Source organism: Scyliorhinus canicula, chromosome 2 (genome assembly GCF_902713615.1).
Source record: "Scyliorhinus canicula chromosome 2, sScyCan1.1, whole genome shotgun sequence".
Lineage (NCBI taxonomy): Eukaryota > Metazoa > Chordata > Chondrichthyes > Carcharhiniformes > Scyliorhinidae > Scyliorhinus > Scyliorhinus canicula.
The window spans coordinates 228,698,193-228,842,371 of NC_052147.1; the positions used below are offsets into that span (position 1 = coordinate 228,698,193).

At 46.0% G+C, this 144,179-nt stretch overlaps 1 protein-coding gene across 2 annotated transcripts; it reads left to right on the forward strand.

Annotated features, from left to right (window-relative positions):
* Positions 1 to 1,336: 1,336 nt before the first annotated feature.
* On the forward strand, positions 1,337 to 118,063 carry ttc21b (tetratricopeptide repeat domain 21B). Of its 2 annotated transcripts, XM_038789720.1 has the most exons (30): positions 1,337 to 1,453; positions 1,789 to 1,919; positions 31,860 to 31,989; positions 32,096 to 32,206; positions 33,248 to 33,414; positions 36,216 to 36,338; positions 42,465 to 42,622; positions 49,578 to 49,662; positions 50,570 to 50,668; positions 54,883 to 55,075; positions 57,915 to 58,012; positions 65,534 to 65,734; positions 67,432 to 67,561; positions 68,305 to 68,462; positions 72,540 to 72,764; positions 73,433 to 73,671; positions 76,161 to 76,233; positions 76,824 to 76,934; positions 78,678 to 78,816; positions 84,735 to 84,841; positions 88,464 to 88,652; positions 92,471 to 92,581; positions 102,129 to 102,210; positions 103,392 to 103,542; positions 104,796 to 104,957; positions 105,495 to 105,690; positions 108,301 to 108,525; positions 109,225 to 109,345; positions 109,460 to 109,527; positions 117,062 to 117,179. In XM_038789720.1, the coding sequence occupies exons 2-30, from the start codon at positions 1,917 to 1,919 to the stop codon at positions 117,137 to 117,139; spliced, it is 3,933 nt and encodes a 1,310-aa protein (XP_038645648.1). In that variant the 5' UTR covers positions 1,337 to 1,453; positions 1,789 to 1,916; the 3' UTR covers positions 117,140 to 117,179. The 2 variants fall into 2 exon arrangements, with proteins under 2 accessions (XP_038645648.1, XP_038645647.1); XM_038789719.1 differs by lacking the exons at positions 1,337 to 1,453; positions 1,789 to 1,919 and adding an exon at positions 16,734 to 16,876 and having other exon boundaries at positions 117,062 to 118,063.
* Positions 118,064 to 144,179: the final 26,116 nt, after the last annotated feature.

Below are 144,179 nucleotides of genomic sequence, written 5' to 3' on the forward strand. Positions count from 1 at the left end.
TATTTTGTATATATTTATTGATTGGCAGCTATAACTTGAGAAAATATTGCAAACATGTATTCTTGCCACATTAATATAACTGGTGTAATAATTTAGATCCAGTGTGACAAATAAGCAACTGACCTTACACAATCAAAAACAGGTACACTTTGGGCTTGATTTTCAAATGCCTGTGCGGACAAAGTCAGGTGTGGGTGCACTTTGACAACAATGCTCCTGGATGGCATGTCAGTTTCCCGACACCTCCAGAATATCTGGCTATTTGCAAAGCAACAAGTGGGTGTGGAGATTACGGAGGGAGCAGGCAACATGCTCGCTTCCAATTAACAGCCCGTTAAGCTCCTTGAAGAGCTTGTTGATGGGCTGGGAAGAATCAGAGGGAGATTTTCAAAGTGAAGACTTTCGCGGCACAGTAGCACAATGGTTAGCACTGTTGCTTCACAGCTACAGGGTCCCAGGTTTGATTCCCGGCCTTGTCTGAGTGGAGTCTGCACGTTCTCCCCGTGTCTGTGTGGGTTTCCTCCAGGTGCTCCGGATTGCTCCCACAGTCCAAAGATGTGCAGGTTAGGTGGATTGGCCATGCTAAATTGCCTTTAGTGTCCAAAAAGGTTAGATGGGGTTACTGGGTTATGGGGATAGGTTGGAGCTGTGGGCTTAAGTAGGGTGCTCCGCTGCAGACTCGATGGACAAAATGGCCTCCTTCCACACTTAAAAAAAAAAATTCTATGAAAAGCAAATGGTCTGGTGTACGCAAGTGCTCAGCTGTGGGGAGCATATGTGTCATATGTGAAAAAACTGACGAAGAAATGTAAAGGGAAAATAGGGGGATTCATACAGAAGGGTCAAGTTCCATCTACTTGACCATTTAGCCACTTGTATGCACAATGACCCGTCTGGCTATCTGATCTCCTGCCTGCTCCATTCTGCAAGCCAATGGCAAACCCTACCATGGTCGCTGCCTGCCACTGAGCACGGAAATCTAAAGATGATTCCTACCTCTATAAAGCACCTGGCGCCACTAACTGGGCATCAAACTCAACTCCAGCACAATTAGTGGCTTTTCATTTCAAAATAGCATTGCCTGAGTGATGCCAGACACTGCGTGGAATCGGAACATGGAAATGATCTGGATGTTGGGTTCTTGACCGCAGATTGAAAATCCAGCCGTTGGGGTCTATATTTAACAGAAAAGCTGTACAATAGATTGGATTTAGTCAATTAAGAGAAAGGTTGAGTCCTGTTCATGAAACAATTAGTTAAAATCTGGCAGACCAAGGATAGGACTGCAATCTAATTTCTTGGACTCCACCCAAATACTAATGTGTGACAAACACTGAATGCTGTACTGTTGCATCACTGTGATGTTTGGTTGCCAGGGAGCTTCCGTTGCTATCTTTACTTATTATATTTCTTATTTAATCAAGCACAATGCAGCTTGCTGCAAATTAACACAGTAAGTATAATTCTATCTTTTCGTGGAAGCTGTGATCTAGCCTACAACATTGCTAATAAAGCACTTAATGATTCATTTCTAGTGATTGATTTTGTAAATATTTAATGAATCTAAATGGTTTGATGCAGTGTACACAGAACTGAGATGCAGTACTTTTATATCAATGGCTATAAAAATATTTGAAGGCTTCTATATATTCCTATTCCAGAATAATAGCCCAGACCAAGATAGCAACATGCAAAGCAATGGAAGATCTATTATTATAGTAATTAAGAGAAGGATGTTGTGCGTGATTATGGATTCTTCAATGCTGGAAAAATTTTGTGCTGCAATAGGAAATTGAATCCTGGACATTCATCCATTCAGATTGATAGCAGAGTGGATGGTTAAGAACTGGTGAGCTATTGCCAGCTATTCATCCTGAGGCGCAACAGGGGCTGTCAGAAAGCAATGAAGAAATGAAATGGTCTGTATTCTTCATGAATTATTTATAACCCAAACATAAATCCTTTCATGTTACTGACTTTTGCTTGACTTAATGTTTTTCATCCAGGGAAATATAATTAATTTTTCTTCACAATAATTCAACATTTGCGCTTAATGTAATTTATAATTCAGAGAATTCAGGATTGCTAAGACATAATTATTTTTTAAAATATACCAGAGGAAGCTGATTGTTGATCACCCAAATATATATGAATTGAGGTAACAAGTATGGCCAAGTGTGAATATTGCTTTTTTACTGTAACAAAAACAGAAATGCTGGAAGCAGGTCAGGCAGCATCTGTGGAGAATGAAACAGGGTTAACATTTCAGGTTGATGACCTTTCGTCAGAAGTGCTATCCAGTTACAAATTGGAATATATTATTATGCACTATTATGCAATATTTTTCATGTATTCGCACTACAATTGCAAATTAATATTTAACCTCAAATTTAATAACAAAGGTACATTTTCTGTCTTTACAACTAGTGCATGGCAGTAGTAGGTAAGTCGCTAATTATATCTTTCTTCATACAATATCATTTGGGTGAAATTATTTTTCTAAACAAAAATACCCCATTTACCTATTTGAGTAAATACTTACTTACTGAGGCTTTTTTTTGTGTCCTTCAGATTGAGGAAGGATACGGTTGATGGGAAGTCCAGACAAGTTTATATCCAGGCTTAATTTAAATGCAATCAGTGAGTTGCCAGTTCCAACCATGTTAATGAACAACTCATCGACTGGGAGGGAGATAAATTCAACAGGGCTACTTCAGACAGTCTTCTTAAAAGGGAAGTGATTATTTTGATGGTAGGTAGTAACTTTCTGGAGAAACTTGCAGCTTGACCCTATCCAGTGCCCCCAGGTTCTGAATCAGTGACAGGGGTGCTCAAAGTGGAAGTCAGCAGCAGGAAGAAGTTATCTTCCTCATCAATGGGTTACAGGCAGCCAGACAAATTTCTCATCAGCCATGGAGAAACATGGCAGAGTAAGTAAATGCCACAACTGTTGCTCCTGAGACCTAGATGCCATGCTGGGGTACAAAATTCTAATAGACTCATGAGGACTTTCAGACTTCTAATTTCTCATATCCTTTGCACTGCCACCCACTATTCCCAGGCATTATCAATCCTTCCTTCCCCACTTTGCACCTCCTCTAATCAAAGAGAAACACTTGCTCCTCCTTATGCTTGTGCTCGCACCTTCTTGATCTGCTATTACCATCAGAAATATGTTACCCTTTTGACCACACTGATGTCAATGTGCCCTTTTCTCTTCCTATTTAACATAGGAACATATGAATTAGGAGCAGGAGTAGCCCATTCGGACTCTTAAGCCTGCTCCATCATTCAATACGCTCATGGCTTCTGTTAGGATCCAGAATGAGAATCCAACTATTTGCAACTTGTTAAATGGTGAGGAAATGTTACTGCACCACAGAAGTGAGAACACTGACCCCAGAGGTACTTTTTACGTTGAAACAAACATTAATTCAAACACAGAGTTAACTACATTAACAACAGAGAAATAGCTTTCCAGTTAACAGTTACAACAGTTCTTAAGTGAAATAAGAAAAATCCTTAACTTACTTCCTAAACCTGTCACTATTTTTTCCAATTAAGCAAACCAATGTAGTTCAAATACCACTCATGAATGACGCTAAAAATCAGGTTTCTACTTTTTTTTCTGAGCAGAATCTTTGGAGAGAGAACCTTTCATGATAAAAACTGAAACACCTCTGCTCAGATTAAAATCCTAGGAAGAATTAACTTTTTCAGACAGACCTGGTTCCTCCCCTCAATTAATCATCAGTACTCAAATCACAAGATATTCTTCTGTCTCTTCGCACAAGATGTCCCATAACCTGTTTCATCAGGACTAATCACAGAAGCCCTAATAAGTTATACCTCCGCTGATCTTTTAATGTAAGCAATATTCTATTAGCAGAACACTTCACGTACAAAATCAATGATTATCTCACTTTTTTGACCCCTTAATCACAGCTTTAGCAGACATACTATCTGAATGCATGTTAACCCAGGTTTTAATAACATTACTGCATAAATATAAAACATAAAATATGACAATTTCTTACATTCATCACACTTCATTGAGAGTGACCTTAACTCCACTTTCCTGCCTTTCCCTATAACTCTTGACTTCTTTGCCAATCAAAGATCTGTCTAGCTCAGCCTCCATTGCTCTACGGAATAGAGAATTCTCTCTTAACTCTCCACGCACATGTTCCTACCTTTAGCATGACAAACTATTTATGCACTGCTACTCATCTTGCTACCCTTGCCATTATGTGCCCACCCAAACCCCTCAATTTTTTTCCTAATCCATTGGAGGTTTGGGCGCACAAATGCTTAAATTGAGGAGCACCACCACTGGAATAAGCACACCCATCCTCTCAAGCACCAGCACAGCAACTGTGCCCCAGGCAGGGTCTGGGCTCAATATCTTCTGCCTTGGATAGTCTCGGAGACAGAATAAGTACAATCTTCAGTTGCATATCTGAAGCTCCTATAGTCTACTTCTGGAGATCAATGGGAGTATTTTTCAGAACGTTGATGGCTGGGCAATTGACCAATGGGAATTGAACATTGTGTAATCTGTGATACCACCTCTGAACCCTGCCAATCTCCTCAACCAATGTCCAAGGTGAGACTGCAATCAGAGGTGGACTAGCTTTCCCAAAATAACATTATTTTCTTCTGAATCTTATGGAAAATGAGAGGCTACCAATATAATACAGTGCTTTCGTGGTACCACTTGAACAAGCGATGTTCCCCCATCTCGTCCAAGAACTAACGGAGGAGATTCTGATCCTGCACGGACCAACCGGCGGGAGTGTTCGCAGACATCTGCTACCTCTCCCTACTCCATTCCGAGGTTCCCACCTGCTTCAAGACCATCATCATACCAGTGCCAAAGATGAAACAGGCAACGTGTCTCAATGATTACATTCCGATGGCCTTGACATCTGTCATTATGAAGTGCTTCGATAGGTTTGTCCTGCGACACATTAACTCAATACTTCCAGAATGCCTTGATCCATTGCAATTCACATACCGCCACAACCTGTCCACAGCAGACACTATCTCCCTGGCCCTACACTCATCTCTAGAGCATCTCGACAATGTGGACTCCTATTCATTGACTACAGCTCTGCCTTCAACACCATAATCCCAGCCAAGCTCATATCCAAACTCCAAAAACTAGGACTTGGCTGCTCCCTCGACTTCCTGACCCATAGACCACTATCAGTAAGGATAAACTGACACCTCCTCCTCGATAATCCTCAATATCAGAGCCCCACAAGGCTGTGTACTTAGCCCCTTACCCCCTATACACACACGACTGTGTGGCAAAATTTGGCTCCAACTTCATTTCCAAATGTGCTGATGACACGACCGTAGTGGGTCGGATCTCAAACGATGATGAGTCAGAGTACAGAAGTAAGATAGAGAACCTAGTGGCATGTTGCAAAGACACAAATCTTTCCCTCAATGTCAGAAAAACTGTGGAGCTGGTCATTGGCTTCAGGAGCAAAGTGTCAAACACACCCCTGTCTGTATCAATGGTGCCAAGGTGGAAATGGAGATGGCTTCAAATTCCTCGGTGTACACATCATCAACAATCTGTCCTGGTGCACCCAGCTGCGACCAACAAAGCAAAATAGCGGCATTACTTCCTCAGGAAATAAAGGAAATTCGGCAAGTCCATATTGACTTAACAATTTTTACAGATGCACCATAGAAAGCATCCCAACTGACTGCATCACAGCCTGGTATGGCAATTGCTCAACCCAAGATCGTAAGAAACTATAGAGTCGTAAACACAGGTCAGTCTCATGCAAATCCGCCTCCCATCCATTGACTATATCAACAACTCCCGCTGCCTTGGAGAAAGCGGGCAGCATAATCAAAGACCCCTCCCACCTGGGTTATTCTCTCTTCCAACCTCTTCCATTGGGCAGAAGATCCAAAAGTCTGAGATTGAAAAACAGCTTCTTCCCCACTGTTACCAGACTCATGAATGACCTTCTTATGGATTGAACTGATCTTTCTACGCATCTTCTCTACTGTGCAGCACTACACTCCTGCATGCTTCACCCGATGCCCATGTCAATGTATTTACATTGTGTATTTATGTCCTATGTTTTTTTCTTTTGTGCATGGAACGATCTGCCTGGACTGTACACAGAACAATATTTTTCACTGTACCTCGGTAAACGTGACAATAAATCTGAATCTAAATCTAAATCTATCTGGCCTCAATTGTAACATCATCCCTGTGGAGGTGAATGCCTGGGGTCCCTTCGGGCTGATCTCTGCTTCTAGGGATGGGAGGAGCATATAGGGGTGGATACCCACTGTCGTTACCATCCCTATTCCTGCTCCTTCCCTCGTTACATCACACCAGGCCAGGGTTCGAGTTGGGCAGCACGGTACCACAGTAGTTAGTACTGTTGCTTCAAAGCTCCAGGGTCCCAGGTTCGATTCCCGGCTTGGGTCACTGTCTGTACGGAGCCTGCACGTTCTCTCCGTGTGTGCGTGGGTTTCCTCCAGGTGCTCCGGTTTCCTCCCACAGTCCAAAGATATGCAGGTTAGGTGGATTGGCCATCTAAATTGCCCTTAGTGTCCAAAAAGGTTGGATGTGATTACTGGGTTATGGGTGGAGGTGTGGGCTTGGGTAGGGTGCTCTTTCCAAGGGCCGTTGACAACTCCATGGGCCGAATAGCCTCCATCTGCACTGTAAATTCTATGAGTTGGTTCGGAAGGGGTTCATTAACCCCTCCCTCGTGGGTTTGGGCTTATCTAGCTCCTGTACATCCTTCTCCCAGACAGATCATCCTCAGGATCATCCATGTCTAGGTGTGTGTGCCATTGGCTGGGTCAAAATTCTCACATGCCTTACGACTCCCTTTGGTAGCATGAAAGACTAGCATTCAGGTCCAATTGACCGGTTCTGCATGTTTAACTCACTTGGCCTGACCGTCCACAAACTGCTGTAAATTGAATCCACAAGTGACTGGCGTATGCCGTTAGGTGTTCCCCTTTCTTTTGTCTGTACTTATTCAGGTTGTCCGCTGGGTCTCCTCTATCGTATCCTATATCAATCAAAACTGCAGCCTTCATTTCTTCTAATGTCCCCACACCTACATTTTGGGGATTGGGCAGGGCGGAGCTTTTTGCTGGGCTCAAGCACATTAGTGTTAGTTTTGCCTCCTCTACATCATCTAACCCAGAAAAACCCTCTCTTGGTGTGTATTCTTGAAGAATGCATTTGGTTCTCCTGTTGGCCCAAACACCTCAACCGTCTTGGAGATTTCTTGTGTTGTGCTACGGTGTACAGAGTGACATATGTAATCTTAGCATTCTGGCCGTCTTGTTGGCCAGTGGTGAGCAGAATGATAGGGGTGGGGGAATATTCTGGAGGTGTTGACGATTCTATTGTCTGTAACAGGGGTGGGGGGTCCCCATCCAATGTCAGAGTCGACATATTTGCAGACCTCCTCCTATATCTCTTCCCACTCTGGCTCTGGACCACTATCTCATATGAAGGCACACATTATCTTTTTATAGACAATTGTGATTTTAATTTTCCAACCACCGCAGGCACTTTGAATGGTCTGCTACGTGGGCTCTATTCTCTTTCTCTGTCTGCTGCAGGACCTTTACTGGAGCCTGTAGATTGCTACATTTCTCTTTTAATTCTTCTGCTGACTGCCATGCCGAGGTACTGGGGGGAGAAGCTGACTTCTACCCCAGCAGGACCTCCCTGCAATCAATGAGGTGAAGGATTAGACATCTGATCCTGCTCCCATCTGCAACTCCAGCAGGTCCGACACCCCAAACATGATCTCTAGGGGCCCCGGCTCCAACTTCATCTGCAGAACCTCCGACACGATGTTGAAAAACGACCCCAATATTTCTCCAACTTCGGGCAGGACCAGAACATATGGATATGGTTGGCTGGGCCCTCCCATACCGCTTGAACTATCCTTCACCCCCTCAAACAGTCGGCTCATCCTGGCCTTGGTTAAGTACACCCTGTACACCACTTTCAGTTGAATCAATTCCAGCCTCGCATATGAGGTTGAGGCATTGACCTGCACAGCACTTAGCACCATAATCCTTCCCCCAGCCCCATCCAGCTCTTACTCCTACTTGGCCTTAATCCCTTCCATAGACTCCTTATCCTCCTCCATAATCTGACTATATATCGCTGAGACGACCCCATTCGCCAACCTCCTCCAACAACATGAAGAACGGTGCCACTGGGAAACTGATGAAAGTCTTTCTTCCGAAATTCAGCATCTGCATATACCTAAAGCCTTCCTTACGCTGCAGCCCATAATTGACCCCCAACTCCTCCAAACTTGCAAATCACCTCTCCAGAAACAGATCCTTCATGTCTTTTACCCCTTTCTCCTGCCATCCCCGGAACCGCGCATCCATCCGCCCTGGCCTAAACCCATGATTTCCTTTAATCGGCATCACCCTCGACCCTGCCCTCAACTTGAAGTGCTGCCGAAATTGTTCCCAGATCCTCAGTGTGGCTATTACTACAGGATTGCCCAAACATTTCCCTGGCGCAAGCGGCAGCGGTGCCATTGCCAGCGCCCGCATGCCTGACCCCTTACAGGACCCCATCTCCATCCGCACCCACAAACTTCCATCTCCTTCCTCCAGCCCCGCACGTTCTCCGCATTTGCTGCCCAGTAATAGTGCAACAAATTCGGAAGAGACAATACCCCGACTGCAGCTCCTTTGGAACATCGCCTTCGTTATCCACAACCTTCACTTGCCCACACAAACGACGAGACAAGCCTATCCACCCCTCGAAAAAGGCCTTAGGCAAAAAGACTGGTAGATACTGGAACAAAAACTGAAACTGTGGCAAATTATTCATCTTGATTGCCTGCACCCGGCCAGCCAACGACAAAGGGACACTATCCCACCTTCCCAAATCCTCCTTTCCTCACAGGCGAGTGAAATTTAGCTTACGGAGTTGCTCCCAGGCACCTGCACCCCCAAGGACCTAATGTGAGTTCTTGCTACCCTAATTGGCAGTCCTTCCACTCCCACCCCTCCACTACCATCAGTGGTGCCAACGTGTCCTTAAACATTTTATAAAACTCTACGGGGGACCCATGTCACCACGGCGCCTTAACTGACTGCATCTTCCTGATCAATCACCCTGGAAAGGCTGCTGTGAATGCTGCATTTCTGAACTTGAATGAACCTGAATGAATCGATCAACAGAGAAGACTAGCGCAAGCTTCAAACAAAGGCTTTAACCTGCAAACTTTCTGTGAAGGATGGTGCGCCGAAAAACCATCATCTGAAACAAAGACTTGTTTTTTCCTATTGCTTATGATTTTTCCTCTTTCCACCCCACTGCATTTGTCCATCTTGTGTGGAGAGTGGAGGCAAGTTAAAGTGAGAATTAGGTATGAGTTCAGGTTTTTTAAACTTAGGGTCGCAATCCACAGGTTGGTCATGGGCGGGTGTCTGCTGGGTCGTGTAATGATTGACCACGGTGTTCCCAATCACAGGAGAAGTGCCCAACAGCTGTGGCCGACTTTTAAAAATGCCATCTGCGACCGGCTTTTCGGTTGAGAATGCTGGCCGCCCCACACATTTGCCCCAGGTGGATCCGGCAGTGCGCAGGACCGGAGCACAGCGGGGCAGACTGCCTCCTCCTGACATCAGCACGCTGTCCCAAGATCAAATGTATTCTTAAAGCAGCATAGTCTTCCCACCAGCAGTGGCGGCACAGAGCAGGTCACATGCCTGGCATGTACATTGACATTACGCGGTCCTTGATTTGGGCGCATGGATAGCACCTCTGCCAATGGATGTTTCTCACGTTGAGAGATCAAAATGATGATGCCACGTTCCCAGAGGAAGGTGAGCTAATGAGTTCATCCATATCAACTCAAAGTTCTGGAAGCAATTGTTAACTACACACACATTAGAATGGACGGTGAAATGCATGAATCCCTATGTAGCTAGGATTTTTATCTGATTTTTCCGGTATTTGACTTCTACCTAACATATTTAACAAAAGCTGCAATAATATAACATCAATGGTGCCCTTGATAGAATGTGGGCACTTGTTATGGCTGTCCTAACAGCAATAACCTGGCCAAAGCAACTGTTATGTTATGTTGTGACCATAGTATAGATGCACACAGAACATCAAGGGCGCGATTCTCTGACCCCCACGCCAGGTGGGAGAATCGCGGGAGTGCCGGGCGATTCCCAACACGCTGCCCTGGCACCGACACGCGATTCTCCCACTCCCCCCCCCCAAAACGGTGTGCCGCGTTTCACGACAGGCCGCTGGGAGAATCTGCGCTCGCCGTTTCTAACAGGCGAGCGGCGATTCTCCGGCCCGAATGAGTCGAGCGGCCTGCCCAATCCGACGGGTTCAGACCGGCGCCAACCACACCTGGTCGCTGCCAGCGTGAACAGCGCGCGAACGTTGCGTGTGCGACCTGTTGGGGGGGGGGGGGTCGAGCACCAGGGGGGTGCTCAGTAGGGGTCTGGCCCGCGATCGGTGCCCACTGATCCGCGGGCCGGAGTCTCTAAAGGACGCACTCTTTTTCCTCCGCCACCCCGCAAGATCAATCCTCCATGTCTTGCAGGGAGGACGGCAACCGCGCATTCACGGGTTGGCGCCGGCCAACCTGCGTATGCGCGGGTGACGTCATTTAAGTGTCGCCGGCCGCGTCATTTATGCAAGGCCGGCGCGAAATTGACGCGGCGCCGCTCCTAGCCCCCTGGGGGTGGGATAATAGGGGGGGGGGGGCGAGGAGCGGCCTCCGATGCCGGAGTGAAACATTCGGTTCTTACTCCGGCGTCGGCACTTAGTCTTCCATTGAGAGAATTGTGCCCCTAGTTCTTTGACTAGTAAGATAGTTTTATTAACAAGGTGAACACATGGAAAGATAACTAACGAACTGTGATACAAACGGTAACGAAATAAATGAATTCAGTGAATTCTCCTGGAGCTACTTCTAGTGAACTTCCTCTCATACAACTTACTACCAACTGCCGGATATCTTGCGTTACATGGTAAATCTCTATCGCCACCTGCTGGTTGGAGGTTGTATCGATACTATGTACATAATAATATAATAATCACTTATTGTCACAATGGCTTCAATGAAGTTACTGCAAAAAGCCCCTATTCGCCACATTCGGGAGCCTGTTCGGGGAGGCCGGTACGGGAATTGAACCCGCTGGCCTTGTTCTGCATTGCAAGCCAGCTGTTTAGCCCACTGTACTACATTAAAAGATAACCATATACAAACCTGTGCACAGGCATATTGCCACAGCAACAACTTCCTTTTTTGAGGCCTGTGAATTGTGCTTTGAATAAACAGCTTACTTATCTGTCTGAAGAGCACAAATTAAGATCTGAGTGTTGAATTCAGGTTAATAAACTATCTTACGTGACTTCCTCTACTCAGCTCTTTGAAAAAAGAACCATTGATGGCTTATATGTTGAGGGAGGCAGCTGACAATTTGTAATTTTGTTAGGAAGCAAAATTGGCTTTTGGCTCCCCCTAGTGGAATCTACATGATCTAATTTTGGATCGGCATTTTATTGCAGAAAATAAAAAATAGAAAATATTTAACAATGGTAATCAATAACTGAGAAAATATCAATTAAATAATCATATTTCTGTTGTATATTAAAATATTTATTTTAAAATTCATGGGCCATCTGTTTGAATTTTAATGTAAAACTATAACATTCGGGTAAAACTAGCTCAATTTTCTGTGTAAATGCAGTGCAAGATGTTTGATTTCAATGGAGAGAACATTGTGGGCAGGGTACTTAAGGTGGATAAGATACCAGTGCTGCTTGGTGGTGCAGTGGGTTAGCACTGCAGCCTCACGGCACGAGATCCCAGGTTCGATCCCGGCTCTGAGTCACTGTCCGTGTGGAGTTTGCACATTCTCTCCGTATTTGTGTGGGTTTCGCCCCCACAACCCAAAAATGTGCAAGCTAGGTTGATTAGCCATGCTAAAATTGCCCTTTAATTGGACAAAATGAATTGGATACTCTAAATTTAAAAAAAAGATACCAGTGCTGCCACTGTATGCTCAGAAAAAATAGGCCAATTAGTTTTCTTAAATTTTAAAAAGATAAAAGTAGAACTGTAGACCTTCAAAGGCTTTGTTTGCAAACTTGAAGCATTGCTTCTGATGCTTATCACCATTCTAAAGTAGCCTAAACATGACTGCAATTTGCCAACCATTCTAAAACAGTGAAGTCACTGAAGTATTATGGTGACTGGGTGATGTGACCATCAATTCACAGGACACGTGGTTGGAAGTGAACAGTGGTTTTAATAGTCTTACAACTGAGCCTGCCTGCGACGAGATGAACTGGCAGCAGGCTCACAACTACAGATCTTTATACTTCCAGTTAGTGGGAGGAGCCATTGGCGGAGCCAAGGGTGGAGCCCAGTACAAACTCCTGATCTCCCCCTATGGGCAGAGCCGCGCAACTGCTTGTATACCGAGCTTACAGAGACACAACACACACAATATAACTTAGTGTGAATTACTAGGATTGTGATTCACCACATTCACCCCCTGTAAAAAAATCAAGTCCGGCGGGGGTGATGGGTCTGCAAATTGAGTCGGTCCGGCGGTCAAGTCGTTCTCTGAGATCTACGAAGCACCGGGGTTGCAGCCTCTTCTGGTGGCTGGGTGGTGGCGGTCGGCGAGGGTACCATGGCGGACTCCGGGGGTGATTCGGTCCGAGCTTCGTACCGACTGGTTCGACTGGTGATGGGAAGCGCCGGAAACCCATAGGTGCGGAGCACGGGCAGTGGACCTGGAAGCGTGGGGGCGCCGGGGGTTGGGTGGGGTGTAGTGTGAGGGGCGCCTCGGCGGTAGTGGTGTCGAAGTTGGATCCTGCAGGAGCCAGGTCCCGGAGGGAAACAGTGTCCTGACGGCCGTCAGGGTACTCGATGAACACGTATTGGGGGTTCGAGTGGAGTAGGAGCACTCTCTCCACGAGTGGGTCAGTTTTGTGGGTCCGGATATGCTTCCAGAGGAGAACCGGGCCCGGTGTCTTCAACTATGCTGGGAGCGAAACCCCCGTGGTAGTGCCCCTGGAAAAAACAAATAGCCGCTCGTGAGGGGTCTGATTGGTGGCAGTACGTAGGAGGGACCTTATAGCATGTAGCGCGTCGGGGAGGACCTCCTGCCAATGGGAGGTCGGGAGCTTCCTGGACTGGAGGGTCAGTAGGACGGTCTTCCAGACCGTCACGTTCTCCTCCACCTGCCCGTTCCCCCTGGGGTTGTAGCTGATAGTCCTGCTCGAGGCAATGCCCTTGTCGAGCAGGTACTGACGCAGCTCGTCGCTCATAAAGGCCGAACCCCTGTTGCTGTGTACATAGCTGGGGAAACCAAACAGGGTGAAGATGCAGTGCAGGGCCCTAATGACTGTGTGGGAGGTCATATCGGGGCACGGGATAGCAAAGGGGAAGCGGGAGAACTCGTCTATGACGTTTAGGAAGTACACATTCCGATTGGTCGAGGGGAGTGGGCCTTTCAAATAGATACTCAGGCTTTCAAAGGGCCGGGAGGCCTTTACCTGGTGAGCCCTGTCTGGTCTATAGAAGTGCGGTTTGCACTCCGCACAGATCGGGCAATCCCTGGTGATGGCTTTTACCTCCTCGGTGGAGTAAGGCAGATTTTGGGCTTTAATGTAGTGGGCGAGCCGGGTGACCCCCGGGTGGCAGAGGTCATTGTGGATAGCTTTCAGGCGGTCGTCTTGCGCGCTGGCGCACGTGCCGCGGGACAGGGCATCTGGGGGCTCGTTGAGCTTCCCCGGTCAGTACATGATATCGTACTTGTAGAGTTCGATCCTCCACCGCAGGATCTTATTGTTTTTAATTTTGCCCCTTTGTGAGTTGTCAAACATAAAGGCAACCGATCTTTGGTCGGTGATGAGGGTGAACCTCCTACCTGCGAGGTAGTGCCTCCAGTGATGTATAGCTTCCACGATGGCTTGTGCTTCCTTTTCGACCGAGGAGTGTCGAAGTTCCGAAGCGGAGAGGGTTCGGGAGAAAAAGGCGCCTGGTCTCCCTGCCTGATTTAGTGTGGCTGCGAGAGCGACCTCTGAGGCATCGCTCTCTACCTGGAAAGGGACGGATTAATCCACAGCCCGCATGGCCGCTTTGGCGATGTCCTCCTTGATGCAGGTGAAGGCCTGGCGAGCCTCATCTGATAGAGGAAAGAGTGTGGCCTTAAATAGTGGGTGGCCTTTGCCCGCATACTGAGGGACCCACTGGGCATAATATGAGAAAAACCCCAGGCACCTTTTGAGGGCCCTGGGACAATGAGGGAGGGGGAGTTGTAAGAGGAGGCGCATACAGTCCGGGTCGGGGCCCAGGACTCCGTTTTCCACGACATAGCCGAGGATGGCTAGCCTGGTCATGCGGAAAACGCATTTCTCCGTGTTATACGTGAGGTTGAGTTTCTGGGCAGTCTGGAGAAATCGATGGAGGTTAGCGTCGTGATCCTGCTGATCATGGCCACAGATGGTGACATTGTCCAAGTATGGAAACGTGGCCCGCAGCCCGTACTGGTCCACCATTCGGTCCATTGCTCGTTGGAACACCGAGATCCCATTCGCGACGCCAAAGGGAACCCGGAGGAAGTGGAAGAGGCGGCTGTCGGCCTCGAACGCCATGTCGTGGCAGTCCTTGAAATCCCTGAAAGTTGCCACCCAGGTTGAGAGGGTTGTTAAGAAGGCGTACGGTGTGTTAGCTTTTATTGGTAGAGGAATTGAGTTTCGGAGCCATGAGGTCATGTTGCAGTTGTACAAAACTCTGGTGCGGCCGCATTTGGAGTATTGTGTGCAGTTCTGGTCGCCACATTATAGGAAGGATGTGGAAGCATTGGAAAGGGTACAGAGGAGATTTACAAGAATGCTGCCTGGTATGGTGGGAAGATCATATGAGGAAAGGCTGAAGGACTTGAGGCTGTTTTCGTTAGAGAGAAGAAGGTTAAGAGGTGACTTAATTGAGGCATACAAGATGATCAGAGGATTAGATAGGGTAGACAGTGAGAGCCTTTTTCCTCGGATGGTGATGTCCAGCACGAGGGGACATAGCTTTAAATTGAGGGGAGATAGATATAGGACAGATGTCAGAGGTAGGTTCTTTACTCAGAGAGTAGTAAGGGCGTGGAGTGCCCTGCCTGCAACAGTAGTGGACTCGCCAACACTAAACGCATTCAAATGGTCATTGGATAGGCATATGGACGATAAGGGAATAGTGTAGAGGGACTTTAGAGGGGTTTCACAGGACGGCGCAACATCGTGGGCCGAAGGGCCTGTACTGCGCTGTAATGTTCTATGTTCCGGGCGGATTGGGAGCTGGTGATATGCAGACTTCAGATCCACCGTGGAGAAGACTTTATAATGGGCGATCTGATTCACCATGTCTGCAATCCTGGGGAGGGGGTACACATCGAGGAACGTGAACCGATTAATGGTTTGGCTATAGTCCACTACCATTCGGAATTTTTCCCCAGTCTTGACGACCACCACCTGAGCTCTCCAGGGGCTATTACTGGCCTCTATGAGCCCTGCCACGTACACATCTCTGACGGCAAGCTCCATATGCTGTTCGGCTGATACAGCTTGGTACTTACAGTCCCGAGCTAAAGCTTTTAAATCCCGCAGGAATTCATCCAACGACTCCGCGGGGCGCTGGCGGCAGGTCATAATAATGTGGCGTGCGTAGACCTCGTTGATGGGCCTCATGTACATTCGATCTAGCATGGCTAGGGCCTCAGTATACGAGGTAATACTGTTAAGTTGAGTAGAGATACGGTGGCTCACCCTTGCGTGCAGTAGACTGAGTTTCTGCTCCTCTGTAGTTTCTGTGCTTGATTCAGCCAGGTAGGCCTTGAAACATCTGAGCCAGTGTTGAAAGATTTCTTTCGCCTCTGCAGCCTGCGGGTCGAGTTCTAGTCAATCAGGTTTGAGGGCAGATTCCATAGTCGTTTTCTTCAAGTTTCCCAAGACTATTAAATTGATGTGACCATCAATTCACAGGACACGTGGTTGGAAGTAAACTATGGTTTTAATAGTCTTACAACTGAGCCTGCCTGCGACGAGATGAACTGGCAGCAGGCTCACAACTACAGATCTTTATACTTCCAGTTAGTGGGAGGAGCCGTGGATGGAACCATGGGCGGAGCCAAGAGTGGAGCCCAGTACAAACTCCTGATCTCTCCCTATGGGCAGAGCCGCACAACGGCTCACATACAGAGCCCACAAGGACATAATACACTGCAATGCAATACAGTGTGAATTACAATACAGTATAATTCACCACAAACAGGTTAAAGTCCAACAGGTTGTTAGGAATCATTAGCTATCAGAGCACAGCTCCTTCATCAGGGAGATTTTTCTAACAGCCCCAGATTCCACAATCTATCCATGCAACTGAAGTCTCTCGTCCCTGGAACCATTCTAGCAATAATTTTCTCAGCCCTCTCTAAAGCTTTCAGATGGTGCAAGTCATGCTCAGAATTGATGCAATACTCCAGTTGAGGCTGAATCAGTTTTAGAAAGAATCATCGTACACTGCTTGTTTTGGCATTCTCCCCTGTCTTTTAAACAGTTTTTTGACAAATTAAAGTTGTAAAAAAAAACAAAGGGAGATTGTGCTCGGGTTTTGTTTGAAGAATAGTGAGTTGCTGTGAACATGTCTGTGATGGCGAGCTGCACTGTGATGTTCCCATTGCTGCCTCACCCCCCGCATTGCCCAGCGCCAGACAGGAGCTGTCGATCGGCTGGCGGTCGGGGCTCGATTGTTGCTGCCTGTGTTTGGTAACCAGGCGACGGGCGGCGATGGCGGAGCAGGATTCGGCCTCGCTGGTGAGGAAGGGGCAGTGAGGGTGGGACAGAGACTGGGAGGCGGACCGGACTTGCGGGCCGCACTCCTCCCGGCTCCTTGCAGCGGCTCACAGCCCGGCGGCCGCTTCTCTTTGTCATAAACCCTCCCGCAACCTTCCCCCCGTTTACCCACATTCCCAGGCTCCCCGCCCCCCAGTCAAACTCGCTACCCCCCCCCCCCGTCAGACCCCCCTCCCCCCCCCCGTCAGACCCCCCTCCCCCCCCCCCCGTCAGACCCCCCTCCCCCCCCCGTCAGACCCCCCTCCCCGTCAGACCCCCCCCCCCCCCCGGTCAAACCACCCCCCCCCCCGGTCAAACCCCACCCCCTTCTCCCCCGGTCAACCCCCCCCCCCCCCCCCGGTCAAACCCCCCCCCCCCCCCGGTCAAACCCCCCCCCCCCCCGTCAAACCACCCCCCCCCCCCCGGTCAAACCCCCCCCCCCCCCCGTCAAACCCCCCCCCCCCCCGGTCAAACCCCCCCTCCCGGCAAACCCCCCCCCCCCCGGTCAAACCCCCCCCCCCACCCCCCGGGTCAAACCAACCCCCCCCCCCCCCCCCGGTCAAACCACCCCCCCCCCCGTCAAACCCCCCCCCACCCCCCGCCAAACCCCCCCCCCCCCCCCCGTCAACCCCCCCCCCCCCGCCAAAACCCCCCCCCCCCCGGTCAAACCCCCCCCCCCCCCCCCGGTCAAACCCCCCCCCCCCCGTCAAACCCCCCCCCCCCCCCGGTCAACCCCCCCCCCCCCCCACGTCAACCCCCCCCTCCCCCCACGGTCAAACACCCCCCCCCCCCCGGTCAAACCCCCCCCCCCCCCCCGGTCAAACACCCCCCCCCCCCCCCGGTCAAACACCCCCCCCCGGTCAACACCCCCCCCCCCCGGTCAAACACCCCCCCCCCCGGTCAAACACCCCCCCCCCCCCCCCCCTGGTCAAACCCCCCCCACCCCCACCCCCCTGGTCAAAACCCCCCCCCACCCCCACCCCCGGTCAAACCCCCCCCCCCACCCCCTGGTCAAACCCCCCCCCCCCCCCCCCCCGGTCAACCCCCCCTCCCCCCCCCCCCCGTCAACCCCCCCCCCCCCCCCCCCCCCCCCCCCCCTCCCCCCCCCCCCCCCCCCGGTCAAACCCCCCCCCGTCAAAACCCTCCCCGGTCAAACCCCCCCCCGGTCAAACACCCCCCCACCCCCCACTTGGTCAAACACCCCCCCCCCCTCTTGGTCAAACACCCCCCCCCTCTTGGTCAACCCCCCCCCCTCCTTGGTCAACACCCCGCCCTTGGTCAAACACCCCCCCCGCCTTGGTCAAACACACCCCCCCCGCCTTGGTCAAACCCCCCCCAGTCAACTCTGCCCCCTGTCAAACTCTGCCCCCTGTCAAACTCCCCCCTAAACCACACCCTGTCAAACACGCCCCTGTCAGCCCTCCTCCCCGTCAAACCCCCCCCCCCCCGGTCAAACCCCCCCCCCGGTCAAACCACCCCCCCCCCCCGGTCAAACCACCCCCCCCCCCCGGTCAAACCCCCCCCCCCCCCACCCCCCGGTCAAACCACCCCCCCCCCCCCCCCCCCCCCCCCCCCCGGTCAAACCCCCCCCCCCCCGGTCAAACCCCCCCCCACCCCCTCCCCCCGGTCAAACCCCCCCCGTCAAACCCCTCCCCCCCCCCCCGGTCAAACCCCCCCCCCCCCCCCCCCCCGGTCAAACCCCCCCCCCCCCCGGTCAAACCCCCCCCCCCCCGGTCAAACCCCCCCCCCCCGGACAAACCCCCCCCCCCCCCACGGTCAACCCCCCCCCCCCCCCACGGTCAAACCCCCCCCCCACGGTCAAAACCCCCCCCCCGGGTCAAAACCCCCCCCACCCCCACCCCCCGGTCAAAACCCCCCCCCACCCCCACCCCCCCGGTCAAACCCCCCCCACCCACCCCCACCCCCCCCCCCGGTCAACCCCCCCCGCCCCCCCCCCCCGGTCCAAACCCCCCCTCCCCCCCCCCCCCCGTTCAAACCCCCCCCCGTCAAACCTCCCCGGTCAACCCCCCCCCCCCCCGGTCAAACACCCCCCACCCCCCACTTGGTCAACACCCCCCCCCTCTTGGTCAAACACCCCCCCCCTCTTGGTCAAACCCCCCCCCCCCCCCTCCTTGGTCAAACACCCCGCCCCTTGGTGAAACCCCCCCCCCCCCCCCCGCCTTGGTTAAACACCCCCCCCCCCGCCTTGGTCAAAACCCCCCCCCAGTCAAACTCTGCCCCCTGTCAAACTCTGCCCACTGTCAAACTCCCCCCTAACCACACCCTGTCAAACACCCCCCTGTCAGCCCTCCCCGTCAACACACCCCCCCCCCCCCCCGGTCAAACCCCCCCCCCCCCCCCCCCCCGTCAAACACCCCCCCCCCCCCGGTCAAACCCCCCCCCCCCCCCGGTCAAACCCCCCCCCCCCGTCAAACCCCCCCCCCCACGGTCAAAACCCCCCCCCCCCGCGCGGTCAAACCCCCCCCCCCCCCCCCCCCGTGGTCAAAACCCCCCCCCCCGTGGTCAAACCCCACCCCGGCGGTCAAACCCCCCCCCCCCTCAAACTCTGCCCCCTGTCAAACTCTGCCCCCTGTCAAACTCTGCCCCCTGTCAAACTCTGCCCCCTGTCAAACTCTGCCCCTGTCAAACTCTGCCCCCTGTCAAACTCTGCCCCCTGTCAAACTCTGCCCCCTGTCAAACTCTGCCCCCTGTCAAACTCTGCCCCTGTCAAACTCTGCCCCCTGTCAAACTCTGCCCCCTGTCAAACTCTGCCCCCTGTCAAACTCTGCCCCCTGTCAAACTCTGCCCCCTGTCAAACTCTGCCCCCTGTCAAACTCTGCCCCCTGTCAAACTCTGCCCCCTGTCAAACTCTGCCCCTGTCAAACTCTGCCCCCTGTCAAACTCTGCCCCCTGTCAACCCTCCCCACCCCCCCCCGTCAGCCCCCCCGTCAAAATCCCCCCGTCAAAACCCCCCCCGTCAAAACCCCCCCCGTCAAAACCCCCCCCGTCAAACCCCCCCCGTCAAACCACCCCCCCCCGTCAAACCACCCCCGCCGTCAAACCACCCCCCCCGTCAAACCACCCCCCCCGTCAAACCACCCCCTCCGTCAAACCACCCCCCCCCGTCAAACCACCCCCCCCCCGTCAAACCACCCCCCCCGTCAAACCACCCCCCCCGTCAAACCACCCCCCCCGTCAAACCACCCCCCCGTCAAACCACCCCCCCGTCAAACCACCCCCCCCGTCAAACCACCCCCCCGTCAAACCACCCCCCCCGTCAAACCACCCCCCCCGTCACACCACCCCCCCCGTCACACCACCCCCCCCGTCAAACCACCCCCCCCGTCAAACCACCCCCCCCGTCAAACCACCCCCCCCGTCAAACCACCCCCCCCGTCAAACCACCCCCCCCGTCAAACCACCCCCCTGTCAAACCACCCCCCTGTCAAACCACCCCCCCTGTCAAACCACCCCCCCATCAAACCACTCCCCTGTCTACCCCCCCCCATAAACCGCCCCTCCTCCACAAACCGCCCCTCCCCCACACAAACCATCCCTGCCCTCCACAACTGTCCATCCCCCCCCCCCCCCCCCCCAAACTGCCACTTCATCTCCCCCCCCCAACCCCCACGTTGGTCAAAACCCCTCCTCCCTCCCACTGATCAAACCCCACCCTTTCCTGGAATACCCCCCCTCCCCGGACAAGCCCCCCCCCTCCCCCGGACAAGACCCCCCTCCCCCGTACACCCCCCCTCCCCCGTACACCCCCCCTCCCCCGTACACCCCCCCTCCCCCGGACAACCCCCCCTCCCCCGGACAAGCCCCCCCCCACGGACAACCCCCCCTTCCCAGACAACCCCCCCTCCCCCCGGACAAACACCTCCTCCCCAGTCAAACACCTTCTCCCACCCCCTCTGTCGAACCGCCCCCGCCAGTCCACTTCTTCCCCCCCTCCCCAATTCTCCCTGTTCATACCCCCCGCCACCCCCAATCTCCCTGATCACCCTCCCTCCCCTCCACCTGGTCACACAGCGCCGCACCCACCCTTATCACTGGTCACACCCTTCCTCCTTTCACTCTTCCCCCCCCCCCCCCGGGTCACCAAGGTCCGGATGGGCATAGCAACTGAAGCTGCCATTTCATTTTCTGACACCCACCCTTGTGGCAGCTCCTTCGTGCCTTTATGGCGACCTGTCATTGTTTTTTGTTCTGACTCGTCTGGCCGTAGTTGACTATCAGTCATTGTTGTGATGTGGCAGTAAGATGGACCCTGTTAACCAGTCCAGTTCTGAGTCATGCCCATTTAAATCTGTCGGTGAGCTTGTCAGGTGCTAGTTTGCGGATTTTCATGGTAATGCATGGGATCTACCCTGGATCTGGAATGGGCCAAGTCAAAGGTGAAGACAATGCGAATGGGTGCTAGTCATGGCCAAGCCATTGAGTGAAATGGGCTCATAAAAGGACACCTGGCTTAGAGGGAAATTCATCCTTTCGCACACAGGTGCTGGGTGAGCAGAGTTAGCAGAATAAGTGGTCTCTGGGCACTTGGTCAGTTGAGGGGGTCTTGACCCTCCATGGATCGTGGAGCATAAAGTTACAAGAAGTATTGAGAGTGCAAATATGACCACAAGCAAGGCACCAAAGCAATGGTGTACTTGGAGATTAGGGTAAATAGTGATGCAGATCAATATCCTCTTGAGCAGAAGCAGAACCCCAGATGTGAGCAAGGCAGAGGAGGGAAACAAGGGCCCAGAATGCAACAAAGGTCGCACTGTTAGCATTGACTGCCAGGAAATGGCAGAGAGACTCTACCTGTCTAGATGGATGGTACCTGAGATTTGCATCCTCACTGAGGAAAACCTCAGACCACTTGGCACTTCTTTCCATCCCCTTCCCGTAGCCTTTAAAGTTACTGTGGCCTTCTCTGCCTCTGGCTCTTTCCAAGTATCAGAACTTTGTGGCATCTTTCAAATGGCAGCACACAGTTGCATCTTGCATGTCACTGACGCTCTATTTATGAAAGCAGGGTAAGAAATACAATATCAAACTGATGGGATCCTGCAGATGCAGGGTACACTGCAGTTTACCTCCATCACTGAATTCCCAGGCATGCAGAGCATCATGGATTGCACCCAAGTGGCCACCAAGGTGCCAAGTGAGATTCACGTTCAGCTGGTATATGACGACACAAGGTTATTATGCATGTCGGGGCTCGCTATCCTGGTGCTTACCTTCATCCTCCTTGGTCCAGGATGCTGCTACTCTTCATGCCATCAACCATACTCACTGCATGGCTTCTCGGAGAGAAGAGCATCCCTTGAATTACTGGCTACTCACACTTTATGTAACCCTGAGAGAGAAGTACAGTGGTGCCACCACTGAGGCAATTTGAAAATCCAATTCCAATGCCTGGACTATTTGGGAGGTACACTGCAGTACACTCTTGTGTGGATCTTGGATTTTGATTTATTGTCATGTGTACTAAGGTTCAGTGAAAAGTATTCTGCGTACAGTCCAGGTAGATCATTCCATACGTGAAAAACATAGGACATACGGTAAATGTGCAATGTAAATACAGCGTGTAGTGCTACACCAGTAGAGAAGATGCCTAGCGAGATCAGCTCAGTCCATAAGAGGGTCATTCGGGTGTCTGGTAACACAGGGAAGAAGCTGTTTTTGAATCTGTTAGTGCGTGTTCTCAGGCTTCGGTGTCTTCTGCCAGATGGAAGAGGTTGTAAGAGAGAATAACCTGGGTGGGAGGAGTCTTTGATTGTGCTGCCTGCTTTCCCAAGGCAGCGGGAGATATAGACAGAGTTAATGGAAGGGAGGTGGTTCGCTTGATGAACTGGGCTGTGTTCACGACTCTCTTGTTTCTTCCGGTCTTGTGCATTGTGGTGGCAAACTCTCAACATGGACGTTGAAGAGGGTGAGCCCCTGAAACAACACAGTTCAGAGGAGGAGGAAGATGCAGAGCAACTGATGCCCACATTAGGCAGGGAGAACACAAGAAGTCAGAGTAAGAGCAGACCATAAGACACCTCAAGCTTGCTCCGCCATTCAGCATGACCATGGCTGATCTTGGGCTTCTTCAATTTTCCTGCCCATTCCTCATATTCCTTGATTCCCTCAGACTAAACATCTGCCTATCCCAGTCTTAAATGCATTCAGTAATGGAGGATCCATAACCCTCTGAGGTACAGATTATAAAAGATTTACAACCCTTTCCCCCAAATGGGATTGAAAAAGTAAATGTTCCTCTTGTCGGGAAATCTAGAACGAGAGAGGTCATGGATATAAGTTGAGAGGCGATAGATTTAAAACAGGTGAGGAGCAATTACTTCTCACAGAGGGTGGTGAATTTATGGAACTCGCTGCTCCATAGTGCTGTGGAATCTGAGTCATTAAATGGTTTCAAGAAAGAGAAAGATATATTTTTTGATACAAAAACGGGTTAAAGTGATATGGGCAACAGGTGGGGAGGTGGATTTGAGACCATGAAAAGATCAGCCATGATCTGATTGAATGGCAGAGGAGGCTCGAAGGGCTGAATTGCCTACTACTGCTCCTAATTCGTATGTTCCTTTGAGTTAAGTAATTTCTCCTCCTCACAGTCCTAAATGATTGGCCCCTTATCCTGAGTCTGTGCCCTCTTGGAGGTTGGTTGGGCTTGCGACTCTAAGCTGTCATCAGGTTGGATTGCACATCTGATCAAGACATGTTTCACCTGAGCGCTAGACTCGTCCAGTAAGACTGCATGCTCTTGCAAACTTCACTCTGATTGTGAGAGCCGATCCATTGGACAGAATTTTGAATAGTTCCATTCTTACTGAAGGCATATAGTCTTTCTGTCTCCATTCAAAAACCATCTCTTCCCTTCACCCCTTCTTCCCTCTTTTGCAGTTTTGTCGGTAGGAATGAAAGACCCTGGGCAGGATTCTCCGACCCTACCCGCCGCGTCGGAGAATCGCGGGAGGTTGGCGTGAATCCCGCCCCTGCCGTCCTCTCCGGCCCCCCAAAAATCGCCCCACATGAATCGCGACGCCCGCCTCAGAGAATGGCTGGGACCGGCACAACTCCATGGGTCCCGGTGCCGCCCGAATTCTCCGGCCCGCGATGGGCCGAAGTCCCGCCCGTTTTTTGCCAGTCCCGCCAGCGTAAATTGGAGTAGGCCCTTGCCGGCGGGACCTGGCAGCGCGGGCGGCCTCCGGGGTTCTTTGGGGCGCGCGGGGGGATCTGGCCCCGGGAGGTGGGACTCTATACTCTACTCTTCCGCACCGGCGGCTGTAGCGGTCCACCATTGCCAGTGCAAAAACAAAGCCCTCCGCGCATGCGTGGGGATGATGCCAGCACATGCTGCCGCTCCCGCGCATGCGCCAGCTGGCGGAGGCCCTTCGGCGGCGGTTGTCGCGGCGCCAAGCCCCTTTCCCAGAAGCTGGCGGGGCACAAACCACTCGGGGGCGGGCCTAGCCCCTGAAGGTGCAGACGATTCCGCACCTTTGGGGCGGCCCGACGCCGGAGTGGTTCACGCCACTCCGTCCCGCCGGAGTTGCCCGCCCCGCCGATTACGGCAAAATCCCGCCCCCTAAGTTTGGGAACAGGGCTCAATATTTCCAATGTAATTAAGTTTGAACAATTTGCACAAAAACAAATGAAAGCCATCAAGGTGAACCACTTAGTGCTATTAACAAAGTGGTAACCTTTGCTTTCGGCTACTTTTACACTGCTCTCTCTGGTCTCAGATGAGGTGGAGTCAACCTGTTAATGTCTCTGTTTGTGACTAACATTCCTGTGGTGGTCATCATCTTCCAGAGGCTGTTGGAAATAGTTCCTACAGGTACTCCCAGTGCTACAGTTGTGAGATTGACCACTCTCAGTGCAGGAACGCATGCATTCAAAACCCAGAGCCATGAGAACACATATGCTGCCATAGGCTACAAGTGCCATCATCAAGCAGGACATTGGCTTTTTAAAAATGAAGCTTAGATTCCTCGGCTTTTTAAAAGTGAAGCTTAGATTCCTCGGTCAATCTGGGGAAATCCTGCAATATCCAACTTCATTGTCTGCTGAGTATTTGCACAACCTGATGTTCCAGAGGGGAGTAATGGCGAAACCAGAGGAAGACACTGAGCAAGCCACATCCTTTGAGGAGGGGGATGACCATGAGGTGCCTCAACCTTTGCCAGCCAATGATGAAGGTGCAGCTGGGCACAGCTTGCATGACAGTAAGATGTGTGGGAGGGAAATTCATGACTTTATGATCAGATGCTTCACGTGAGAACAGCTGCAAGTGGGCTTGAATTAAGAGATCTCTCCCAAAGGCTTGTCATTGGAGACCGTTAGCATCCCTCTACCAGTCAATGCTATATATCAAGATATTCTGTCAATACAGGCACTTATGAAATCTTCAGTTTAAAACATCATCTATTTGGTTCCACATCTGACCACTATCACTTTTGCATAAGAATAAATACACAAATTCTTAGACATTGAATAGACTGGCCTTGTTCTATGGTGAGGAAATGTGTGGATATGCGTGGTGGCCCACCTTGGTCATGCATTGCACCAGATAAGTCCATGCTATGGACGCCCTTCATCCACATGGTGCTAAGATCCATGGGACTCCCTCTGAGGATTGCAATTCTCAATCAAGGACACCATGCATTCACGTGCAAGAGATATGGAGCCAGTCATGGTATGGATGGAAGCTTCTATTATTTGAAGATGGGACTTCACTGCTTCTGCTGGAAACTCTACAGATGTTCAAACCTTTGACACTGATGAGGCAACAGTTGCTTTGTTGATGGCACCTGAAACGTGCTGTCTGCATGGAAGAGACTCACTGAGCCTCTACTCATTCCTCCAAGATGAATTGGCCACAGCTGATTCAGTTACCTCCTCAACATCTGTGCACTGCTCACCAGAATGTGCCAGCCGCTCTTACATGCAAAAAAGCCTACCAATGTGAGTTGATCTGCACTGGTGGAGGGTGTGCTGGAATAGAAGGACATAGAGCCTTGAGATGGTGTTGCAATCTTGAGCTTTTCAATGTAGTGGGAACCCTGTTCTGTCCCTGACCTGCTTTACCTTGCAGAGAGACATGCTTAAGTGAAACAGCTGCTCTTTCAGCCAAACACAAATGCTTCCCCTTGATCAGGAGCTCCCAATGGCGCTAATGGCCCATGCCACAGGTCACAAATGGTCTAGGGAATGTTGGACACAGCTAGCACTATACTCACTTTCCATTGCTTCGACACCTACTCATCCTCAGCAACAAGCTGTTGTGCCTGACCATTCTGCCACCTCCAGCCCTGGACTCTTTCTTCCCCCCCCCCCCCCCTTTCTGGTGGAAACATGAACTCTCTCTTTTCTCACCTCCAGGGAGATGTCACTGAATTGTGGAGGGACCCTTCCTCATTCTGACAGCATTCATCTACTGCTTTCTCTACTGTTGACCTCCTTGCTTCAGTCTTCAACCTGCCTGATGTACATGTACCTGTAAGAATGGCAGCACTCGGAACTGCCTGCCACTGTAAATTAGCATTTTTGCCTGACATCTTCCCAATCGATAAAATTCAGGCCTAAATTCATGTAGTATAGACTGAATATCCGGGCATGATGCTACCCATTTGGTCACAGCTGAGGTGTGCTATTTAGAAACATTTAACTTTCGCTGCTCTCATTCGCACACTCCCTTCCCTCCCTTGAAACTCCGCTTGTTGCAATTTTCTTCAATCTCAGCAATTGTTCCCATGGTGCAGGCTGACAGCCTCCTGATGCTCCAGGAGCTACTCCCACACGGTGGCTGGTTGCTGATGTACATCTGTTTCAATGAAGCAGATGACTGCCATATGCAGATAAAATCTGAGGGTCAGAAACTATCTAGGCCTCAGGTTGGCAAGATTGAAGAGCTGTTTGGTTGCGCACCTAGGAACATGGAGCAGAAGTAGGCTCTTTGACCCATTGAATCTGCTCTACCACTCTATTGAATCGCGTTTAATGTTCTCCCTGAATGCCACTTTCCTGTGCTATCCCCATATTCTTTGTTGCCATTATTATACAGAAATCTATCACTTTCTGACTTGAACATGCTCAAAGAATGAACTTCCACAGTCCTCAGTTAGAGAATTCCAAAGATTCACCACCCTTTGAGTGAAGAAATTCTTCCTTAGCTCTGTCTTAAATGGCCTTGCCCTTATTCTTTTTTTATTACAAACATGTATCAAAACACGTTACAACAAATAAACACCCGAGGAAACATACTTCCCAATAATCAACCATATAGTCTGTACAGATTCGTCCCCTTTTTCACCCTCCCCCCCACCCCCCTGCGACGAACAGCTCCTCAAAACACGGTCACAAAGATCCCCCACCTTTTCTCAAACCTCCCTGCTGAGCCCCATAACTCATGCTTTACCTTCTCTAACTGCAAGAAGTCATACAGGTCACCCAACCATGCCACTACCCCCCAGTGGCGATGCCGACTGCCACTCAAGCAAAATTTGCTGCCTTGCAATCAGAGGCGAAGGAGACGACATCAGCCTTCCTTCTCTGCATGAGCTCAGACTTCTCTGAAACCCCAAATATCACCACCAAAGGGTCCGGGTCCACCTCCTCCACTACCCTGGCTAAGACCGGAAACACTCCCGCCCAGAATCTTCCCAATTTTTCGCAACCCGAAAACATGTGCGCGTGATTCGCTGGCCCCCGGCCACACCTCTCACACTCATCTGGTACTCCCTGAAAGAGCACACTCGCTCTTGCCCGAATCATATGCACCCTTAAACTGTATCGGGCTCATCGTTGCACAAGAGGAGGTCCTGTTTACCCTTCGCAGTGCCTCACTCCATGCTCCCCAATTGATCTCCCCTCCCAACTCCGCTTCCCATTTCTTAATGATCTTCACCACCTGCTCAACTCCCTGCTTTTCCAGCCACTTGTATAAATCTCCAATTCTTCCCTCCCCTTCCACATCCAGAAGCGGCAGTCGCTCCAGCAGAGTGTATCCCAGCAACTGAGGGAACCCTCTCCAGACCTTTCGCGCAAAGTACTTAACCTGCAGGTACCTGAACGCACTCCCCCTTGGCAGCTCTACCCTCTCCCTTAGCTCCTCCAGACTGGTGGACCCTTCCTCCAAATACAGATCCTCACCTTGACCAGCCCCACTTCCCTCCACCTCCTCACATCCTGCAGTACAGCTATAATATTCTCCTTAACCAGTAATGCTGCTCCCCCACCTCGTTTAATGAAGAGCGCCATCTCCAGAAGAAGAGAATCTAATGATCACCCTTGATATTCAACAGCATTACCATTGCTGAATTCCTCCGTGTTAACATCCTGGGCGTTTTCATTGACCGGAAACTAAACTGAGCTGGCCTTATAAATACTGTCACTATAAGACCAGGTCAAAGGCTAGGAATCCTGCACAAGAAGCTCACCCCTGATTCCCCAAGGCTTGTCCACCATCTTCAAGGCAGAGTTCAGGAGTGTGATGAAATTCTCTCCACTTGTCCGGATGATTGCATCTCAACAACACTCTGGAGGTTTGACACCTCTCACAGCAAAGCAGCCACTTGATTGACACGCCATCGACAAACACTCAACCCCTCCACCACTGACACCCTGTGGTAGTATGTACTATCTACAAGATGCACTGCAAATATTCACCAAGCTTCCAAACCCATGACAATTACCATCTAGGATAAGGGCAACAGACACGTGGGACCACCCCTGCAAGTTCCCCTCCAATTTACTCATCATCCTAACTTGTAAATATATTGCTGTTCGTTCACTGTCAATGAATCAAAATTCTGGAACTCCCTCCCTAACAGCACTATGGGTGTACCTGCACCATGTGGATCTCAGCAGTTCAAGAAGGCAGCTTACCACCGCCTTCAGGGCAATTATGAGAAATAAATGCTGGCCCACGCAGGGATATTCATATCCCATGAGTGTATATAAAAAAAACTTCCTTTGATTTAATTCAAGCATGTTGGGTTTTTGCATCTTTGAGGAATGTATATTTTTAATAATCTTTATTATTGTCACAAGTAGGCTTACATTAACCATTGTGTTACCGTGCTGCCCTTTATTTATTGTACACCATATATTACATCTTTAAATACTCAGTATTGCCTGTCAATTTAAAAAAAATGTATTTTCCCAATCCATCATCGCCAACTTGCCCCTCATGCCTTCATAGTCTCCTTTGTTCAGATTTAACACCTTTGTTTCAGAACTATATCACTTTAAACTTAATCTAAGATTCTGGTTATGTTATGATCACTATTTCGTAAAGCCTTCTTAAAGCAAGGTTATTAATTTATCCCTTCCCATTACATAATATTAAATCTAAAATAACCCAATCCCTAGTTGACTTTCCAATGTACTGCTCCAGAAACCCATCTCTGACACAAGTCCAGGAATTCATCCTCCACAGCTTTAGCACTAATTACATTTACACAGTGTTGAAGTCAAAGTCACCCATAATTACTGTGTTACTCATGTCACCTGCAGCTCTAATTTCCTGATTTATATCGTGCCCAATGTTGCCACTACAGATAGGTGGCAAAGAAACAACTCCCACCAATGTTTGCGGCCACTTGCTGATTCTACATCTTGATTTGTCAGTGTAAGATCCTCTGTCTTGAATGTAACGATGTGTCTCTCATGACCAGTGCTCCTTTTCCTTTTTGCCTATCTTTCCTAAATGGTGACTATCCTTGACTATGCAGTTCCAAGTCATGGTTGCCCTGTAATCACATCTCTGCAATGGCAAACAAATCACACCCATTTACCCCTATTTCTGCCTTCAAATCATCTTATTGCGAATGCTTCATGCATTCATATCGATTGTGCTTAACTTTGTCTTTAACGTTATTCCATATTCTGATCCAATTTGATGTTTGCACTCGCTGCGTCTGCCTTCTAATTTTGCCTACTACTTTTCTACTTCTGGTTACCAGTTTTGCTTCCCTCCAATCTGAGCTCCTTCTCTGCTTCCTATCATCCTGCCAACCTAGTTTCAACTCTCGCCAACACCATTATCAAATCTTCCTGTGATGATATTAGTCCCGGACCTACTAAGGTACAGCCCGCCAACTTGTGCAGGCCCCAGGTGCCCTGGAATCCGTCCCAATGCCTCAGAAATTGGATGTCCTCCCTTCTCCGTCAATTCTCCAGCCACATGTTTACCAATTCCCCAGTCACATGTTCAATCACTGAACCCTCCTATTCCTTTGCTCACTAGCCTGTGGCACTGGGAGGAAGTGTTGTTGAAATTGTATAGGGTGTTGAAGATGAGCATATTCAGTCTGTGCGCATTCAAGACTCTGACCTTCCCATTGCTTACCATTTTAACAAAAGACCCTGCTCCCAGGCCAACATATCTGTCCTTGGCCTGCTGCAATGTTCCAGTGAAGCTCAACGCAAACCGGAGGAACAACATCTCATCTTCCGGTTAGGCACGCTACAGCCTTCCGGTCTCAGCATTTAATTCAACAACTTCAGATGATGAGCTCTACCCCACCTCGATCCATTTGATTTCATCCCATTTCATTTTAACCGTCTTTTACCATTTCTTTCTTAATATATATTTAACCCCCCTCCCCCCATCTTATCAACCTTTCTTTATCCTTTATCCTCTTTGCTTCCCCCCCCCCCCCCCCCCAACCAACATCTACATCTATCACAGTTCACCTTCTGATGTTAGTTTTTCTGCTGTTTGGCCTTTCACATCTTTTGTTCTCTCTGGGGACTGCCATTAGCACTCTTTCCCCTTGGTTTCTGTGGCCATTAGCACCCGGTTTCCCTGGGTTTCTGTGGCTATGACTCATCTTTCATTCTCGCTCCACAATATTTTCCCACTTTCTCTGTCTTCTTAGCTTTGTCAAAGAGTCATTGGACTCGAAATGTTAGCTCTTTTCTCTCCCTAGAGATGCTGCCAGACCTGCTGAGATTTTCCAGCATTTTCTCTTCCGTTCCTCAAGTACAGTTTTGGTCTCCTTACTTGAGAAAGGATGTACTGGAGTGGAGGGTGTGCAGAGGATATTTACTAGGTTAATTCCAGAGTTGAGAGGATTAGTTTATGAGGAGAGACTAAATAAACTGGGACTATACTCATTGGAATTTAGAGAAATGAGGGGGGATCTTATAGAAACATAAGATTATGAAGAGAATACATAGGATAGAAGCAAGGCGGTTGTTTCCACTGGTGTGAAATTAAGACTAGGGGGCATAGCCTCAACATAAGGGGGAGCAGATTTAGGACTGAGTTCAGGAGGGACTTCTTCACCCAAAGTGTCATGAATCAGTGCAATTCCCTGCCCAGCGAAGCTGTTGAGGCTACCTCCTTAAATGTTTTTAAGACAAAGATGGATAGATTTTTGAACAGGAAAGGAATAAAATGTTACGGTGAATGGGCGGGTAAGTGGAGCTGAGTCCACAAAAAGATCAGCCATGATTGGACAAGAGCCACCTTTCGTTTGACCGGTCAGCTCACTGCCACAACCAGAACTGTTTTGCTCTTCCATTGGTATTCTTGCAAAGGGTCCTCATAAGAGCAAGCCGATAAGCTTGGACTTGCCTCTTTTTTCAATAATCTGAAATAAGTTGGAGGGATACATGAATGAGTTTTTCACTCGAGGATAAGAACAACTGATTGGTGTTAGAGGCTGAGATTTTAACTTATTCAAAACCCACTCACTTACACAGAGTTAAAATCGGGGTCAGTATGTACATTTGTGTTGCTTATGTGCATCTCTTAATAGGTTGGTGCAGAACATTATTAATGAGGTCTGGGAATTGGGACAGCATTTGACTTCCTGATATGCGAAGAGCGGTAGTGCGAAGAGCAATCAAATGGAAGAAAATTATCATATAAAAATAAGTTAAGTTGCGGAGCTAGTACTTCAGAGTAGACCAGTACTAAAAGAACAATTCAATGTACTTTAATCTTTTTATTTTGCAGGCTCTAATAAACTATTACTGCGAAAAAAAATATTTTAATCATATCCAGATTGCAGCAGATGAGGGTCTCAAAAAATATGGCAACGATGCTGTGTTGCTCTTTTTTCATGCTTATGGGATCCTTATGGAAGGTAATAAGTGCAATAAAAATTAATACATTTTCATAATATTCAAACATCAGCCAATAACAAAACTTATTCATAATTCAAAAATGTTGCCTTTCTTTTGCGCATACAGATCGTATTCAAGAAGCTATCCGTGAGCTTGAGGCTGTTAGAGAAAAGCAGGATGTGTCACTGTGTTCTATAATGGCTCTGATCTATGCTCATAAAAAAAGTTTAGCTCCAGGTCAGTATATATAGCATACATTATCTTGGCAGTGAAGATATGGCACTACTTTTGAGTTTATAAAAATCCCATAAAAGATGAAGTAGGACTCTGCATTTCAAAGATGTTTAATTAATTTAGACTGGGGAAGATGGTAGCATAGTGCTAATGTCACTGGACTAGTAATGCAGATTAATACTCTTGCTTCATGGCTTCAAATCCCATCATGGCAGCTGGGGGAATTTAAATTTGGTTAATAAAATCTGTAATTGAAAGTTAGTCTCAGTAATGATGACCATTGCTGATTGTCGTTAGGAAAAAAATCTGACTCCCTGAGGGAAAGAAATCTGCCATCCTTACCTGGTCTGTCCTACATGTGACTCCTAACCCACAGCAATGTGGTTGACTCTTCACTGCCCTCTGAAATAGCTTAGTGAGCCACTCAATTCATGCCAGTGACAATGCCCACAACCCGTGAATGAATAGGACTTTTAAAAATAATATTATAACCTACAGCCTATATATATGTCTCCTGTCTGATTTCTATTAGTTTTGTTGCCTTATATCTGTTTGAAACCCTGGAGTCTATGTTTTCATTTTGTGACAATCTTGTGACACCTTATGTCAGCATCATGATAAATACACACTTACAACATCCTTGAGTAAACATTGAAGCTACATGTTAACATAACAGTTGAACCATATAATAATCAGAAGTGGGAACTCTTAACTGAAATCCCCTCTATATTACAGATGTTGTAGATAATTATAGACCCATGACTGCTGCTGCAGCCGAGATCAGCTATTTCAGCACAAACTTGGGAACGGTCTATGACCTTTCTACTATGTATGATTTGGCTGCTCACTGGGTATTTTACTCAACCACTCGGGGAACAAAACTCGACATGGAAATAAAATTTTGTTTGAGTAGGCAGACATTTTAGTCAAAAGATTCAAACAATATTTTCATGAAATAAAAACTAAGTAGATCAAATAAATAAGCACAAAAATATTCAGTTTAGTTACTGAAATCCTGAAGTCATTTTTTTTTTGTTGCAAAAGATCGTGATGCGATTCAAGAACTTGATAGCAAACTAAAAGAGGACCGGAAAACTGCAGGACAGACGGCATTGTATTTTGCGGGCCTCTTCCTTTGGCATATTGGGCGACATGAAAAAGCTCGTGAATACGTTGATAGAATGATTAAACTTTCTAATGGAGCAAGAAAGGTTGGTATAGTTTTTAGAGATAATGTATGGAAAAATTGATTAAAAAAATCACTAAAGGGAGAATTTGTAGAAATGGATGTCCCATATTGCCACTAACTAGGAATTTTAAAGTAGCTATAAAATAAGAGCGAATAATGACTGCCTGAGAAACACCAGTGAATTAACATATCTACTTTTGAAACACAGGTTTATGAAAATCCAATAAAATATAATTGCACTTTCAGTTGTACATAATTTGTCTCACTTAAGAGTAAGATAGATTATGAGAGTAAACTTGCTCAGAATATAAAAACAGATAGTAAAAGTTTCTACAAATATATAAAACAAAAATGAGTGGCTACGGTGATTTTCCTTGAATTGGCAGAATTATAGCCGGAGTATGGGCTTGCCGTTCACGTAAAGAGGTGGAGACTATGTGTTGGGAGGGTGGAGGTAGTAGTGAAGAGTTGTGCTTTTGAAGCTTGAAAGCCAATAGGAGTCTCTCCAATACTGTGTTAGGACACCCTGGGTTAGTGCACAGTCAATTCCAGCTTCATTTGAGCCAGATTCGCAATACAAGTGAATTAACCAATAATTCTTGGAAAATATCTGAAGTCTTTGGCCCTTGGTTGCCCAATAATTACAGTCTCCAAGTTTGTAAATGTAAATACAATTTCTTTTTAGTAATAGCAAGAACTATAATGAAATATGCTGCAAATACTACTAGTTAACTATTGTTTAATTCCTAATTCCCCACTTTAACTTGCCCTCATCATACATATATATACACACACAAGTTGGACAAACACAGAGGGAAGGATAGAGGTAAATATCATAAGTATAAGAAAAAAGAGTCTTTGTTTCAGATGGTTGTTTCTTGTACCTATTGCCTCTTCAAACTTTGCTTTCAGTTCAAGGTTTTGACTGTAGACTCATACATGTCTCTGTAGTTCAGAAAATCAGCACTCACAGCCTTTATGGAGAGAGAGAGCAGGTCCTTGTCTCTGTTTCAGCCTGTAATGGTTTCCCAGTAGATTAATTCAGGAATCGTCAGTTCCAGAAATACAGCAGTTATAAAGCGTTCCTGTAGAAAATGTAGAGGTGAGAGAGTGAGCAGGTCCTTGTCTCTGTCTAGGATTCAACTGCTCCCTGAAGTCTCTGAGAATCATCCCACTGGGGTAGGAGCCTATCACCACCTGTTACCGGGCAGAGCACAGCCTTTTGGTGAATTAATTGGCCACTAGCCAATCAATCGAACCGAGTGCCACCCCATCTCTCTCTCAGGTGCCGAAAAGTCTGAGGTCTCCAGTTCAAACTAGCAGAGTGTTCTCTCCCATAACTTCTGAATTCTTCACTCCTCTCTGTTGATTGACTTAAAGATACATGTCCATTAATCATCCATGGATCAAAAAATGAGAGTGGCAAAATAAAATAACAGAGAAAGAAGGGAGTAAACAGGAAGGACCCTGACAACTGAAAAAGCAACATACTACCTTTTTGGGTAAGGAAGAGAGGGGGAACCCAGGATGGAACTTTTTCAAGTCTTAAATAATATGTCTTCAGCAGCTGGGCTACCATCATGGAGAGTGATCCTGTCCACAAGACAGCCAGCGCCTGTAGCTGAAACCTGATAGAAAGGGAAGACCTCTATGCTTGGCTGTAGCATTGCCATGACCGGCCACTGCCCTCCCTACTGCCCCACATTGTTCCCCAAGTGAGAAATTCCAGTGGGCCTTTGACAAAAGGTCTTCAGTGAGTTAATTTCACCACCACCGCAGAAGTTTGTGATACTCAATGATTTACAACTTATCTTACAGTTTTACTAATTCCTGATGGCAATATTTTTTCCATGGATAACAAGATATCAGTTTAAAAATTCAATAGAATTTTGGAGTATTTACTCAGTATTTGTTTAAGTTAAATTTAGTGCTTTGGTTAAGCAAATGTTTTATCCTGGAGTCAAGTATCAGTGCAAGGTGCACACGGCTATTTTCTTTCTAAAGTACAGAACGGTTTTTGTTATCAAAACATAAAATGTTTTCCAATTATATGGTCTGTAATAATTACCAGAATGAATAGAATTAAGCTGCCAAATGCCATTTATAAATATTATAATTTTGGTGTGATTGTTCAATGCTTTCAATGTTTCTATTTAGATGTAGTTGTGGAATGAAGGATTAAATAGTACTCAGTGCAAAAATGTTCATGTGGCTATTTTTGTGTTCACTTAATAAACCCATGATCCCAGTATAAATTGTACTGCTAGTGAGATTCAAAGGATTCAACTTACAAAGCGTTCTATGGTAGAAATGGTCTCATACTTTGCCTTTTTGTCCTGTGGTATTAACTACCATTTTTCTTTTAAAGAAACTGAATCATTGGTGTGTTGCTCATTGTGATTCAGAAGATTTGCTGAAGGTCTCAACTTATCTTTAATTGAATTATCTGTTTAAATAAATCAAACAGTAACCAACCATTACAAAAGCAAAGCACTGCAGATGCTGGAAATCTGAAATAAAAACAGAAAATGCAACACAGCAGGTCTGGCTGCAACTTTGGAGAGAGAAATAAAGTTAATGTTCCAGATTTATGACCTATCATCAGTTCTGACGAAGGATCGATGACCTTCATTGCCACGTCATTAGTTCTTTAAACGTAGTACATAACAAACCTTGTGTCAAAATGCCAAAATGTTTGCACACCAATCAACAGGTAGACTAAACTGATGCCTGTGAACTTTTACTTTGATTTGCAAATTTAATCAAAATGTGTAGTGACTTGAGATATATGGCATATCAGTGTGAAGTGTACTGTCATTCCAGGGCCTGATTTTGAAAGGATGGATTGAGCTAACCAGTGGGAGAGATGCATATGCTAAGAAGGCCATCAAATATTTTGATGAAGGAATCCAAGATGGAAATGATGTATTTGCTATGATGGGGAAGGTAAGTTTAATTTTTTTTTGAACTGCAAAAATAAAAGGGGTGAAATTGGTAGCAGAAAATGATGGAAAAAATAGCTGAAGATCAATTTTACATCAAAATTATTAAATAGTTTGAATATTTGCTTTTCATGTAAAGTTGTCCATTATTGGTAGAAAATAATTCACTTCAGAAGATAATGGCTCAGCTGAATCAATTCCTTGAGTTGTAAATACTATCTGTTCTACCCTACCCCAGTCCTCCACCCTTCCCTCCTTCCAAACCAACCAAAGGTAACATGTTACAAAATAAAACAGAAAATGCTGAATAAATTCAGCAGGTCTGGTAGCAGTTAGAACATAGAACAGTACAGCACAGAACAGGCCCTTCGGCCCTCAATGTTGTGCCGAGCCATGATCACCCTACTCAAATCCACGTATCCACCCTATACCCGTAACCCAACAACCCCCCCTTAACCTTACTTTTATTAGGACACTACGGGCAATTTAGCATGGCCAATCCACCTAACCCGCACATCTTTGGACTGTGGGAGGAAACCGGAGCACCCGGAGGAAACCCACGCACACAGGGGGAGGACGTGCAGACTCCACACAGACAGTGACCCAGCCGGGAATCGAACCTGGGACCCTGGAGCTGTGAAGCATTTATGCTAACCACCATGCTACCCTGCATAGAAGAATTGAGTCCCTACAGTGCACAAGGAGACCAAATTAATAGAAGAAAAGTTGACTGTCCTGTCTGATTTCCCTGTTTATTAAAATCTAGGCAATGCTATTTGTGCCAACTGACAAAGTGGGAAGAAGGTATGACATTAGTAGGCCACATATCAACCAATATACAGTCTCTATCCTGGAAATGAACTGACTCATTTGCAGCAGTTTTTAGTCTTCTAAGTAATTGAGTTTTCTGTGACTTCTTTATGCATTCTTTATGAATTACAAATTCAAAGATTTCCTTTTGCTGGAAATGAAATGAAATCCTAAACCAGTTGTTTATAAATGCATTTACGGAGACTTCCGGTGGCGATCGCGAAAGGAGCGGCCGCAGCAATGAGGCTCCCGCAGATCCACAAAATCGTGGCTTTTTTCGAGGGGTTTCCCGGTGGTTTTTAAAAAAATATATATTAAATTCCCGCGAAATCGGCCCTGCCTCCCTCGCCCTGCCCAGGTGCCAAAGCTCCGTTCCACGGAGCTGAAGAGAAAAAAAAGAGGAGAGACTGGTCCTGGTGTGCTGCACGTGGAGGAGGAGTGAGGATCACAACAAGAAACTGCCTGAAAGTCGGAACACAGAGAGGATAAGACAAAAACAAAGTAATAATTGTTTTTTTTATTCAACCTTTTTGCCCTCTCCTGAAAATTTAAAAAACTTTTTAAAAAATACAACTTTCTAAAAAAAGAAATTCCTTTTTATTAAAAAAATTGTTTCGAAAAGGAGAAAAAAATCTTGGGGCTTTTTTCTTTGGGGGGAAAAAAATGAATTTCTTTTTCGCACCAAAACCCAGGAAAAACGAGAAAGGCACATAGCAGAAATATGCCTGCAAATAATAATAAATCGCGGGATGGCGAGATGTAAGAAGGAGCAGCAGCGAAGGCGAAGAAAAAAAGCAGAAGCTGCGGCCACGCAGGCAGACGACCCCACGGGGCGAGGCGGAGATTCAGGTGAACCAGGAAGCGGAAAATCTGGCGAGCCGAGCAACGGAGTAGGAACACGACCATCCCCCCCCCCCCCCCACCCCTCCCCCCGCACAGTGGGAAGAATGGAGAAACGTGCTGAAAATGGAAATAAACGCCATAAAGGAGGCGATAAAAACGTAAACACCATGAGGGAGGCACTCAGGATGTAGCTCCACACAATGATGAAGGAGATGCGGCGGAGACAAAATGCAGCGAACCATCGATGGCCTGGAAAGGAAGGTGGAGGCGCAGGAGAAAACGATTCAGGAGTTGGAGAGGGCTGCCTCGGACCAGAACAACAGGATGTTAACTTAGGAAACCGAAGTGAAAAGGCTGGTAGCGACCCAGGGGAGCCTAAGAGGGAAAGTGGAGGACCAGGAAAATAGGTCCAGTTGGCAGAATGTTAAAATAGTGCGTCTGCCAGAGGGGATGGAGGGCAGAGACTCAACAGGCTACGTCACCCAAATGCTGGGCAAGCTAGTGGGAAGAGAGAAATTTCCAAACCCCCCAGGAATCGACAGGGCGCACAGGTCACTCTGACTCGAGCCCAAAGCCGGGGAGCAGCCCAGAGCGATTATCATGAAGCTGCACAGGTTCCAAGACGGAAAACATCCTAAAGTGACGAAATCAAGCACGTGGGAAGGAAAGATCATAAGAGTGTACCAGGACATTGGTGCGGACCGGGCCAAAAGAAGGGCTGAATTCAACAGGGCCAAATCAGCACTCTGCCAAAGTAATGTGCAATTTGGGATGTTATTCCCGGCCAAACTCTGGGTAACATTTGAGAGGAAGGAGCTGTTTTTTAACACCCCCAGCGCAGCGGAGGAGTTCGTTAGAGCACATAAACTGGGGGAGGGACAGTCGCAACGGCCATCATGAAAGCGTCGGGGATGGAAAAGAAAGGAAGAATCGGAACAAAGAGCGGAGGGCAGACGGCAAACAGAGACAATAAGATCACAAACTGTACACACATGTTTGGTATGCTGCGTGGGACGGTGCTAACTCGTTCCCGGGCTCGTTTGATCTCTCAATGAAATGGGGGGAGCGAAGCAAGGTAAATGAGGGTGAGAAAGGCGGACAGGAGGGTGAGACAGGGGCTAGCAAAAGGAAGGTAAAACAGGACCAGAGCAGGGCAAGTACTGGGAGGGGGGCCACCATGCTAGCGAGGAGGGCTAACACGGGAGGGCAGAAAGAAAGGAGGGCCGCGGCACGCTTCTCAGGGGAGAGGGAGCGCCTGGCACAAAGAGAGGGGGGAGAACAGGTCAGAAGGGGGGGGAAGAACACAGGGGAGGGTGAGCGGAACAGGGACTGTAGGGGTGGGGGAGAGGGGTCGGGGGGAGAGCGTAGAACAAAAGCGAAGCAAAGAGAAGGGTGAGGTAGATGAGCAGCACGAACACAGGCCTCGGCAGGCATAGAGCTGGGTGAGGAATCAAGATGGCGACACAAACAGCCACTTGGGAGGGCTTCAGGGAGACCCTGGAGTGCAGGGGTGCAGCCACGTGGCGTACACATAGCTGGCGGCCATGTTGGGTGCCCCCTGGACAAAAGGAAACCCCGGAGCCCTGGGGCCCGACCTCATGGCAAGAGCGGCGACCATGGCCATTTTGGACAGACCCCTAACGAAGGGAAACCCCAGAGTGCAGGGGCGCGTCCACCAGGTAATGAGTGATCCCGCAGGACCGGGGGGGGTCCAAAGCCCCCCCACCAGGATTGTTACCTGGAATGTAAGGGGACTTAACGGCCCAGTGAAAAGATCCAGAGTCTTCACCCACCTAAGAAGCCTAAAAGCAGACATAATCTACAGGAGACGCACCTGAGGGAGAAGGATCTACTGCTGGTACGAAAAGGCTGGGTGGGACAGACATATCACTCATGCTATGAGACGAGGGCTGTGGGGGGGAGGGGGGGTAGCAATGTTAATTAGCAAGAGGACGAGGTTTACGGAAACCAAGACAGTTACGGACCCAGGGGGACGGTACGTCATGGTCAGTGGTGTCCTGGAAGGGGCACCGGTCGTACTGGTAAATGTGTACGCTCCCAACTGGGACGACACAGAATTCATAAGGAAGACCATTGCAGAAATCCCCGACCTTGACACACACTGACTGATCATGGGAGGCGACTTCAACTGTATATAGGACCCACTGACCGACCGATCAAATCCCAGAGCAGGGAAAAAGACTGGCATGGCTAGGGAACTAGGAGCATTTATGGAGCAGATGGGGGCAGTGGACCCATGGAGGTTCGTGCACCCAGGAGAGAAGGAATTTTTATACTTCTCGCAAGTACACAAGGTATACACCCGTATCGACTTCTTTGCAATGGGGAAATCGTTGATTGCAAGGATCACGGGAACAGAATACTCCGCGATCGTTATCTCTGACCACACTCCACACTATATGGATGTGAGGTTGGAGACAGGCCGTACCCAGCGCCCCATATGGAGGCTGGACACGGACCTCCTGACCGACAAGGCCTTCTGTCAAAAAACATCGCGGGCCACAGGCGACTACGTTAGTAACAACCAAAACGGGGAGGTCTCACCCTCCAAGTTCTGGGAGGCACTGAAGGCCGTGATTAGAGGAGAGATCATAGCCTACAAGGCAAGCAAAGATCGGGAAGAGAGGGTGGCCAGACCCTGGTGGACTCCATCCTGGAAGTCGACAGAAAATACTCCGAGGCCCTGACCATAGAGCTGCTGGCAGAGAGATAAAAGCTGCAAATGGACTTTAACCTGCCATCCACTAGGAAAGCAGTGTTCCAACTCTGCCAGACACTGGGGACCTTCTATGAACACGGAGACAAGGCTGGCTGCCTATTGGCTCACCAGCTGAGAAAGCAGGCAGCCACTAGGGAAATAGCGCAGGTAAAGGATAGCAGAGGCAGACTGGTAACAGAACCAAAGGAGGTCAATCGGGCATTTGAGACCTTCTACCGGGGACTGTATGCCTCTGAGCACCCCAACGGGAGCGCGGGTATGAAACAGTTCCTAGACGCACTGGAACTACCAGTTGTGGGGGAAGACAGACGGGGGAAGCTGGAAGCACCAATAGACCTGGGAGAAATGGAGAGCATCAGCTCCATGCAGGCGGGGAAGGCACCGGGACCCGATGGGTTCCCGGCAGACTTCTACAAAAAATTTGCACCAGTCCTAGCCCCATACTTAAGGGACATGTTCGCGGACTCACTAGCAAGGGGCATCCTGCCCCCCACTCTAGCACAGGCCACAATTTCACTGATACCCAAAAAAGATAAAGACCTGCCGGAATGTAGGGGCCTCACGGTAGCATGGTGGTTAGCATCAATGCTTCACAGCTCCAGGGTCCCAGGTTCGATTCCCGGCTGGGTCACTGTCTGTGTGGAGTCTGCACGTCCTCCCCGTGTGTGCGTGGGTTTCCTCCGGGTGCTCCGGTTTCCTCCCACAGTCCAAAGATGTGCGGGTTAGGTGGATTGGCCATGCTAAATTGCCCGTAGTGTAAGGTTAATGGGGGGATTGTTGGGTTACGGGTATATGGGTTACGTGGGTTTAAGTAGGGTGATCATTGCTCGGCACAACATCGAGGGCCGAAGGGCCTGTTCTGTGCTGTACTGTTCTATGTTCTATGTTCTAATGTGGATCATCCAGACCCATTTCACTGCTGAACGTGGATGCGAAAATACTCGCAACTGTCCTGGCCAAAAGGCTGGAGGGCTGTGTACCAGAGGTGGTCGCAGAGGACCAAACGGGCTTTATCAAGGGTAGGCAGCTCACAGCGAACATCAGGCAGTTGCTGAACGTAATAATGACCCCATCCGGGGAGAGAACACCAGAGGTGATCGTCTCCCTGGACGCAGAAAAGGCCTTTGACGGAGTCGAATGGAAATACCTCCTCGAGGTACTGGAAAGGTTTGGGCTAGGAGCGGGTCACCGCCTGGGTGAGGCTCCTGTACAACGTCCCCAAAGCGAGCGTCCGAACTAACACCGCCAGCTCTGAATACTTCCAGCTGCAGAGAGGAACAAAAAAGAGCTGCACCCTGTCCCCACTCTTGCTTGCGCTAGCGATCGGACCCCTGGCGATAGCCCTGTAGGACACGAAAAGTTGGAAGGGAATCTGGAGAGGAGACAGAGAGCACAACGAGATGCAAGTAGGGTCAGTTAAACGAAGGCCAAACTAAACCTCTGTATAATAACGGAAATTAGCGCGGGCGAGAAAAATGTGATGTGTATATATACAACTGTTTACAAATATGGGAAATGCCAATAAAAAGATTTTTTTTAAATAAAAATAAATTAATTCATTTACAACTTCACTGTACTTCAGGGAAAATATTCAGGCAATATTATACCAGAGAATTTGATGAAAGATGCTCTTCACTCCAGTGATCACCCAAATTTTTTACGCAATTAGTTTATTTGATATTGTATTTGCTCAATTTTCCATTTTAGTTCCTCAATATTCTTTCTTCTTAATAATAGGCACAATATCTTGAGATGCGTCAGAACTACTCTGGAGCTTTGGAAATGGTAAATCAGATAATAGTTCATTTTCCTGGCTTCCTGCCAGCTTTTGTGAAGAAGATAGAACTCCAACTAGCCCTGCAGGATTGGGAACAGACAATTGAGACAGTACACAGGTAAAGAAATCAACTTAATACGAAAGCAACCTTGTTACATCTTGTCAATGAGTGAGTGATTATGTCAGGCCAGAAGGTAGTGTTGGTCTGGCATATTGCACAGCTTACTTACAATAAGGAAGAAATTTTAATCTGCATTTACATTGAAGTAGATAATCTCCAATCAGCATGGAGTGTGATCATATTAGTTCTGTGCACAGATCTATTGCAAGTTTTTAAAGTTATAAGAATAGTGCTGTTTTCTAACATTAAAAATGCAACTTTACATAGTGTCCAGAGAGTCCAATGGATGTGGATTCATACAGGATTAAAATCATAATCCACCTAGTTAATGCTCAGGTGGCTTTCTGGAAAGATGACCATGAAATGGGTGGCATAGCACCATTTAATGTGCTCTGGAATCAGAATAAAATTGGGATATGGCTCCAAAAATATACTTGCCCTGCAGGATTGGGAACAGACAATTGAGACAGTTCTATGCCATAAGATTTCAAATTGTGACAGGCGATATGACTGCAATCGTAATGAGTATGTTTGCTTGAATGCAGTCTATAATTATTACTTAGGTAACCAGAACCATGTTAAAATTATAAAATAAATCTACCATCATAGTCTTTCCATTTTTAATTACCAGTTTTAATTTCTAAGGAAACTTGTTGATTATCACTCCCCGCTTATTAATTCATGGATTAGCACTCCCCAATGTTGAATGGTACTCAGAGGATGCACCGAGGGAAGGAAGTGAGGAAACGGGTTGTGCTTTGGCTGGAGAACTTCAATGTTTATCACATGTGGCTCCCTGTCACAATTTGAAATCTTATGGCATAGCCATCCTTCATTAAAACATCGAGCTACCTGCATGCTGGGTAGAAAAAGCAGCAAATTATAGACCACAATGAACAGGTGAAAACTCTGCAATCTTATCACACCCGGTTTAAATCAATGATTGGCAACTAATAAGGAGAACCAACTGCACACCTGCAATCGTAGCAGAGCCCAATGCGCGAGTTCAAAAGACAGGTGTCTGGTGAATCACAGTAGCGTAATTCACACTATATTACACATGTTGTACTATGTCTCTGTAAGCTCAGCACACGAGCAGTTGCGCTGCTCTGCCACTAGGGGGAGATGCACTGGGAGTGTACGGGAGTTTGTATTGGGCTCCACCCATGGCTCCTCCCCCTAACAGGAAGTATAAAGGTTGATGCTGAGAGCCTGTCTGCCAGTTCATCTGGAGTTCACCTTGTCACAGGCAGGCTCTGTTGTAAGATGATTAAAACCACTGTTCACTTCTAACCACGTGTCGCGTGAATTGATGGTCTCATCAATTTTCAACCCCTGTAAAAAAAATCAAGTCCGGCGGGGGTGGTGGCTTACAGATTGAGTCTGTCCGGTGGCTGAGTTGTCTGCTGTGATCGGCGGAGCACCGGGGTTGCAGCCCCTTCTGGTGGCTGGATGAGCACCGTCGGTTGGGGTACGATGGCGGACTCAGGGGGCGATTCCGCCCGCGCTTCATACCCGTCTGATTCGACTGGGGACTGGGGGCACTGGGAGCTAGCTGGCGCGGGCGCGCTAAAAAAATGTAGCGAACTGGTAGATGGGGGGCGGGTTGGGTGGGATGTAGTGTGAGGGGTACCTCGGCGGTGGTAGTGGGGGGGTTAGATCCTGCAGGTGCTATGTCCCGGAGGGATACAGTGTCCTGATGGCCGTCAGGGAACTCTACGAAGGCGTACTGGGGGTTCGAATGCAGTAGGAGCACTTTCTCTACGAGTGGGTCAGTTTTGTGCACCCTGACGTGCTTCCGAAGGAGTACTGGGCCCGGTGTCTTCAACCATGCTGGGAGCGAAACCCCTGTGGTAGTGCCCCTGGAAAAATTAAAGAGCCGCTCGTGAGGGGTCTGGTCGGTAGCGGTACATAAGAGGGACCTAATAGCGTGGGGCAGGTCTGAAGATTCCTGGACCGGAGGGTCAGTAGGACGGTCTTCCAGACCGTCGCATTCTCCCTCTCCACCTGCCCGTTCCCCCTGGGTTATAGCTGGTAGTCCTGCTCGAGGCGATGCCCTTGCCGAGCAGGTACTGATGCAGCTCGTCGCTCATAAAGGACGAACCCCGGTCGCTGTGTACATAGCTGGGGAAACCAAACAGGGTGAAGATACTATGCAGGGCCCTAATGACTGTGTGGGAGGTCATATCGGGGCATGGGATAGCAAAAGGAAAACGGGAGAACTCGTCTATGACGTTCAGGAAGTACACATTCCTGTTAGTCGAGGGGAATGTCCCTTTGAAATCGATAGCGAGGTGTTCAAAGGGCCTAGAAGCCTTGACCAGGTGGGCCCTGTCTGGTCTGTAGAAGTGCGGTTTGCACTCCGCGCAGATCGGGCAATCCCTGGTGATGGCTTTTACCTCCTCGGTGGAAAAAGGCAGATTTCGGGCTTTAATGTAGTGGGCGAGCTGGGTGACCCCTGGGTGGCAGAGGTCATTGTGGATGGCTTTTAAGCGGTCGCTCTGTGCGCTGGCACACGTCCCACGGGACAGGGCATCTGGGGGCTCGTTGAGCTTCCACGGTCGATACATAATATCATATTTGTAGGTGGAGAGTTCGATCTTCCACCTCAGAATTTTGTCATTTTTAATTTTGCCCCTTTGTGAGTTGTTAAACATGAAGGCAACCGATCTTTGGTCGGTGATGAGGGTGAACCTTCTACCTGCGAGGTAGTGCCTCCAGTGACGAACAGCCTCCACAATGGCTTGTGCGTCCTTTTCGACTGAGGAGTGTCGAAGCTCCGAAGCGGAGAGGGTTCGGGAGAAAAATGCGACTGGTCTCCCTGCCTGATTTAGTGTGGCTGCAAGAGCTACCTCTGAGGCATCGCTCTCAACCTGGAAAGGGACGGATTCATCCACCGCCCGCATGGCAGCCTTGGCGATGTCCTCTTTGATGCAGTTGAAGGCCTGGCGAGCCTCAGCTGACAGGGGAAAAAGTGTGGCCTTAAAGAGTGGGGGGCTTTGTCCGCATATTGAGGGACCCACCGGGCAAAATACGAAAAGAATCCCAAGCACCGTTTGAGGGCCTTGGGACAATGAGGGAGTTCTAAGAGGGGGCGCATACGGTCCGGGTCGGGGCCCAGGACTCCGTTTTCCACGACATAGCCGAGGATGGCTAGTCTGGTTGTGCGGAAAATGCATTTCTCCTTGTTGTATGTGAGGTTAAGCTTCTGGGCCGTCTGGGGAAATCGGTTGAGGTTGGCATCGTGGTTCTGCTGGTCATAGCCGCAGATGGTGACGTTATCCAAGTACGGAAACATGGCCCGCAGCCCGTACTCGTCCACCATTCGGTCCATTGCTCCTTGGAACACCAAAACCCCATTCGTGACGCCAAAGGGGACCCGGAGGAAGTGGAAGAGGCGGCCATCGGCCTCAAACGCCGTGAAGTGGCGGTCTTCCGGGCGGATTGGGAGTTGGTGGTATGAAGACTTCAGATCCACCGTGGGAAAAATCCAATACTGGCCGATCTGATTCACCATGTCTGCAATCCTGGGGAGGGGGTACGCGTCGAGGTGCGTAAACTGATTAATAGTCTGACTATAATTCATGACCATGCGGAATTTTTCCCCGGTCTTGACGACCACCACCTGAGCTCTCCAGGGACTGTTACTGGCCTCTATGATCCCCTCACATAAAAGCCTCCGGACCTCGGATCGAATGAACACTCTGTCCTGTAGGCTCTACCGCCTGCTGCGAGTGGCTACGGGTTTACAGTCCGGAGTGAGGTTGGCAAAGAAAGGAGGGGGGCGGAGATTCGCAGTGTGGCTAGGCTGCAGATAGCGAGTGGGGGTAGGGGTCCGCAGAAGCTGAGGGTGATACTCTTGAGATTGCATTGAAAGTCGAGTTCCAATAAGAGTGGGGCGCAGAGTTTGGGCAGGACGTATAGTTGGAAATTAGAGTAGCTAGCGCCTTGGATTGTTAGAGTTGCGACGGTACACCCTTGGATATGGACAGAGTGGGAACCCGAAGCGAGGGAGATAGTTTGCCGTGCAGGGAAAACGGGGAGCGAACAGCGTCTTACCAGATCTGGGTGTACAAAGCTCTCAGTGCTCCCGGAGTCGAAAAGGCACAGTGTACTGTACACGTTGATTTTGACCGTCGTCATCGAGTTGTGGAGATGCTTTGGGCGCGATCGGTCCAGTGTGACTGAGTTGAGTTGCGGGTAGTCGGCGGCTCGGTCGACTGTGCTGAGATGGCCCCGCGATGAGTGCCCGCTGAAATCGCAGTCTTCAATCGAGTTTTCTGAGTGTGGAGAGGATGGGGCCCAAGATGGCCGCCCCCGTGGATCACAGTGGTGGGCGGCGAGGAAGATGGCGTCCAAGATGGCGGCCCCCATGAGTCGCCCGTGGTGGACCGCGTGGTGGAGGTCCGCCAAGATGGCGGCCCCCATGGATCGCACGTGGCGGGTGGGGGCGGCGTCGGGGCATAGGCCGCTGCATTCTGGGAATGGCGGGCCTGCAAGTGCGGAGGGCGATTACTTTGTGCCGCTGAAAGTTTAGGGGCAGGGGCCTTCCTTGCCAGGCACACTCTGGCGTAGTGGCCTTTTCGCCCGCAGCTGCTGCAGGTCGCGTTGCAGGCCGGGCAGTGCTGCCGCGGGTGCTGGGGCTGGCCACAAAGGTGGCAGGCTGGGGCAGCATGGTGGCTGGGTGGCCGAGCGGCGCAGGCCTGGGGGAGTCGCTGGTCGGGGGCCCATGACGGGGTTGCGCAGTCGGCAGGAAACGAGGTGAGGCTACGAAATGAGACCTCCATAGTTGTAGCAAGTTCAACAGTATCTTCTAAATTTAGGGCCCCCTTCTCCAGCAGTTGCTGGCGCACGTAATTCGATCTAAGGCCTGCAACAAAGACATCATGGACAGCAAGTTCTCTGTTCTGCAGCAGTTACAGCCTGATAATTACAGTCCCGGGAAAAGGCTTTTAAGTCTCTGAGGAATTCTTCTAGCGATTCTGTAGGGCGCTGGCGGCGAGCAGTAAAAATGTGGCGCGCGTAGACCTCATTGATAGGCCTCACGTACATTCTATCGTGTAGGGCCAGGGCCTCTGTATATGAGCCGGTACAGTTTAGCTGAGTAGATATACGATGGCTCACCCTCGCGTGCAGTAGACTGAGTTTCTGCTCCTCCGTCGTTTCTGGAGTGCTTGCTTCAGCCAGCTAGGCCTTAAAACATCAGAGCCAATGCAAAAAGATTTATTTCGCCTCTGCATCCTGCGGGTCGAGTTCCAGTCGATTAGGCTTGAGGGCTGATTCCATGGTCATTCCTTACTGTTTCTTAAGACGATTAAATTGATGAGACCATCAATTCACGTGACACGTGGTTAGAAGGGAACAGTGGTTTTAATCGTCTTACAACAGAGCGTGCCTGTGACAAGGTGAACTCCAGATGAACTGGCAGGCAGGCCCTCAGCATCAACCTTTATACTTCCTGTTAGGGGGAGGAGCCAAGGGTGGAGCCCAGTACAAACTCCCATACACTCCCAGTGCATCTCCCCCTAGTGGCAGAGCAGCGCAACTGCTCGTGTGCCGAGCTTACAGAGACATAGTACAACATGTGTAATACAGTGTGAATTACGCTACTGTGATTCACCACAAGGTGTGAAGTATTTTAAAACATATTCGACTCAAAAATGTCGAGCGGGCAGTCTCATTCAACTGACCCTGAAGTCCCTGCTCTTATAAATATCAGTGTCCACCTTGTCTGGTTTATGTTATGTGACATAAGGAATGGCTGAGTGCATTGGATGCACATTGACCCTGACAATATCCTGGTTGTAATGTTGAAGACCTGTGTACAGGAACTAGTAGCCTCTTCAACTAAGCTACTCCCGTGCATCTGTGACACTGGCATCTATATTACAATGTACAAAATTGCCCAATAACCGGAAAAGTGATGGATAATGCTACCAACATCAAGCAACTCTAACTCCTAAATAATACGCTCACAGATACTATAACCATTCAGCTCCAGATGTCGGCACAGCCTTGATTCAGACGGACAATTACTGAATATCAGAGGAGAGTCGTTGCCTTTGTTAAGGCAGCATTTGCTTCAGAAAAACACAAAGGAGCCCTAACAAAACTGAATTCAATGAGAGTCTCTTAAGATGAAGAACCCTCCAGTGGCAGTATTCTACCACAAATGAAGGAAGATGCTCATGGTTTTTTTCTACAAATTTAGAGTACCCAATTATTTTTTCCCCGTTAAGAGGCAATTTAGAGTGGTCAGTCCACCTACCTTGCTCATCTTTTTTTTGGTTCTAGGGATGGGACCCACACAGACAGGGGGAGAATGTGCAAACTCCACACACACTGATCTGGGGCTGGCGTCGAACCTGGGTCCTCGGCACTGTGAGGCAGCAGTGCTACCGCCTAGGTGCTCATGGTTATTGGAGGCTAAACACTGCAGCTTTGGGATATCTCTACAGCAGTTCCTTACTGGGCAGTGTTCTCAATCCCATCATCTTCCGTTGCTGGAACAATAACCTGCCCTTTATAGGATCAGAAGTGTGGTTCTTGCCAGTGATACTGCAGTGTTCATCACCATCCTGCAATACACTCCACATCCCAACAACAAAAAATAAACAAAATCAATCAGAAGACACAATTTTGTTGCACTTTATTTTCAGTGATCGAACAGATGCACGTGCTGTGAATATAACTTAATTATCTGATGAAAATGTTCCCAACGTGTTTACACTTCCTTACTACAAGAAAATAAAATGTGATAACATAACCACATTTTCTTAAATGCTAAAACAAATTAAACTATAAATTTTTCAAAAGCAAAGTTTAGTACCATTACAGTTTCTCAATAAATAGAATGCATTTAATTTATCTGGTATAATTTAGAGATTAAGATTCCCTTCATTTGAATGTCATTTAGTACAGTAATTTAAAATTTATTCTAAATCTATCACAGACTCTTACTGAAAGACAGTCATAATTTTGAAGGTCTAAGGATGCTGGCTCTCCATTCTCTCTGCAGAGAGGGAAATATTAAGGAGGTAAGGAAAAAGTTATAATGAAACACCAGCTAACAAGTGACCTATTATTTATAATGTCAATCCTCATCAGTAATGCAACCTGGTAAAGTTTTCTTAAATTTAATCTGTTCATGGGTGTTAATTGTGACAACATCCAAAGCCAATGGTCTTCTATTTCTGCCTCCTTCAACAAATCATTCAGGATTGCCATATAAAATCATGTGCTAGTTCGTGATGTTGCTCTTGTACTGTAACGGAATTAAAATCTGCAGCAATTTTTGAATGTAATGCATTTCAGGAGATCATTTCAGGAAATCATTTCAGGAAATCATTTCAGAAGTGGGAGATGTTCTTGATGCTCTGTCAGGATTAAGAATTCTAATAATCTTTATTAGTGTCACAAGTAGGCTTGCATTAACACTGCAATGAAGTTACTGTGAAAAGCCCCTGGTTGCCACACTCCGGCACCTGTTCGGGTACACTGAGGGAGAATTCAGTGTCCAGATTACCTTACAGCACGTCTTTCGGGACTTGTGGGAGGAAACCGGAGCACCTAGGGCAAACCCATGCAGACATGGGGAGAACATGCAGACTCACACAGACAATGAACTAAGCCGGGAATCGAACGTGGGACCCTGGCGCTGTGAAGCAATAGTGCTAACCACTGTGCTAATGTGCGTCTTCAACTCAAAATTTAAATTTAAATCAGTTTCAACACAACTACCCATAATATAATTTGCATTTAGGACCTAGAAAAGATCAGAATTTACATTTTTTTGTGTGTGTGAGGAGAGCAAAAATAATTGAAACAACTTTTAACAAATATATTTAAGTTGCACAAGTAATAATGCATAGGTAAAGATTTGTTAAGGTGCACCATTCAAAGTGGGTGAAGTGGAATTCATGTTGGTTATCAATATCTTTCTAGGCTGGCACAAGACTTGGTGATCTGATCAGTGTACTGGACCGTTTTGAACCACATAATCCTGACGTATTTTATAAAATGGCATTGGCTTTCAGTAGGATGGTAAGTTTGTTAATATTTTGAAACAAAAATATTTACCCCGGTAGCTTAGGTAATTTGAATCATTGAGTAACTGAGCTATAACAATTATGCAGAGTCCAAGTTTGATGCTCGTTTGTGCTGAGTCAGTTAGTTGCTGTCAAAGTGGAAGTAAGAGTTCATCAACTCTCCACTGGAACCTTGGGTTAGTGAATGGGATGTTGGCCAATGTTCTCACTCCTGGAAATGTGTGTGAAAATTGAGTGTTGCAAAGTTTAGGCTTCATGATTTAGATAGTTTAATTATAATGTTGACAACCAGATATAGATATTGGCCCCTTCAGGGTATCGAATAGAGAAAGCCTGCTATTGGTGGAACCATATTCCTGCAAGTAGTCAATGACAAAGGAAATTGGGTAAAACTGTCATGGGATGGTGGGGGTGAAATAAAATGGGATAACGATTTTATTGTTTTACAGAAAGAAGTTGCCATTTTATAAATTTTAACCTCTTTATTCTATCTATGCATCATCATCTTTTTAAATTAGGTATTTGCTAGTTATGTTTCCACTGTCTGTCTTGATTATTCAGTTTTACTAAAAACATTATATGTTATGTTTTAAGTATCACAAAAGTACAACAGATGCTGAAAATCTGAAATAAAATCTGACTTAATCAGGCATACCACAGGGATCTGGGCTGGGTCCCCTATTAGTCATCATTTATATAAATGACTTCGATGAATGACTTTTTAGGGGGTAGGATCAGTAAGTTTGCGGTTGACACAAAATGGTTAACATTGAGACTGAGAGTCTTGGGTTACAGGAGGGTATAGATGGGATGGTCAAATGGGCGGAAAAGTGGCAGATGGAATTTAACCTTGAAAAGTGTGAGATGTTACACTTTGGATTTTGACAAGGAAATACTCAATGAATGGTACCACACTGGGAAGTCCTGAGGAACAAAGAGACTTTGCCATGTTTTTAAATAGATCTCTGAAGGCAGATGGGGCAGGTTAATAGTTGTTAACCAGCCTAGGTAGTGAAAAAGGCATATGGTACACTTGCCTTTATCAATAAAGGCATAGATTACAAAAACAAGGAAGTCACATTGGAGTTGTATAGAACATTGGTGAGGCCACAGCTGGAGCACTGTGTGCAGTTCTGGTCGCCACATTATAGAAAGGATGTGATTGCACTGGAGCAGGTGCAGAGGCGTTTCACCGGGGTGTTGCCTGGGATGGAGCATTTAAATTATGCATAGGCTTGGGTTATTTTCACTGGAGCAGACAAGACTGAGAGGAGACCTGATCTAGGTGTACAAGATTATGAGGGGCATGGACAGGATGGATAGGGAACAGCTGTACCGGTCATGATACCAACCTTTGCCAAAATATTCAGCACTTCCTTGTGCCATATCCCTCTATACCCATCCTATCCATATGTTTGTCAAGATGCCTTTTGAACGCCGTTAATGCATCTGCTTCCACAACCTCCCCTGGCAACGCATTCCAGGCACTCACCACCCTCTGCGTTACAATCTGCCTCACACATCTCTAAACTTTGCCCCACGGATCTTATGCTCCCTGGTGACTGACCCCTCCACATTGGATTTTAGGTGTGGCAAACAATTTGAAAGCATGGAGATATTTGTTTAATCTTGTTGGAGATATTTGTTTAATCTTGATGGCTAATGAAGAGCTGGGTGTTTTCCGCATTTTTTTGACAATTGAATGCTATCTATCTAATTAATCTTGGACCCATCATATGTTATTTACTGTATTGGTAAAAGCATGTTGGTCCAGAAAATCCTGAATGCGACAATCTTTTCCAGTGTGTCAGGTTGCACCAGCTGGTGACCTGCATTGATGACCATGTTGGAATATGCATTGGGAAGTTATATAAATGCAGGTACCCAAGCAGTTATTGCAGCATTGACAGTAATCACATGCCCTGGATGGTTGCAAAATGCATCCTTATGTCCAGACTGTGCCCCTGACACCAAAGATATGCTGTCCTCAACAAGACCAAAATTTTGGGAGCTCTGGCTCTGGAACTTCTGTCACTTGTAAAGTCCTATGAGAGTTTCCAGCACAAGCTGTAATCTAGCATATACACTCCCATCAGATTCATGGTGGTGGCACAAGAATGCCAAAAGGGCAGAGGAAGTACATGGTTGCCAAAATAATATAGAACTTTACTTTCAAATGTAAGGAACTTCAATGACTAAAATATTTGTATCATAATTTGTTCATTCGTGTAAATTATTATGTGTGTTAACACAGTGTGGACGGCGAGGGGGGTAGGAGCACCGAGTGTCGCTGTATGCGGACGACTTGCTGTTGTATGTAGCAGACCCGGTGGGGGGAATGCCGGAGGTGATGGAGATTCTTGCTGAGTTCGGGAGTTTCTCGGGATATAAATTGAACCTGGGCAAGAGTGAGCTGTTTGTCGTGCACCCGGGAGATCAGGAGGGGGGGATTGGTAGGCTCCCGCTAAATAGGGCAGTGAGGAGTTTTAGGTACCTGGGGGTTCAGGTGGCTAGGAGCTGGGGAACTCTGCACAAGCTCAATTTTACTAGGTTGGTGGAGCAGATGGAGGAGGAATTTAAAAGGTGGGACATGCTGCCGTTGTCGTTGGCGGGTAGAGTACAGTCCGTTAAAATGACGGTGCTCCCGAGGTTTTTGTTTTTGTTTCAGTTCCTCCCCATTTTCATTCCAAGGGCCTTTTTTAGGAGGGTGAACAGCAGCATTCTGGGATTTGTTTGGGCGCATGGGACTCCGAGGGTAAGGAGGGTCTTTTTGGAGCGGGGCAGGGATAGAGGGGGGCTGGCACTGCCCAACCTCTCTGGGTACTATTGGGCGGCTAATGTCTCGATGGTACGCAAGTGGGTAATGGAGGGGGCAGCATGGAAAAGGATGGAGATGGCGTCCTGCGGAGGCACGAGCCTGAAGGCACTGGTAACGGCTCCGTTGCCGCTCCCTCCAATGAGGTACACCACGAGCCCGGTGGTGGCGGCCACCCTCAAAATTTGGGGGCAGTGGAGGCGACACAGGGGGGATGTGGGGGCTCGGTGGAGGCCCCGCTGCAGGGGAACCACCGGTTTGTCCCAGGGAACATGGATGGCGGGTTCCTGAGGTGGCACAGGGCGGGCATTAGGAAGTTGGGAGACCTGTTTATTGACAGGAGGTTCGCGAGCCTTGGTGAACTGGAGGAGAAGTTTGAGCTCCCCCCGGGGAATATGTTCAGGTACCTTCAGGCCAAGGCGTTTGCTAGGCGACAGGTGGAGGGGTTCCCTTTGCTGCCCCCGCGGGGGGGGTAAGGGATAGGGTGCTTTCGGGGGTGTGGGTTGGGGATGGGAAGGTGTCTGACATCTATCAGGTAATGCAGGAGGTGGGGGAGGCGTCGGTAGAGGAGCTGAAGGCTAAGTGGGAGGTGGAGCTGGGGGAGCAGATTGAGGAGGGGACATGGGCGGACGCCCTGGAGAGGGTGAACTCCTCTTCATGTGCGATGCTTAGTCTCATCCAGTTCAAGGTGATGCACCGGGCCCACATGTCCGGATCTAGGATGAGTAGGTTCTTTGGGGGCGAAGACAGGTGCGTCAGGTGTTCGGGGAGTCCAGCGAACCATGCCCATATGTTCTGGGCATGCCCGGCACTGGAGGAGTTCTGGAAGGGGGTGGCGGGGACGGTGTCGAGGGTGGTGGGATCCAGGGTCAAGCCGGTTGGGGACTCGCGATATTTGGGGTTGGGGTGGAGCCGGGAGTGCAGGAGGCGAAAGAGGCCGATGTCTTGGCCTTTGCGTCCCTAGTAGCCCGGCGGAGGATCTTGCTGCAGTGGAAATATGCAAGACCTCCGAGTGTGGAGACCTGGATTAATGACATGGCGGGATTCATTAAGTTGGAAAGGGTCAAGTTCGCCCTGAAGGTGTCGGTACAAGGGTTCTTTAGGAGGTGGCAGCCTTTCCTCGACTTTCTGGCTCAACGATAAGGTACTAGGTCAGCAGCAGCAGCACCCGGGGGGGGGGGGGGGGGGGGGGGGTTTAGGGGGATAGTGTTTAAGTTAATTTGCTTATTGTTAATTTAATCTGTTGTTTATTGGGGTTGGGGGGGTGGGGGGTTTGTTATATGCGTTGTTACGGGTGCCGGGGGGTGTTTATTATTATTATTGTTCTTGTTATTATTGTTTTGTTGATATATATTTTTCAAAATATTTCAATAAAAATTATTTTTTTTTAAAAGTGTGGACGGAATCAGATTGTCCTTCAGCAGACCTATACCTTGGTTGAAAGAGCATTCAACATATCTTCGCGTAACGCAGAGTTTGCAAATGAGCTCGGCTATCACATGGTATTACAAGGAAAAGTAAAAGAAGCTGTTAGATGGTACAAAACGGCAATGTCACTGGATGAATCTAGTGTCCCTGCATTAACCGGTATGACTTTTTATTTATGTATTTCAAGGAAATTCTTTATCAGTTGCTTTTATATCGTGCAATGATTGTTAGTAACCTTGGCTTCTCTGATGTAATAGTGGCTATGAAACTTGTTCCCCTCAGGCTCCAAGCGATTTCAAAATCCATGCCTCCCTGGCAGTGGGGCTACAATTCTGCATTGCTTTCCGTAACATGGATACTAACCCAAGTTTCTAACTTTCTTGCAAATAATTTGCAGTGTTTTTTATTCTTGGCTCTCAATGGCTTGCTTTCTTATTCCTTTTTCAGCTGAGTAACTTCTAATCCCCAAACTGACTTTCATGGTGAGGGTTACCATGATAATTTCTCCCTCTAGCCAAAGCTAGGAAATTCTTCTGATCTTGTTTAATTTCTTATGAACTTGGTCTCTTCAATTTCAGCATGAGCTCCCACCCACATTCTGCATGGTGAACAAGATAATCTGGCTGTATCTCTCTGCAGTACCTCCTCTCTCAGATTCTTGTAAACTGACCGGTTTCTTTCAAGTTTAGTGATATCTTAGAAATGCCTATACTAATGCTTATACCAATACTGCAATGGCTTGCTTTGGACTCTTCCACTCTTAAAACTAATCTCTATGGCAACATGAATCACATAGGCCATATGTCCAGGTAGAAATGCTAATTAGCTATCCTCTAGACACCCCAACATCATTCTGTCTTGAAATTAAATAGTCAGTGTAAAATTTAGCCATTGACAAAACTTGTCTTTCCATTAGTTTGGAAACTAATAGTTCACCCACTGCCAATGCAGGTGTCCCTGCCATTACTTACAGGTGTGAAAATCTTGCACTTTCTTCCCAGTAAATTAATTTGGGTCACCCTTAACCTTCATCAACCAAGCTATCCAGGCTTATTTTCAGGGAGGGTTCAGAGTAGCCTAAATTAAAGGGACAGTCCTGAAACATAACAATCTTAAAACTTGTATTTGTACCACTGCCTCCACTGACACTCCCCAAACAATATCGCAGATATTTTGGCCCCCTGATTGATTAATTGCTCAGTTACTAAGATTACACTTCATTTCAGTATATTGACCCATGTACACATGGCTGTGCAATTGCCAAATACAACTTTCAACATCTGAAGAAACATTACAACTACTATCACAAACAAGGCAGGAAGAGTGCAGACTTCGAAGATCAAAGGCACAATTCCCAGTGTCATATCGGTAGACTCTCAGCACCAACCAAGTGTACAATCCTGGACCAAAACAGAAAATACTAGAAAACCTTAGCATGTCTGACAGCATCTGTGAAGAGAGAACAGAGCTTAGAATATAAGAACAGGGAGGTTATAATGGAACTGTATAAAATGCTTATTAGGCCACAGCCAGAGTACTGTGTACTGTTCTGGTCACCACCCTATAGGAAGGATGTGATTGCACTAGAAGGGGTGCAGAGGAGATTCACCAGGATGTCGCCTGGGCTGGAGTGGTTCAGCTATCAAAATAGGCTCTGGTTATTTTCCTTAGAGCAGAGAAGATTGAGGGCAAACTTCTTTGAGGTGTGCAAAATTATGAGGGACAAAGGTAGGGTAGAAAGGAAGAAACTTTTCCTCTTAGTAGAGAGGTAAATAATCAGGGGGGTTAAATTTAAGGTAAGGAGCAGGAGATATGAGAACAATCCTGATCACAATACCAGTGCCCAAGATGGAATTTATTTAGCCAGTGATTACTCCCACAGGGGACCTGTTGGAGGCTGAGATTTTCTGATTAATAGATATAAATTATATGATTAAATCTCTTTTTCAGTCCACACTAAATACAAATGAGTGGCCAGAGGATTGGAAATCTGCGAACGTTGTACCATTATTTAAATAGGGTGCGAGGGATAGGCTGGAAAATTATAGGCCGGGATGTCGACTTCTGAAGGCTGTCTGTTCAGAGAAACAGAAAGCTAAGTCAGCTGAGAGGTCCAGCGAAAACAGTGGCTGAGAATCCTGCACATTGCTTTCATCTACAAGTGTAGCAGAGACTGTCATGTCACAATGGAGCACCAGAGCCGCACCTAATGCAGAGTTGACCACAAAAGCACACACCATGATATGACAGACTGAATGCAGCTAGGTTGAATGAACTACAAACTATTTAGAATGGCTTGATCAGCATCCTCACTCTCCCAGAATGCCTTCTATCCTATCCTAAAAGAAATTCCAAGATGGCGCCGAGCCATCTTGCAAACTGTGTTCAGCATACCCTTTAATTCTATCTTTTACTCTCATTCTATACTTCTAAAACTTCATTCTAACTGTTTTAAACTCTCTAACAGAGGTCTAATTCAATTAAAAAGATTCAAAAATTTCAGGTCACGTACCAACCGACTCAGGAACTGAGTCATCCCTGCTGCCATCAGACTTTTGAATGGGCCTACCTCGTAATAAGTTGATCTTTTCTCTACATCCCAGTTATGACTGTAACATTACATTCTGTAGTCTCTCCTTCCTTCCCTATGAACGGTATGCATTGTCTGTATAGTATGCAAGAAGCAACACTTTTCACTATATACTGATACATGTGACATTAATAAATCAAATCAAATCTTCTTATTCGTCATATTTTCAGACCTCTAAACCTTTCTGGCTTAATCTTTACCTTCTTGGCTTATGCTGTTTACATCTTCTCTGTAAAGTATTTTAGTGCATTCTGTTTTTATGGAATACTATAGAATACAAATTACTGTTGTTGAATTAATGCAGATATATTGAGAATATGGCCCAAAATTCTCTGTCCAATGGATATATAATTATATAGAAAGCATATTTTATGAATGGTAAATTAATTTTGTCCTTTGTATCTCAAGGTATTATAAGATGCCAACTAATTGAGGGACAATTGGAAGATGCAGAGCAACAATTGGAATTTCTTAATGAAATCCAACAGTCTATTGGAAAATCTGGGGTAATTATATCTTTGTTCTTGCCATTAATTTCAATTGTACTTGACGTCTTGAATCTGGCCAACCCTTTTTAATATATATATATTCTTACTACCCTACTTGTAGCTGCAAAGACATTCCAATCATGCCCAAGCAGCATGGTAACCATCTCAGGCTATATGTATATTTATTTGTTTCCATATCTAAATCTCGAAGTCAAAAAATTGTTCATCTTCATCATAACCCATTTAGTGCAAATATTATGGCTTGAAAACTGGAATACTTCACATATTTATCATTTTGAAGATTACCGTAATATTTCAGCCACATCTATAGAAAGAACAATATTCAATTATTAATACCAGAAATAAATAAATAATTAAATGCTCACCTTTTTCTCATACCCTCACGAGATATAGGCGAGGCTCCAGAAGTCTGCAAACATTGTACCATTGTTTGAAAAGGGTACAAGGGATAGACCAGAAAATTATAGACCGATCAGTCTGACTTCGGTGGTGGGCAAATTATTGGGATCAAATCTCCCAAAAAATGACCAAGTGTCATGTTTGGAGAGGTCTTCCCCTTGGCTTTTTGGGCAAGACCCAGACCTATATTCATCCACATGTAGACATTTTTTTGTAGGTTTAGGAAGCTTCTCACCAGTCAAGCCCACACTTGGAAATGTTTTTAGCAGTGGGGAAGTAAAGTCCCTGGCCAGACTGGTTCCTCAGATGATCATTTTGAAAGGGTGCCCCGATCTCTAAGTGAACACACCCACCTCCCGTGGACAATGCAACCTCCCCCCCCCCCCTCCAAAGAGAGCACACCCTGTTATGGGGCCTCTGAGGGCACCCCCACCTTTAGGGCCCCCTCCTGTCAGTTTCCCCCCCCCCACTTCTTTCAGGATCTGCTCCCCTCCAACCTTCACGAACCTTCATTACCCCTCTTTCAGTCCCCTTTCATCGGCACGATCCCCTTCAGACCCAACCCTTGGCAGTGCCATCACAGTGCTAGCTTGGCACTGCCAGGGTATCAGGTTAGCACTGCCATAGTGACCTGGTGCCAAGAGGACTGCCAGGGCACTGTCCCTGCCAACCGAGGGTCTCAACAAGCGGAGTCGCCATCACGCCTGGTCTCCGCTTATGGAAACCAGTACTCATTGGGGCCCAGGTGAAGACTCACCAGTGCGGCGGTGACACCTGGGAGCCTAATGGCTCATTTATATATGATTATCTGAATCACGCCCAATGTTGGCGTGATCCAAATTGCGCCGTGTGTCGGGTGACTCGTGTGGCTTTGCGCCCAGAACAAAGCCCGTTTTGGGCCTCTCTCGCTATGATCCTGGTGCAATGGGATTGGTGCCAGGTGCAATGGAATGGAAAAATCACATCCAGGATAAACTGTCACTTAGAAAGGCACAGATTGATCAGGGATAGTCAGTTTGTTTTTGTAAGGGGAAGATCATGTCTTATTAACGTAATCAATATTTTGTGGAAGTAATAGGAAGGATTGATGAGGGTAGTGCAGTGGACCTTATCTACATGGAGCTTAGTAAGGTTTTTGACAAGGCCCCAAATGGCAGACTGGTCAGAAAATTGAAATTCCATGGCGCACAGAGAAAGTGGCGAACTTGGTCCAAAATTAGCTCAGCAACAGGAAACAAAGAGTAACGGTTGATGGAGGTTTTTGCGAGTGGAAAGCAGTTTCCAGTGACATTCCACAGGGTTCAGTGTTGGGGCACTAGCTGTTCGTTGTATGTATTAATGATTTGGACATAAATGGGAAAATTTGCAGATGACGCATAGATTAGCCGTGCAGTTGATAGTGAAGAGGGTAGCTGTTGTCTCCAGAATTATACTAATGGTTTGGTTGAGTGGATGCAAAAGTGGCAAATGGAATTCAATTTAGAGAAGTGTGAGATGATCCTATCTCTGACGACGCTCCGGGTCCGCGTCCTTCTGATCGAGGCTTAGCCTGTGAAAAAAAATATTTGTTGGGGGGTGGGGGAGGAGGAACGTGGCAGCACAGTGGTTCGCACTGTTGCTTCACAGCACCAGGGACCCGGTGTCGATTCCCGGCTTGGGTCACTGTCTGCGGAGTTTGCACGTTCTCCCCGTGTCAGCGTGGGTTTCCTCTGGGTGCTCCGGTTTCCTCCCACAAGTCCCGAAAGAAGATCTGTTAGATAAATTGGACATTCTGAATTCTCCTTCGAACAGGTGCCATAGTGTGGCGACTAGGAGATTTTCATAGTAACTTAATTGCCGTGTTAATGTAAGCCTACTTGTGACACTAATAAATATTATTATTATTATTTGGGGATGGAAAACAAAGCAAGAAAATACTCGATAAACGGGAGGAAATGAGAGATCTTGGAGTGCATGTCCACAGGTCCATGAAGGTGGCAGGACAGGTGGATAAGGTGGCAAAGAAAGCATATGGAATGCTTTCCTTGGACGGATACAAAAGCAGGGATGTAATGCTGGAGCTGTATAAATTGCTGGGTAGGCCACAGCTGGAATTTTGTGTGCAGTTCTAGTCACCACATTATGGGAAGGACATAATTGTTCCTGAAAGAGTACAGAGGACATTTACAAGAATGTTGCCAGGACATGAAAATTGCAGCTATGAGGAAAGATTCTATAGGTGAGGGTTGTTTTCCTTAGAACAAAGGAGGCTGAAAGGTACCTTAATTGAGGTGTATAAAATTGAGGGGCCTGGATAGGGTTGACAGGAAAGACCTGTTTGCCCCCAGTGCTGGTCAATTACTAGGAGGCATAGATTTAATGTGACTGGTAGAAGGATTAAAAGGGACAAGAGTAAAAGCCTTTATACCCAGGAAGTGGTGGGTGTCTGTAATTCACCACCCGAATTGGTGGTTGACGCAAAAACGCTCAACTCATTTAAAAGGTACTTGGATCTGCACCTGAAGTACTGTAACTTGCAAGGCTACAAACCAGGTGCTGGAGAGTGGGATTAAAATAAGCAGCTAGTTCCTTTTTTTGTCTCTCTTGGCCAGATATGATGCAGACACGATGGGTGTCTTTCTGTGCTGTAATTTTTCTATGATTCCATGGTTTTCCCAGCAAATATTTAGGGCCACACGAATTCAATATTATTGAACTTTGGGTGACGGATGATGCAGCTTTGTGGATCTCTCAAAACCTGAACTGCTGAATTAACCGTAAATGTGTACTGCATACAAGTTAGACAGCCAAAAGCTCTACTGTCCTGTCGAATTGACTTGCTCAATCAGCATGGACAAATCACCACAAGTTGCCAGCTGGAGGCCTCCTTATCTGCATCTGCAGTTAAAACAGAGAATTCAAATCTATCATGGTACAGAGAACCACGATGATAGAACATAGAACATTACAGCGCAGTACAGGCCCTTCGGCCCTCGATGTTACGCCGACCTGTGAAACCACTTTAAAGCCCATCTACACTATTCCGTTATCATCCATATGTATATCCAATGACCATTTAAATGTCCTTAATGTTGGCAGCATGGTAGCATTGTGGATAGCACAATCGCTTCACAGCTCCAGGGTCCCAGGTTCGATTCCGGCTTGGGTCACTGTCTGTGCGGAGTCTGCACATCCTCCCCGTGTGGGCGTGGGTTTCCTCCGGGTACTCCGGTTTCCTCCCACAGTCCAAAGATGTGCAGGTTAGGTGGATTGGCCATGCTAAATTGTCCTTAGTGTCCAAAATTGCCCTTCGTGTTGGGTGGGGTTACTGGGTTATGGGGATAGGGTGGAGGTGTTGACCTTGGGTAGGATGCTCTTTCCAAGAGCCGGTGCAGACTCGATGGGCCGATTGGCCTCCTTCTGCACTATAAATTCTATGTATCCACTATTGTTTCAGGCAGGGCATTCCACGCCCTTACTACTATCTGAGTAAAGAACCTATCTCTGACATCTGTCCTATATCTATCTCCAAAGCTGATTGATGACACAAATCCCTGAAACCTAAATCTGTTGATTTAACTGCAAATACAGATGAAAATTAATTAACGGCAAATTCCAGCCACAAACCTACCCCAATTGCCATTGCTTTAGTTGGAATATCTCTTGAAGAGTATCTCTTAAAAGAAACTGTGAAATTTTAATGCCATGATGTGGAGATGCCGGCGTTGGACTGGGGTGAGCACAGTAAGAAGTCTTACAACACCAGGTTAAAGTCCAAGAGGTTTGTTTCAAACACGAGCTTTCGGAGCACGGCTCCTTCTTCAGGTTCAAATTTTAATGCAAATAGGTTCCAAATAATGCTACTTATGCAGTTCTGTGTTCAGCTGCAGCTATAGCAAAAAACACTGCAACAAACCTACGAATTTCTGTAATTGCTGATGGCTGCAATTTTTGCTGATAATTGCATAAAAGCATCCAAAAACATTTCATGATGACAAAGTGTTTGAGAGGTGCCCATAGGTACCATCTAAGACTGATATTATGGATGCTTTTGAAGATGAGTAAATAGGTTGTATATTGAAAGAACGGATGGAGACAGTTCAGAGTGGGACCACGAAAAGCCGACCTGGAAGAATGGGGATATATGAAAGAAGTCATAGTCAAAGGAGCAGGATCTTGGAGGAAGTAAAAACGCTCATTTGTGAACAGACCTGAGCAGTAACTGATAAAGTGCATTAACTATAGTCGGGCTGGAAAAATTACAAAAAAAATCATCTCCTATTTCGGCACATGTTGGAATAAGGAGTACAAGTAATTAAGGAAATCGTTCACATTTTGACATTTTATTTAGACGATAAATAGCATGGTAGGACAGTGGTTAGCACAGTTGCTTCACAGCTCCAGGGTCCCAGGTTTGATTCCCGGCTTGGGTCACTGTCTGTGCGGAGTCTGCACGTTCTCCCCGTGTATGCGTATGCTTCCTCCAGGTGCTCTGGTTTCCTCCCACCATACAAAGATGTGCAGGTTAGGTGGGTTGGCTAAGCTAAAATTGCCCCTAGTGTCCAAAAACGAGTTAGTGGGGTTACGGGGATGGGGTGGAGGTATGGGCTTAGGTAGGGTGCTCTTATCCAAGGGCTGGTGCAAACTCGATGGGCTGAATGGCCTCCTTCTGCACTGTAAATTCTATGATTCTATGACAAGCTCTGTCTCCAAAACAACACAGAACCTATTAAAATGGCAATCATTTCAGAGATTGTTGGAAATTTACACTAGGGAAAGTCTCAATTTCATACATAATTATTTTGACGTGAGTCACTTTATTATGCTATGAAATTATTATTTAACCTTCCAGTGAGATGTGCAAGATGTAGTTCCACTAATGAATAGTCAGTCACTTTGATTTTTAGAGAACTAATAAAATATACTTTCAGCTTCTAAACACGTAACATCAGCCTTATTCCTCAACTAAATTGTATTGAATGTTCATTTAAAAATGCTGACAGGTTAGACTGGCTTTAAAACAATCATACAAATCTGATATCTCAGCTACTCTGCAGAATTAATAAGATAGGATAATTAGTGAAAGTGGTTTCCTCTTAAATTTCTGAAAGTCTCATTGCCAGTGATTTTTATTAAGCTAACTTCCAATAGCTTATTTTATTAAGCTAATTTCCAATAGCTTATTTTATTAAGCTAATTTCCAATAGCTTATTATATTAAGAACTGTTATTCTAATGTAGAATTTGATTCCATTGGTTATTAACCACAATATCTGCTGCAAGTTTCACCTGTTACTCAACTAATAATAATCTTTATTATTGTCACAAGTAGGCTTACATCAACACTGCAATTAAGTTACTGTGAAAATCCCCTAGTTGCCACACTATGGCGCCTGCTTGGGTACACGGAGGGTGAAATCAGAATGTCCAAATTACCTTACAAAGACAAGTGCCTCTTTTCCATAAGGCCTGAGGGGTGGGGGAGGGGGGGGGGGGGGGCCGTGGGAAGGAGAGAGAGAGGACCTGGGGAAGAACAAAGAGAGGACTGAGTTCATGGTGTGACGATGTCGAACTCAGCAGTAAGTCCAGGAGGCTGTACAGTGTCTAATTGGCAGATGAAGTGCTGCTTTTCCAGTTTCCATTGGGCTTGATTGGAGCATTGTAGCGTTTCCCTTTGCAGCCTCTATTTTTCCACCACACTTTATATAATCAGAAAACTTGGGTACATTATTCTCGATCCCCTCATGTCAGTAATTGATATAAATTACATGTAGCTGGGGCCCAAGCACTGATTCATGAGGTATCCTGTTAGTTCAACCTGCCAACCTGAAAATGATGGATTAATTCCTGCTTGCTGTTCTCTGTTTAACTAATCCCGCAAGCTCTAATTTTGTATAATAGCCTCTTGTGTTGCATTTTGCCAAATGCTTTTTGAAAACCCAAATACACTGCATACACGTGTTTCCCCCTCATTCACATTCCTAGTTAACAGCCTCAAATATTTGCAAATATGATTTTCCTTTTAAAAATCTATGTTAATACTGCCTAATCATATTATGACCCTACGATTGTTGTATTCTCATGTTTCTGCTACTAGAACCATTTTTCCGTCACTTATATCAGGCTAACTGACTTACAGTTCCCTGTTTTCCTTTTCCTTGCTTTTTTCAATAGTTTAGAATTTATGGAATTCTGGAAGATCCACTGTTTCTGTAGCTAATTTTTTTTTTTAAACGGTATGTAGAGATTTGTCGATTTGAGGTTCCATTAATTTCTTCATTGCTATTTCTTTACCAATAATATCAGTAAGTTGCTAAATAATCAGCCTCAAATTTTCACCCCACAAATGGATGTTTTACTTACTGGCACTGGGTGCAAGGGATCAAGCAGGCAATAAGCCTTGTGTTGTGAACCAACGTGGTGAACAACAAAGATAGTGACCATGTACGCCAGGCTGATGGTTTACTTTTATGCTTGCCGTATAAGCCGACCTCTGTTTATGGCGGGATGTTCTGAGGCTTCAAAAGTTGACTTATATGATGATATCCACGGTGTCTCTGGCTGTAGATTCTGGTAAGTATGCAGCCTGGTATTCCCTAGATGGTCTTTCTCATTCTTGATAAAACTGCAGGGGAATTCCCTTGGGCAAATCCAATGTTGCAACTATTTCAGGGCAGGTGTTGGTGGGAAGAGGCTGCACAACAATAATTGGCACAAAGGAACTCTTCAAATAAACTTTAATTTGCTCAGTCTTGCTCAAAGAACTCCATGTGAGACAGACTCAAAAGACAAGAATTGTGTCCTGTCTAAATTGAAAAATGAAAATCGCTTATTGTCACGAGTAGGCTTCAATGAAGTTACTGTGAAAAGCCCCTAGTCGCCACATTCCGGCGCCTATCCGGGCTAGCTGTTTGAGGCAGGAGCATCTTGCACCCATTAAATTCCTACTGGAAATATGTTTGGTGTACAGAAATGTGTGCAAATCATGCATGCTGGATTGCCACCATTTTTAAAACCAACAAGTCACTTTGCATCTGAAAGTTAGGCATTATTAATCAGAATATCTCATTCCTAAGACGGATAGATTGTTCAAACAGAAAAATAAAAGGAAATTAAATCACTTTTTACATCTTTTTTGCAGGAACTGTCTTTCTTGCATGCAGTTTTGGCAGTAAAGAAACACAAGGGGCAGGATGAAGTAATTAATTTGCTAAATGATGCTGTTGATACTCATTTCTCCACATTGCAAGGCCTGCCCCTAGGAGTTCACTACTACGAAAAATTAAATCCTGACTTTCTGTTAGAAATTATTCGTGAATATCTTGCCTTCTGTCCTACACAGGTAAAGCTTCAATGTTAAATTAATATTTACAGAAATATATTAGGAAATATAAGAAATGCCTGTTTTGTAAGACTGCATTGTTGGATCTAAAACTTAGAGCAGTAAGATTGCCTATGTAGGGTTTTCTTTACTGTAATTTCAAGAATCGTTCATTGTCTCTTCTCCTTTGAAACTGATATTGACTTCTAGAGTCATGCATTTAAAGTTATACATGGAAATCTCAAAGCTGATGTCAGTGATTCTGTTCTTTCCCATGCTGTTGATTTCCCCCAAAGTGCAATCATGTAGGAATCACTGAACTGACTTAGGCTGTTGGTTCATTGCAAAAACCCAAAACTAACTTTATACTTGCGAAATGCCAAATTTCTCCATTATGATAAAAGAAATCTGATTTTTATAATGTGTTTCATTTAAAGTTTATTTTATGTCTCATTCATGATTTCATTCTTGGTAAAATGTTATTAATAGTGAAGGATATCAGTGTAGTTTACTTCCTGATTTGCTGTACTCACTGGTGTGAATACTTCAGTGTGATTAGTTACTTATCCTTCATGATTACATCACTGTTGCTCGCTGTCTGGCGATCCTCTTGACTTGGCACCAGATTCAAACTGATGTTGGCAAAGGGGAAATCCATGCCTCCAAGATTGCTAGATTAGTCAGCAGTGAGCACCATCGCTGAACTGTAAACCACAAAGTCTTGTCCAATATGGTTTTTTACTGGTGAAAGCCGCTAGTTTTTGAAATAAGCATTTCCAATTGCTTGAAAATTGATAAGAAACTAATGCAAATATTATTTACAATGGAGTATGGCTGTTGGAAACTGGTATGGCTTTGAGTTGGTCCCAGCAAATTGAGATGCCGTCTGTGTTGACCAGCAACTCTGCTAATGATTTGTTCAGATTAGAAATAAAATAACTTTTTGATAAATGGAGTCAGACAAAGGTGAAATTCACCGAACTGTTAAACTTTTTATAACGAGTTATCTATAACTCATTGTAATTTAAGAGTAACTCACGGATAATTTAAGAACACTGGAGCCAAGTATATTTTTATCTGTTATGCAGCATATGTGCCCATGAAATTAGGTCTGAAACATAGTTCTAGGGAGAAATTACTGTCCATGCAGTCACTTTATTTTAGCAGAGTTATCAGTTTGTGTTATGATATTTAAATAGATACATGAATGCACAGTTTCTATTGCAGGTTAACCTGGAACAGACGCTTTCAAAATCAACCTTTTTATTTCTTGTACCAATTTCTACAGACCCTAAAAATTCAATACTTTAACTTTTTATTTAAGCCTCAAATCAGAACAAATAATGCAAGAATGCTAAATGTCAACACAGTAAGGTTAAAATATTATTTTGATTACTGCTAACATATTAAATTCTAAACAAAATTTTAAAACATGCACTGATGTAATACAACATAAAAATCCATTGGGATTTAATTCCCAAACAAGTACCAAGTTTTGTAAAACAAAAATAAAATACTATGAATATTGGAAATCTGAAAAAAAGCAGAAAATATTGGTAATACTCAGAAGGTCTTTAAAAAGGTAGAATCTGCATATTTTGAAAATTTCTCAAACATTTAAGTACTTAAACGTTGCATTTGTTTTGTACATTTTAGTGAGAAATATTGGAATTAATATACACACTTTTTCTAGACATGACAATCTCATTTCTTTTCAGCCTGGAGCGCCTGGTCAGCCTCTATCTCCATTACTGAAACATTGTGCTTCAGTATTGGATACTATTGTGAAGACAGTACCAGGACTACTGGAAGCTGCCTTTCTAATGGCCAGAGTTAAATACTTAGCAGGTATTTATATTGTCACGTCACTTAAAAATGTATGGGCATTATTTATATTACCACAGAACTTTGGATTTTTTTTGTTCCATGTATCCTCTTCATTGTGCGATCAATCATGTTTTGCAAGGCCCTAAATTTTTAAATCTATATAAATAATACACAGGGTTGATAGGATAGTCAGATATAAAGACATAGATATCTTGTAGTTTGATATGAATATCTGCATATTCACATGTGTTAAGTGTTACTGTTTCTTGTATCTGGAATTAAAAATGACCAGAAAGAAATGTTTCCCACAAATGAAAACATTTTGGCATTAAATGGCATGTAAATGGGTCGTAATTTTTCAGAAATAATCATGACAAAAGACAAATTTGATTATTGCCCAAAAACATCACGATGGCAAAGCATTTTGTCTTGCACTCATCAGGACAATTCAGAAGAACACCAAGTGTAAAGGGAACCACAATTTGTACAGCATGGGAAGAGAGTGTTGAGTGGTTGGCAAGTGGACTCTGATTGGTAAAGGCATATGGAGTATGCGCCAGTTAACTAATTACTTGACAGTTAACTGCCAAGCTTTGTTTAAATCCAAACGAGACAACACGTATCTTTTTTCAGTAATATTCAAGTTCTGTAATTTTGGAATTGCTTGGAAAGTAGTCGTAGCTAGTTCAGAATTAATTCCTGAATGTGTTACAGCATTATCTGGATTAAAACTTTCACTTTTCTTGCTTTTTCTCATTTAAAAGGTGATGTTGATGCTGCCCAAAGCAATCTACAGCATTGCTTAGAACAGAATCCTTCATATGCAGATGCCCATCTCCTGATGGCTCAGGTTTACCTGTCTCAAGAAAATTTTAAACTCTGCTCACATTCTCTGGAACTGTGTTTGAGTTATAATTTTGAGGTAAATTTAACAAATGTTTACTAAATAACGCTTGGACTATTTTTGAGTTTAAATAGTACTGATACAGATTTTAAATTTTAATTTGTAGTTCTCAATCCAATCTCGTTATTCCTAAAACAGAACAAGCATATTAAAATTAATTTAGACTCTATTTCTGTACTTTACTGCATATTTACTAAGTTCTATGACCTAGACCTTCCATTCATCCAATATGACAGTTTAACCCCATCATGGCAGGACCATTGACCTCCACAGGGCTGTATCCCTGATCCAAGATGATTTTTTAGAGTGAGAGTCATTTGATTTTTCCAGGCAGGCTCTCCATTCTAAATGTGTAATCTGCTGGAAGGAATGTGCTGTACAAACTTTAGAGTCATGCTTTAGTGATGTGTGATTATACTGATTAAAGTTAAGGGAAGGTAAAATAGTAAAATTGGTTTGAAATGCAGCGCCTAAGCCTCTGTGACAGAGTGCATTGGTCGCTTGCTATTTAAATTTAAAGAGCCATTCTGCTGTTAGCTAAATCTGCATAATGGATGGCAGGATTTTTATCCTCCAATGAGGGCGAGCTTGCAGGTGTGTGGAGGCTGAAATTCAGGCTCCTGGCCAGCATGCTGGATTGCCAGCACCATCCTGCACCTAGGCCATTTTCTGGGAGATGGAAAGGCAGAGGACAGCAATGCTACTTCCTAGTAACAATCAGCAGGTAGCCATTTAACAGGTATCAAAGGCCAATTAATTCCAATTGTCAAAGGCCAACTAGAGTTTTCCATTTGGGCTCTAAGTTCCCCGAGGCATGGTGAATAGGCTAGCTGCCTTCCAGTATCAGACTGTGGGAGGGGGCAATACTGCAGGTGACATTTGGGGCCTTTCCCACCTACTTGACCCTTTCTCCCTCCATTGTGGTGACGTGGCTGTGAATCTTTTATTTAAATCTTTTTTTAAAGTTGGAGAGCGGGTGCTTTCGTCTGGAGGCACCCCCCTCTCTCTTTTACCTGGAAAGCAGCCTGCAGCTTTTCTGGTGCTAGCAGGCATCCTATTGGCTCTTTAGTTTCAAGAGCCCACCTGCTGTCCTGAATTGGTTGGCAGGCCAACTCTCTGGCCACTAACAGGCCAATTCGGCGATTGTCATTGCTGGATCACTGTCCCCCACACTAAGATGTTGTTATCCTCATTTGACCCTGATGTTGAGGTCCCATCCCAAAATCCTGCACAGTGTTCATCTTTTTTAGACAACTGTTATAGAAAGTTTTAATGGATTTATTTTCACAAGGTATGCGACGGGAGAATTCCCACATTTTGAACCACCCTCTATGAGGCAGTTTTTTAAAAATAAATTTAGAGTACCAAATAACTTATTTCCAATTAAGGGGCAATTTAGTGTGGCCAATCCACCTACACCGCACATCTTTTTTTTGTGGTGGTGATTCCCACTCAAACACGGGGAGAATGTGCAAACTTCACACGGACAGTGACCCAGAGCCAGGATCGAACCTGGGACCTCGGCACTGTGAGACATCAATACTAACCACTGCGCCACCGTGCTGCCCCCCATGAGGCACTGTTGTCCAATCTCTGTTTCTTTTTGTGCATTTATGCACAATCGTTCCTTTCTCCAGTCAGTGACATGTTGCATCGTAAACTTCCTCACCTGAATTAAGAAAGCCTTCCAAACTCCGGTGGAAAATCCTGACATTCTTAACTCTGTCTTAATAACTGTAATACTACAACTTTGTTATTGCTTTCAGTTTTTGTTTTAATTATATATTCTTAGAATGTAATCGTAACAGTTTCAGACAGGGGGCGGGATTCTCCCCTACCCGGCGTGACGGGGGGTCGCCCGGCGTAGGGGAGTGGCACCAACCACTCCGGGGTCGGGCCTCCCCAAAGGTGGGGAATTCTCCGCACCTTTGGGGGCTAGCCCTGCGCCGGAGCGGTTGGCACCAGAAGACTGGTGCAAAAAACCGGCACCCCCGGCAGCGGGGCTGGCCGAAAGGCTTTCGCCGGCGCATGCGCGATGTGGGTTTCTCTTCTGCTTCCGTCATGGTGGCCGCGGAGGAGAAAGAGTGCACCCAGGGCACTGGCCCGGAGTCTGAGCGGGGGGCCCCGATCGCGGGGGGCCCCGATCGCGGGCCAGGCCACCGTGGGGGCACGCCCCAGGGTCCGATCCTCCCCCCCCCCCCCCCCCCCCCCCCCCCGGGGGCCCGCTCGCGCCGCCGATGCCGCCGCCACCAGAGGTGGTTCAAACCTCGGCGGCGGGAGAGGCCTCCCAGCGGCGGGATTTCGGCCGATCCAGGCCGGAGAATCACCGCAGGGGCCTCGCCGATCGGAGTGGCGAGATTCCCGCCGCCGCCACTTCCCGGGTGGCGGAGAATCTCTGCCACGGCGGGGGGCGGGATTTGCGGCGGCCCCAGGCGATTTTCCGACCCTGCTGGGGGTCGGAGAATTTCGCCCAGGATAAGACTTTTGGTCCTTTTAGTCCACCACTGTCATTGATACCGACAGATTTACACTTGTTCCATTGCCCTAAGAAGATAGTGCTGCACCTTCCTGCTTAGACTGCAGCAGTTCTTATGGCAATATAGACCAAAATGATGTTAGGTTGGCAGTACGACGGTTCTGAACCAGTGATGATTTTGAAGTCATAATAGTTCGCAACTTAGAGAAAAACTTGTGGATGCTGGTTTCCCCTCAATATTGCTGCATTTGCCCTTTTTGATGATGAGGATCCTAGCCCTGTGAGGTGCTGTTAAAGCAATCTTGGAGAGTTACTGCTGTGCATCCTTATAGTTCAGGCTTGTACAAAGAGGCTCACAAAGTGCCTCTATTTGGCCCCAAGGGCCAGTTTTCAAATTGTTGGTCAGATACATAAATTGGAGTGGAAGATTCTGCAAAAAGCTGCTCCTCCAATCCTCTTCCATGTTTGCTGCTAATAGGCTCACTAGTGAGCCTGGGGGAGGAAGCAAGTGTCATATCATGCAGAATCATATAATTTACAGTGCAGAAGGAGGCTATTCGGCCCATCGAGTCTGTACCGGCCCCTGGTAAGCGCCCTGCTTAAGCCCACACTTCCACCCTATCCCCTTAGCCCAGCAACCCCATCAACCATTTTGGACACTAAGGGCAATAGAATGGTCAATCCACCTAACCACATCTTTGGACTACGGGAGGAAACCGGAGCACCCGGAGGAAACTCATGCAGATACAGGGAGAACGTGCAGACTCCGCACAGACAGTGACCCAAGCCGAGAATTGAACTTGGGACCCTGGAGCTGTGAAGCAATAATGCTAACCACTGTGCTACCGTGCCGCCCCATGTCATTGCTAAAGCACCCCTCATCAGCATTCTGGGAGTTACTATTGACCAGAACTTAACTGAACCAGCCATATAAATACTGTAGTTACAAGAACATGTCAGACATGGGGAACTCTGACAAATAACTCACTTCTTGACACTCCAGAGGCTGTTCACCATCTACAAGGTGCAAGTAAGGAATATGATGGGATACTGTCCACATGCCTGGATAAATGCAGCTCTAACGATACTCAAGAAGCTCAACATTATCCAGGAAAGAACCGCCAACTTGATCATTGTGCCTTAATGATTCAAACACCTTAAATTCGCTCCCTCCCACACCAAGCTGCATTGCAGCAACTCGCAATGCTCTTTGGACAGCACCTTCCAAACCTGTAGCCTTTACCACCTAAAGAATAAGGGCAGCAAGTTGCCGTCCCAGTCACACAACATCCTGATTTGGAATTCTATCGCTGTTCCTTCACCATTGCTGAATCAAAATCCTGAAAAACCTTCCCGAACAGCACTGTGGATGTACCTCCACCAGATGGATTACTACAGGTCACAGGGACAGCTTGCCACAGGCAATTAGGGGTGGGCAATAAATGTTGGCCTTACCAGCAATGCTCATACCATATGAACAAATAAATAAAGGTCCTTTGAAATGCTTTTTTCATGAGGAACACATGTTACGCAGTCTGAGCTTTAGCAGAAGAATAATAAGCTGAAAACAGGGAAGGCTCGATTCTGTTCCTCTTATTTTAATTATTTCCCAATTTCAGGTTCGTGAACATCCTCTGTATCATTTGATTAGAGCCCAAACTCAGAAGAAAATGGGTGATGTGCAGGAAGCCATTAAGACCTTGAAGATAGCTGCAGGTTTACCTGCAATGAGGAAAACTGGAAGTGCATCTAAATCAAGAAGCAAAAAAATTGAATTTAATGCAACTGATCGTGTTTCAGTTTTTCTGGAGCTAGCAGATGCTCACCGTATGAATGGTGAACAGGTAATGCAAGAAGTTATGTTTCATCCCTTTCATTCATGCCATTACTACCTCCAGACTTAACTATTCCACAACACTCCTGGCTGATCTCTCATATTCTACCATTACTGATGCTGCCTGTGTCTTAACTTGCACTAATTTCAGTTCCCCTATTAATCCTGTACTCCCTGACCTACATTGGCTCCCAGTCAAGCAACCTCCTGTAAGACACTTTTTAAAACATACCTCCTCGATCAAGCTTTTGGTCGTCTGGTTTAATATCTTCTTATGGGTTCAATGTCATGTGACCTGCCTTGATGTGTTTTATTATGTTAAAGGTTCTATAAGCTGTTGTAGGAAATTCATTTCCGCATGACTGGTGATCTAAAACTGCATGTCTTATAATGCAAATATTATTTGGATTTCACCTATTTATAATTTCTGCTTTGGTAAAATTAGTCTCCTGGATACTAGAATATTGATAAAATTAACCTTTGTTATTAAACATAAATTGTACTTAAGTATCGGTTGATAGCTTTGCATTTACATAAAACTGCATTCTTTATAGATTGTAATGAGATTCTACATCTTGTGCATGAAATGTAATTTGCATGCAGCTGTTTCACTAGCAACCTTTGTGAAATATATGATGATTTTCTCATAACACGAGAAAAACTGTTGTTTTTCTGTAGCATGAAGCTGCCAAAGTGATGCAAGATGCCATCAATGAATTCTCGGGTACCCCTGAAGAGTTACGTGTTACAATTGCCAATGCAGACCTTGCTGTTGTACGTGGGGATATAGAGTTGGCACTCAGTATGCTTCGAAATGTCACACCTGAGCAACCTTATTTTATTCAGGCAAAAGAGAAGATGGCTGCCATATACCTAAACCAGAGGAAAGATAAGCAATTATATGCAAGCTGCTACAGGTGAAAGATTTTTCTTTCAGAGCATGCAACATTTTCCTTATTTGTCTGTAATAAATTAAAAGTGAAAAATTGCTTCAACTTTCTTTTGGTAGTTCGTTTGTAAGTATAACTGAGGGTGATGTTAATTGCACTGAGGTCAATTAGTTCCATGACAGCCCCACTGCAATTTCCCTTACTGGCAGTTAAAGGTTAGAAGTAGTAATACTTCTCACTAAGCAGAAAAATAACACCAAGCTAACTAAATCCCCTTACAAAGATCACTCAAGGCGCTACCAACTTTGCTCTCTTCACACATATCAGGGAAGTCTTATGACTAACCTTTGCCCACTGTGCAGGAAAACCAGCCATTGAATAACATCATAAAAACCGAAAATGCTGGTTAAACTCAACAGATCTGGCAGTATCTGTGGAGAGAGAAACAGAGTTGACATTTCGAGTCTGACTTCAGAACTGAAGAGATATAGAAATGTAATGAATTATATATTTGGAGAAGGGGCAGAGGAGGTGGGGCAGAATAGAAGGTCAGGGACAGATCAGAGCTAAGGAGAGATTGACAAATTGACAAAGGTGTTATGGACACAAGGCAAAGGGAGTGTTTATGGTGGCATTACGGACTAAAGAAGTGCTCATAGTGGTATAAAGGTAAGATAGCAGATTGTATTCATAGGAGAACAATGGCCAGTGCTCAGTGAAAGCAGAACTGAAAGACAAGTGACAGATGGCCCTGTGAGGGTGGCAGGGCTGGGGGGTGGTCGGTGTTTGCACTGAGACAAACAAACAAAACAAAAAGAGTGTTCAAGAAGGAGGGGAAAGTTTACAGTGTAATGTTGTTCTACTCAATCTTGAGTGGGCTGTAACGTGCCTAATCAGGAGATGATGTGCTGTTCCTCTACTTTGCATTTGGCATCACAGTGAGGAGGGAGGAGTCAAAGGGGCAGATATTGCACCTTCTGCGATTGCATGGTAAGGTCCTGTGATGCAGGGGATAAAGGTTCGGGTGATGGAGGAGTGGACCAGGCTGTTACAGATAGAATGGTATCTGTGGAATGCCAATGGGAAGGGGTGAATGAAAGATGTGTTTAGTGATGGCATCATGCTGGAGTAGGTGGAAATGGAGGATGATGAAATTTAAATATGAAGGCTGGTGGGGTGAAAAGTGAGGGCAAGAGGGACCCTGTCATGATTTTGGGACTAAGAGGATGGGTGAGGGCAAAGATGTGGGAGATGGGTCAGACATGGTTGAGTGCTCTGTCAACTACAGTTGGGGATCGGGTGGTGGGGCGAAACACTTGAGCAAAAAGACAAACGTGTCAGAAACGCTGTTTTGAAAGGTAGCATTATTGGGACAGACGAGGCAGAGATACTGGGGGAATGGGATGGAGTCCTTTACAGGAAGCATCATGTGAGGAACTGTAGCCGAGGTAAATCTGGGAATCGGGTTTGTAAGGAATATAGGTGGTCAGCCAGAAACGGAGACAGAAAAGTATTGGTGGTCAGTTGGAAACGGAGACAGAAAAGTAAAGGCAAGGAAGGGAAATGTCAGCGTTGGGCCATGTGACGGTCAGAGAAGGGTGGAACTTGGAAGGAAAATCAATAAATTTTTCCAGGCATGAAGCGGCACTGATACAGTCATTATATTCATCATTGCAACAAAGAAATAGTTGTGGAAGAGGGCTCAGACTGTGAGCTTTCCCTCTATCTTGACCTTCCCTTGTTACTTGTTTCCTTGGTTTGCAAACACCCCCTTCACCCATCCTCACAGGGCCATCTGTCACTTGTTTTTCAGTTTTCCTTTCACTGAGCACTGACCTTTGTTCTCCTATTAACACATTCGACTATCTTACCTTTATGCCACTATTAACACTCCTTTAGTCCTTAATGACACCATTAACACTCCCTTTGTCTTGTGTCCATGACATCTTTATTGATCGCTCCTTAGCTCCGACCTATCTCTGACCTTCTATTCTGCCCCAGTCCTGCACCCAGCTGTCCAACTATATAATTCATTAGATTTCTGCTCTTCAGTTCTGAAGAAGTCATACAAAACAAAACCTTAACTCGGTTTCTCTCTCCACAGATGCTGCCAGACCTACTGAGTTCATCCAGCATTTTCCCGTTTTATTTCAGATTTCCAGCATCCACAATATTTTGCTTTTATTTAATTGAATACCATCGTTCTTTCACCACGTTCAGAGAAAAATGTTACCCCATCCTCTTACCTACCACACATTTCCTCTTTCCTTCTCTCTCCCTCTCGAAATTTGTACCTGGCTCCCCAGTTGTGCCCCAGCTTTTAACCCAAATTAATTTGAATATCGCATTGTCCCTTGTGCAATGTTATGAAAGTTTGTCTAATACTCAAAAAATTTCATCTGAGCAACACAGTATCATTACCTTATTGTTCCATTTACATGAAATAACGATGAAGGTAAATTAAGTTTCACTGAATCTGATGGAACTATATAATTTAAGTATGATTTTATTTGCAGAGACTTGGTAGACAAACTTCCTGGACCTCATACCTATCTTTTGTTGGGTGATGCGTACATGAATATTCAAGAGGTGAAACATGTCTTATTATTACAACTAAGTTTCTGTTAGTGTTGCCCATGTTCAGTTGATGACCATAAGTGTTATTTTCAGCAGATGGCACTGTCATGTGTGCGGGTGTGTTTATTCACTGTCAACTTTTCATTTTAAGTTCCTATGACAACATTGATAATGGAAGCTGATTATCTAAATTTGTCAAGCAATAATTAATTCTCCCCGTCTCTCTTCCCACCCTCCTCCGCCCCCACAACTACCAGCACCGTAGGTCATGTTGAAGTGTCTTTTTAGTCTCCAATGTTCAAATCACAAGAGATGAACTCGTGATTGTCATTTTTTTGCTTAATTTTTGTGCCCTGCCTTCTATTGTATGGAGATATTTGCAGTTCCACAGAGTACATGAGAGGTTGAGTACTCCTAGAAGAGTTTATATTAAAGTTAACTAAATGTGTGCAGAATTTGAGGGTTGGCCAACGTGTCTACCAATCTATCCAAGTGGATAATCTAGCACACATGCAACATAGTTTAATTTAACATTTTATAATACATTTAATTGTATTTTAATAGATTATGCTGTGAAACTGACACTTTCTATTCCATTGCAGCCTGAAAAAGCCATTGATGTATATGAACAAGCTCTGAAGAAAAATCCAAGAGATGGAACTTTGGCTAGCAAGATTGGAAAAGCTCTCATTAAAACACACAATTACACAAAGGTCAGTTATAAAACATTTTTCTGTATTAGACCAGAAGCTGCCCAATTGAATTCATATTGTAAACTATGATGTTTATTGTTATTCTGATGTTCTTAAACAACAGTTAATGTAAATTGTAAAGAATAGTAAATTGCCTCCTATTCAAATTCTTCTTCAATGACTGTTCATTTATTGACTGCTGTTTACAGTAATGTGGAAATCAGATTATTATAAATGAGGTTTTAGAAGACAAATAATTATCTGATCTCTCCAAATGATTTACAAGTTAAAATTATTCTGTGATGCATCCAAGCCATGAAGTTAACAGAATAATTCAGGTTTGAGTCCCCCAGGACAGTCCTGAGGGAGGGCTACACTGCAGAGGTGCTATCCTTTGGATGAGATGTTAATCCGAGACCCCATCTGCCGCCTTGGGTGGATGTAAAAAATCCCATGGCACCATTTGAAAGAAGAACAGCATTTATCACTATTCCTGGCCATAGGGGCTTTTCACAGTAACTTCATTGCAGTGTTAATGTAAGCCTACTTGTGACAATAAAGATTATTATCATTATTATTAATTATCCTATAATGTACATCACAAATATAGATTATCTGGTCATTATCACTTTGGTGTTTATAGGAATTTGCTGTGCATAAGTTAGTTGCTTCATTTCCTACAGAGAACCATAGAAAAGGTGCAGCACAGAAGGAGGCCATTCAGCCACCTTGTCCATGCCAGCCCGAGGACGCCCAGGTGCCCCTTTCTAATCCCACCTTCCTGCACCTGTTCCACAGCCCTGTAGCTTCCAGCACTTAAAATGCAGATCTAGGTGCTTTTGAAAAGATTTTAAGGTCTCTGCCTCCACCACCAACTAGGGTGGCAAATTCCAAACTCCCATTACACATAGAACATAGAACAGTACAGCACAGAACAGGCCCTTCGGCCCTCAATGTTGTGCCGAACAATGATCACCCTACTTTAAACCCATGTAACCCGTATACCCGTAACCCAACAATCCCCCCATTAACCTTACACTACGGGCATTTTAGCATGGCCAATCCACCTAACCCGCACATCTTTGGACTGTGGGAGGAAACCGGAGCACCCGGAGGAAACCCACGCACACACAGGGAGGACGTGCAGACTCCACACAGACAGTGACCCAGCCGGGAATCGAACCTGGGACCCTGGAGCTGTGAAGCATTGATGCTAACCACCATGCTACCGTGAGGCCCCAAACTTTGAGTAAAAAAGGTTCTTCCTCGTGACCCCTCTGCACCTTCTGCCACTTATCTTGAATCATATCCCCTGGTTCTAGAAATATCCACCAAGGGAAACAATTTTATTCTGTCCACTCGATCTTTTCCCCTTCATAATTTTGTACGCCTCAGTTAAGTCACCCTTCAGCCTTCTTTGTTCCAAGGAAAAATAACCCGAAACTATCCAATCTTTCCTCATAGCTGCACTTTTCTTCCCCGGCAACATTCTTGTAAACCTCTTCTGCACTCTCTCCAGAGCAATTGTGCCCTTCCTGTAATGTAGTGACCAGAATTGCACGCCTTATTCCAGTTATGGCCTCAACGGCGCTTTATATAATTCCAACATTACATCCTTACTTTTACTCTGCCAATGAAGGAGAGCATTACAACAGTGACTGCATTTCAAAAGTACTACGTTGGGTGTAAAGATGTCTGGTGGTCATGAAAAGTACTACACAGATGCATGTCTTTTTTTCTTATTTTCTTAATTTTTCCTCAAAGGCAATTAACTATTATGAAGCTGCAGTGAAGACTGGCCAGCAGAATTTCCTTCGTTATGATTTAGCTGAGCTCCTGCTTAAGCTTCGCCAGTATGAGAAGGCAGAAAAGGTCGTACTGCAGTCATTAGAACATGATTATGGTATGATTTTCTTTATAAGGGGGTGAATTGGTTCGCTTTTATTATTCAAATTTAGTAACAAAATTAAATGGTTTAACTATATCTAACATTATAAGTCATATAAAAAATTACTTTTAATATGTTTCAAAAATATCCTCTTAGTTTACACCGGAAAGGAGTGGCAGGACAACCACATTATATTGTACCTACAATATTTGCCTTTTTTATGTTTTAGTTGCTTTAGATTTAGAATTTAAAGATTGAGTTGTTTTTAAATATCACGAAAATGCAATTGAAAATTAGGAACATTCATGAATTCCCCTTTTTATTTGATTTTTGACTTGGGAGCATAGCATTGTATATTGGCTACATGCTACAGAATCTGTCCCACCTTTAACTGAAGGTGAAAATCATACGGTTTCTGTAACAGGAAGTCATTTGTAATACTGACTTTTTTTGATACCCTGGTGGCAAATTGAAAAGCTGCCCCATAATTTAGTTAAAATGCTGAATTCACAAATAGTTCATTTATTAGGCTGTAATAAATTTTAAGTGAATAATGAACCTTTTTCGTTCATGAAATTCTTTTCTTCATTTATTGCTGGATGACACAAAAGTAGAAACCTTCAAGATAGGCAGTTGTCCTGCGAACAGGTTAAATAGATAGTGAAATAGAAGGGGATGAAGAAAAATGTGATAAATGATGGGCGCGATTCTCCAGCCTCATTATGCTATCGCTCAAGTGAAACGAGACGAGTGAATAGCAGGAGAGGCAGAAAACGAGTACCGTGCTAGGCGCCAAACTGTTTGTGATGCAACCGACCCGCTCCCATAGGCGAAATTGAGATCTCGTCGTGGCGTGACGAGAAACCAGTTATCACCACTTGAGCCCTATTTCCATATAATTAACGAGAGACACTCCATATCCAATGGCCTCCCATCATCCAGTGGCCTCTCCAGCAAAGGGTCACACTGGTACTGCTTTTGACAAATGTGAACCCAGAGAATGGCTTCTGTGAGGAGCCGAGGAGGTGAGTTATAAGAACTAGGAGCAGGAGTAGGCCATCTGGCCCCTCGAGCCAGCTCCGCCATTCAATTAGATCATGGCTGATCTTTTGTGGACTCAGCTCCACTTTCCGGCCCGAACACCATAACCCTTAATCCCTTTATTCTTCAAAAAACTATCTATCTTTACCTTAAAAACATGTAATGAAGGAGCCTCAACTGCTTCACTGGGCAAGGAATTCCATAGATTCACAACCCTTTGGGTGAAGAAGTTCCTCCTAAACTCAGTCCTAAATCTACTTCCCCTTATTTTGAGGCTATGCCCCCTAGTTCTGCTGTCACCCGCCAGTGGAAACAACCTGCCCGCATCTATCCTATCTATTCCCTTCATAATTTTAAATGTTTCTATAAGATCCCCCTCATCCTTCTAAATTCCAACGAGTACAGTCCCAGTCTACTCAACCTCTCCTCATAATCCAACCCCTTCAGCTCTGGGATTAACCTAGTGAATCTCCTCTGCACACCCTCCAGCGCCAGTACGTCCTTTCTCAAGTAAGGAGACCAAAACTGAACACAATACTCCAGGTGTGGCCGCACTAACACCTTATACAATTGCAACATAACCTCCCTAGTCTTAAACTCCATCCCTCTAGCAATGAAGGACAACATTCCATTTGCCTTCTTAATCACCTGTTGCACTTGTAAACCAACCTTCTGTGACTCATGCACTAGCACACCCAAGTCTCTCTGAACAGCGGCATGCTTTAATATTTTATCGTTTAAATAATAATCCCGTTTGCTGTTATTCCTACCAAAATGGATAACCTCACATTTGTCAACATTGTATTCCATCTGCCAGACCCTAGCCCATTCACTTAACCTATCCAAATCCCTCTGCAGACTTCCAGTATCCTCTGCACTTTTCGCTTTACCACTCATCTTAGTGTCATCTGCAAACTTGGACACATTGCCCTTGGTCCCCAACTCCAAATCATCTATGTAAATTGTGAACAATTGTGGGCCCAACACGGATCCCTCAGGGACACCACTAGCTACTGATTGCCAACCAGAGAAACACCCATTTATCCCAACTCTTTGCTTTCTATTAATTAACCAATCCTCTATCCATGCTACTACTTTACCCTTAATGCCATGCATCTTTATCTTATGCAGCAACCTTTTGTGTGGCACCTTGTCAAAGGCTTTCTGGAAATCCAGATATACCACATCCATCGGCTCCCCGTTACCTACTGCACTGGTAATGTCCTCAAAAAATTCCACTAAATTAGTTAGGCATGACCTGCCCTTTACGAACCCATGCTGCGTCTGCCCAATGGGACAATTTCTATCCAGATGCCTCGCAATTTCTTCCTTGATGATAGATTCCAGCATCTTCCCTACTACCGAAGTTAAGCTCACTGGCCTATAATTTCCTGCTTTCTGCCTACCTCCTTTTTTAAACAGTGGCATCACGTTTGCTAATTTCCAATCCACCGGGACCACCCCAGAGTCTAGTGAATTTTGGTAAATTATCACTAGTGCATCTGCAATTTCCCTAGCCATCTCTTTTAGCACTCTGGGATGCATTCCATCAGGGCCAGGAGACTTGTCTACCTTTAGCCCCATTAGCTTGCCCATCACTCCCTCCTTAGTGATAACAATCCTCTCAAGGTCCTCACCTGTCATAGCCTCATTTCTATCAGTCGCTGGCATGTTATTTGTGTCTTCCACTGTGAAGACCGACCCAAAAAATCTGTTCAGTTCCTCAGCCATTTCCTCATTTCCCATTATTAAAACTCCCTTCTCATCCTCTAAAGGACCAATATTTACCTTAGCCACTCTTTTTTGTCTTATATATTTGTAAAAACTTTTACTGTCTGTTTTTATATTCTGAGCAAGTTTACTCTCATACTCTATCTTACTCTTCTTTATAGCTTTTTTAGTAGCTTTCTGTTGCCCCCTAAAGATTTCCCAGTCCTCTAATCTCCCAGCAATCTTTGCCACTTTATATGCTTTTTACTTCAATTTGAAACTCTCCCTTATTTCCTTAGATATCCACGGTCGATTTTCCCTCTTTCTTCCGTCCTTCCTTTTTGTTGGTATAAACCTTTGCTGAGCACTGTGAAAAATCGCTTGGAAGGTTCTCCACTGTTCCTCAACTGTTCCACCATAAAGTCTTAGCTCCCAGTCTACCTTAGCTAGTTCTTCTCTCATCCCCTTGTAATCTCCTTTGTTTAAACACAAAACACTAGTATTTGATTTTACTTTCTTACCCGCCATCTGTATTTTAAATTTCACCATATTGTGATCGCTCCTTCCGAGAGGATCCCTAACTATGAGATCATGAATCAATCCTGTCTCATTACACAGGACAAGATCTAGGACCGCTTGTTCCCTCGTAGGTTCCATTACATACTGTTCTAGGAAACTATCGCGGATACATTCTATAAACTCCTCCTCAAGGTTGCCTTGACCGACCTGATTAAACCAATCGACATGTAGATTAAAATCCCCCATGATAACTGCTGTACCATTTCTACATGCATCAGTTATTTCTTTGTTTATTGCCTGCCCCACCATATCGTTACTATTTGGTGGCCGATAGACTACTCCTATCAGTGACTTTTTCGCCTTACTATTCCTGATTTCCACCCAAATGGATTCAACCTTATCCTCCATAGCACCGATGTCATCCCTTACTATTGCCCGGATGTCATCCTTAAATAACAGAGCAACACCACCTCCCTTACCATCCACTCTGTCCTTCCGAATAGTTTGATACCCTTGGATATTTAACTCCCAGTCGTGACCATCCTTTAACCATGTTTCAGTAATGTCCACTAAATCATAGTCATTTACGATGATTTGTGCCATCAACCCATTTACTTTATTCCGAATACTACGAGCATTCAGGTAAAGTACACTTATGTTGGTTTTTTTACCTCTGTTTTGAATCTTAACATCTCCAGTTTTATTCCTTTTGTTATTACTGGGCCTATTCACTGAGCTCCCCTCAGTCACTGTACCTTGTACTGTCGCCCTTTTAGATTTTTGACTATGTCTTCTCTGCCTTGCACTTTTCCCCTTACTTCCTTTTGCTTCTGTCCCTGTTTTACTACCTTCCAACTTCCTGCATCGGTTCTCATCCCCCTGCCACATTAGTTTAAACCCTCCCCAACAGCTCTAGAAAACACCCCCCTAGGACATCGGTTCCAGTCCTGCCCAGGTGCAGACCGTCCGGTTTGTACTGGTCCCACCTCCCCCAGAACCGGTCCCAATGCCTCAGGAATTTGAATCCCTCCCTCTTGCACCAGAGTTCCGATCTTTGCTCGCAGGCAAAGGATGCCCGTGCATAATCTGGCTCTGCCATGATATCCCATGGTCCACACCATTGTGTCGATGCCCTCGGCAATGCTCCTCCATGATTGGGCCATGCCCACCTATGACTTAGACAAGCTCCGCCACGCTTCGACCATTCCCATCTGCGAGCGGGATATTTCCCGCAGAACCCTCATCAAGGTCAGCCTGGTAGTGGGCGACATCCCCCAGCGAGGCAGACATACTGCTGAGACCCTCTGCCATGGCCATCACCAACTGCACAACACCTTGGACACCTTCACTAATGGCACCAATGTCTTGCACCAGGCTCTCCACAGCAATCGCCACAGCATCCATGCCACGCATTGCTGGTGACATCTCCTCCGGCCATAGCTGCTGGAACTCCGCCAAGCGGCTATGGATCTGCTAGAGTGACTCTGACATCTCCCACTGAATGTCCCGGCCGCACCTTAATGTCTCCATCAGCTCCCGGATTACCTCTTCCACAGGTTCAGCATCAGGCTGGGACCCAGCAGACCACCGACTGCTGTCTCGCCTGGTGGTTCCTGCCTTCACCTGATGTACATCAGCAGCAGTGTGGTCCTCACCAGATTGTGCCCAAGAAGCCTGTCCACTAATATCCCACCGAGGTGCATGTATCTGAGCTGGTGGAGGGTGGGGATGACAGCTATAATATGGCTAGTATGGTGGCATCCTCGGAGCTCTTCTCCGAGTGGTCTCATGGGAGACTGGAGAGGATGCCAGCTTGGATGGGCCGGTGCCGTTGTCTGAAAGACCTGCGGGAGAATGGACATGTGGTCAGTGAGAGAGATGGGTCAGTCAGGAAGGCTATAACAACGCACGTTTGACAGGTCCTCAGGGGCCAGGTGGTTCCTCACCTCTGCGGCATCCGCCAGCCACTGGGTTGGTGAACGCCCTGTCCTTGACCACACTGGTCACCCCCAGGACAGGCTCTTTGAATGTGATTAGGATACTGATATCTGGCACACCACCAAGTGCAGGCTCGACCTTTTTAGTGTGGTCCCGGCGTATCAGCTGGCAAGCCTTCGTTTGCGGCAAGGAGCATGTGAGAGCTCGTTAAGTGGAGCAATTAACGTTGAATAGCATTGCTGACCTCACTGGGCCAAGTGCCGGGAGGCTCGTGGCAATTTCCGCTCGCTACAACACCAAGAAATCTTTCCGGAGAATTGCGTCCAATGTTGAGTAAAATTTACAAAACAGAAATTCCTTGTTTTTATTAATTCATGGGATTTGGGCATCGCCGGTTAAGTCATCATTCATTGCCCATTCCTAGTTGCCCTTCCAAAGATGGTAATGAGTTGCCTTCTTGCACCACTGCAGTTCCTGAGGTATAGGTACACCCACAGTGCTGTTAGGCAGGGTGTTCCAGGATTTTGACCCAGCGACAGTGAAGGAACGGCAATATATTCCAAATCAGGATGGTGGGGAACGTCCAGGTGGTGGGGTTCCCAGGTATCTGCTGCTGTTGCCCTTGTAGATAGTAGTGGTTTGGGGTTTAGAAGATTTGTTCGTGTGATTTATAAGAGAACAAAAATTATTTTTATATCATATTTTGGATCTTCAATTTTTTACAGTGAGTGACCTTCAAGCTTTAATGCAAGATGCACGATATCTAATGCTTCTTGCAAAAATGTATAGTAAGAAGGAGAAGACTGATGATGCCATCCTAGCATTGCAGAGGGTGAATAGACTTTATTTTGTTTATTATTTGTCTGCGTATTGATAGGTAATTTAATCTTTTAAAAGTTTAAAATCTTTAAATAATGCCTGCAAGGTCAATGGCCGGAATTCTCTGGCCGTTCGCTGGTGGCGTGATTCTCTGGTCCCCCATCAGCGCACCCCTGCCCGCAAGTTTCGTAGCAGCACAGGGGCTTCAATGGGAATTCTCATTGACAGCGTCAGGAGCAGAATACTCACTGACAGCAAACGGCGCCCTGCCCCCGCTGCTGAGAAGCAGGCGGATGGGAGGCTGGAGAATCCTGCCCAATATGTATGGTGAAATGAATGCCCTAATCATGCTTCTTTAATAGCATTATCTTCCTTTGCTCAAATTAGAATGCATCACTAGAGTGCATAAAATCTTTGTACTAAAAATAAAAATATGACAAAGTTACTTTTTTGTGTCCATACTTTCTGCCTTTTTCATATTCTCGTGCTATAGATAATATAGACTCATACAGCACAGAAGCACGCCGCCCAACCCACTCTGCCTGTTTTGGGGAGAACCTATCTATTTTTCTCACTTCCCAGATCACCATAACTCAATGTAGAAAGTAATTTCTCCTCAACGGCCCTCCAGTCTATTTGCAAATGATCTTAAATCTAGTTCCTCCAGGGCAGATCCAGCAGCCACAGAGTGCAGTTTTTCTTTCTTTTTAACAAAATGCTAAATGATTTTAAACAACCCTATCAAATCTGTCAAATACTTTTTAAGCATACTGGATATGACAGATGTATAATTTAATCAAGGTAAGAATAACAAAAATTGATTCAAGCTATTGAGGTTTAAATTTGAATCTAGGACCTACTCGGATTAGTTTTTATTTCCTCATGTTGTGGTACATGGTCAGTGTTCCTTTACTTCCTGTTCAAGCAGGAATCTCCATTTATTTTATAAATATAATTCAAGTCTGAATTTATGCTGCCTGATAGCATTCATTCATAACAGCTTAACATCTAAAGTAACCCGAGGCTTTAATCATGTACTCTATTTATCATTTTCTGGGAGCAAAGTAAAGGTTTTGGACATTCAATGCTCTAATTATCTTCATGAGTTTAAAATATCTTTATCTTTCTTCTGTCTTTTTTAAATTTTATTTGTTTTTCTTCACTATGTCTCAACTGTTGATTTTAAAACTTAGTGCTCTTGCTGAACTCAGTTCAGTGCATCGGTATTTGAAATAAAGCAGTAAAAAGTAGGAATTATTCCATATAGCTTTCCTTTCCCAAATTCCGAGCCCTTGAATAGTTTCCAAGTCTCCTGTGTGGTGCTTTGTCAAAGACTTTGAACGTAGACCACATCCACTGTTTCCCACCCCCAGTTTATCGTACGTGTCACCTTCTCAAGGAACTTGTTCATGATTGTCAAACACAAAATCTTCCTTTCTGAAATATGTATTCTCTACTTCTAATTATTTTCTCTTCTAAAGCTGTTAAATTGCTTGTCATTTATTCCCCTTGTTTCTCTTTGTAAAAAATGCTTGGCCATTCTCTAGTCTTCTGGCACACATCATTGCGTACACAATCTTGAAATGTAATTTCTGGGACCTCGACTATGACTTTTCCAATTTCCCTCAAGGTTCTTCGATGTATCCCATCAGACCCTGGTGTTCTCTTCTCTCAGCTTAAATAAAGTGTTAATTAAATCTCTCATGTCACTTTTGACTAATTCATAATCTACCGCCTCTCCATTGTCATTCTGATTTGCAGAAACTAATACCTCTGATAATTTCCAATTAGTTAGACATAGTACAGTGTTCCAGACCACGTTAACCCATTCCCCTTGGTTGTTTAAATACATCATAAACTAATCTGCAACCAGATTCCCTGCATGGGATCGAATAGGTATTTCTCATATCTATATATTTTTAGTAGGAATTCCTACCTATTCTGGATCTCTGTAGAATCTTGAAATTTTCTTTGGTGTCTCTCTGATTTTTTTTATCCTCCAGTTCTATTGCTTGTTATGTAAGTTAGAGTACATGTTCCTTTATTTGGTTATATAAATGTTGGATAAACTAGAAAGTTCACATTTGTTAATCATAGAATCCCTACAATGCCAAAGACGGCCATTCGGCCAATCAAGTCTGCACCGGCCCTTGGAAAGAACATGCTACCTAGGCCCACACCCAAATCCTATCCCCTAGCCCAGTCTCATCTTTTGGACACAAAGGGGCATTTTAACATGGCCAATTCACCTAACCTGCACATCTTTGGACTGTGGAGGGAAACCGGAGAACCTGGAGGAAATCCACGCACGCACAGGGGGAAGTGCAAACTCCACACAGACAGCCACCCAAGGCCGGAATTGAACCCGGATACCTCGCACTTTGAGGCATCAGTGCTGACCACTGTGCCAGTGTGCTGCCCCTAAGAAAAGCACGTCATTATTATTTGAAGTTCCTTATTACATTTGCTTCACTTGCTCTGTTTGACAGCACGCTTGCTAGAATGCTTTTGGAAACATGGTGACAGCGTAAAATCTGCTTCAAATTGCAATTATTTCTCAATGTAATGCTCAAATGAATCCTTGTTTTCAGCAAGCTAAAGTTTAAAGTAATTTGTTGGCCTGTGTATAAAAAAAAAGTCTATCATTGGACCTCACATCATAGGTTTATCATGTGCTGAAGAAGGCTCTTGGTAGGTTGGCCTTCATTGCGAGAGATTACAAGTACAGGAGCAGGGAAGTCCTACAACACCAAGTTAAAGTCCAACAGGTTTGTTTCGAATCACTAGCTTTTGGAGGCAAATCCTTCCTCAGCTTCCTCCGAAAGCTAGTGATTCAAAAAAAACCTGTTGGACTTTTACCTGATGTTGTAAGACTTCTTACTGTGCCCACCCCAGTCCAATGCCAGCATTTCCACATCATGGCAATTATACAGGGCCTTGGTGAGGCCACACCTGGAATATTGTGTGCAGGTTTGGTCTCCTTTTCTGAGGAAGGATGTTCTTGCTCTTGAGGGAGTGCAGCAAAGGCTTACCAGACTGATTCCAGGGATGGCGGGACTGTCGTATGAGGAGAGATAGACTAGGTAGGATTGTTCTCGTTGGAGTTCAGAAAAATGAGAGGGGATCTCATAGAGACTTATAAAATTTTAACAGGACGAGACAGAGTAGATGTAGGGAAGATGGTTCCCGATGGTGGGTGTGTCCTGAACCAGGGGTCACAGTCTGAGGATTCAGGGTAACCATTTCGGCAGAGATGAAGAGACATTTTTTACCCAAAGAGTGGTGAGCCTGTGGAATTCATTACCACATGAAGTAGTTGATGCGAAAACATTGAATGTATTCAAGAGGGGCAGCTAGCTACAGCACTTGGGGCGAATGGGATTAAAGGTTATGAGGAGAAAGCAGGATTAGGCTATTGAGTTGGATGATCAGCCATAATCGTGATAAATGGCAGAACAGGTTCGAAGGGCCAAAAGGCCTCCTGCTCCTATTTTCTATGTATCTATAAACAATTAAAATATGAATATTTTTGTGCGGATTTTATGCGTCAGGTATACATTACCAATTTTATTTTCTGGCATTTTTAAACCTGACGACTTCCACCCTTTTTTTCCTTCTTGCCATTTTCTGAACAGGCACGAGAGGTCCAGGCTCAGGTGTTAAAACGAGTTCAACTAGAGCAGACTGATTCAGTCCCTACTCAGAAACAACTTGCAGCAGAGATTTGTGCTATAATAGCAAAGCATGCCACAGATCAGCGAGACTATGAAAAAGCAATTAAGTTCTACAAAGAGGCACTTGTCTACAATGAGAATGATCATAAGGTTAGTTATGCAATTGCTAAGTTATTGTATGTGGTGACTTCAAAGGATTCTGAACTGTGCCTTCATTTCACAAGGGAAGAGTGGATCAGAAAATGCTGGATAAATACAGAAGAATTGGTAGCATTTGTGGAGAGAAAAATCAGAATGAATGTTTCAGGTCTATATGACTGCTTCAGAGCCGAAGAGAGGGAGAAATGTGATGGATTTTATTCTGTTAGAGGGGGTGGAGCAAAATAGAAAATCAATGATAGGTGTGAACTAGGAGAGATTGCACAAAAATGTTGACGGCACAAGATAAATAAAGTGTTAATGGCATAGGACATAGGTCATAGAACACATAGCGCAGAAGGAGGACATTTGGCCCATTGAGTCTGCACCGACCCACTTATCCCTCATTTCCACCCTATCCCCCTTACCCAATAACCCCTCCTAACCTTTTTGGACACTAAGGGCAATTTATCATGGCCAATCCACCTAACCTGCACTTCTTTGGACTGTGGGAGGAAACCAGAGCACCCGGAGGAAACCCACGCAGACACAGGGAGAACGTGCAGACTCCGCACAGACAGTGACCCAAGCAGGAATCAAACCTGGGACCCCAGTGCTGTGAAGCCACAGTGCTAACCACGATGCTACCGTGCTGCCCTGACTATGCTACCGTGCTGCCCTGATTATGCTACCGTGCTGCCCTGTATGGCAGTGTTAAAAACTATGGAAGATGCTGATAGTGGCATAAAGGTAAGATAGCATGTGTTAATAGGAGAAAAAAGGTCAGTGCTCAGAGAAAGCAAAATTGTTAAACTCATTGTTGAGTCCAAAGTGCTGCAACATGCCTCATCAGAAGATGAGGTGTTGTTCCTCAAGTTTGTAATGGGTTTCACCAGAGCATTGCAGGAGGCCAAGGAAGGATATTTGGATGTAAGTGCAATATGGTGAGTTGAAATGGCAAGCGACAGATAGGTTGGGGTCATGCTTGCAGACTGAGCAAAAGGTGTTCCACAAAGCAGTCAACCAGTCTGCACTTAGTCTCACCAATGTAGAGGAGACAGTAAACCAAATTGAAGGAGGTGCAAGTGAAAAGCTGCTTCACCTAGAAGGAGTGTTTGGGATGTGGGCAGTAGGACCATCCCGGACCAGACCCCAATATTTTCTAGGATACCGGACAGGAACCCAAATCACTTTTTTAGTTTTGTGAAACTGAGGGAAAATGTACTTCGATCCAGGAGTGATTCCATGCACCAATACGGATATGGAATATTAAAACAAACTTTATTAACATAGTGTTAAATTATCTTTTAACAGCACACAAATATCTGACCGCACCGATGTCCGAACCCTCCGCCCCACACCAGGGCGACCGCGGACTGAGTCAGCAGCCGCCACGCGAGCATCCCAACCGCCGATGGATGGTTAGAACCACGCCGTCGGAGGGCAGCACAGTGACACAGTGGGTTAGCCCTGCTGCCTCACGGTGCCGAGGTCCCAAGTTCGATCCCAGCTCTGGGTCACAGTCTGTGTGGAGTTTGCACATTCTCCCCGTGTTTGTGTGGGTTTCGCCCCCACAACCCAAAGATGTGCAGGCTAGGTGGATTGGCCACGCTAAATTGCCCCTTAATTGGAAAAAATGAATTGGTTATTAAAAAAAAAGAACCACGCCGTCGGGAGCGGAGGATCGCTAGGCGGGCCTCTGGGAATGGGCCCCAGCTGCGCGGAGTACTCCCCGATCACGCCGATTCTCGGGTCCTGGTGAATCGCTGACCGCTGTCGGGTCCGATTTCAACGTGAAATTGGATTGTCCCCCCCCCCCCGCGCCAAACACAATTTTGGCACGGGGCTGCGGAGAACCCAGCCGAATGTCTGTAGTTATCCACTTCATAGAAATCATAATGAAAATCCATTAGGTTTTCTTTGTAAATATAAGTATGCTTTGAAATAAGGATGATCTAACTTTTACGACATCTTAATTTCACCTTCTGCAGCCTCAGTGTCTGTCTTTCTTATAAACCAGGATATTTTAAAATATATGACTGCAACAGGTATATACACACCCTAACCCAGACTTTTAAAACCATTACAGCATCCGACACATATTACACAATATATACATCAATTATTACATTCATCACAGCACTGAGGAGGGAGGAGGTAAAGTGGCAGGTATTGTACCTTCTTCAGTTGCATAGGAAGGTGCCATGGGAAGGGGATTAGGGTCTGGCGGTTGATGACTGAGTGGACCAGACTACCATGCTGAAGGGGAAGGGCGTGTTGAGGGGGGAGTGTGTTTTGTGGTGGCATCATGCTGGAGTTAGTGGGAGAAAGTACTTTCTCCCAATTTAACCCCCGCGCTTCCCCCACTGGAGCATCTGTCACTTATTCTTTAGTTTTGCTTTCACTGAGCACTAACCTTTGTTCTCCTATTAACACATGCTGCTATCTTATCTTTATGCAACTATCAGTACCTTCTGTAGTCCTTAACTCTGCCATTAATACTTTGTTTGCCTTGTGCCCTGAACACCTTTGTGCAATTTCTTCTTGCTCACACCTATCATTGACGTATTTTGCTCCATCTGCTTCACTCCCTTTCTAACAGTATAAAGCCATCACAATGCCCCTCTCTTTAGCTCTGAAGAAGTCATACAGACTCAATTTTAAAAAAATAATAATTTACGAGATGTGGGTGTGTCTGGCTAGGCCAGCATTTATTGCCCATCCCTAGTTGCCCTTCAGAATGTTAACTCTGTTTCTCTCTACACAGATGTTACCAGACCTGCTGAGATTTTCCAGCATTTTCTGTTTTTATTTCAGATTTCCAACATCCACTGTATTTTGCTTTTATCATAAAGTGAAAAATGACTGGCCTACAAGCAAATTTCTTTCCCCATTGTTGTAAGCTTTTGTATTTTGAACCATTTGATTGTCTGGAAACTCTCTTAAGGTGAGATTTCCTCCCGAGATAAAGGTGGCAGTTTCAACTTAAAACAGTTAATGCTGGGCAACCGTCGAGATCGTGGACGGGAATGGGGTGGGAGGGAGGAACCAAAGCGCCCCGTAAAATTAAACCCGACGCACCTCCCAATTAAAAAAGGATAAAGGATCGATAACTAGCTGTAAATAACTGCTGCTTATATGAAAGTCCAACACTGGCATCTCAACATCATGTATTAAAGTTGGAATGGGAGGCTGACTGAAAGGAGTATTGTACGGAAAATCATTTTCTCCTCAACTCTTATGTAGATGTAGGTGTGGGAATTAACACCAGAATTTCGGGGAACCTATCGATAATCTCAGCATCTCCAAAGTGAAGAAGTGGTAATTTGAGAATATGGGCTCTTTCAGCTCACAGGTGAATCTGAAAAGCAGAGCACCTGCTGTCTGAAGTTAAATCCTTCTGATATTGTTAACAAAAACTGTCAAAAGATAGGCAACAACTTTCAAAGTAATGTTTTTCCAAAAATTTGTTGTTTGGTATACAGCTAAATTCCCAAATGCCACATCATTTTGTAATTATCATAGCACAATGCAACAAATTATTAGCATTATTGTGTTATAAACATATGAAGACATATATGTATATATAAATTAAATGTCACTGATATTTATCAGTCTTCCTGTCTCATACAATCCGTGATGGTGATTGAACACCATTATCTTGAATTATAGGCCTTGGAATATTCTTCTATATCAAAAAAACAATTTGTTATAGAAGAACCATTCCACCACCCACCCAGATGAGTCGGACGTCTTCCATAATTGTGGAATAATGTATAATTATCCACCAGTGTTATGTCATGATCTATCCTTATTGTTTTCTGTGGCAGGTGATGCTAGAACTTGCGCAGTTGTATCTTGCCCAGGATGATATTGATGCCTGTCAACATCAATGTGCAATTCTGCTGAAAAGTGACCAAGATAATGACGCAGCTACCATGGTTAGTAGAAATAAAATCAAAACATATTAAGTAATTGAGACACTGCTGTGCTGGTAACTTACTTTATAAATTTCAAAAGTTTGTCACTCAGTTATGCAATGAAAACTCTATTGTTACTTTATATTTATTGTCACGCATTTTGTGTGCCAAGAGTTACCTTCCGGGACTCCCCTTTCATTTGATTTAATGGAAGAGGATTGAGAAAGGAATGTCCTGTATGTGAGATGGTACCAACTCTGGTTGCTTATGCTTGTGACATTGTAAAAACTCTGGAGATGTTATCCTGATTAGAATATTCAATAAGGGCACCAACAAAACCTAACCCCTTTCGTTTAACTCCTCATCAAAAAATAATCTGGGGTTTACTATCTAGATAATGCATAGGAATTATGAAGACAAAATTTAGTTCACCAAGCAATCGTACATCAATCAGTTCAGATTATATTAGTGCTCCCTTTTACCAAATACCCATCTAAAATGCACAGGCTACAAAATGAACAAATTCACCCTTTCTAAATGATTACTTTGTGTCTGGCTTCACTGAGGAAAATACAATAAATTTCCAATAATTACATAGCCAAGAGACTAGGGAGAATGAGGCATTGACTGAAATTAGTACTCATAAAAAAATTATTGGAGAAATGAATGGGACTGACGGTTGATAAGACCCCGGGACCTGATATTATACCTCCCAGAGTGTTGAAAGAGATAGCTATGGAGATAGTGGATATATTGGTGGTCATCTTCCAAAATACTATATATTCTGTGATCGTTTCTGCAGATTGAAAGGTTGAAATGTCACTCTACTATTTAAGAAGGGAGGGAGAGCGAAAACAGGGAGCTACTGACCTACTAACCTTGCATCAGTAATGGGAAAAATGCTAAAATCTATCCTAAAGGATGTGATAAATGGACATTTGGATAATAATCTGGGCATAGTCCACATGGATTTCTGAATGGGAAATTATGTTTGATGAACCTGTTGGAGTTTTTTGAGGATTTTACTAACAGCATTGATCAAGGGACACAGTGGGCGCGATTCTCCGCTCCCGCGCGGCATCGGGAAGGCAGTCGTGAACTCGGCCGAGTTTCACGACAGCATCAGAGGCCGCTCCTCGCACCCTATTCACCCCCCCCCCCCCCACCCCAGGGGGCTAAGAGTGGCGTTGTGAGAAACTCGGCTGCCGGGCCTTGACGCTTGCGTCAAAGCGGCGCGCCGAGAATGACGCAACGGGGCGCCTAAGTGACGTCAACCACGCATGCGCAGGTTGGCAGGCTCCAACCCGCGCATGCGTGGTTGCCGTCTTCCCCTCCGCTGCCCTGCAAGACATGGCGGCTTGATCTTGCAGGGCGGCGGAGGGGAAAGAGTGCGTCTCTTAGAGACGCCGGCCCGACGATCGGTGGGCACCCATCGCGGGCCAGTCACCTCCTGAGCACGCCCGTGGTGCTCGTTCTTCTCTCCGCCCCCCACAGGCCCCACACTTACCTGTCGCGCGATGTTCACGGCGGCAGCGACCAGGTATGGTTGGCTTGGCGCCGGCGTAAACCGGTCGAGTTCGTCAGGCCGTTCGACCCATCCAGGCTGGAGAATCACAGCGACCGACGATTCCGCGACACGCCATTTTGGGGGGGGTGGGAGAATCGCGGGGGGTGCTAGGGCGGCGTGTCGTGATGCGCCCTGCCCTCCCGTGATTCTCCCACCCAGCATGGGGAGCGGAGAATCGCGCCCAGTATACTTTAATTTCCAGACAGCTTTTGATATGGTCCCTTGCAGGAGGTTGGTTAGCAAAATTCAAGTACCTTGGGATATGAGATACTATGGATTAAGGATTATTTAACATGCAGAAAACAGAGAGTAGGAATGAATGCGGTATTTTTGGCAGGCTGTGATTAGCCTGGTATCGCAAGGATCAGTGCTTGCTCCCAGATGTTCATAATGTAAATCAATTATTTGGATGTGGGGACAAATGTAATACTTTCAAGTTCGCGAAGGACATAAAGCTAGGTGGGAATGTGTGTGACGAGGAAGTTGCAAAGCAGTTTCAAGGGGTTTTGGACAGACTTACTGAGTAGGCAAGAACATGGCAGATGGAATATAATGTGGAACATTGAGGTTATCCATTTTGGTGGGAGGAACAAATGTGCAGAGTGATGCACGATCAATAACTGTCGAAGCGAGATTGGAGTACAATTGAAGGCTTTATTGGACTAGATGTTTCCCCCAGCAGCGCAGGTACAGAATGCAGCAGCAAGGGAGACACAGACTCTTATACTCCGCCTTACTGGGTGGAACCAGCAGGCAGGCTTCACCAATGATCTTACTGTCTCAGGTACCTCACACACCAATGATCTTACAGCAACAACCTAGGTACTGTAATACCTCTAATGCCGACTACCACATTCACCCCCTGTTTAAAAAAAAGAGTCGAGCGGGGGTGGTGGTTCCGCGTTATACGGTGGTAGAGGTAATGGTGGTACCCGTCGGTGGTACAGTGTTTTGCCTTATTACATGTCACAACTATTTACAGTATTCTTTTACATGTACATATCAAAATGAAGCAATGAGGTGATCGGGGGCCCTGGTCGTCTTCTGTGATCGTCGCAATTTCAGCGGTGATGCAGGCGCCAGCTCGGGCATCCGTGACTCCAGGAGCGTGACTTTGGCTTCTTCGGTAGCTTCATCACCCCTGGGTGGGACCAGTGGAAGAACTGATCCACCTGAGAAGGTGGCAGCCATGGGGTGCGCCGGTGGGAGGGAGGGTTGGGTTGGTGGGTGGGGGGGGTGTGGGTGGGGATCCAGCGGGCGCCAGGTTGTAGGGAGACCGTATCCTGCCAGCCGTCGGGGTACGCCACGTAAGCACGCTGAGGGTTAGGCGTGAAGGAGGTGGACCCTCTTGACCAATGTGTCCGACTTGTGCACCCGCACGTGTTTGCGGACCAGAATGGGTCCAGGAGTTGCCAGCCAGGTTGGGAGCGAGGTTCCGAAGGAGGACCTCCTAGGGAAGACAAGGAGGCGTTCATGAGGTGTTTCGTTAGTCGTGGTACACAGCAGTGATCGGAGTGGAGTGCATCGGGAAGGACCTCCTGCCAGCGGGAGACTGGGAGATTCCTGGACCGTAGGGCCAGTAGGACGGTTTTCCAGACCGTTCCGTTCTCCCTCCCTACCTGTCCGTTTCCCCGGGGCTTATAACTGGTCGACCTGCTCGAGGCAATGCCTTTGCTGAGCAGGAATTGACGCAGTTCGTCGTTCATGAAGGAGGACCCCCTATCGCTGTGTATGTAGGCAATTAAACCGAACAGGGTAAAGATACTGTGGAGGTCTTTTATGATGGTGGCTGCGGTCATGTCGGGGAAGGGGATGGAGAATGGGTACCGGGAGTACTCGTCAATCACGTTCAGGAAGTACGTGTTGCAGTCGGTGTAGGGGAGGGGCCCTCTGAAGTCCATGCTGAGGTGTTCAAAGGGACGAGAAGCCTTTACCAGGTGCGATTTCTCTGGCCTCTAGAAGTGTGGTTTGCACTCCACGCAGATTTGGCAGTTCCTGGTGGCAGGTTGCGCGTCTTGATAAAATGGAAGAATCGAGTGACCCCTGGGTGGCAGAGGTCCTCGTGGAGGGCCCGGAGTCAGTCCACTTGTGCATTGGCACATGTGTTGCGGGATAGGGCATCAGGAGGTTCGTTTAGCTTCCCGACACAGTCCAAAGACGTACAGATTAGGTGGATTGGCCATGCTAAATTGCCCTTAGTGTCCAAAAAGGTTAGGAGGGGTTATTGGGTTACCAGAATAGAGTGGAAGTGAGGGCTTACGTGGGTCGGTGCAGACTCGAAGGGCCGAATGGCCCCCTTCTGCACTGTATGTATGTGCTATGTTCTTGTGAATCTTTGAAATTCTCTACCCCAGGGAGCTGTGGAAGCTCAGTCATTATGTATATTTAAAGCAGAGATGGACATATTTCTAAATACCAATGACAAAGGGATATGGAGATAGTGTGAGAAAAAGGTATTTAAGTGGGTGATCAACGATGATTGAATTGAATGGTGGAGCAGGCTCAACAGGCTGAATGGCCTACTTCTGAGCCTTTGTTCTTGCCAATTGTGAAAGAAGTCAGGCAACAAAGCTATGAGCTAATGATCATTTGTTAATCATTTGAGTCATGATGAAATAGAAATACAAGACACTCAGGGGCCTCACGGTAGCATGGTGGTTAGCATCAATGCTTCACAGCTCCAGGGTCCCAGGTTCGAGTCCCGGCTGGGTCACTGTCTGTGTGGAGTCTGCACGTCCTCCCCGTGTGTGCGTGGGTTTCCTCCGGGTGCTCCGGTTTCCTCCCACAGTCCAAAGATGTGCGGGTTAGGTGGATTGGCCATGCTAAATTGCCCGTAGTGTAAGGTTAATGGGGGGATTGTCGGGTATACGGGTTACGTGGGTTTAAGTAGGGTGATCATTGCTCGGCACAACATCGAGGGCCGAAGGGCCTGTTCTGTGCTGTACTGTTCTATGGAATTTCCAAATTTCCAGGCACCTATTTGTATGTATTAGATTAGAACTTTAAGCAAGAATACAGGAAACTGAAGATTGAGGACTTTAGTCTCAAAAGCATGATTTTAATTTTGTAAAGAAACATGCTGAATTGTCTGACCAATTTTAACAATACCTGCATTAGAATAATTTGGCACTCAGAGGTGTTATTTATCTTAAATAGCACTCTTGGCAACCTTAATTGCCTCTAAAATAGTGTAGCAACATCACTTAGATATGCCAGCCCACCCATTAATTCTTAGCTCCTCAGTTCTTTGCTAAGGTTCGCTAGATTGGCCCCTGGAATGAGAAGTAAATGGGTCTTATATTCTCTGGAGTTTAGAAGAATAAGAAGCAATCTGATTAAAACCTTCAAGATTCTGAGGTGGGTTAATAGGGTAGATGCTGAGAGATTGGTTCCATTGGTCAGAGAGTCTAAAACACAGGGGCACAGTCTCAGGATAAGGGGCTAATCATTTAAGACTGAGGAGAAATTGCTTCACTCAAAGGGTTGTGAATCTTTGGAATTCTTTATCAAGGGTTGTAGATGCTCCACAGTTGAATATATTAAGGCTGTGATGGGCAGACTTTTGGGGTCTCAGGGAATTAAGAAGCAAACAGGAAAATGGAGTTGAAACCCAAGATCAGCTGTAAATGTATTGAATGGTGGAGCAGGTTCAATGGCCATATGGTCTACTGCTACTCTTATGTCTGGTGTGTCATAATATACACCAGTATATCATGTTGCAGACACACACTGATGGACACACACAGGGACCAATCAACATGTACAAACACCGCAGCCAATCACCAGTTAGAATACACACACTAGAAAGGCAGAGGGCACCACGGTTCCCGCTCATTCTGGGTGCTGCCTCTGAGTGTAACAAGAACTCATCCAGCCCAGCACAGACTTACAACACGTGCTGAGAGAATCAACTGGTTCGGACAAGGCTAAGGTCTCTAGTTTAAGTTAGCATCATTTAGACCAACAGTCATCGTGTGTTAGTTAGTTAGAAGTAGTTAATAAAATTGAGTTGAACCTTCATCAGTGTTGGAAGTGTCTGTTCATCTCTCAAGTCTCCACTAGCCAACACTTCATGGTGCATTTGTGCCACACCATCGAGCTGGGCTAAACATCTTTGTCTCCCTGAATAAACTGCTTGCAGGCCCACTTGTGACAATAATAAAGATTATTATGTTTGAGATAATCTGATAAGGGAATTTATGGTTTGTATAAGCATTCATTGTTTAATTAGCTTTAGCTCTTTCCTTTCTAACAATAAATCTGATAAATTTTGGGGATGTTTCAGGACAATTCTGGGGACATTACCCCTACAGAATTGTGTGTGTGTGTGCTTGCGTGTACCTGTTGGTGATTCCAGAGCACTGTTTTACAGGTTGAAGTTCAGGAAGGAAGCAGTTACAGAACTGAGCCACTTGTTTTATGGTAACTTCCATTAAAGGTTTGGCAGTGCTAGTGCCTATCAAGGTGACCACAGCTATCAATTTCTTTGCTTCTAGTTATTTAACCAAAGGATATTAATGAGTCGTTAGTTAGGCTTTTCATGGATGCTAGCCAATAGGCTATTGATTTCAGTTTCACTATTGGCTATGATGGAATTTGAACTTCTGTTCTCAGGATTGCTAATCCAGTATCATAACTACTGCATTAGTGTGATGTTTTTATGGTTGCATGTGCAAGAGAGAAAGCTGGGGAAGTTACAAGGCTGTAATGGTACAAACAGAGTTTGGGGTTGGTCTTCAACTGCACCTTCTCCAACTCTATTAATTCTCTTGTTTTCAATAATGTCCAATCTAGGTTCCTTAGAACTCTGTAGTTTCTGCCCCTGTATCCCCACCCCCAGCTTGGGCTTGTCCTTGTTTATTGTGTGCCATCTTGACACACACATAGAGCATAATCTTAAATTGGAGCGAATATACAGTAACAAAGATGTGCAAAGGCTGCAGTGTCAGTAAACAAAGGTTAGTCTTATGACTCAGCAGTGATAGAAGGAATTGTTACATGGAGCTTTTTTTAATGATAATATGACGGCTCTTTGTGATGGAAGCTGGAACTTAAATTTTTGTCATACTGAAGTATGACTATGCATGATTAACACTGGAACAATAAGATTATAAATAATGTTGACGTGGGTTCAGTAGAAGGACAACTTCCTATCAAACTTCCTATCGTGCCAGATTTCTTCAGGTTTGCCATCATCTTGAACATTTGGACCCATGTCCTTTTGGATTCATTTTTTGGTTATCCCCTGATAGCATAGCTGCACCAGCTGTTTCTATGGAGCTTTCCTTCATTGCAAAAGAGAACAGACCTCTTTCTCCTCCAAGGAGCTCCAGTGAAACATCATTATAGCTACCGGTAAATGGTCAAGAAAATTATATTATGCAAACATTTGGCAGCTTAAACATTTCCAGTTGAGAAAGCTGTGATATTAAATACCTCCTGGATCCATTTAAATGAGCCTTTGCTGTTAACCTATGAGTGGTTCTTTAGCCAAAGAGAAAATGCCGGAAAATCTCAACAGGTCTGGCAGCATCTGTAGGGAGAGAAAAGAGCTCACATTTCAAGTCCAGATGTCCAGAGTCATCTGGACTCCATAAGACCATAAGACATAGGAGCGGAAGTAAGGCCATTCGGCCCATCGAGTCCACTCCACCATTCAATCATGGTTGATTTCAACTCCATTTACCCGCTCTCTCCCCATAGCCCTTAATTCCTCGAGAAATCAAGAATTTATCAATTTCTGTCTTAAAGACACTCAACGTCCCGGCCTCCACCGCCCTCTGTGGCAATGAATTCCACAGACCTACCACTCTCTGGCTGAAGAAATTTCTCCTCATCCCTGTTCTAAAGTGACTCCCTTTTATTCTAAGGCTGTGCCCCCGCGTCCTAGTCTCCCCTGCTAATGGAAACAACTTCCCTACGTCCATCCTATCCAAGCCATTCATTATCTTGTAAGTTTCTATTAGATCTCCCCTCAACCTCCTAAACTCCAATGAATATAATCCCACGATCCTCAGACGTTCATCGTATGTTAGGCCTACCATTCCTGGGATCATCCGTGTGAATCTCCGCTGGACCCGCTCCAGTGCCAGTATGTCCTTCCTGAGGTGTGGGGCCCAAAATTGCTCACAGTATTCTAAATGGGGCCTAACCAGTGCTTTATAAAGCCTCAAAAGTACATCCCTGCTTTTATATTCCAAGCCTCTTGAGATAAATGACAACATTACATTTGCTTTCTTAATTACGGACTCAACCTGCAGGTTTACCTTTAGAGAATCCTGGACTAGGACTCCCAAGTCCCTTTGCACTTTAGCATTATGAATTTTGTCACCGTTTAGAAAATAGTCCATGCCTCTATTCTTTTTTCCAAAGTGCAAGACCTCGCACTTGCCAACGTTGAATTTCATCAGCCACTTCTTGGACCATTCTCCTAAACTGTCTAAATCTTTCTGCAGCCTCCCCACCTCCTCAATACTACCTGCCCCTCCACCTATCTTTGTATCATCGGCAAACTTGGCCAGAATGCCCCCAGTCCCGTCATCTAGATCGTTAATATATAAAGAGAACAGCTGTGGCCCCAACACTGAACCCTGCGGGACACCACTTGTCACCGGTTGCCATTCCGAAAAAGAACCTTTTATCCCAACTCTCTGCATTCTGTCTGACAGCCAATCGTCAATCCATGTTAGTACCTTGCCTCGAATACCATGGGCCCTTATTTTACTCAGCAGTCTCCCGTGAGGCACCTTGTCAAAGGCCTTTTGGAAGTCAAGATAGATAACATCCATTGGCTCTCCTTGGTCTAACTCAAAACATTAGCTCTTTTCCCTCCCTCCAGATGCTGCCAGACCTGCTGAGATTTTCCAGCAATTTCTCTTTGGTTTCAGATTCCAGCATCCACAGTAATTTGTTTTTATCCAGTGGTTCTTTAGGCTACTCAGACTGTGAATAAGAGCTCACAGAATACAAATTGTGCAAATCCTAAGCATCATGAGTTGATATGCTGAAGTAATAGTGGAAATCAATCACAGCAATCATTTATCTAAAAAAAAATAGTGTGGGAACAGACTTTTGAGTCACACCCTGAATTAGCTATGTTTAGAGGTCGGTTAAGTGTTGAATTGCTCTCTACTCGTGTTTTCGATGCTTATGGCCCCTGATTGCTTCTCAGTTGTGTGACAAGTGTGAACCTGGAATATATTTTGCAGTGCAGAACTAAGACAATTCTTAGCAATTTCTCCTGCACAATATGAAAATATAGAGAGCCACATATAAGATTATTTTTTTATTTTTTTTTATTTAGATTACCCAATTATTTTTTCCAATTAAGGGGCAATTTAGCATGGCCAATCCACCTACTCTGCACATTTTTGGGTTGTGGCGGGCGAAACCCACGCAGACACGGGGAGAATGTGCAAACTCCACACAGACAGTGACCCAGAGCCGGGATCGAACCTGGGACCTCAGCGCCGTGAGGCGGTTGTGTTAACCACTATGCCACCGTGCTGCCCCAGCCACATATAAGATGATGTCAGATGTCAAAACCATCTTAATGTCCTTGGGATAATCTGGGTTTACATCTGGTAGAAGGCAGCGGATCCCTGCATTCAGAGATCATGCCCTGCAATGGCTATTCTCCTGAAATAAATCTAAACTTTGTTATATTGGAAAAGATTGTTGGCAAATATATTTTGTCATTTTTTTAAACAAATCTTAGCCACTGTAATTTTGGTACGTTCAAGAACATAGAACAGTACAGCACAGAACAGGCCCTTCGGCCCTCGATGTTGTGCCGAGCAATGATCACCCTACTCAAACCCACATACCCACCCTATACCCGTAACCCAACAACCCAACCCAACCCCAGACTCCGCACAGACAGTGACCCAGCCGGGAACCGAACCTGGGACCCTGGAGCTGTGAAGCATTTATGCTAACCACCATGCTACCGTGCTGCTGTGTAATATTTAGTCCATTTAGAGTTATTTTAATGTGTTATAGATGATGGCTGATCTGATGTTCAGAAAGCAGGATTACGACCAAGCTGTATTTCACTTCCAACAACTTCTAGAACGCAAACCAGGTAAACTTGACTTTTTGTTACTTTAGATTGATAACATTTTGTAAACAGACAAATACTTGGATCAGTATCCCAAAGTTTGTCATTTAGCTGTTCTGCAAACAGAGGTATAAAAAATATAATTTTTCTGACCAGCTAACATGTAAGTTTTACCATGACGATGGGGATAAAGGAGCACCTTATTTGAAGAAGCTCTGCATTTCATTTCACAATTGAGCAAATATGTACTATATAACTTAATAATTTGGGTCTGCCGTTGATATTTGATCTGGTATAATGGAGTCTGCTGTTCCATTAAATGTTTTCAATACCATCTTCTTTTATCTAATGGATTAGTAGCAGGTTTGGGAATACTGTATAACAATGAGACTCCCTTCTGTTATGGATGGTGTCTTAGACAATGACACTCATTTGACCTCTGGTACGATGGATCAAGTTAACACAAGACAAGACAACACTTGATTTGTTAGATGGCCATAGAAACCTTTAAGACAATTTATAAACCTTTGGTTCAGCTACTATAATTCCACAAAAATAAAGGACACAGATATGTTAGTCTATTGTAGGGGTCTCTTTACATAATGTAAAATCACAAATTTTCCCTGTCTAGGTTGTCCACTTGCAGCCTCTTGCTACCTGACTGATTGACATTCTAGAACCTGTGCCCTGAGCTTTACAAGCTATTCTCCTTAATCAAGCAAGTTTGATATAAATGGAGTTCTTTAGGGCAGCACGGTGGCGCAGTGAGTTAGCCCTGCTGCCTCACGGCGCCGAGGTCCCAGGTTCGATCCCGGCTCTGGGTCACTGTTCGTGTGGAGTTTGCACATTCTCCCCGTGTTTGCGTGGGTTTCGCCCCCACAACCCAAAGATGTGCAGGATAGGTGGATTGGCCATGCTAAATTGCCCCTTAATTGGAAAAAAATTAATTGGGTACACTAATTTTTTTTTAATAAATGGAGTTCTTTATATTTTCCAGAATAACATAACATTTCAAATAAATTGGCCATTGTTTGAATCAACTTAGCATCCTGCTTTTGAATATCTCTTGTTTGATGGGGCTATCAATTTTGGACAGTTTTTGCTCAGAATACATTTGAAAATCACTAATGTTCAAGTCCTTTGAGTGAGAAATAGGCAATAAATCTCAAACTGTGATAGCATTGATACAGTTTTTTTTTGTTTAGATAATTTTATGACATTATCACGTTTGATCGATTTGTTGAGGCGAGCTGGCAAACTGGAAGACGTTCCCAGATTCCTTGACATGGCTGAAAAACACACTTCAAGACCAGCTTCTGAGCCTGGTTTTAATTATTGCAAAGGATTGTACCTCTGGTGAGTGGTCTTCTAATCATGACAATTATAAAAATATAATTAAGTACTATGAATAAATACACTACTACATGTTTATAACATTAAGACCAGGAGAGTCTAGGGGGGGGGGGGGGGGGGGGGGGGGGGGGGGTAGCAGTAGCAGATGGGTATGACAATTTGTGCTGCTATCTGTCGTGCTGGTTTGATATCACTTTTGTTATTGCTAACGATGATGCTCAGAAGGAAGGAAGGCTGAAAACTGCCAGATTTGAGTATTAGATCCGTTGACCTTGCTAATGACATTCTTATCAGTCTGTCAAAGCAGCCAGTTTGGAATTTTTGTGTTTGGTGCATGTGTTATGTGATGGACCAGAAACGGTTCAGGTGGACAGAGGGGGCAACACAGCAGGCAGCCATTCATGGTTGATTCACGCAATTGGTCAAGTCCATAAATGGATGAATGGCTAAGAGGGGCATGATGGTGCCATCAGATGAGCAGAGGTAGCAGAACTGATGGTCTGTGTACTCAGTCAGCTGTAGGGTTGTGGGGCCAGAAGGGGGTGGGTTGTAACCATTGTGAGTCCAGCTGACTGCAAGAAGGCAATAACAAGGCATGGGATTAAGGTAGCCGGAGATAGGGTTCAGTAGCACGTGTTCACCATCCACTGGAGCAGATGCAGAGCCCCTGGCATGAGGAGAGGAATGAGAGATAGGGACGGAACAGAGGTCAGATTCTCAACATCATCTACACACCTGAAGATGAAGCTACTTGGACATGTCAGAGGATCAGTACTGCAGGTTTTCATAGAATTTACAGTGCAGAAGGAGGCCATTCGGCCCATCGAGTCTGCACCGACTCTTGGAAAGAGCACCCTACCCAAGGTCAACACCTCCACCCTATCCCCATAACCCAGTAACCCCACCCAACACTAAGGGCAATTTTGGACACTAAGGGCAATTTATCATGGCCAATCCACCTAACCACATCTTTGTGACTGCTCCCATCTGGGCGGATGGTCACTGAGATTTGTGCCTTCCTTGGGGAAGACCTCAGACCTCTAAGTACAGTTAGCCATGCCCTGCCAGACACTGTGGTCTTGAGCACCTTCACCGCTGGCTCAGTGGTCGACAGTGGACCTTTGTGATGTCTCATAATTTCCAATTCAGTACGTCTCGCAAGTCATTGATGTTCTATTTGTGGAACCAGGAAAGTACATAAGTTTTGTAACACAAGTACCGAAGATGTGATACTTGCTATGCTGTACGTTCTCTAGGTACACTGGGGAACCAAATGATGCACTCCGACACTTCAATAAGGCTCGCAAGGACAGTGACTGGGGGCAAAATGCAATTTATAACATGATCGAGATCTGCATGAATCCAGATAATGATACTGTAGGTGGTGAAGTATTTGAGAACCTGGATGGAGATGTGCGGTGAGAGCATATTGCTACTAAATATTTGTCTTGTGTATTGACGTGATAGGGATAAAACTAAATTTTTATTTCCTCTAAATTGCCTATTCAATTTTACTTTATCATCACTTTTAATTCTTTATAATCTGTCAATTTTTGTATCAAATGTATTGTTTTATCATGGTTATTCCTGTCCTAAGACAAATCTTCAACAGAATGAATTACATTTTTCCCAGTGAAGGTTAGGCTTGTGGGAAAAAATATAGTAATTTTACTCATCTTTTTCTTGCACTGTCTATGTTCTTTTTGCTGCATGGGATTTTGAGTGCCAAGCCACTGGTAGCTTGTCTGCTGGCAGGTTACTGGCCTACCAGTGTAATTTATCAGGATTCACTATGTTTGGATACTTTGCACAATAGTTTTAATTACGTGTAAAACTATCTTATATTTGTATCTGAATTCAGTATAATTTTGCCATAGGAAAGGCTAATACTTGGCCTGTACTGATCAAATAAGGAACTGTGGGTGTTTTTTCAAACATGTTTCTTTTGTCGATAGAAACTCAACTGAAAAGCAAGAGTCAGAGCAGTTGGCTGTGATGACAGCAGAGAAACTCCTGAAAGAGCTAAAACCTCAGACTATTCAAGGCCATGTTCAGTTACGCATAATGGAAAGCTGCTGCCTCATGGCAACAAAGCATAAAGCAAATGTAGAACGAGCTCTTGGTGTATTCACTGAAATAGCAACAGCTGAGGTTAGCCTTCTGTAAATCACAAGATAATTTGCATGGGAAAGGCTTTTCGGCTCAACTGAATTCATTATTTTGAAATGATTTCAGGGTTTTTGCCTCTGTTACTGTTCTGAATGTCCATTCTGTGTATTGATCACATTATGTATGAAGGACTTCACTCTTAAACTTAATTTACATGGCTCAAATCATCAACATTCAGGGGGATTTTCACTGAAGAAAATTAGTGGGTTAAAGTCAGCAAAATCTGCCTCTTTCCCCAAACCCACCTTTAACTGAAGCAGAAATGTGTGTGGGCACCCAATCTGACCCCAGAAGCCCGCTTCCATTTTAATATATGATAATGAAGCTTGCATCGTCATTGTCAGTCAGGTTTTGACCTTTTACTGCTGGTGGCCAGGCCTGAGTTGTGGAGAGTAGGAACAGAAAATGCTGGAGAATCTAGGGCAGTATCTGTGAAGAGAAACAGAATGAATGTTTCAGGCCCATGAACTTTCATCAGAAACGTTCTAGCTCGGGTGCTGGGTCATGCCGGACACTGGCATGGTGGTTGCGGTGTGAAATTCTGTGCTTGCCCACCTCCATTACTACCCAAAGGGTGAAAACTTTGGGCTTTTCAGCTCAACTGAATTCATTGTTTTTGAAATTATTTAAGGGGCAGCACGGTAGCATAGTGGCACATTCTCCCCATGTCTGCGTGGATTTCCTCTGGGTGCTCCGGTTTCCTCCCACAAGTCCCGAAAGACATGCTGTTAGGTGAATTGGACATTCTGAATTCTCCCTCAGTGTACCCGAACAGGCGCCAGAGTGTGGTGACTAGGGTTTTTTGCAATAACTTCATTGCAGCATTAATGTAAGCTTACTTGTGACACTAATAAAGATTATATTATATATTATTGTCATCAAATTGTTTAATCTAAACACCAAGCCCCAGGATATCATACTCGATGCTTACCTCTACCCTGACATTGGTAGAAGGATAAAATAACTTCAACCAAGCAGTCGATACTTTATGGGTAGAACTAAGGAAAATATTTAAGGCCATAGTGAGAGTTTAATGGGCCTCTTGTTAGCAGCTGTGAAGTGGTAGAATGTAGAAATGTGGAGAGTGGTCCTGCAAATAGCAATTCTTAATTTGAAATCTGAGATTGATATGTTTTTGTTAACCAAAGCTCATAGAAACATAGGAACAGGAGTAAACCATTCAGCCCCTTGAGCCTGTCCTGCCATTCAATGAAATCATGGCTGATCTGTGACCTAACTCCATATATCTGCCTTTGGCCCATAACCCTTAATATCGTCGCTAAACACCAAAAACCTATCTATCTCAGATTTAAAATTAACAACTGTTGTAGCTTCAATTGCTGTTTGTGGAAGAGAGTTCCAAACCTACCACCCTTTGAGTGAAGAGGTTCTTCCTAACATCTCTCCTGAATGTCTGGCCCTAATTTTTAGATCATGCCTCCTAGTTTTAGAATCTCCAATAAGAGAAAATAATTTATCTTTATCTACCCTGTAAAGACTTCGATCAGATCACTCCTTAACCTTCTAGATTTTAGCGGAAACAGGCCTAAAATGTGTCATTTCTCTTTGTAACACAACCCCTGTAATACCGGTATTATTTATGCAAACCTACGTTGAACTCCGTCCATGGCCACTACAGTATATCCTTCCTATGGTGTACTTCCCAGAACTGCTCACAGTACTCCAAGTGGGGTCTAACCATGGTTTTGTTTAGCTGCAGCATAGCTTCTGTGTCTTCATACTCCAATCCTCTAGATATAAAGGCTAGCATTCAATTAGCTTTTTTGATTACGTATTGTATGCACTTATTCGTGGCATTTTAAGGATCTATGCACCTGAACCCCAAAGTCTCTTTGGTCTTCCACTGTACTTACCTCTTCCCATTTAGAAAGCTATCCTTTTTTGGACCAAGATGGATAACATCACACTTGCTCTTGAAGAATACAGGGCAAAGACAGGTATATGGAGGTCACGGGTCCCACATCTGCCAGGGTCTCATTGAATGATGGAATAAACTCGAGAGGTTAAATGGTTTATTCCTGTTCTTGTGTTCCTTCCCGTTGTTATCCACCTATCAGACAATTTCTTTATACTTTCATGATTACCTTGATTTCCGCAAAGCTTTGAGCTTAAATAATACCTATATAAAACTTTGTAAAATGCTTTTTGGAAGACTATCTCATAGGTTATTCTGCAGTGTAATTGGGTTGTCATTTTCTCAGGATTTTGATCCAGCAGGACTTTCTTTTTCTGAATCTACGTGCACTATTTATTTGATGCATTTCTCCCACTCTTAAAGATTGTAGTAACTTGCACTTGAAAGCCCACAGCCATCTGCCTTAAGTTTTTTTGAATTCTCTGGAAAATATTTTCCAATGTCCAAGGGAGCAAATTCTGCAATATAATACTGAGGAAATAAAAATGTAGAAAATTGAACTCAGTTGCAGATTCATCACGATCAAAGTTCATTTATCTGAGTGCTTTCAACCCTATGTAAGTCTGCAGAAAATTATTTTAAAGGCATCTGTAGGAGAACTGCATTGTATTGTATGAATTAATAACCTTGTACACCTATTCTTGGTATTAATGCAGAAGGACCACATTCCTGCACTCTTTGGAATGGCCACAGCTTACATGATTTTAAAACAGACACCCCGAGCAAGAAATCAGCTAAAACGCATTGCAAAATTAAACTGGAATGCAATTGATGCAGAGGAGTTGGAAAAGAGTTGGTTGCTTCTAGCTGATGTTTACATTCAGTCCGGAAAATTTGATATGGCAGTTGAATTACTTAAACGCTGTCTACGGCACAATAAGGTAAAAAAAAGTTAATGATTCTTGTATTGTGATCCACTTCAAAATTGATAATGGACTTAGACATGCATTACAGTTTGTGTTTACAGTACTTTTTAAAAACACAATGCAGTGAAATGTAGTTTGTATGAGATGAACATAACTGGCAGAACTGAAAAACGGCACTGGAGGAAATTTTTGTCTTTACTGCATGAATAAGAATCTGGCAGTGTCTGTTATAGAAACCGCCTGAAATCAGTGGAACTGCCTGAAATCAGTGGAACCAATGAAAATCAGCCAGGCTCATAACAGGCTAACAATCCAATCCGTCTACTTCACCACACATGTGGTGAGTATGCTGTTACGGACAGAAAAATGGTGTGGGATAATTTCCCAACTCTCCACTAAGTGCAACACAATGTACTTTGAGAAGGAGTATTTTAACCCCTTGAATTATGTGACTTTTAAATAAATTCTGGTAAGTTTAAATCAAAAGAAAAGATAAATTTTATTTTAAACAATACCAAAAATGTAATAGCAACAAGCACCCACTCCTCATCCACACACACAAGATGATTTCTAAAGATGCACCGTGCTCATTTACTTCGTGTCAAAAAAACAAGGTTACTTCTATAAATGGTAGTTGAAACATTGCAAGCCTGGTCGTTGGTTCATGCTCTTCCTTATGTCTCTGAATCTATTAACAGATGTTTGTTTTCTTAGTCCTGTTGCAAGGCTTATGAATATATGGGATACATTATGGAGAAAGAACAATCTTATAGGGATGCAGCCATTAATTATGAAATGGCTTGGAAGTATTGCAACCAGACAAATCCAACAATAGGTAACATCATCATTTTTGGCACATGCCATGAACAGATATTATCATAAATTCTTAAATGTAAAGATGTGCAATACCTACTGGCTCAGAAAATTGATAACACTTTTCACTTTACAGGGTACAAGCTGGCTTTTAACTATTTGAAGGCAAAACGATATGTTGATGCTATTGACATTTGTCATAAGGTAATATTTTTAAATTCAGCCTTAGACCTTGCTTTCAGAATATTAGTCAAACCAGTTACAATCAGACAATATGAGGGTTTATCTTTTACACAAGCAGTAGTCGTAATCCCTGTAGCCCTGAACCCCCTTATCTAACTTATTCTTAAATGTTGACATGTTCTCTGCTTCAATCAAGTTTTAGTGGTGAATTCCATAACGTCACAACTCTCTATACAACACACACATTTAGCCTGCTTTCTGTCCTAATCTCTCATATCTATGTGCTCCTAGATGTGTCAATCACATCTGTTGCTATGTACCATGTACCATGTCCCATTCCTTCGTAAACACCTATATCAAATCACCCTATGATCTGTACAAAAGCAAAATACTGTAGATGCTGTAAATCTGAAATACAGCAGAAGATGCTGGAAATACTCTGCAAATCTGGCAGCATCTGTGGAGAGAGCAACAGGATTAATGTTTCAGGTTGCTGATCTTTCATCAGAATTGAGAAAAATGTATAAAACTGAATTCCATGTGTCACATCTTGCTCATTCTACTCATATTAATGTCTCCTTGCAGCCCCCTTTGGTCCTTGATGATTTACTGTGCCTCCTACTGTAATACTGGCTATTAGGGGGCAGCACGGTAGCATAGTGGTTAGCACAATTGCTTCACAGCTCCAGGGTCCCAGGTTCGATTCCCGGCTTGGGTCACTGTCTGTGCGGAGTCTGCACGTTCTCCCCGTGTCTGCGTGGGTTTCCTCCGGGTGCTCCGGTTTCCTCCCACAGTCCAAAGACGTGCAGGTTAGGTGGATTGGCCATGCTAAATTGCCCTTAGTGTCCAAAATTGCCCTTAGTGTTACGTGGGGTTACTGGGTTATGGGGATAGGGTGGAGGTGTGGGCTTGGGTCGGGTGCTCTTTCAGAGAGCCAGTGCAGACTCGATGGGCCGAATGTCCTCCTTCTGCATTGTAAAGTCTATGAAGTCTATGAAATATCCAAGTCATTATGAGCAGTGAACAGAAGCCCTATGGGACCACCTACATACTTGCAAACAATCTGAGAAATTGTTCTTAACGTTAACTTCCTGTTTCTTTCCCGTAACCAATTTTTAATCCAGTTTGCTGCGCATACAATAATTTCATACTCCTTAACCTTCTCAAATGTGTAGCACCTTGTTGAAAGTTTTCTGCAATTACATATGTACCACATCACATCTATGTCACCTCAAAGAGCTCTCAGATTTCCCGAACATGTTCTGCGTTTCATAAATCCATGTTGTCTGCCTCCAGTTATTTTCAGCTTATCTGGCTAGTCATTTCCAATTTTAAAAATGATCAGCTTTTTAAAAAAAAAAATTAGAGTACCCAATTATTTTTTTTCCAATTGAGGGGCAATTTAGTGTGGCCAATCCATCTACCCTGCACATCTTTGGGTAGTAGGGGTGAGACCCACACAGACACGGGAGAATGTGCAAACTCCACACTGATAGTGACCCGGGGCCTGGAGCGAACCTGGGTCCTCAGCGCCATGATGCATCAGTGCTAACCATTGTGCCACCGTGCTGCCCAAAAATGATAAGCTACTAGCCTGTGATTACCGGGGTTACCTCTGCTGCCTTTTTGAAATTAGTTATTACATTAGCCACTGATGAGTCCCTTTTCCCTATTCCTAAAGATGAGATTCATGAATGTGATTGCCAATCTAGAAATCTAAGGTTCATTACCAATTCTTTTCTATCGTCAATATAGTGTAAAATAATTCTGACTTAAACATGGTTATTGTTCTTTATCATTAATTTGTATAGAATATCTGTTGTTATAAATATCTTACCAGATTAGTTCTTAACGGTATTATCATAACTTGAATCTCATATATAGAAACTTATCAAATTTGTATTGAATTAAATTGCATACATTGCAACACCACATTAAGTACCTTTATTATGCTTTCTGGCAACGCAAAGAAAACAAAACCATTTACTCTGAAAGCAATAAAGACATTCATTGTTTGTAAAGCATTAAGATTTTGGAGAGATGTGACATGATCCTGTACAAATGTAAGTCTTTACCTCTCGTTGCTTAGGTTAGTAATACTGAAAGCTAAATAGATTAAGGTTTGAATTTCTTACAATCACAGCTGTAATAAAACTAAGGAAAAAACGATTTATGGCAGAATGAGATTTCTGTTTGCTGTCAAACGGAATATGACCGCTGGTAATCGAGACTGTGAACTGGGCAACTAGATTTTAAATATCAGTGCTATTTTATTGATCAGTCATTGTAGAAGGTGGCAGGAGGTTCTTACTGTTATGTCCAGTATGGGAGGAGTACGCAGTTGTGCTAACCCCACTACTCCACAGGTTGTGCCATTAGTTCAACGGTTTAATTTACTCCTCAAAATGGCCTAATATTTACCTTCACTATTGATACCCAGAATAAAGCAGACTTTAACCAGGCTTCTTTCAATAAACCCAGAATGATTGATTTATTATAAAACAAACCCCTTTAACAAGTTGTAAAGTCTTGTTAACAGATAATTGTATTCTATCTCTTCTTAAAACGTTTTCAGCATACACACGCAGGGACACACATAGACAAACAAAGGACATTCCTGTAGTCACTGCAGAGATGGGTGGTTAGAAACTTTATAAGAAAAGGATAAAGTTTGTACGGTTCAACAGCATTCATCTGGAGCTCTCTTGTGTGATGATCCCAGTAGATGTCTGGAGATTCTCAGCAACAGGGCTTTGGCGTGGAGGAATACATAGAGCAGGATCAATTATTTTTGTCTCGGCTTTGCAGGTGTCCAAATGCAGTCAAGGTACACTCAGACTACAGGTTGCTAACCACACATTGAATTTCAGATAAGGCAGAGAGTCAGTTAGGATAGCTTTCCTTCTCAGCTTAGTCCCACCAAAATAACAATAAGTTCAAAACTTAGTTTGTCTCGGTCATGTGATTTCCAGTAAGTCACTAGGCTTTGTCATTTTTCCATTTTTTTCCCCCATCAGTTAAAGTTATTACAGTTCGAAACAAGCAAATGCCTCCAAGTTTTGTGACAATCAACAATGATTTCATGGTCATCATTGGACTTTTAACTCCAGATTGTTATTGAATTCAAATCTCACTATCTCATGGTGAGGTTCGAACCAAAGTCCCCAGAGCATGCTCTGGATGAGTAATCTAGAGACCAAGGATAATGATCTGGGGATCTGGGTTCAAATCCCGCCACAACAGGTGGTGAAATTTAAACTCAAAAGTTTAAGACCATGCAAACATTGTTGATTATCGTAAAAACCCATCTGTTTCACTAATGTCCTTTAGAGAAGGAAATCTACCATGCTTACCTGGCCTACATGTGACCCACAGCAATGTGGTTGACTCTTATTTCCCTCTGAAATGACCCAGCAAACTACTCGGTTGTATTCAACCGCTACAAAAACACAAAAAAGAAATGAAACCGGGCAGCCCACCCGGCATCGACCCAGGCACTGGAAACGATAACGGCAAAACCAGTCCTGTAGACCCTGCAAAGTCCTCCTTACTAACATCTGGGAGTTTGTGTCAATGCTGGGAGAGCTGCCTCACAGACTAGTCAAGCAACAGCCTGACATAATCATACCTTACAGACAATGTGCCAGATACTATTATCTCCGATCCTGGGTATGTCCTATCTCACCAACAAGACAGACCCAACAGAGGTGGCGGCACAGTGGTATACAGTTGGGAGGAGGTCGCCCTGGGAGCCCTCAGCATCGACCCTGGCCTCATGAATTCTCATGGTTTCAGGTTAAATATGGGCAAGGATAGCTCCTGCTGATTACCACATACAGGCATTCACATTGAGGATACACTCCATATTGTGTGGTACTACCACCTTGCTAAATGGGATAGATTTCGAACAAATCTCGCAACTCTCGCAAGGGGCTGGTTTAGCTCACTGGGCTAAATCGCTGGCTTTTAAAGCAGACCAAGCAGGCCAGCAGCACGGTTCGATTCCCGTACCAGCCTCCCCGGACAGGCGCCGGAATGTGGCGACTAGGGGCTTTTCACAGTCCCTTCATTGAAGTCTACTCGTGACAATAAGCGATTTTTCATTTCATTCAACTCAAGACTGGGCATCTACGAGGTGCTGTGGGCTATAGGCAGCAGCAGAATTGTACTCCATCACAATCTGCAACCTCATGACCAGGCATATCCCCCACTCTACCATTACTACCAAGCCAGGGGATCAACCTTGGTTCAATGAAGAGTGCAGGAGAGCCTGCCACGAGCCACACCAGGCATACATAAAAATTAGGTGTCAACCTGATGAAGCTACAACGGACTACTTGTGTGCCAAACAGCATAAGCAAAAAGTAATAGACAGAGTGAAGCGATTCCACAACAAACGCATCAGATCTTTTAGTTAAGGGCAGCACGGTAGCATTGTGGATAGCACAATCGCTTCACAGCTCCAGGGTCCCAGGTTCGATTCCGGCTTGGGTCACTGTCTGTGCGGAGTCTGCACATCCTCCCCGTGTGTGCGTGGGTTTTCTCCGGGTGCTCCGGTTTCGTCCCACAGTCACAAAGATGTGCTGGTTAGGTGGATTGGCCATGATAAATTGCCCTTAGTGTCCAAAATTGCCCTTAGTGTTGGGTGGGGTTACTGGGTTATGGGGATAGGGCGGAGGTGTTGACCTTGGGTAGGGTGCTCTTTCCAAGAGCCGGTGCAGACTCGATGGGCCAAATAGCCTCCTTCTGCACTGTATATTCTATGATCTAAGCTCTGGAGTACTACCACATCCAGTCGTAAATGGTGGTGGACAATTAAACAACTCACTGGAGGAGGAGGTTCCATAAGTATCTCCATCCTTAATGCTGGAGGAGCAAACCTCATCTGTGCAAAAGATGAGGCTGAAGCATTTGTAACAATCTTCAGTCAGAAGTGCCGAGTGATTGATACATTTCGGTCTCCTCTGAAGGTCTCCAGCATCACAGATGTCGGTCTTCAACCAATACGATTCACTCCAAGTGATATTAAGAAAAGGCTCTGGATATTGAAAGGGTTTTGGGCCCTGAAAATATTCCGGCAATAGTACTGAAGAATTGTGCTCCAGAAGTTGTCGCACTACTAGCCAAGCTGTTCCATCAAAGTGACAACACTGGGACCTACCCAGCAATGTGGAAAATTGTAGGTGCTTCTTGTACAGAAGAAACAGGACAAATTCAACCCAGTCAATTACCGCTCTTTCAGTCTGCTCTCCATTATCTACAATATGATGGAAGGAGTCATCAACAGTGCTATCAAGTGACACTCAGCAATAACCTGCTCATTCGATGCTCAGTTTGGGTTCCGCCAGGATCACTCTGCTCCTGATCTCTTTACAGCCTTGGTTCAAACATGGACAAAATAGCTGAATGCCAGAGATGAGGTGAGAGTGACTGCCCTTGACATCAAGGCAGCATTTGACTGAGTATGGCATTAAGGCGCCCTAACAAAACTGAAGTCAATGGGAATAAGGGGGAAAATTCTCGGCTGGTTGGAGTCATACCTGGCACAAAGGAAGATGGTTGTGGTGGTTGGAGGTCAGTCATCTCAGCTCCAGGACATCACTGCAGGAGTTCTTCAGGGTAGTGTCCTAGGCCCGACCATCTTCAGCCTGCTTCATCAATGACCTCTGTTCCATCATAAGGTCAGAAATGGGGATGTTCGCAGATGACTGCACAATGTTTAGCACCATTCATGACTCCTCAGATAATTAAACAGTCCATGTCCAAATGCAGCAAGATCTGGACAATATCCAGGATTGGGCTGACAAGTGGTAAGTTACATTTGCACTGCACAAGTGCTCGGCAATGACCATCTCCTGCAAGAGAGGATCTAACCATCACCCTTGACATTCAATGGCATTACCGTCGCTGAATCCCCCACAATCAACATCCTGGGCGTTACCATTGATCAGAAACTGAACTGGACTAGCCATATTAATACTGTGGCTACCAGAATAAGTCAACGGCAAGTAATCCTGGAATCATAGAATACCATTGCAGTCCCCAAGGTGTAGGTACACCCACAGTGATGTTAGGGAGAGAATTCCAGAATTTTGACTTAGCGACAGTGAATTTGGGGCCTAAAGAGGTGAGCAAGGAGGACTGATTGATCGAAACACATCAGGAGTTCCCCAATATGTAGTATATTAATGGGGCTTGAAGAACAGAGTGAACAGCACATGTCAATGGTTGGGAAGAAGTAGGGACTCTTTGGAGCAGCGCTGGGAATTAAAAATAAACACAGTAGGTCACATCATTGTATTCTGTTGAGTGAGACTACAAACTTAAATAAAAATTGCAACTGCAAAAAAAGTTATGCACCAAGAAGGAAAGAAGTTAAAATTTTAGACAAATTTCAAAAATTACCTGCCTTAGTAATAGGAAAAATTAATTTGTAGGGTAAGTGGATGACTCTTTAGTGTTACAAGTGTGGGAGGATTATGAAAGATAAATGGGAGTGAAAGATAAATGGGAGGAGGAGCTGGGTGAGGAGATTGAGGAGGGGACGTGGGCGGATGCCCTGGAAAGGGTGAACTCCTCCTCTTCATGTGCGAGGCTTAGCCTCATACAGTTTAAGGTACTGCATAGGGCTCATATGACCGGGACAAGGATGAGCCGGTTTTTTGGGACCGAGGACAGGTGTATTAGGTGCTCAGGGAGCCCAGCAAACCATGTCCACATGTTCTGGGCATGCCCAGCGCTGGGGGAATTTTGGAAGGGTGTAGCAAGGACGGTATCGAGGGTGGTAGGATCCAGGGTCAATCCAGGCTGGGGACTCGCAATATTTGGGGTTGCGGTGGAGCCGGAAGTGCAGGAGGCGAAAGAGGCCGGTGTTCTGGCCTTTGCGTCCCTAGTAGCCCGGTGGAGGATTCTTCTTCAGTGGAAGGATGCGAGGCCCCCAAGCGTGGAGGCCTGGGTGAACGATATGGCGGGGTTTATTAAATTGGAGAGGGTGAAATTTGTCCTAAGGGAGTCAGTGCAGGGGTTTTTCAGGAGATGGCAACCATTCCTAGATCTCCTGGCAGAACGGTAAAAACAAAAGGTCAGCAGCAGCAGCAACCGGGGGGAGGGGGGTTGTCTCTTTGTTTTTGTTTTGAGTTGAATACTGTTTTTTGCCAATGGCGGGCGTTGATTTATTGTTTCTCTTTTGTATTTACGGGGGGGGGGGGGGGTCTGTTTTTTTTTGTTCTTCGAATTTTCTGTTTTTGTTTTCTTTTTTGTGAAAATGTGAAAATTTGAATAAAAATTATTTTTAAAAAAAACAAGTGTGGGAGGAGTAAATAGGAAATTAGTGTTGCAAATTGAAAATAATGGTTACAAATGCTATATTTAGTACATTCCGTAATGAAACCAGTAGCAAGCATTATACTGTTGCATATTAAGTGTTGCTGTTCTCCAATACTTTTGAAGTGTTATCAAGTCACGAAAACTAGAAGCCGCAAGATACAGTAATTTTAATATTGTGTAAATACTTAAAATATTCAAACTGGTAAGATGTCTTGTTTTCCTTTTGCAGGTATTAGGAGCACATCCCAATTATCCAAAAATGAGGAAAGATATTCTTGATAAAGCTCGAGCAGCTCTGCGCTCTTAATTGTCATATGATGCTAGCTTTTTGCTTTAGAAGATTTTTGAAGATATATATATATAAATAGTTTGAGATGCCAATCTTACATTATGTACAGTAAGTTCTAATGTATAATTAGTTAGATATGACTTTTGTATGCTTACTCAGCAATTTATGTACAAAATACTGTAATAGTGTTTCATTGTTTTTACAGTAATGTTATTTCTTTTTAAATTACGAGTCCTGTACATATAAAATTGTACATGTATAATCTTTAATTTTCTGCCATAACTTCCCTAGTACTGTCAATGATGTAATGCAAAATCATTCATTTTAGATGATTCCCTCAAAGGGTTTTTCAAGCCTGAGAATTTGCAGTCCCACTTGACCATGTGTTTTTAAGTACACATTAGAAATTTTGAGTACAAATAATTTGAGATGTATGTGGTGTTGGTGTTCGTTATCTTAGCTTTTGGGGAAGGAGTCGGTCTATTCTGAATGACTGAAACTAAAAAGTGATCTGTCTGCATGCAATGAATCACTGTATCTGTGAAGGCATTTTAAAGACAAGAAGGGAAGCTAAAATGGATGTTTTATATTTCTATGAAGCTGTAAAACTTTGACTTTTTTCCCCAGTGCACGCAACTTAGTTAAATTAGTTGCTAAGAACAGTCTAAAGATTGTCACATAGTTTCCACTTTTAAAATAGTGCTAGATTTTTTTAAAGCTTTCACTTTTCTATCTCATTTGTTTGCATTCTTGTTCAGGATTTTTTATAGTATTACACATTAGTTGATAAATATCTGTATTTAATGGACTAAAAATAATTTCAGTAATTAATCTGTTCTACTTGTGTGGTTGTTTCCTTGAAAGAAAGAAGAAATACTGCAATCTCAATAACTATCTTATTTCAGAGCAAATATCAATAAAAAGGCATATATGAATTTAAAATTTTTGTTGTGTTACAAAATACAATATTACTGTTTCGAGGACGAGACTAATTCTGTGGGACAGAGGTTTAAATCTCACCATGGGAGCTGAAAGCTAGTCACATTATCAAAGAACCCATGAAACTGGTGTTGACTGTCATAAAACGTCACCTGGGTGAGTAATATTTTGGGAAGGAAATCTGCCATCTTTACCTGCCCGCGTTATCATCTTTGACCTTGTCCATGTAGGCCCCCTACAGACAGAAACAGGGGAATGCATAATAAGGGACAATTGTATACATACTTTGGTTCTGTCTTCACAGAAGAGGACTCAAATCAGATACCAGAAATGTTGGAGAATGAATGAAATGAAAATGAAAATTGCTTGTTGTCACAAGTAGGCTTCAATTAAGTTACTGTGAAAAGCCCCTAGTTGCCACATTCCGGCGCCTGTTCGGGGAGGCTGGTACGGGAATTGAACCGTGCTGCTGGCCTGCCTTGGTCTGCTTTAAAAGCCAGCTATTTAGCCCAGTGTGCTAAGGGAGATCAACATTAGTAGAGAAATGGTGCTGGGAAAATTGGTGGGATTGAAGGCGGATAAATCCCCAGGTTCTGAGAATCTGCATCCCAGAGTGCTTAAGGAGGTGGCTCAGGAAATAGTGGATGCATTGTTGGTCATCTTCCGGCATTCAGTAGATTCTGGAACAGTCCCTGCACATTTTGAGGGTTTCTCATGTCACTCCAATATTCAAAAAGGCGGGTAGAGGGAAAGCAGGGAAATATAGACCAGTAAGCGTAACATCGGTAGTGGGGAAAATTCTTGAATCCATTATCAAGATCTTTATGGCAGAACATTTAGAAAGCAGTGGCAGGATCAGTCCGAGTCAGCATGGATTTATGAAGGGGAAATCAAGCTTGACAAATCTGTTGGAATTCTTTGAAGATGTAATCAGTACAGTTGACAAGGGGGAGACAGGCAATGTGGTATATTTGGACTTTCAGAAGGCGTTTGACAAAGTCCCGCATAAGAGATTATTGTGAAAAATTAAAGCGCATGGGATTGGGGGAAATATATTGAGGTGGATAGAAAACTGGTTGGCAGAGAGGAAGCAAAGAGTAGGAATTAATGGGTCCTTTTCAAATTGGCAGGCAGTAACTAGTGGAGTGCCACAGGGATCGGTGCTGGGACCCCAGCTATTAACAATATATATTAATGATTTGGATGAGAGAACAAAATGTAGCATCTCAAAGTTTGCAGATGATACCAAGTTGGGTGGGATGGTGAACTGTGACGAGGATGCAGGGATCCTGCAGGATGAGCGAGTGGGCAAATCAGTGGCAGATGCAGTATAATTTGGATAAGTGTGAGGTTATTCACTTTGGAAGCAAAAACAGGAAGACAGATTGCTACCTGAATGGTTGTAAATTGGGAGAGGGGAGTGTGCAGTGGGACCCGGGTGTCCTTGTGCAGCAAATGGTTAAGGTGCAGCAGGCGGTAAGAAGGCTAATGGTATGTTGGCCTTCATTGCGAGAGGTTTCGAGTACAGAAGCAGGAATGTGTTGCTGCAATTATACAGGGCCTTGGTGAGGCTACACCTAGAATATTGTGTGCAGTTTAGGTCTCCTTTTCTGAGGAAGGATGTTCTTGCTCTTGAGGGAGTGCAGCGAAGGTTTACCAGACTGATTCCAGGGATGGCGGGACTGTCATATGAGGAGAGATTGACAAGGTTAGGAATGTTCTCGCTGGAGTTCAGAAGAATGTAGTGAGATCTCATAGAGACTTATAAAATTCTAACAGGACTACACGGTAGGTGCAGGGAAGATGTTCCCAATGATGGGTGTGCCCAAAACCAGGGGTCACAGCCTGAGGATTCAGGGTAAACCATTTCGGACAGAGATGAGGAAACATTTCTTCACACAACGAGTGGTGAGCCTGTGGAATTCATTACCACAGCAAGTAGTTGATGCTAAAACATTGAATATATTCAAGAAGCGGCTAGATATAGGACTTGGGAAGAATGGGATCAAAGGCTATGGGGAGAAAGGTGGATTAGGCTATTGAGTTGGATGATCAGCCATGATGGTGATAAATGGCGGAGCAGGCTCGAAGGGCCAAAAGGCCTCCTCCAGCTCCTATCTTCTATGTGTCTATGTGCCTACAACAGGCATATTAATCTCTGAATTGATTTAGGTTACCCGTACAATCTGGTCTGGTCTGGGTGCATATCCCAGCAACCTCTGCATGATACTAATTCCCAACGAATGATTTAGAACTCTGACCTACTGTCATATGATGGTATTTTCATAGAAAAATCTTGGAATCTCTACGAGGCAAAAGGACGTCATTCAGCCCATTGACTGCACCAACCCTTGGAAAATGCACCCCAACTAGGCCCACACTCCACCATATACTGGCAATATGGCCTGACCTTTGGGACATAAAGGGTGATTTAGCATGGCAATTCATCTAACCTGCACATGGACTGTGGGAGTAAACCAGAGGGGAAACAGACACAGGGAGAACATGCAACTGCACAGTCACCCAAGTCCGGAATTGAACGTGAGTCCCTGGCACTGCGAGGCAGAAGTGCTAACCACTGTTCCAACGTGCCTTCCCATCTTCCATTGTTTGGAAAACATGCATCTCTTACTGTTGAAAACTTAGAAAGATGATGACTGGGCAGGGTAGTTCTTACTAGCCTCTCAAATATCAACTTTGCCCACATATTCAAAGCAGTAGTTTGGAGGTGGATTGCAACATTAATATCTTGCATTGCCTGCCTATACTTTAAAATTAATGATTTGATGGTATGAATTGTGTGTTCAACCATATAATTTGACATTGGATAAAGTGGCGATAATGCCACGTAACTGACTCCCCAGCTAGCACACGTCTTGAAATAGATTGCCAGCATATGGCAGCTTGTTATTGGAGATAATTTCTTGCACGCCAAATAAGCTGAACAGAGCATTGATCATATCCCAGCATTGTCTTGTGAGACTGCTTAATGATTGGAAATGTGAAGAAATTCGTAATCAGAAAAATATCTTAAATGTGCAATAAATCAATGCCGATCTTCGCCCCTGGATGTGGAGGTATTTCATGCTAAATTAATGGTTCTGTTGATTAGGTTGATTATGTCTCACAGGATGTCACCACTTTCTCAACATCTCTGTTGATTCCTGGCTAGTAAGCTGTCTCTCTGGTATGGTATCTGGTACGTTCAATCCATAAATACCCTGGATGTAATTGGGTTAGAATATCAGAATATAGGACATCGGGTCTCAGGACTTTTTTCCCTTTAAAAACAACCCACCTTGGTACAGCCAAAAACAGCGTAGACATTCAATTAATACCTGTGTGATGTCAGGCCAACTTCCACAATCTCCTTCCATAGCAATAATAAGGTATCTTGTTTCTTAATTGCTCACATTTGTGGGATCCAAAACATACAAGATCAATCTTCAAGACATCTTTAATTTCAGCTTTCACAGCATATGCATGCAAATCTAGCGAGATATCTGCGTCTTTATTCAGATTCGGCACCCTGATCAGGGTATGTGAAGAAGGTGCTTGATGAATGAACACCGCTATAAATAACAATGAAACAGAATACCCGGAGGCCTTGTTCATCGTGGCTGAGGATTTCAACCAGGCCAACCTCGAGCATAATTCAAAATTCCACCAACACATCTCCTGTCGCACCAGGGTCCCCATCATCCTTAACAACTGCTGCACAAAAATCAAGGCACCTACTGATCCATCCCCTGACCGTACTTTGGAAAATTGGACCACAAGACGATACTCCTCCTCTCAGCATATAGTGAGAAACTTAAATGGGAGAATCCGGTTAAGAAGGTCATGCAATGCTGGTCCGAGGCAACGCAAGAGCTCCTACCCGACTGCTTGAAATCAGTGGACTGGTCCATATTCAAGAACTCAGCGTCAAATACGAGTATGCCACCACCGTCACAGATTCATCAGTAGGTGTGTAGACGATTGGGTGCCAAAGAAAGTAGTACGTGCGTTCCCCAACCGGAAACCATGGTTTAACCGGGAGATTCACACCCTATTGAAGGCCAGGTCTGAGATGTTCAAGACAGGTGACCAAATTACCTGACCTATACACAAATTGTAGCTACGACCTCTGCAAAGCCTTAAGGGAAGCCAATTGATTGACTGAATTATTGTCACATGTACCGAAGTAGGGTGAAAAGTATTTTTCTGCGGCCAGGAGAGCGTACACAGTACCTACACAGACAAAAATAATAATTGTCAAAGTACATCGCCAAATAGTGTTTGGTTACAGTGTGGCACAAGGGCCAAACAAAGCAAATAAATGAACAAGAGCAGCGTACAGCATCGTGAATAGTGAACAGATCAGTCCGAGGGAGAGTCGTTGAGGAGTCCTGTCGCTGTGGGGAAGAAGCTGTTCCTCTGTCTGGATGTGCGGGTCTTCGGACTTCTGTATCTTCTGCCTGATGGAAGGGTCTGGAACAAGGCAAGGCAGGAGGTGTAGGCAGAATCAATGGAAGGGTGGCAAAATTGTGTGATGTGTTAGGCTGAGTTCACCACACTCTGTGGTTTCATGCCATCTTGGGCCGAGCAGTTGCCATGCCAAGCTGTGATGCAGCTAGATAGGATGCTCTCTCTGGCACATCTGTAGACGTCTGTGAGAGAGAGAGGCAGACATGCCGAATTTGTTTAGCTTCCATAGGAAATAGAGATGTTGTTGGGCTTTCTTGACTGTTGCATCAATGTGAGTGGACCAGGACAGATTGTTAGTGATGGTGACCCCGAGGAACTTAAAGCTATTGACCATCCCCACTTCGGAGTCATTGATGTAGATGGGGAGGGAGGAGGGATGGGGTGGTATCGTGCTACACTTCCTGAAGATGATGATCAGTTCCTTGGTTTTGCCGACATTTAGAGAGGTTGTTTTTGGTACACCATGCAACCAAGTGATCTATCTCCCTTCTGTAGTCTGATTCGTTGTTGTTTGAGATACAACCCACCACAGTCGTATCATCCACAAACTGATAGATCGAATTGGAGTGAAAGATTGCCACACAGTCATGGGTGTGTATAGGAAGTACAGTAGAGGACTGAGCACACATCCTTGCGGGGTCCCGGTATTGAGGACTATTTTGGAGGAGGTACTGTTGCCTATCCTGACAGATTGCGGTCTGTTGGTGAGGTAGTCACAGATCCAGCTGCACAGGGACAATACCAGACTAAGCTAGAGTACAAGCTAATGGCACGGACTCTCGTCGGTTGTAGCAAGTCTTAAACAATATAATAGGCTGCAAAGCAAACCAAGGAGAATCTCTGGCAACAGAGCATCCGTCCCCGATAAATTCTATGCCTTCTATGTTCTTTTTGAGCAGGAAACCAACAAACCGGTGTCAACTGCCCCAAAAGCCGAGGACACACCCATATAGACCATCATAGCCTCCAAAGTCAGATCAGCCTTCTTGAAAGTGAACCCTCGGAAAGCAATAGGTCCTAACGGAGCCCCTGTTCATGCACTCAGATCCTGCGCGCAGCAACTGGTGGGTGTTTTTGCAGACATCTTCAACCTCTCCCTTCTCCTGGTGACCCACCAGTACCCCCAGTGACCCCGAAACCGTGACCGGATCACCAACATGCCCTCACTGGTGACCTCGAAATGACAACCAGAGCCCAGGATCCTGCTAGATGCAACCACTTACCCTCCACAAGGTCAGACTTCTCCCGTAGGATCCCAGGACCATTCAGAAATGGCCACCGACCTAGGAAGCGCGCCGATCTGCAGGTGAGACTAAAATAACGTGGTTTCATGTCTCTCCTCCCCAGCATACTCCAGCAAACATCCAAGTGATCAAAAACAAGCTGAATGAGCTTAATGCTAGACTTGCCTCTCAAAGGAAAGTGAGAGACTGCGTTGTGCTCTGTTTCCCAGACACATGGCTCACTCCTCCCTCACCGGTCTTCTTCATACAACCTGACATCTCAGTACACCAGATGGACTGCACTGCATCATCGGGCAAAGCGAAGGGTGGAAGGGTCTGCCTCTTCATCAACTCCTCCTGGTTCTCAGACGTCGCGACCCACTACTCTCCAGGGGCGGGATTCTCCCCTACCCGCCACTCCGGGGTCAGGCCTCCCCAAAGGTGGGGAATTCTCCACACCTTTGGGGGCTAGCCCCGCGCCGGAGCGATTGGCATCACGCCGACTGGCGCAAAAACCGGCGCCAGCAGCCTTTCAGGCCTGCCACCCGGCAGCGGGGCTGGCCGAAAGGCTTTCGCCGGTTCGCGCATGCACCGGCGGTGACGTCAGCGGCAGCTTGCCGCTGACGTCACCGCCGGCGCATGCGCACTGTGGGTTTCTCTTCCGCTTCCGCTATGTCGGAGGCCGTGGCGGCGGCGGAGGAGAAAGAGTGCCCCGGAGTCTGAGCGGGGGGCCCCGATCGCGGGCCTGGCCACCGTGGGGGCACACCCCGGGGTCTGATCTCCCCACGTCCCCCCCCCCCCAAGACCTCGGGAGCCCGGTCGCGCTGCCGATCCCGCCACCACCAGAGGTGGTTCAAACCTCGGCAGTGGGAGAGGCGTCCCAGCGGCGGGACTTCGGCCCATCGCGGGCCGGAGAATCGCCGCAGGGGCCTCGCCGATTGGAGTGGCGTGATTCCCGCCCCCGCCGCTTCCCGGGTGGCGGAGAATCTCTGCCACGGCGGGGGTGGGATTTTCGGTGCCCCAGGCGATTCTCCGACCCTGCTGGGTGTCGGAGGATTTCGCCCCAGATCTGGAATACCTGACTGTGAAGCCGCCCATACTACCTTCCATGGGAGATCACTTCTGCTATCATCATGGCGGTCTACATCCCACCTGAGGCAGAAGTGAAGAAGGTGCTTGATGAATTGTACACTGCCATAAATAATAGTGAAACAGAATACTCAGCGCCTTGTTCGTCATGGCCGGGGACTTTAACAAGGCCATGCTCAAGAGTGTACTGCGAAAGTTCCACCAACACATCTGCCCCACCACTCCTACACAAAAATCAAGGGCGCCTCCCGATCCATCTCCCTACCCCACTTAGAAAGATCGGACCACATGACGGTGCTCGTCCCGGCATATGAGCAGAAGCTTAAGTGGGAGAATCTGGTTAGGAAAATGATGCAATGCTGGTCTGAGGCAACGGAAGAGCTCCTGTGTGACTGCTTGGAGTCAGTGGGCAGTCCAGATTCAAGAACTCAGCAGCCAACTTAAACAAGCATGCCACCACTGTCACCGACTTCATCAGTAGGTGTTTAGAAGATTGCATGCCAAAGAAGGTAGTACTTGCGTTCCCCAACCGGAAGACATGGTTTAATCAGGAGATTGACTCCCTACTGAAGTCCAGGTCTGAGGCGTTCAAGACAGGTGACCCTTACCTGTACAAGAAATCTAGGTACGGCCTCCGCAAAGCCATCGGGACGCCAAGAGACAATGCCAGACTTAGCTAGTCATGGACTCTCGTCAGTTGTGGCAAAGCTTAAATAATACAACGGGCTACAAGGCAAAGTAGAGTGGCAACAGAGCACCGCTCCCCGATGAACTTGATGTATTCCATGCTCATTTCGAGCAGGAAACCAACGAACCATTGTCAACTGCCCCAGCAGCTTCGGACACACCCATACCTACCGTCACAATATCCGAAGTCAGGTAGGTCTTCTTGAAAGTGAACCCATGGAAAGCAACGGGTCCTGATGGAGTCCCTGGTCGTGCTGCGCGGACCAACTGCTGGTTGTGTTCACGGACATCTTCAACCTCTCCCTACTCCGTTCCGGGGTTCCTACCTGCTTCAAGAAGACTACCATCATACTGGTGCAAAGAAGAACCAGGCAACATGTATTGATATCTGTCATTATGAAGTGCTTCGAAAGGTTGGTAATCAACTGAATACTCCCAGAATGCCTTGATCCACTGCAAATCGCATTCCACCACAACCGGTCCAGAACAGGTGCTATCTCCCTGGCCCTACACTCATCCCTGGAGCATCTCTACAATAAGGATGCCTACATCAGATTTATATTCATTGGCTACAGCTCTGCCTTCGACACCATAATCCCAGCCAAGCTCATAATGAAATTCCAAAAGCTAGGACTTGGCTCCTCCCTCTGTAACTGGATCCTCGACTTCCTGACCCATAGACCACAATCAGTAAGAATAAACAATGACACCTCCACCACGATAGTCCTCAACACCGGGGCCCCGCAAGGCTACGTACTTAGCCCCCTACTATGCTCCCTATACACACATGTCTGTATGGCAGAATTTGGCTCCAACTCCATCTACAAGTCTGCTGATGACACGACCGTAGTGGGTCAGATCTCGAACAACAATAAGGGAGATAGAGAATCTAGTGGCATGGTGCAACAACAACAATCTCTCCCTCAATGTCAGCAAAAGTAAGGAGCTGATCATCGACTTCAGGAAGCAAAGTGTTGTACACACCCTGGTCTGCATCAACGGGACCGAGGTGGAGATGATTAGTGATATACCTTCAATTCACAGTGAGGCAGAGTGGGCAAGTGAACAGTAGGCTTTATTAGTCATGAACGTGCCTAGCCAGAGTCAGTAGTACAGAATGAATGCTGCCCACAAGAAGCCAGCTTATATATGGCCCCGGTGTGGGCGGAGCCAGAGGCAGAGCCATACCGGGTTTACAGTACAGTACCTGGAAGCAGTTCATATCACCACTTCCAGGTCATAGGTCACAGGTTATAGTATCATGCATGCATTATGGTGAATACTTTCGCCACATTTAGCAGCTTCAAATTCCGAGTTGTACACATCACCAACAATTTGCCCTGATCCACCCATGTCGATGCTACAACCAAGAAAGCATAACAGCGCCTATACTTCCACAGGAAACTAAAGAATTTCGGCATGTCCAAATTGACTGTTAACAATTTTTACAGTTGCACCATAGAAAACACCCTATCTGGCTGCATCACAGATTGGAGAAACATTGTCCAGTGACTCATTAAGCCATACAAACCAAAACTGACCACTACAATTACCTCACTGTCTCTGGACCAGAGCGCACAGGACGGATTGAAACCTCAGTTAAGGTTTTCACCTTTGCAAGTAGAATGAGTGATAGAAATCATGTGAGAATGGGACAGGTGTGTGTGTCATGTTCTACTGGTAGTCTGAAACCAACTTCACAAAAAGACAGTCCCACTCAGGTGGAGGAATGGAAAGCTCTAAGTAACTATGGAATTATACTCCCAGCTCAGGGAGTATATACTCTGGGGGGACCATGGCAGAGTGGTAATGTCATGAGGCCAGTAATCCAGAGGGCCAGGCTAAACTCTGGGGGCACGGGTTCAATTTAAATCCAATTAATAAAAGCTGGAATTATAAATGCTAGCTTTGCCCATGAAAAGAATAAATAAAAACACAGGATATGTTGGCCGGGGGAGAATTTGGGGTAGGGGTAGGGGAGGGGCTTACAGAAAGAGCACAAAGCATTGGAAGAATGTTTCGGGGGATGTGGGATGGGGGAGAAGCAGGATAATTCTTGGCTGAGCCAAATAGCCGACGGGAAAACACACTCGCAAGCTCGTCACTGATACTGATCACTTGGGTGAAGCACCAGAGGATGACTAATGCTTGCTGGAAACAAACCCAAACAAGGAGAGGGAAGAAGCCCCTAACCCAGGTAGGGATGATGAACCATCAGATGTGAATTCCCAGCTTGTTCAACTTACTTGTAATTGCAGAGAAGCTTTGTTATGAAATGTTGGTTGTAGGAGCCAGTTGTTGGATTCTTCTGCTAAAGGATGTTTCCATTCATTAAGTCCAGTCTGTGGACTGCTGACTTTCATTGGTGGAGATGGCGAACATCCTGGGATTGCCCTTGAGCATCTTTGGCTTTGAGATGGGCCACTTTGGATGGGCAGTAGCAGCAGTCTGGGCTGGCTGGCTGAGAAGCAAGAAAAGGACACTGGAGGATGGAAGTGGTGAGGGCATGAATGTTGTCATAGTGAGAGAAACACAATGTGCATCGTGGTGCCAATGCAACTACCACTGGGCAGTACCTTGGTAATCCTAGTAATCTGTGAGAGGACCCATCACTGGACAGCAGCAGAAGCCTGAATAGAGCATACGGATCCCAAACTATGATGGTAGAAGGGCTGAGCCTGCATGGAAATAAGCATGGATCTCACCAGCACCTTCCAGTCCAGCACTGAGATCTTGGATGGGCTCCATCTGTGCGGAAGGCACAAAAGCTTCTCTTAAGTTGAGAAAATGGCCACCAAAGTGCTGTCAAGGAGTTGGCCACCACTTGCACACTGGGAAATATGGGCACCATGCTCTGCATGATGCCCTGTGCAACATGGGAGTCAGAATTCTCCCTGAGGGTGACATGGGGATAGCTGGAAGCCAAGCATTTTGATGTGTACGCTATCAGTGTTTTGTATGGCGTCCCAATTAAGTTCTCATCTGAGTCCCCTTTGGAAGAACTAGTTTGTAATCTTGCTTGCGGATGAGCTGAGCCTTGCTATCCTTTCCCCAGCCTGACTGCCGCCCACTCATGCTGGTGATTCACTACCTGTAGATTCTGACTCTGTACAATCTTTAAAGCTTGTGCCATCGCAGTATCTGAGTTGGTGGCTGCAAGCTTCAGATTAAGTGACAGTGCTTGTTCTTTGAAGGACTGAAGCAGCTCTTTCTCCTGTGGTTTCTGACCTGAGGAGGAGGCTGTTTCTGGTTATCAGAAAGCATAAAATCAGAAGCGGAGGTTTGGGGTGCTTGGAGGTAATGGGTGGTACGCAAAGCGAAAAATCCATGTTCATTCCACTTCATGTCAGATAGTAGGAATAGGGTGAAGAGGGAATTGAGAAGGTGCATGATGCAGTAAAATACCATCACCTAAATGCTTTCAAGATGCTGATGCAATGAAGACTGTCGCAGCCGGTCCTATGATGGTGAACTTTCTCTCCTTGTCAGATTCGGGGGATTTAGATTTAGATTTATTGTCACGTGTACCAAGGTACAGTGAAAAGTATTGTTTTGCATACAGTCTAGGGAGATTGTTCCATGTAAGGTGTCTGGATGTTCAGCATGAGTCCTGAGCACAAGGGATTATTGATAAGCACGTGATGGGGTTTGCGACGTTCAGCATTGTGCTTTGGGTATAATGTACCCTGTAAAAATGCATTCACTTACATGAACCAATCATGTAAAATCATTAAAATTCTTCTGGAAGATCCTCGGAACCAAATATTGAGAGTTGACTTGATCCCCTGATCCTATTCCTTTTGAAGGATGGACCTTGAGGGTCTCTGTCCCACTATGGAAACCTGGGGGCGGGTTCTCCGTTTGAGAGACTAAGTGCTGACGCCGGGACTGAATCGTGAGTGGACGAAAGTGGTGCCAGTCCCGGAGTGATTCAGGTCCAGTTAATGGGCTAGCACCGCAACCACGTAGAACCCGTGCAATTCCTATGCATGCCGCCCTCATCCCAGACAAGACGATGGCACTGGTAGCTCTGAAGTATGCCCATCCCATTAATGGGTCAGCTGGGGCCAGAGAGTACCTAGGGGGTGGCTTGGGGGTGGGAGTGGGGGGGGGTGGCCTGGGGAGAGGGCATCCATACAACCCATGGCGCTAAGTTCTCAGTGTGAGTCAGCGGCATGCGCAGCCGTATGGTTGCCTTGCATACTGCGACAATGGTGGTCCGTGCCCGGCCACCCGACCTCATGGCATACAGCCTAGTCACTCCCCCCACTCCCTCCGGCCCTGGCACATGCCCCCCCCCCCCCCCCCCCAGCCAGTGGCACAACTGTCAGCGATGCTGGACACTGTTTGTACCCTTCCCCCACCCTCAGCAGCCACGGCGCCTGTGTACCGATTTCAAAGGAACCTCGCCTTCGGTAATTCCTCTTGGTGGAGGCAGAGCATCACGGAAGGACCAGAAAATGCTGGTTTGAGCCCATTAATGATATGCCAACGGCCTTTACTGTACAATTTGCAATCCCACACTGGCATGTGGCGTAGAATGCATTCTCGCCGCTGTTGGGGGACCGGAGCATGGCATACCATTTGGCGCATGGCGCCAACCTTGATTTTTGGCTGATGCCGAATTCTCCTTCCAATAATGTTGCCTGATTCCGGCGACGGCCCAATCATGGTGTCTCCCTTCTCCATTAAGGCAAATCTTTGAGAGCAGGTGGCTAGCTGTTGTTCGTGCAATGAACCAACTGTGCAGGCTATGCAGTGTTGCACACTGAAATCATGGAAATCGGGTGGCAGCATGAAGTTTGTATGCTGTCTGCCTCAAAGGGAACAGACCTGGGCAGATTGCTAATTGCAACCCTGTACCTATAAATAGGTTTTAACAAATCTCCCCCAATTGCTTTAATGCATTCCAGGCCGAAGAATGAAACAAGTTACTCTTCTGGCAAGAAATTTGAAAGTGGAGTATGTTGTCCCAGGAACAAGTTTTTTTGGAACAGTTAGTTTAAGCGCAGAGATTTATGGCTGCATTGCTAAGTAACATAATCTACAAAGTTATTTCTTCAGTTTCTTTGTTGTGATATATTAAATTCTCGACCTTTGAGACACTGCTCTGTTTTGCCATGTACAGTTTGGGCAAACTATTTTGTTCTGTTATTAAAGCACCTTGGTGGAAACCTTTGGTTCAGGTTTCTAAAAAAATAAATAAAGATCAGATAGGAGTATGTTACATGGCAATAAAGAACTAAAAGTGATTATAATTCAGCATATTCAAAAGTAACATTTGATTATGTTATCATCCTAATCTGAAGCCCATGTCATGGTCAAGATGTGATGTAAAATATATGTGTTATATGTATATATATTCAACTGGAATATTTTATAAAGTCTTTTTTTTGTGTTGTTACAAATGAGCTAGCGAATGGTTCAGCCAGTCATCTGCTGCCTTGTATAGAAACATAGAAGATAGGAGCAGGAGGAGGCCATTCGGTCCTTCAAGCCTACTCCGCCATTCATTATGATCACGGCTGATTATCCAACTCAACAGCCTAATCCCACCTTCCCCCCCATATCCTTTGACCCCCTTGGACCCAAGTGCTATATCTAACTGCTTCTTGAAAACATACAATGTTTTGGGCTCAACTACAAATGAACATAAGAACTAGGAGCCTCATTTCCATCAGTCATTGGCATGTTATTTGTGTCTTCCACTGTGAATACCGACCCAAAGTAACCTGTTCAGTTCCTCAGCCATTTTCTCATCTCCCATTATTAAATCTCCCTTCTCATCCTCTAAAATACCAATATTTACCTTACCTTTTATTGGTAGAGGAATTGAGTTTCGGAGCCATGAGGTCATGTTGCAGTTGTACAAAACTCTGGTGCGGCCGAATTCGGAGTATTGTGTGCAGTTCTGGTCGCCATATTATAGGAAGGATGTGGAAACATTGGAAAGGGTACAGAGGAGATTTACAAGGATGTTGCCTGGTATGGAGGGAAGATCTTATGAGGAAAGGCTGAAGGACTTGAGGCTGTTTTCGTTAGAGAGAAGAAGGTTAAGAGGTGACTTAATTGAGGCATACAAGATGATCAGAGGATTAGATAGGGTGGACATTGAGAGCCTTTTTCCTCGGATGGTGATGTCCAGCACGAGGGGACATAGCTTTAAATTGAGGGGAGATAGATATAGGACAGATGTCAGAGGTAGTTTCTTTACTCAGAGAGTAGTAAGGGCGTAGAATGCCCTGCCTGCAACAGTAGTGGACTCGCCAACACTAAACGCATTCAAGAGGTCATTGGATAGGCATATGGACGATAAGGGAATAGTGTAGAGGGACTTTAGAGGGGTTTCACAGGACAGCGCAACATCGAGGGCCGAAGGGCCTGTACTGCGCTGTAATGTTCTATGTTCTATGTTTATAGCTTTTTTAATAGCTTTCTGTTGCCCCTAAAGATTTCCCAGTCCTCTAGTCTCCCACTAATCTTTGCCACTTTGTATGCTTTTTTCTTCAATTTGATACTCTGCCTTATTTCCTTAGATATCCCCGGTCAATTTTCCCTCTTTCTACCGTCCTTCCTTTTTGTTGGTATAAACCTTTGCTGAGCACTGTGAAAAATCGCTTGGAAGGTTCTCCACTGTTCCTCAACTGTTTCCCAATAAAGTATTTGCTCTCAGTCTACCTAAGCCAACTCTTCTCTCATCCCATTGTAATCTCCTTTGTTTAAGCACAAAACACTAGTGTTTGATTTTACTTTCTCACCCTCCATCTGTATTTTAAATTCCACCATATTGTGACCGCTCCTTCCAAGAGGTTCCCGAACTACGAGATCATTAATCAATCCTGCCTCATTACACAGGACCTGATCTAGGACCGCTTGTTCCCTCGTAGGTTCCATTACATACTGTTCCAGGAAACTATCGCGGATACATTCTATAAACTGCTCCTCAAGGCTGCCTTGACCAACCTGGTTAAAACCAATCAACATGTAGATTAAAATCCCACATGATAACTGCTGTACCATTTCCACATGCATCCGTTATTTCTTTGTTTATTGCCTGCCCCACCATAATGTTACTATTTGGTGGCCTATAACCTACTCCAATCAGTGACTGTTTCACCTTACTATTCCTATATTACTATACCCAAATGGATTCAACCTCATCCTCCATAGCACCGATGTCATCCCTAACTATTGCCCGGCTGTCTTCCTTAAAGCACAATCGCTTCACAGCTCCAGGGTCCCAGGTTCGATTCCGGCTTGGGTCACTGTCTGTGTGGAGTCTGCACATCCTCCCCGTGTGTGCGTGGGTTTCCTCCGAGTGCTCCGGTTTCCTCCCACAGTCCAAAGATGTGCAAGTTAGGTGGATTGGACATGATAAATTGCCTTTAGTGTCCAAAATTGCCCTTATGTTGGGTGGGGTTGCTGGGTTATGGGGATAGGTGGAGGTGTTAACCTTGGGTAGGGTGCTCTTTCCGGGAGCCGGTGCAGACTCGATGGGCCGAATGGCCTCCTTCTGCACTGCAATTTCTATGATTAAAATAACAGAGCTACACCACCTCCCTTACCATCCACTCTGTCCTTCAGAAATCCATGCTGACTCTATCCAATCCTGCCACAGTTTTCTAAGTGCTCTGCTATAAAATCTTTAACAATGGATTCTAGAATTTTCACCACTACCAACGCCAGGCTTGCTGGTCTATAATTCCCTGTTTTCTCACTTTTTAAATAGTGGAGCTACCCTCCAATCTGAAGGAACTGTTTCAGAGTCGAAAGAATCTTGGAAGATGACCACAAATACATCCACTATTTCTAGAGCCACTTGTGGCTCTGGGATGTAGATTATCAGGCCCTGGAGGGAAGACGTTGGGAAGGGGTGGGGGAGGGGAGGTGCTGATAATCAAGGTAACAATGGCCTCGAGAATATGGTGTCTGTCTGGTCCAGCTCCCTCTGAACAAAGAAAAGCCTTTGCAAATCGTAATCTCCCATAATGGTGTGAATGGACAAAGTCTGATCAGTCCTAACACCGTGGTAGCCGTGATGTGGAGATGATGGCGTTGGACTGAGGTGGGCACAGTAAGAAGTCTTACAACTCTGGGCCAAGTCCAACAGGTTTGTTTGAATCACTAGCTTTCGGAGCACAGCTCCTTCCTCAGGTGAATGTCACCTGAGGAAGGAGCTGCGCTCCAAAAGCTCGTGATTCAAACAAACCTGTTGGACTTTAACCTGGTGTTATAAGACTTCTTGCTAACACCATGGGTCAACAAAGGGAGCAGCAGTTAGTTAATCTGACACCAGTGTCTTCAAAGAAGGAATCTCAACTCCATTAAACACCTCAATTCCAGCCTTGGGACTATACATCCTGTGTCCAACAGTACCTCATGTGTCACATGATCTCCTGCAAGCTGCATTGCGATATTCTTTGATGAAACTGAATTCCGACAGTTTGTGTTTGACTTGCAAAGTGAACAGAACTCCAGGCAACTGCCTGTGCTGTCTACCCTCAAGCTGGTGGCAGCAGCAAGCACTCAGACTCTCATCCAATATGCCATCTGCTGGAACCTCTGAGCTCGTGTCTCCAAACCAACTCATTTTCTATACTTTCTCTGGTCGTGCAAGTCTCACTCCTGAAAGGCAAAGCATTCCGCAATCGGCCAACCTCCCCTCGGAAGGAACATTCCAGTTGATTCATGATTCCAAAACTCTGGACACATTGAAAACCCATACTTGTACTTTTATAAAAGCAAATTACTGTGGGTGCTGGAATCTGAAACAGAAAATAAAAGTATTGGACAATCACAGCAGGTCTGACAGCATCTGTGGAAAGAGATGGGATTTAATGTTTCGAGTCTGGATAACTCTTTGTCAAAGTTGTACATTTATCTTGGTCATGCCCTGAACCCTCTTTTGAGTACGACTCCAACAGTGGAGAGTTTTCCTTCTGATTCCCATTGACTCCAGTTATGCTAGGGCTCCTTGATGGCATATTCACTGAAGTGCTGACTTGATGTCTCATCTCACCTTTAGAGTTTAGGAGCTGAGTGACCCTAGCAGAACCCAAACTGAGCATCAGTGAGCAGGTTGTTGCTAAGCAAGTGGGCTTGATTGCACAGTTGATGATCCCTGCCAACATTTTACTGGTGACTGAGAGCAGACTGATGGGGTGACAATTGGTTGGGTTGGATTTATCCTGCTTTTTATGTACAGGATATAACGATGAAATTTCCATATTGGTGGATAGATGCCAGTGTTGTAGCTGTACTGGAGCATCTTTCTTGGCAATGCAGGAAATTCGGGTGCACCAATCTTCAATAGTATTGCCGATATTTTGTCAGAGCCCACAGCCTATAAAATATCCAGTGCCTTCAGCTGTTCCTTGATATTGCGTGGAGTGAATTGACTTAGCTCAAGACTGACACTTCAGGCTGAGGATTGTTGCAAATGTTTCAGCTTTATCTTTTGCACTGATATGGTGGGCTCCTCCATCATTAAGGATGGGGATATTTGTGGAGCCTCCTCTTCCAGTGAGTTGTTTAATTGTCCACCACCGGGTGATTCATGACTGGATGTGACAGGACTGCAGAGCTCAGATCTGACCTGGTAGGTATGGAATTGCTTAGCTCTGTCATTGGCTGCTTATACTATTTGGCACACAAGAAGTCCTGTGTTATAGCTTCACCACGTTGATATCTCGTTTTTCGTTATATCTGGTGCTGCTTCTGGTACACATTCCTGCACTCTTAATAGAATCATAGAATCCCTTCAGTGCAGAAGAAAGTCATTTGGCCCATTGAGTCTGCACCGACCCTCCGAAAATGCACCCTACCTGGGCCTACCCACCCACCCTATCCCCATCTCCTTTGGACATTAAGGGGCAATTTACTATGGCCAATCGACCTAACCTGCACATTTTTGGACTGTGGGAGGAAACCATAGCACCCGGAGGAAACTCACGTAGGCATGGGGAGAAAATGAAAACTCTCAACAGACTCTCAACCTAAGGTTGGAATTGAATCTAGGTCCCAGAGCCGTGAGGCAACAGTGCTAACCATTGTGCCACCATGCCACCTGATTGAAGCACTCTTGATTGAGCCAGGGTTGATCCCCTGGCTTGGTGGTAATGGTAGAGTAGGGGTTATTCCAGGCATGGTTGAGTACACTTCTGCCCACAGCACCTCATGGCTCCCCTGTTTTGAGCTGCTTGATCTGTTCGAAATCTCTCTCATTCAGCATGATGATAGTGCCACACAAACACGACGGAGGATATCTTCAATGGGAAGACGCAATTTTGTCTGCGTAAGGACTGTGCTGTGGTCACTGGTACTGATACTGTCATGAAGACATGCATCTGCGGCAGGCAAATTAGTGAGGATGGGGTCAAGTATGTTTTTCCCATTGTTTGTTCCCTCATACCTGCCGCAGATCCAATCTGGCAGCTATGTCCTTTCACACCTGGCCAGCTCAGTTGGTGGCAGTACAACTGAGCCACTCTTGGTGATGGGCATTGAAATCCAACTCCCAGACATTCTGCACCCTTGCCACCCCTAGTGCTTCCTCCAAGTGGTGTTCAATATGGAGGAGTACTGATTCATTAGCTGAGGGAGGACGGGACATGGTAATCAGCAGGAGGTTTTCTTGACTTTGTTTGATCTGATAACTTGAGATAACATGGGATCCGGAGTCGATGTTCAGGACTCCCAGAGCAACTCCCTCCCAATTGTACACCACGGTGCCACAACTTCTGCTGGATCTGTCCTGTTGGTGAGGCAGGACATATCCAGGGATGGTGATGATGGTGTCTTGGACATTATCTGTAAGGTATGATCCTGTGACTATGACAGTGTCAGGTCATTGATTTACTCGTCTGTGAGACAGCTCTCCTAATTTTGGTACTCACCCCCAGATGCTGTTAAGGAGATCTTTGCATGGTCAACTTGGCTGCATTTGCTGCTGTTGTTTTGGGTGCCTAGGTCAATGCCAGGTGGTCTGTCCAAATTGTGGGAGAGGGAGGGAAGCCTTGAGCTGGAAGGTCTAAGATTTCCTTATGGGGTTCAGAGGAGAAGTTCAGGTTGTCCTTTGGGGAAGCTATGTGGTTTCCATCTGTAGTTCTCTGGTCGAAATTTATTTCAGATTTTGATTATGTCATATTTAAAGAAGGAGTATGCTGCTTTTCAGTGAGTGTCCCGCTTGACTGTTCAGAGGAACATGTATGGTCAGAACCCCTGGGAAGATAGTGATGCAGCTAAGGCCCACAAGCAACCTCAATTGTCCACCCGCCAGGATTCTGCTGTGTGATCAGGATTAAAATTGGTCAAAATAATTTTTTGTTGAATTCACACGTTTGTTTCTTTAGGAGTTAAATACTTGAGGGGATTTAAGTGCATTGACTGGGCTTTCATGAATGATTGTTTTTACAGAGTGAAGTCTATAATATATGTTTAGAACCTTATTTTGTTTCATCTCAGTATGGTTGCTAAGGTCTGCCCATGGGTGTATATTGGTTGAGTTGGCATGGAGGGTGTTAAGGCTGAAACAAGTTGGTGGGGCTATGAGTGGGCACAAATAGGTTTAGGGACTAGAAACGACCTTGGATATGTGGGGGACAGAGCATGGGTCGGCATGAGTTGGCACTATGTTGACATAGGGAGTATAAGGGGCATGAGGTGTGTAGGGTCATAGGTTCACCTTTGCAACATATCTCCCCACCTTCAAAGGTCTCCTGTAAACCTATTTCCATAATCTTCCATCACCTCCCTTAATTTCTGTTCAGTCTCCATTTCCTGTCCCTACCCAACTCTCTCCCAGCATCATAAACTATCCTGTGTTAATGACACTCTATAACTTCAAGTTTCATTATTCTCATTGCCATGTAGGGACTTTCATTTTCTGGTAAAATTATTCCAATGCAATTTAAGCTGCATTTAAATGGCCACTGTAATGTGAACAGAAAACTACAGTAGCAGTCATCACTTTTCTGGTAGGATGGTTGGAAGCACAACAGAAGATGGGTGAAAACCCCAACGGCAAATTAGGAGAATCCTTCCCCAGGAAATCTCCAACATATACTTTTATTTTAGAAATACATTTAATTGATTTGGCTGCATCTAAATACATTAGCATTCTTGAACTATTATTCTTCACCAGCTTGCATGTTAACGATTAACCAGTGCTTGAAATTAATGGTGTGCCTTGTGATGATATGATTTGCATACCTGTCTGCCATTGGGGCAGAACACCGGCTTACCATTGGCCCTGGTCGGTCATGTGCCTCTCGACCGATTGGCCGAGAGGCTGAGTTAACCACGCCTCCATTACCGAGGTATAAATAGACAAACGCCCGGCGATCGTCCATTCCATTGTAGACGATCGCAGGGCTGTGTTCTAGTTTATTAAAGCCTGACTTTTGTAAAGCACTTGCCTCTCGTACAATTGATGGCACATCAATTTAATAAACTACGACTTTGAAGATGGAGTTCCGGATCAAGCCCGAATGCTTCCGCATCAGCCCGCAAACTCCGAAATCTGCAGAACTTTTCCAACTCTGGCTGACATGCCTCAAAGGGTTCCTAGCATCTACAACCACCCCCCCCCCCCACCGGGTTACAGAAGCTGCACGTCCTCCACTCCAGCGTAGGTATCGACGCCTACGCAATAATCAAAGAAGAAATGACTTACGATGAAGCTATGCTAAAGCTAAAGGGACAATTCATCAAACCAGTCAACAGGGTATTCGCCCGACATCTGCTGGCCACCAGACGGCAGCTCCCCGGTGAGTCACTCGACCAATTTTACCGGGCCCTCCATACCCTGGGGAAGAATTGCTCCTGCGTCGCAGTCTCAGCTACGGAGCATATGGAACTACTGATCAGAGACGCTTACGTGGCTGGGATGCAGTCCCCCGCTATCCGCCAGCGGATGCTGGAGAGAGACGACCTCAGCTTAACTGAGACACTGACTCTCTCCTCCTCTCTGGAGGTCACTGATCAAAACGCCCGCTTCTATGACCCTGGCCAGGCCGCCTCCTGGCACGCTTCCCAACCGCCATCCGCCGCTCCCCACCTCCCTCAGGCCTGTGCCGCGGGACGCCCCGACAAGTCCGCGGGGCCCCGCTGCTACTTTTGCGGGTTCGCAAAACACCCTTGCCCGCGCTGCCCAGCCCGCTCCGCCCTCTGTAAGAGCTGCGGGAAGAAGGGCCATACTCCACGGTCTGCCAGGCCAAAACGGTGGCTGCGGCGCTTTCTGGACGCCACGCAACGCTCTTCCCCCCCGCCTCCAGGGCCTTGCGACCGGCCTGTGCGCCTCTCTCTCTCCTCCGGGCACTCCTGGTCCCCTCCTAGCCACCGCGCAACATTCTACCCCCCGCCCCCAGGCCCCCGCGCCTGGCCTGCTCACCTCTCTCTCTCCTCCGGGCACTCCTGGTCCCCTCCTAGCCACCGCGCAACACTCTCCCCCCCCCCCCCCCCCCCCCCCCCCCCCCCCCCCCGCCCCCAGGCCCCCGCGCCTGGCCTGCTCACCTCTCTCTCTCCTCCGGGGCCGCTCCAGCGCACCGAGCTCCTCCCAGCTCGCGCCCCGCCGGCCGACCAGCGCGCCTCTCCGGGCCCTCCCGGTCCCTGCCGGCCCATCGCGCGGGCCTCTCCCGCCCGCCCCCAGGCCCCCACGCCTGGCCTGCTCGTTTCCCTCCCTCCCTCGGGGCCGCACCTCCCAAACCGCCGCCCCCGGGCCCCGGCACCCGACCTGCACGCCTCTCCGGGCCCTCCTGGTCCCTACCTGCCCGCCGCGCAAGTCTCTCCCCCCGCCCCCGGGTCCCCGCGCCTGGCCTGCGCGCCTCACCTCCCCCGCTCGCAGCCGCTCCACTCGGCTCGCTGGCACCGCTAGCCCCGCCCCCACCGGCCACGAGGGCCCCACGGGCGCCGCCATCTTGGGGCACCGACACCACGTGCGGGTCCTGGGCGCCGCCATCTTGGGGTGCCGACTCCACATGCGGGTCCTGGGCGCCGCCATCTTGGGGTGCCGACTCCACGTGCGGGTCCTGGGCGCTGCCATCTTGGGGCCCTGACTCCACGTGCGGGTCCTGGGCGCTGCCATCTTGGGATCCCGACTCCACGTGCGGACCCTGGCCACCGCCTTCCGGGACTGGCACGCAAGGTTCTTCTAACATCGACTCGGACGGCGACGACGGACACGGATTTTCTCCACGGCTCGCGGCCATTCAGCTCGACCAGTCACGTCCACGCACGCTCGCCAAAACGACAACGCTGGTCCACCTCAATGGCCACGAGACGGGCTGCCTGCTGGACTCCGGGAGCACGGAAAGCTTCGTTCACCCTGACACGGTAAGACGCTGCGCGCTCCCTGTCCATCCGGTAACACACAAAATCGGGTTAGCCTCAGGTTCGCACTCCGTCCACATAATCGGTGCTGCATCGCGGACCTCACGGTCCAGGGGAAGGTTTTTAAAAATTATAAATTCCTTGTCCCCCCCGACCTTTGCGCACCGGCACTCCTAGGACTGGACTTCCAGTGCAACCTGTAGAGCTTGACCTTCCAATTCGGCGGCCCTATACCCCCCCTCACTGTCTGCAGCCTCGCGTCCCTCAAAGTGGACCCCCCCCTCCTTGTTTGCTAATCTCACCCCCGATTGCAAACCCGTCGCGACCCGGAGCAGACGGTACAGCGCCCAGGACCGGACCTTCATCAGGTCCGAGGTCCAGAGGTTGCTGACGGAAGGGGTCATCAAGGCCAGCAACAGTCCCTGGCGGCCCAAGTGCTGGTGGTCCGGACTGGGGAGAAAAACCGGATGGTCATCGATTATAGCCAGACCATCAACCGGTTTACGCAACTGGACGCGTATCCTCTCCCCCGTATTTCCACCATGGTAAACGAGATCGCGAAATACAAGGTGTTCTCCACTGTGGACCTTAAGTCCGCTTATCACCAGCTCCCCATCCGCGCGAGTGACCGCAAGTACACCGTGTTCGAGGCTGATGGGCGCCTTTACCACTTCCTTAGGGTTCCATTTGGTGTCACAAATGGGGTCTCGGTCTTCCAACGGGAGATGGACCGAATGGTCGACAGTTACGGATTACAGGCTACCTTCCCGTATCTTGATAATGTCACCATCTGCGGCCACGACCAGCAGGACCATGACGCCAACCTCCGGAAATTTCTCCAAACCGCAAAACTCCTTAACCTCACATACAATAAGGATAAGTGCGTGTTTAGCACCGACCGTCTAGCCATCCTCGGCTACGTAGTGCGGAAAGGAGTGATAGGCCCCGACCCCGAATGCATGCGCCCCCTGATGGAACTCCCTCTCCCCAATACCCCAAAATCCCTCAAACGCTGCCTGGCGTTCTTCGCATACTACGCCCAATGGGTTCCCAACTACGCGGACAAGGCCCGTCCCCTCATTCAAACCACGACCTTCCCGCCGACGACAGAGGCCTGCCAGGCCTTTAGCCGCATCAAAGCGGACATCGCAAAGGCCACGATGCGCGCCATTGACGAGTCCCTCCCCTTCCAGGTCGAGAGCGACGCATCAGAAGTTGCTCTGGCGGCCACCCTGAACCAAGTGGGCAGACCCGTGGCCTTCTTCTCCAGAACTCTCCAGGCTTCCGAACTCCGCCACCCCTCTGTGGAAAAGGAAGCCCAGGCCATAGTAGAAGCGGTGCGACATTGGAGGCACTATTTGGCCGGCAGGAGGTTTACCCTCCACACAGACCAACGGTCAGTAGCCTTCATGTTTGATAATGCACAAAGGGGCAAGATCAAGAATGACAAGATCTTACGGTGGCGGATCGAGTTGTCCACGTACAACTATGATATCTTGTATCATCCTGGGAAGCTCAATGAGCCTCCTGATGCCCTGTCCCGCGGTACCTGCGCCAGCGCGCAGATAGACCGCCTTCGCTCCCTCCACGCGGACCTCTGCCATCCAGGGGTGACCCGCCTCAACCATTTCATTAAGGCCCGCAACCTGCCTTTCTCCATCGCGGAAGTCAGGTCAGTAACCCGTGACTGCCACATCTGCGCTGAGTGAAAACCGCACTTCTACCGCCCCGAGCGTGCACACCTGATCAAAGCATCCCGCCCCTTCGAACGTCTCAGCATTGACTTCAAGGAGCCCCTTCCCTCTAACAACCGAAACATTTACTTCCTGGCGGTAATTGACGAATTCTCCCGCTTCCCCTTCGCCATTCCCTGCCCCGACATGACCACATCGACCGTCATTTAGGCACTCCTCTCCGTCTTCTCCCTGTTCGGCTACTCCACGTACATTCACAGCGATCGGGGGTCCTCCTTTATGAGCGACGAGCTGCGTCAATTCCTGCTCGACAGGGGCATTGCCTCTTGCAGGACGACCAGCTATAACCCCCGGGGTAACGGACAGGTCGAGCGGGTGAATGGTACAATCTGGAAGACCATACTACTGGCCCTCCGGTCCAGAGATCTCCCTATTTCCCGATGGCAAGAGGTGATCCCCGATGCCCTACATTCTATCCGCTCACTCCTCTGTACCGCAACTAATCAGACACCTCATGAACGTCTTCTTGTTTTCCCCAGGAAGTCATCCTCCGGATCCCCTCTCCCGACGTGGCTGGCCGCCCCCACACCTATCTTGCTCCGGAAGCATGTGCGGGTGCACAAGTCCAACCCGTTGGTGGAACAAGTCCAGTTACTCCACGCTAACCCGCACTATGCGTACGTGGAGTACCCCGACGGTCGGCAGGACACGGTCTCCCCTCCGGGACCTGGCACCCGCCGGCGTGCGGCCTTCCCCCCCCCCCCCCCCCGACTCCCCCTCTGTTTTTTTCCCCCCAGCACCCCACTCAGGTTCCCCCTTCCCCATCCATGCTCCACAGCCAGCTCGGGTGACGGAGACTGTTCAAGGACCATCGCTCCCGGACTCCAGGACGTCAGCGAAACCACCACCATCGCCCGACCTGACGTCAACTCCTCCACTGCAGCGGTCTGCCAGAACGTCACGGGCCACAAAAAGACTGATCGAATCGTTCTAAATTTCGACAGCTCCATGGACTTTTGTGTACATATCGCTTCTTGTCTGGGCCAGTGGGAAGCCCCCAAATTCGTTAAGAGAAAGGAGGGACAATTTTATCCTCCCGGCTGCTACTCATATCATCAGTTCTCTCCCCCCCCCCCCTCCCCCACCCCTCCCCCCCCCCCCCCCCCCCCCGCTCTCGTTCATCCCCCCCCCACCCCCGGCTTCCTTCTCCGCAAGGGGTGAATGTGATGATATGATTTGCATACCTGTCTGCCATTGGGGCAGAACACCGGCTTACCATTGGCCCTGGTCGGTCATGTGCCTCTCGACCGATTGGCCGAGAGGCTGAGTTAACCACGCCTCCATTACCGAGGTATAAATAGACAAACGCCCGGCGATCGTCCATTCCATTATAGACGATCGCAGAGCTATGTTCTAGTTTATTAAAGCCTGACTTTTGTAAAGCACTCGCCTCTCGTACAATTGATGGCACATCATGCCTTTATCAACTTTGGATTCACTATTGTTTTTAAACACTTGTGCTCAACACACAAATCTGGACACAATCTGTTCATTGTCTTTAGACTAATTTAACAGCATCTCCCTGGGGAATGACTGCGATATAACTTAAAAGATAAGATCAGTTGGCAGACAGGCTAATCTGAGAACGGTTTTAATTTGTTTCTCTAAAGTGGTGGGTTTTGGTCTTGGAAAGTAACAACACCGGATTTTTATTTTCTTCCCCCATGTAATTCAACGCAACATTTCGCTGTCTCACATAAATGCCAGCAACATTTATTCGCAGTTCATTTAGCTGTTTGCCTATAATCCAGTCACTAAGAGGCCAAGGAGGTATGCGGTGGTCACTGCAACTGTTGATTTAACTCTGCATGGGGGGGGGGGTTGAGGTGCTGAGTGTCGACAGAAGCTCTCAATAAGCTGTGGCTTTTCACCTTAGTGACCACTACATTGCAGTCTTTTACTCTCAGCTTTTCTTTGTTGATGCACGTCGGTGTGTATCTGACAAGGTGGAACAAAATGTGAGCTATGAATCAGTTACCGATGAAGTTTGGTGAGTCAAGACTAACAGTTGTTGCTTTTCTTTGGATTCTCTAAGATACTGGTGAATTGCATGGAAGTAAATCAATTTGTGAAACATAAGATGTAAGACGCCCATGGTGTTTTAACTATCTAGCTTGTTAAACTGGGTTGTACAGGAGCTTAAACCAGTACTGCAGCTCATGCATTTGAGTTTGAACAAAATCAAGAATAATGTTATTTCTTAGAATTTTGTATGGTTGGTCGGTGCAATAGAAGACCCGCTGCAGGGCTGTGTTTGGCATAAAACTGAGTTACATTTGATTTGAGTTTTTTATTTACCAGATTGCTATCGGCGCACAAAAAGGTACATGGAACATTAGCTGAAACAAAGGCCAAACAGTTTTGGTTCAGTATCTTTAACTTAACAGTGCAGAATAAATGCAGAAAAATGATAAGGAAAGTCAGCAATCTGATGAGTTTTTAAATAAAAAAAATTTGAGTATATTAACACACAACAAAATTAAATATTTTCAATGTGATCCCTTTTTAGCTGCAGGAAGTTCTATTTAACCACCTATTCATTTTAATTCAACTGTAATATAATTATCA

Coding starts and splice junctions, on each gene's coding strand:
- ttc21b (XM_038789719.1), top strand. CDS start 16,850: ATGGCGGAGCAGGATTCGGCCTCGCTG. Junction 49,663..50,569: donor GAGAGGGAAATATTAAGGAG/GTAAGGAAAAAG, acceptor ATATCTTTCTAG/GCTGGCACAAGACTTGGTGA. Junction 84,842..88,463: donor CCATCCTAGCATTGCAGAGG/GTGAATAGACTT, acceptor TTTTCTGAACAG/GCACGAGAGGTCCAGGCTCA.